At 43.4% G+C, this 127500-nt stretch overlaps 1 protein-coding gene and 1 non-coding gene across 2 annotated transcripts; both read left to right on the top strand.

Moving 5' to 3' along the window:
- Positions 1-3112: 3112 nt before the first annotated feature.
- On the top strand, positions 3113-12872 carry Igip (IgA inducing protein). Its single transcript, XM_008844279.3, has one exon. It carries the CDS (start codon positions 12544-12546, stop codon positions 12703-12705), a length of 162 nt encoding a protein of 53 aa, XP_008842501.1. The 5' UTR covers positions 3113-12543; the 3' UTR covers positions 12706-12872.
- A 59679-nt stretch (positions 12873-72551) lies between these two features.
- LOC103743074 lies at positions 72552-124271 on the top strand. The gene is made up of 4 exons (XR_001872711.2): positions 72552-72705; positions 90049-90125; positions 93886-94085; positions 124032-124271. It is a non-coding gene; the product is annotated as an uncharacterized LOC103743074 (transcript).
- The last annotated feature ends 3229 nt before the right edge of the window (positions 124272-127500 follow it).

The raw sequence follows: 127500 nt of genomic DNA, 5'->3' as shown, positions 1-127500 counted from the left end.
ATATGAGGGCTAGGCATGCTGTGTGTCTGAGCTTTTGTCTAAATGTTATGCAGAAGTTTGTAGAGTTAAAGGTACGTAGGTTTAATTCATGCAAGGTAAACAATAAGTGCTCTCTTTTATACAATATGCATTGCATCTGGACCTTAAACATATAAAAATGGTCAGTGAAACTTCTGTGAACATGAAGAAATTATTAAAAAAGGCATTTAAATGAAATTTGCTAAGTTGTGATTTTTATGGTTGGAACGCAAGTTATTCAAATAGTAAAAGGAAAAAGAAAGAAAAAGGAAATTTCCCATAATATTTTTCTGCATCTGTTTGCTTTGACTGAGTAGGCGTTTTGTTATTATTGTGTATATGAGATGTACTTGTATTGTTCATAATATATATTTTTTATTATGTGTAGAAATATTTTAAAAACTTAACTAACGTGCAGCAATTTCCAGTGAACCTGTACTTGGATATCAGGTAGTGAGTCTATTTGTGGTCACTAGCACTGTCTCCTAAACTTGTAAGAGGTCTAAAGCTATCCTTTGATTTTTGCCAGTGCTATTAACTTATGTAGACCTGTTAAAAAGCAGAGCAACACAATTATAGTTATCCTACTGAGCCATGGATTCTGAGTTTCATTTTAAAAGTGAAAGCCAAGTTGGTGTATGTAAAGGATTTCCATGTAGCTGTGGTGCTAGTTATTACTGGCTACATTATATGCTAAGTGTATTTGTGTTCCCCAAGTGTACAAGCCTTCTATCAAAAGTATCTTCTATTATAACTCATATTCAAAGTGTAGGGTATGAAAATGCAAGCTTAGGAGAGCACTTTACCAAGCTGGTGTCCTCCACTGAAATTGTTTGTAACGATAGTCTTTTACAGGTTTTCATTTAAAGATGTTTGTGTGCTTTTAATTGACAACTAACTTCTTGCTGCTGTATAGTAAAATATTAATATATTTTTATCATTAAACTGCTGCATGACTATCATCTTTGAGTGAAGAGAAAATGTTATAAAAAAAAAAGATGCCTTAAACAGTACATTTTGGTTTGGACTTCTGTAGAAAGTATTTTGGTAAAAAAAGAAAAAAAAAAAAAAGAGGATATCGGATCTTGTCTGACAGAGAGTTCTGGGTATGTAATTGTTTCTTGGCAAATCTGGCCATCTAGACCTAACTGCTGTATGTAGAAGAAAACCCTCTGTAGGAGTGGGATGGTATCAGTGCTTCTCACATTGTAAAGCATTGGCCTAGGAAGGCAAAACAATTGTCTTTTTGAAGGATTTCTTTTTTTTTTCTGCTGGTTCTTTGGATTTTTGATTTGGTATTTTTAAGCTGCCTGGTTGAGTATGTTGTCTTTGTTTTTGAGATCTACTGTATGTGTTGAATAACAAGATATTTTCATTGTACTGTGCGTTTTTCCATTGTTTGCTTTTAATATTCATACAATGTTAAATATGAGGTGACCGGACAATAGTTAGGAGTTTATTTACTTAAAAAAAAATCACTGGAAATTATTAAATTGCTTTCCCCCTTCCCCCAAGGTGCATTTTTATTATTTCCATATAGTGAAGTTGAGCTTTTACAGTGCATAATGTGACATTTGGAATGCTTATCAACTGCATGTAAACATTAATAACCTGCACTTTTTTGTCTTAAGGTTTGTTGAGCTGTTTTGTTCATTGTACTTTAAACTGTGATATGGAAAAGATTGCATTCTCTGTGCTGTTACTAATTAGGAAAGAGAATTGCTTTGATTTTGTCTCTTGTTTACTACTATAGCTTCTTAAAGTTAAACCTTGTACTACAGGTTGTTGGAGTACTCCTAGATCAGTGTTTCATAGTAGCCAGCAGTAAGTAGTGCAAGCCACAAAAACACAGCAAACTTAGGCAAAGTGTCCTTTCTTTGAGATGCCAGTTCTTTCATAAGGTTTTCTTTAGGCTCAGAGTTACCTAAAGTGAAGCCTTTCTTACTTACAGACTTCAGATTCTGCTTGGAATCCTACCGGATCAAGAAGCACATCATTGTGCAATTGTCTTTACACTATAACAGTTAAACACAATCTTACTAGGATTTTGAATCCATTGATTTATGGTCAGTGGGTTTAAAAAGAAATCCACATGCAGATCTTTTAAGACTTAAGAAATGATCATCAAAAACACTGAGTGACTGTAAAGATGCTCATTTTTTTTTTTTAAGCATCTCATTTTACCCTCCCCATTGACTCTCTTAGCCTTACCCTCCCCAGTCTCCTGTTTCACCTTTCCCCACCCAGGTGCTCGGTACTTTACCAAGGTTCTGTGTCTCAGTATATTATGTTAGAGTCTCTTGTTTTTATTTTACTAGTTGGTAGACCCTGTTTGTGCTGAAGGGGGGGGGGCTATATTTGACCATATGTGTTATTTTTAGAAAGACAGTATGATCAAATGTGCCAAAAAGAAGCAAACAAAACTTTAATTCATGACAAGTATGCCTTATTTTTTATGATCTGCTTTGTCTTACAATTAAGGTCCAAGAACTTGGTTAAACTATGTTATTTGCCTAAGTAAAAAAAGAAAACTTGAAATGCATTGAAATACTGACATTCTTTAAAATGAGAGACACTGTCAAGTAATTTAATCCAGAGATCAGCCACCAGATTTGAGATGGTGTGTGTGTGTGTGTGTGTGTGTGTGTGTGTGTGTGGTGTGGTGTGGTGGTGGTGGTGGTGGTGGTATTTGTGGCTTTGTTTTTCTTTTTAAATCACCAAATCTTTTTTCTTTTTTTAAAGCTACATTTTATTTGTGCCTCCTATTTATCATGCTGATGTTAGAAGCATCAGTCATCCAGCCACAGAGGGGAGCTAAAGTTAACTAACCAGAACTGTAGAAATCATACATGCCTTTGACAACAAAGGCAGTTCATAAGAAAGCCATGTTGGCTTTTCCTCTCAACAGATTGGAGGTAGATGAATATTTGCCAAATGAGGAAAAAAAAAAAAACAAAAAAAAAACAAGAAAAAAACAAGAATCCTAGTCAGGAAAGACAAACTTGTTTTCCAGCTTCTCAAAAGCCATGGAAAGTAGAAACCAAAACAAATGGGAAATTTTAAAAACCTTGAAAGTCTCACTTTCTATTCCCATGCAGGGGTTAAAATTTGACTTAAAATGGAAAGTATATTAACTTTTTTAGGCCTTTACATCTAGAGATAGATAACTATTCCAGTTTGATTTTTTTTTTTTCAGGTAATGGAGAAAGCTGCTAATTTTAACCCCTGCTGAAAGAAGACAGATAATTTCATTTGGAAGCAAATACTTATTGCCTTGAGAAACAGCACTGTAATAGTCTATGATAATTAGTTATAGAATAACCTTTATCCCTTTCAAACTATGCAAATTATTAAATAAGTGTAAATTAGTCAATTAAAGATAGTTGATTATATTGCAATCAGATGGCATTCACAAACTTAACTGGAACGTATACAAATAAAATGAGTTTAAGAGGATTTTTTTTTAATACTGACGTAAAAATATAATTTAGCTACCTGTTCTAAAAGTGGTGAATAATAATTGTATAATAGGCCTGGGAAGACTGCCTCCTTTTTTGAAGAGAGAGATTAAAGATTTTTATAATTGTTTTTCATCAAATTTTAATATTTTTGTCAACTTTTTAGGTATTTAATTTGTAAAACAGTTTGCTTTGTACTGGCATACAGATAATAGGGTATTGATCTTAACCTTTTGAAGCCAAGTGATCAAGAACATTTGTAATAAAAGTCAATGGATCGATATCAGTTGTACTCACTGTTTTCATTTCTTGTTCTTATCAATGTAGGAATGGTGTACTTTTTTTCTTCAGGAAAATGGGGCTAAATTTGGGTGGAAGGAAGGCGAAAAGATAAATTTGTTGATAAGAATCTGGGTGGTTATTGCAGCCCAAGCACTTTAGAACATCATTAAGTGGGTTACGATTTACTGTATTTAAAAAGATGTAGTGTCAGCTTTTTTCTTCTCAATTATTTTTGGTCACGTTATCTCATTTTGCTTCTGTGCTTTAATATCTTATGTTTTGGCAATATTGAAACTTTCAAACCAGTGTTTTTCTTTCATGACTTTTTGGGTTAATCTGCTAGCCATGGTGACCCTACAAGTGGGCATGATTTTATTTTTATCTTTTACTACATGGCTTACCTTCTCATATACAATATTTCCACTAGTTTATTTTTTCATATTATACACATGTATTTATTTCCAGATGATTCTAGAATGGGGCTTTCTGAAATTGTTCTGGTAGCTTTCATAGCACCACAATTTTTTTTGACATGAACATATTTTTAAGATTTCCCTATAAAAACTGAGATAGAAAAAAAAATTTTTTTTAATTTCCCCCTTTTCAGAGTCTCATGGCTATCAAAATGAGATTATTTTGTTTACTGCTTGAAAGAATGCTAAGACAAGAGCATCTTTAGCATCTTGGATTTGAGCAGTTGGTGATAACTCTGAGTATAACATTTATAGTTGTTATCCCTAAATTTGAATATCAGTAATTTTAGAGCCACATGTACATACATACCTATTTCTTCATGAGAATGCATGCTTAAGCAAATTTTCGAGTTATGCAAACTTGTCTTAAATTTTACCAGTTTTTAAATCATACATTATAATGTTTCTGTTTTCTCCATTAACCAGATTTAGGCCATTTATAGTGAAGTACACTATAAAACTAAAGTGATCACTACTATTAAAATTACTATTTTCACCCAACAGCATTAATTATCATAGTCTTTACAGTTTGCAATGTATTTTTAAGAGAAGCCAATTTTAGTATTTATGAAGCTATTTGATCCTCAAACCACACCTAAGTTTAAGGCCTAGGCCATTTGACCAGCTCTTTTTGAACAGAAATTTCATTATTATGGACTAAGTAAAGATAATCTAAAATAGCAGTAGCATAGTCAAATTAGCATTAGTAAAATTTCAAGATGCAAGAACAAACCAGTTGAAATACAGGAACTATGATTGGTTCTAAGCCAACAGTTCTCCATCTTCCATCTACCAAATTGACTACCAAATGTTGATATTAAATGATCTAGGCAGTTTATGTCTTCAGAAAAGTTGAATATGGAAAAAAGTTACTTGTAAGAATTTCATAGTTACTCATCCATTTTTGCCTCCATGTTATGTTTGCTATTTCCTGTCTTCCATTTTATTTGTTATTTCCCTTCTTCCCTCCCTCCTGTTGTCTCTTGATTTTTGTGGAAAATTGTTTTATTGGTAGGTAGAAACATGGTGGTGACCTGTGTAAAATAGTTGCTTTTTATGTACCAGATATCTTACTGTTCTTGGAATCATAGGTTTTTGGGTTACAATGAATACATATTTTTATTATTAATTTTCATATCAATTAAATTTTGTAACATTTCTTGATAAAAATTTAAGCTGATAAGTTTAATTTTCCTGATTTAGGATCCACTTTAATAATTCAGAAGGCCTATAAGTTTAAAGACCATGTTCTTGTATTTTGGAATTGTGAAAACAAAATATTCTTTCAGGTATATGTTTTGGTCTAAGATGTATTAATGCAGAAAGCTTCTGGGAGGATTTAAGATGTTCTTGTTAAAGGATAGGTGACACCTACTCACCTTGACTAGCTCAGACAATGCCAAAGACAAGGTGAAATGACAGCACTCATTGAAGTTGAGTCAAACTCCCATGTTGCTGGATTTGATTGACATTTTCCCCACACAGTTAGTTGGTACTCTTTACTGACCTCCTTACCTTGTGTATCTGACATATTGGCTTTCCTATTCCCCTTTTCTTTTGTTTCTCCTTTTCTTTATTGTTTACATAGGCCTGCTGGTGGCATTCAATTCAGATAGAAGTTAAGAAATTTCTGCCTCTTTCCTTAGAACATAGCTAACTGAAGATCCAGAAAGATTTCTGTATTTTGAGGTAATTTGGCAAGTTTTTTTTTTTTTTCTGTTTTCCCTGTAGTCTTAAATTGGCAATTCGAAGAGCATCTTAAATGAACGTTAGGAAATTTGTGAAATGATGAGTGTAAAAAGTATGTGTTTAAGTTACTGGGAACTGTGACTGACTGGTTTGGAAATTTAAGAGCAGGAAGGAGAAAGCTGTTTGTGAATGGGGTGTGAGAGGTACATGGGAGGGTGGTTGGAAGTAAAGTGGGAGGAATTTTTATTGGCAGTAGGAAAAAGTACTAAGATGAAGTCTGAATGAGAGTTGTTTCCTAAGAACAATGAGGTTGATCTTCATTGAGGAAGTTTCAATGCGTCCCTCTTTGGCTAAGAGAAAACTGTTGGTCTACAGCTACTTACAATGATGCTTTATACAAATCTGTTTTTATGTGTACAGTGGTTTGAAGATTTTGATAGGATGTTCACTTTGGGGGACAAATTTAAGTAGCACAATTGTGGAATGGTAGCTTTTCTGGTCAAGGCAAAATTATGTTAGGGACTTACTTTTTCAGAAAAAAAGATAACTGCTCAAGCTTTTTCAATTACCATTTTTAAACTATCAATGACATTTGTCATTACAGACTCTTTTCTTGGGTTCTTGTCCAAATGTAGTCTGTGTTTGCTTTTCAAAATGATTCTTGCAGTCCACAAAGATTCATACCCAAAGATCCTTCCTTTACAGAAACTTTACCCTTTGGTCCACATAAACATTTTAGAAGACAATAAACGAGGTAAAAATCACTGAATTCCTATTTAAGTATTGTTTTTATTTCTTCTTTTATTTGTAATCCTAGCAGCCATCTAATATTGTAGCCCTTAAGAGGCCCTCAGTAATACATTCCTGAAATTAAACAACATTATCCCCTAAACTTATATTTCTGTTTATTGTCCCACTTTCTTTAAAATTGTAGAATTTCCTAAAGTTAGTGTAGGCAGATGTCAATTATATAATTTAATATCTTCCAGGCCTCTTATGTTCTTTGTAAAGTAAGCTCACAGTGTTATCTGTTCCTATAATCCTAGAAGTGTTTTAAATTATTTAAGATAAATAATACTTGTTTTTAAAGTTACATAATTCAAATATATTAGTTCTGCTAGTAAATTTACTATGGATTTAGTCCCAGTAATTTTGACAAATTACCTTCAAATTTCATTTTAATCAGATATCTGTAAATCAGTGATAAAAATTTGTTTTCAGTAGCCAGAAGGACGTTCTGGTTCTGTACTTGGAAGGTAGTCTTTCTTTTTTCAAATGTTAAATTCATTAACAAATAATAGGTTTATTTTTACATATCTTATTTTGCAGAGTTGGCACTTGGTATAATTTCCACATTTTATTGTGTCAGATTTTTAAATTATAATATAGTTACATACTATAGTTTAAGTTTGTACAGAACCTTCTTAAATAGCCCCTCCCATAGGAATTGTGTTTTTTTTTTTAAAAAAAAAGTGAAGAACCAGTGATTTAAATGACTGTGAGACAAGTCTGAAAGGCTTCCTTGAATCTAGGCAGTGAAGATAAATTATAGCCCATTTCTATGCTGCATACAGTTGTTAAAGTTCAATATCAATATATAAAAGTGCAAAAGTAGAAAAGATTATGTAAAGTGGCCTATAATATTTCTAGTTTTCAGTATTGCACTACTTATCTTTGCACTTGATTCTTTGAAAATTAAGACTAGTCACTTTCACTTTTGTTTCTAGTCTTTTCTAATTTCTTGTAGAATTGTTTTCAAGATCCCACCCAAAGCAAAACTCATATGCAATTAAATATGCTTTATAAGGCCAAGAAAATATTTGTTAGTGTTAGCTATGTAATAGTAACATTTGTTTTGATAAAATTTTTAATATGGACCTTTATTTACCAGTAAAATTCTTTATAAATATAAACTTTATTAATACCGTCTAAATAAAGTAAAAGCTTAGGATAGAAAATATATCTATGTATATGAAATGATGTCTTTAAAATCCAACTTCCAGCCTAATGTGGTCTGGTTTTGGACCGTTGGTATGTTTTCACGTTGAGTCTTACTGGGTCCATGCTTAAAGAGTGGGAAGTAAAGTGAGTGGCAGGTAGCAGTTCCCTCTTTCATGTAGCTTTCCATAATTTTCATATAGTTTCTTCATGGTCTGTGTGACATTGCTGGTATTAAAGTAATTATATAAAATGACTATTCCTTTTTGGAATTCAAGATTGACTCACTTTTTGAGGGAGGGGGACAGCAAGGATTAATAGACTTTATTTTAACCAGAGGTAGTCTTATAACTTCCTTGATGTGATCTATAGAAAGAACAAAGTATACCCTATGAACATATTTTTTCTCTTAATGAGATTGTGCAATGCAGTATTCAGTTTTGCAAAGAAAAAAATCAAGTTTTTTTTTTCCAATAGAACAGAGATGTATTTTTGGCTAAAATTGTTTTACAAGTTGCTTAATGATTTCATTTTATATTTCTTTCCCCATAGCTTTTTACACACCTCATGCTTAAAACCAACAAGTAAGAGGCCTCTTTTCAGATGTTTATTTTTGAAATGTCTTGAGTGTGTTTCTGGATGGGGGTGTTAATTCTTGACATGCTCCTCTCAGCATGCTTTGCTAGTCATCGTGGATCTTATGTTTGCAAATTCTGTTAAAAATTCAGTGATGTATTTGAAATGAGAATGTCTTTTACAACATGCTGTGTTTGTGGCTAGATTCTGTTGAGCCTGTAGCTTTATTTTTAATTTAAGTAGAAACTTAACTTCCATTGTCCAGATTTTAGGTTTATCTAGTGGAATTGTGCCAGGTAGTTGTCTAAATATGGACCAATTTTGGAAATGTAAGTTACTGAGTATGGATTTGACTCTAGATAATCCTGTACTCAAAACCACAAATGAAAGGCTCACATCATTAGAGTTACCTACATTTTATGTTGTCAGATCTTTAAATGTGGATGATGTTCAACATTCTATGAATTTCCTTAGGAAAAGAGAAAAATTCAGTCTCTATACTGTTTCTTGGAGGCTAAATTTACCACATATGAAGTGAGAAAACTGTAGCAAGTAGCTTTATTTTTTTAGTGATGTTTAACCAGCTTACTTAATTCCTTTTCCTGATTTGAAGCACTTATTTCCCAAATATGAATAAAGGGAAAGATCAGCCCTTCTCCCCTCCCCCTCCCCTCGACACTTTGAGGTCATTTTTGTTATCTGCCTCCATTTCCCAATCCTGGTATAAAATGAATTACGGGTATCCCTCTTAAATCCCTGTAACCCTTTTTGGAGAGTCTAGAAACCTTTGATAATCAAAGTGATGAACCCTCTTCCCAGAAAAACAAATGCACATATACAGATAATTTTACATACAACCTCAGGGTCATCACTCATCTTTGAAACCCAAGTTAGGAGTTTTTGCCCTAAGTAAACTGTAGAGAACATTGTAATGCAAATAATCGATAAAATTAGGAGCTATTGGCTTGAACCATTTCAGATTGGAATTAATATCAAATGGTGGCCCCTACTAGGAAAATGTGACATTGCAACTAGCTTTGTTAGACATTATAACATCCAGTAGAAAGAAAAAAGAAGTAAAGTTTTGAGAGCTATTTACAAGGAGTCAGGTCATCTCCAGATATGGGAGCCATTCCTGGTTCAAGGTAGGGAGGGGTCAAGGTGCCTGACAGCTTTAGCAGGGTAGAGTTTGATAAACCACAATGCTCAGGATGCCAAGGGGTTAGCCATTATCTTAACCCCGTCCTTACCAAAAGATTTTAGTTTTGTCTATTGGGAAACAAAATGTCACTAGGGAAAAAAGTTGCCTTACAACTTTGCTGGAACACATCAGTTTGGTGATGTATGGGACACTAGTATTATTTTTGAGAAGGTGCATAAAACCAAAGTAAATTAATTATTCTCTATGTAGAACATTATTTACTAGTAACATTTGTTTGGGTATATTAGCTTTGACAATTTTTACCAGTAAATACCGATTTTATTTAAAACTGGGAGTCCAGTTTATATATAGGATACTTGATATATCCGTCTTTTCCCCATGTAAAGAATAGTTTAAAGATTTATGCATACTTTTTACTTTCCTCTCTTGATACCATGGGTTGGGGGTGGAGGGTAGGGTTCTTTGACTCAACAACTGACAAATGTCTTCAAATTTAAAAATCAAGAAGCAGCACTTTAAGTCTAACTCTACACCATTTTAATGCATGTATTAGTTTAATAATGATTTTTGGTGCATGCCTTTGGGCTTACTCAAAAGTGTACAATAGAAAAGTATATTTCCTTTCTTAGAAAGGAGATGTTTTTCTACTTTGCAACATGTGATTACAAAAATCTTCCTCTGTGGGAAGATTATCCATATATTGAACTACTGAAAAGTATATATTTTTAGATATACAGAAGGAATCTACATGGAGCAGCATTCAGACCTATATAGAAGTCATAGCATTCTGTATAGGACCAAAAAGGAAGTAACATTAAACACTTAAACAGACTTTGTTGGGTAGAAATACCTTTAGATCTTACATTGACTTCCAAAAAGAAAATGCCACAAAAGTTTGTTGAAACTTTTGTTTGAATTTTCTCTGTCAGTGTATTTAGCCCAAATGCAATAGCATTGGGTTAGCACATATGTAAGAATCAGAAACAAAACTAAATAGATCAGTCTGATTTGCCAATCCAGCTTGACTGAAATAAGTATACTAATCACTTGCAACGTGAAAAACTGTCCAACTCCTCTAAGGTTTTGACAAAATAACCTTGGCTGATGTGGGGACACTCCCACTTTGATTTCTGACCTGACAGTGAAGATTCATGCTTGACATGATTTTAAACCTGACAGTGTCTGTTTAAGGAGCCATGGTACAGTTTGCTAATTCAATCCCAGATACCTGTTGATTACCTGTAAGATCTAGAGTCCAAAGTAGCCAGCAGCCGTATCCCTGAGAGCTCTGTGCCCATCAGATATCATAAAGTAAGCAGAGTTGGGACAGGTCACAGCTCTGATGATTGACCTCAGTGGACAGCCCCAGATTCAAGAATTGTATCTGCTTTCTTGGGAATCATCACTGAATGAATGTCCCATACTGTGTTACTTACTGTAGATGCTCTCTAGGAGGAGGCCCAGAGCACACATCCTAATTGCTTGTGGTACTCAGAGAGGGGGTGCTAACTCTGATGCCCTGGTCAAATTCCAGTTTAGGGATGTGGGTCTTCTTATCAAATTGGAAATGTGCATTACTTCCCATTTTTCCTGTTGCTGTCAGTGCAAACTACACTAGTCTGTTCCTTTGCCCCAGTCCCAAGTCTCTTAAGATACTGGTGTCATATGGGCCAAGTTCATGCCTTATCCTAATACACAAGAGTCAAAGAATGAGTGAGCTTGGTTATCAGGATGCCCTGTACTTGGAGGGTGGACTCTTGTGATGCTTGGGGATGAAATCAGCCCTTGTTTAGCATAAGTTGGGGAATGTGCACTGGCTGGAAGCATCCAGCCATAAGATGTGAGCTGAAACCTATTTTCCCTCTTTTCTTATAAAATGAGAAAATCCGTTGGGTTTTCAGCTGTCAGGGAAAGCCGGAGTTCTGCAGTTTTAATCTGGGTAACTAAGCCTGGTTTAAGTAAGACTTTGGTAAATTAACTGGGTTCTCAGATGCCACAGACTCCGTGAGAAGTCACCATTATTTTCAATGGTTGTGATAGAATTTCCCCCTAGTAGCCATTATTTTAAGGTTATATTACAGAGTTGCTTTATTTTGAGCTTTTCATGTATACACAATCCCAAACTGGAAGAAATTTTAAAAAAGGAATCCTGCTGTGAAAGGTATATATTACTCTAGATTTTTCTTACTGTAAATATTGTAAGATTGTAATACTGTCGATATTTTATTAACCAACAAATGTTAATCTATGTGAATTCAGACTTATTTTAAATGTGCTTCTTATTTACTGTGTATGGTCCCTGTTGCTGACAGTATTAAGTTATATTCTGATGTAAGATTAACTTTATTAAAGAATGTAAACATTAATGTTTCCTTATGGGAAAACAAATAAAGTATAAAGAAGACAATTCTTTTCATTGAAATATACTGTGTATTTACACTTGCTAGACCCAGCACCACTTACAAATTTAGTACACTGTTCAGAATTTTAGTTAACACAGCTGATGTGGTTGTGCTCTCTGTGAAAGTCTAAGCATAGGTATTGTTGGAATGTGAACAGTTTGTATTTGTCTGCTGTGAATCATCTTGAAATTTCTAATCAAGTTTGTAAAAATTTTTATAGTAAAAATTTTAATGACAATTAAAAAAAATGATCTTCTCTAAAGAATGGTCAAAACAATGTCCTTTCACAAATAGAATTGTTCTTTAATATCTTTCCAAAATGACTTTGGTTAAATGGACCAGGTGTATATTAGTTAAAATTTAGGACTAAGTTGTTGTTATTCTTTGAGTTTACAAGTTAATCCTTATTGGAGATGTGCCAATATAAAGTGGAATATCATTAATTTGCACTGTTTGGGGACCCCATTTAAGAATGCTGAATTTTGCCAACTAAAAAATAAGCAAATGCAATTTTAAAAAATAAATTTGAACATTCTGTATTAAATATGTGCAGTTATTATCATATGAAGAAGCGCAGTGTGTTGGGCTGTAATATAACCATATTTGCTGTCATGTTCTCCCATCTCAGTGCTGGGAACTCACCACGTGGAAACCAAGCAAAAGTGTTGTGCATCAGCCGGCTTGAGTTTGTTCAATATCAAAGCTGAAACTAGCGAGGTCTGCTGTACTGCTTATTGAAGTATTGTGATTCTTTTAGGCATTGATTCTTAACAAAATATATACTGTAACAGTATACTTTGTACAGATTTAAATTTTATTTGAAAAATGAAATAAAGTAGGCAAAAAATAAAGATGTTTATTTTTCATGTGACTATATAAACAGATCAGTCTTTTGTTTCAATGCTTTTGTTGGGGAGGGGTCTGGGTGGTTCTTTGATTTGTTTTGGTTTTATTTTTCTTAAGTGGAAAAAAAATTTTAGGACCTAGCAGCAAGTATACCACTTGCCTATTTACTTATTATCATTAATTGGCTACAAATGTGCTCTCTAATATGGGAAAACCCTGTTTTCTATTTTATCTTAAGGCAGATGTGTTATTTATAAGATTTTTATGTGAATGGCTTTCCTGTCTGGCTCTTGGGTCAGTTTAAAAAAGAGTTAACTAATAATGTGACAGTTAACCCAGACTATAATGTTAACCAGGCTACCACATTGAGAAGGAGGAGCTCTTCCCATGGAGCATGCTCCTTTTCTGTGGAAGCTTGTTTCTGTCATCTTAAATTTGAAGATGGTCTGGGATTAGAAGTGGACAGGTTGCAGGAAAAGTCCATGGCACGAGATGAAGAGAATACTCTGGAGGAAATGGAAGTGGTACCTTGAAGTAAGAGCCTTCTCAAAATTGCTTTTCCAGTGAGTAGAATGGAGGAGGGAAAACTAATGGCACAGGAGTAATCCTTCAGGACACTTCGATTGGGGCATTCTAGAAGAGTAGATTAGCTAACCAAGGAGAACCACCTCAGTTTCGACCTCTGACTAAAAACCTCGGAGACCTCAGGTATATATTTCCTCAACTTTAGGAAGTAAAATTTGAAGTTTATTTGTGGCCTTTTCATCTTTTTGAAAAGTTTTTATTTTCACATACCTTCAAGCAAGATAGGAAGAGTTGGAATGCTTAGGTCTCCAAGTAGTTTCTGACAAAAGCTACATTGAGCAAAATCTATCAATGCTATTTAAGTATATATGACAGTAGTTATATATTTTTTTAAACTAATGCCTGGCCATAGAATACCTCAAGTTCGCAGTATTAAAGTTCCAGGCTTTTCTGGGTGAATCGGTCCCAAGAAAATTGACTGTTCTGTGGTTTTCTTGATAAAATGATCCTCCTTTTTAGAGAATAAGAGTTGGAGTTAGTTTACATGTGATAACCACAACTCTAATAAAAGTAATGAAGCTTCATCAAAACTTAGAGCTAAGGATGCCACTGTTTGGGAAAAGGGAGGAGTGCCTAAGAAACTAGTATGCTTGTGTATCTGTGCTACTAGGGATTGAACCTAGGACCTCACACATGCCAGGCAAGCATTCTACCACTGAGCTATATCTTCAACTCTCTTAAAAAACCTTTTGAGACAGGGTCTCACTAAATTTTCCAGGCTAGCCATGAACTTACTCTGTAGTCCAGACAGGCCTTGGACTTGTGATCCTTCTGCTTCCATTTTCTGAGTAGCTGGGATTTTAGGCCCATGTCAACAGGCCTGGCTAAGAAAATGGTTTTCTCTAGTTCTGCAGTGCCTCTGATTTTAGGGGGCATACATAAGACAGGTGGGTGCCCCCTGAATAATAGATTCTCCTCCTCAAGGTCAGGGAATCAGATAAAACTTATGGGTCCCTTTCTAAAAGGAAGGCTTTGAAGAACAGGAGCTTGTAGTGAAGAGTTCAATCAGGACTTGTTCCTAGTAAGTTTAAGGCAGTAAAAATCCAGGAGTCAGGCTCCTTTCTTACTGTCCTGTGGTCCTTTAAAGACTTTAACAGAACCATGATAAACATGCCAGGGGTGAGTTTAGAGAGTAAGAACCTAAGGTGAGGTCCTACTGTCCTGCAAGGCACATCTCCCAGACTTGGGATAGGTGTGAACTTCAAGGCAAAGCTTGGAGAGCTTAGGGACTTTCAAGAATGGAACCCAGTATAACATGTAATAAAACTGGCAATCTCTTTCCACCAGCTCCCTTCAGTGGCTGCTATTGGCTGTAAAATTTTATTCAGGATGTGAAATGTAACTTATTTTGGCTCATTTGCATACTTTTTTTTAGAAATTCTTATTCTTAGTTCCAGTAATCATTGCTTTCTAAGGAGATAGGACCCCCCCTCCTTTTGGGTACTGGGATTTGACAGGACTTTGATTTAGGGTACTAGGTTTTGGAGGAGTTTCTGCTCATCCAGGATCAAATGAATGTGATTGCTGTTTCGATGTCTGCTAGCTCTCCTTGGGGTCAGCATCTTTCCCCACATTTTGAAAACTTTAGAAAGAGCTGCATTTTTCCCTGAAAATGGGATTCTTCCTTAATATTGCAAATCTCCAGCATGTTCCCAATACTATCAATGCAGTTTTCCTACTAACATTGGTTTTCACTCACTTTGATTTGTTCACATAGTCATGTATGCTTAGATTGTCAGAATTGTCACCAAAGATACTGAATGTTCCGGTGTTCAAGAGTAGGATATCCCTATCTCACAGCCAGCAGGGCTGTCAGGTTAACCCTATCATCTTAGGCAGCCTGGCTCTTCCATCCTGTTCAACTCATACCTCAGAAATCTGCCAATCTCCACAGGAGTTTGGCAGCAACTCCAACCTAGTGAGCTCTTTTTTTTTGTCTCTGGCAGTAGCACTAAAGGTGGGTCTATGTTGGCACCATCCAAGCCCACCACCTTTTAAGTACTAAATGCTTAAAATTAGACACCAAACTGTTTTACATAGGTTATTTCACTTCATTCTTACTCTAACCTCTTTGAGGTATAGGCACTGTTATTATTTCCACTTTACAGATGAGAACATTCACTATGGCATCAAATGATTAACATGCTCAGGGTTTCACAGTCAGAATTCAGAATTCAGGTAGGTTGATGTCAAAGCACATCTGTGGTCTCAGTACTCTGCTACATGGATTTTCCTAGGAAGTTCTACTTCCACATCCCCCTAGTATGTAGATCTGACTTTGACATTGCCTCACCTTGCTGTGTAGTAGCTGGATGGCAAAGCCAATGTTCTCTGTACAAAAGAGGTTCCTCTGCATAGCTCAAAAGCCACACTTCCTGTTCTGGACTGAGCTTGATTCATGAATGAATCCACATTTTCACTTCTCCCTCCCCTTTCATGAGGGAACGTCTTAACTCAGAGCAGGTCTAAAGGAAGCTGGCAAATAGCCCTTCCAGGGCTCTCTCTACTGCTTTTGCTTAAAGCAAACACAACCCCAAGCTCTATTCTTACTTTTCCACTCAACCAAGGACTATGTGAATGAGGCTCTTGAATTATGTCTTGTTAAATTGTGTTTCCTTCACAGTTTCCCCAGATTCTACCTGCACCCTCCAGAAAATACCCTTTTTTTTTTCCCTTTAGTGCTCCTGAGTCCATGTGGCTTCAGATAATAAGCTCAACAACAGGATCAGCAAGTCTTCAGGAGAGGATCTGGGTCTACCCAGATTCCCAGATCCCAGATCACCAGTGGTTGACTCAGTTGGATCAGCCAAAGCTAACTTGTAGTCTCCAACTCAGAATTTTGCGTGGGCTTTAAGTTCTGAAGGCATTTTCCTGTGCCCTCTAGAATGCTATTTCCAAGTTGTTTCCTGACCTCCAAGGGTAGGTCCGGAGTCTCTTTCTTTCTCCAGGGGCTTCTTCCAAAAGTAAAATCTCAAATTCCTTGGGATTTAGGGGTGGTTTAGAGGGCTGTGGCATCTCTTAGAACTCTTTTTAAAAAGGAAGATGGTAATTTAAACTTAAGCCCCTTATGATTTTTGTTATCATTTAAATCAGTGGTTTTCAAATTGTGGGTCTGGATCAAGAGCATTATCACGCCCTTGGAGATTGTTGGCAGTACTAACTCTTGGGCCCTACTCCAGACCTACCAAAGGAGAACCTCTAATACGGGCCCAGTGCCCGCTGTTGTAACAAGCCCTCTGGGTGATACACACTAAAGTGTGAAAAGCATTGTTTGCAAAAGAAAAGGTTCTTGATTTCTTTTGAAGTCTCAGGTTTAATAATGTGATGAAAACTGGGGCTCTCTCAACTACTTCACAGAACCCCACCCCCCCACCAAGTTTCAAATTAAGAGTTTCTGCTCTAGACTTTAGAGCTGTTCATCCCTCTTCCACTGTTTGCTCTTTCATCCATCCTGTCAGATGTCATCCCTGTAGGGGACAGCACAGGAATAAGGGCTTGCTGATCCCTGTATATGCAGCATCTATAACCCATTGATGATGAACAAAAAACCAAAATTGCAACCAGGCATGGTGGTACTCGCTCTTAATCCCAGCACTAAGGGAGGCAGAGGCAGGTAGATTTCTGAGATGAAGGCCAACCTGCTCAACATAGCAAGTTCCAGGCCAGCTGGGGCTACAGGAAAACCCTGTCTCAAAATCAACAAAACAGAAAACAACCAAAAAAAAAACACCCAAAAATGCTAAACTGGTGTAGTGGAACATGCCTGTAATCCCAAACATTGGAGTCTGAGTGAGGCAGGATTCCTCACAACTTGGACCACAGTCCAGAAGTTGGGCCTTACAGAGACGTGACTGCTTCTGGAGCTGGGACCTGAGTATCAGCACAGAGTGCTAACCGCCTCTGCAGTAGGCCTGGCTGTAGCACTGTCATTGGTAAGTGTACGTCACCCAAGAGAGAAACTCCCAAGACAAGGTCCAGGCTTTCATTCCCTCACTAAAAACATCATTTAGAAACTGTTTTCACCTGAGTAGCCAGTGACTTGGATTGGGAGTCCTGCTCAGCACTTTTTTTAAAGAAGGTCTGCCTGTAGCCCCAGCTGGCCTCGATCTCACAGATCTCCTGCCTGTTGGGATCAAAGGTGTTGGCCACCACACCCAGCTGTGCTCAGCTTTTCAGGTCATTCTTGGGCCATGACTCCAGATTGTACTCAGCAGCCTCATTGGGGAAAGCCTTTTCTCTAAAACCGGGGCCTCCTAAGAAGGCTGACTAAAAAGAATGCCCAGAGCTGTGGAGGTTGGCCTACTCTGGGAATCTCCCCCAGTGGCTAGTAGAACCACTTCCTTATTCTGAGAGGTGGCCTAGAGGAAAAAAGGCCTGGATTGTGGTGGTTGGTGGTGTTTTTTTGTTTTATCTTTGTTTTTTCAGGCAGGGTCTTACTAGGTAGCCCTGGCTGGCCTGAAATTCTTGTGTAGGCTAGGCTGGCCTTGAACTCACAGATATCCACTTGGCTCCTGGATTAAAGGTATATGCTACCACACCCAGCTGGAAAAGCCTGTTTTTGAACTTGCTAACTTTATACATCTGAAGCAGATGTATAAACCCTCACAAACCCAGTAAAGAGCACTACCACAAACTGTTTAAACCAAGGGGCTGGAGAGATGGCTCAGTGGTTAAGAGCCCTTGCTTGCTGTTCTTGCAGTGGGCCCAGCACCCACATGGTGGCTTACAACCATCTGTAACTCCAGTTATGTGGTGCATACATGTATATGCACGTAAAATACATAAAGATCTTTTTTAAATTGCTTAAACCAAAACCAAAACTCCTGTTTACCTGCTTTGCTCAAAATATAAACTGATCTGACCAAATTTCCTCATGTACACCACTGTCTCTCCAGCCCAGTGATTCTCAAAATTTCCCAACCCCCTACACACACACACACACACACACACACACACGTGTTCTACTGGACCCATCCTGAGTTTCTGATCCAGCAGATCTGAGGTAGAGCCTGAGAATTTGCCTTTCTAACAAGTCCCAGGTGATGCTGATGCTGTTGATCCAGGAAAACCACCTGAGAAGCACTGTTCTCGAGTATCATAACCAGGATGGCTAACTGTATGTTCCATTTTGCCTTAAATGGCCCTAGTTATGCCTGTTGCCTCCACTATTAGTGCACTCCTGTTCATATGTAGTATTCCAGATTCCAGTTCGGATGACAAACTGGGTTCATCTTACCTAAAGCACCTTATTGGGTTCCCTACTGCCGTTCTTGCCTTCTGAAGTCATTCTCCACCCAACAAGCTGAAGTAAGCTTTTTAAAAATGTTAACTGGATGGTATGCTCTCAAACACACACACACACCCCAACCCCACTTCCATCCCTGTTTCCCATCCACTTAGGATAAAGTCTAACTCTGTACTACAGTTACATGGCCACTTCAATCTAGCTCTGCCTAACTCTCTGGCTTTCTTTCTTTCAACCCCTGTTAATTTCTCTTAAGCCATGCTGGCCCCTTTTCTGTTTCTTTAATTCATGGAGTCAGTCCACTGTCACCTAAGGGCCCTTGGCTTTGCTCTTCCTTCTTCCTGGAATGCACTTCTTCCACATCCTCCCTCATATGGCTGGCTCCTTTTCACAATGAGGCCTTAGCTCTTGTGTTCTCTCTTCAAAGAGGTTTCCCTTGACAACCCAAACTGAAGGGTTCCCTTCCAATCCCTCCCTGTAGGCTCTGTCCAGTGCTTACCACTGTCCAAAACTTCTTATTTATGTATTTTTATCTATTGGTGGCCTGATGCTGAAAGTACCATTCACCATGGCATCTCCAGTGCCCAGTCAAGTCTGGCACTTGTCTCCTGGCCCTTTCTCATGTGAAGTTGGATGCTCAGTTTCCCTGGGATGTATAAACTGAGCAAAGGGATGAAAGTAGCTAACTATTCAAGGAGAAATTTGTCCTATTTCCAAATGCTAGCTCCTTTTTCTCCTCAGATACTTAAAATGGGAATGATGACAACTAATCTGCCACTAACTAGGTAAAACATCTGATGACTAAATGACTGAACTCAAGTAAGTCTGGATGATAACTGTCTCTGGCACTAACTGCATCCTCACTTTTTTACGTTTTGGTTGTTAGCTTTAGTCTTTAGTGGCTGCGTGCTCTCTCCAGCCCTTCCTTGCTTTTTTTTTTTTTTTTAATCCAGTTTGTTTTGCTTTTAATGAAACAAAGTTGGAGTTTATTAAGAAAGTTTTAAGACAGGATGTTTCCTGGACTGGCCTCAACTTGCTGTATAGCTGAGGATGGCCTTGAACTGTTTCTGCTCTTCTCTACCTCCTGAGTGCTATGACTGTGAGTGCCATCATACTCTGTTTTATGCAGTGATAAGGATCCAGTCCAGGGCTTCTTCTATGCAAGCACTCTGCCAACTAAGCTGCATCCCCAGCCCAAGAAAAGGTTTTAATACAGATTTAAGCACATGCATTAAGAGAGGAAGAGCGACATAAGAATATATTCTAGTTGCTCTCAATTGCTGTTAGAAAAACACTGACCAAAACCAACTTGGGGAGGAAAGGGTTTATTTGACTTATAAGCACAGTCTATCATTAAGGAAAGCCAAAACAGGAACTCAGGGCAGGAACCTGGAACACAGACCATGGTGGCCAGCTGCTTACTGGCTTGCTCCCCCTGCCTGTGCTCTACCTGCTTTCTTATACACTACAGGACCACTTGCCCAGGGATGGCACCACTCACAGTGGTCTGGGCCCTTCCATATCAACAATCAAGAAAATGCCCCACAAACATGGCCACAGGCCAGTCCAATGGAGGCAGTTCCCCAATTGAGGCTTCCTTTACCCAGATATGTCAAGTTGACAACTAAAGCTATCCAGCACAATCAACTCCTTGTCAACTTGACACACGAACACTTTCCTATTAAACCACAACCTTTCCATTTTTTAACCCCAAGATCTCATGTTAATATTACAACATAAGACAGTACAACTTTAAAAGTCCCACAGTCTCTAAAATACTCAAACACTTTAAGTGTTCAAAGTCTTTCTTAAAAGTCTCTTTTAACAGTGGGTTCCTATAAAATCCAAAACAAGTACTGTCTTATTTCAAAAGGGAAGAATTGGACACACTTAAGCAAAACCAAGTCCAGCAATGTAGCTCAGGGCTGGACATCTGGGATTCACTCATGATCTTCTGGACTCCGAAAGGTTTCAGCAGCTCCATTTCTCTTGGCTCTGCCATCTACAGCACACACAGCTCATCTTGCAGGCCCAGGCCAGTCCCATTCCACATCTGCTGCTGTCCTTGATGGTTGTCCCATGGTCCATATATCTCCAGAAAGCTGGGGTCTCCACTGAAACTGAAGCTGTACCTTCACCAGTGGGCTCTTCTGGCCTCTCAGGGTGCAAAGCCTCAGATTCTCTCCATGACCCCTGCAATCCTGGGGTGTTTACTGCAACTGAGACTTCACTTTCACCAGTGGCTTTTCCTGGCCTCTCAGGGTGCCAAGCCTCAGCTGTTCTCTGTGAACACTTTCATGCTTTCAACACCAGAACCAGGAGACTCTTACATGTTACCAAGTCCTACGTCCAACTTGAGATGGACGCTCAGGCCCCACTGGACTACAACTTCTGTCTGCTGACCCCGAGGAAATACTTCCCAGAAGATTTTGCCTCGATCATGCTGGTCCCTTATCATAGCTGATTTTCAGCCCCAGCTATCCAGCATCAGTTGTCCCAGTAAAGTACAAAAGGTTCCACTTCCAAAAATTCTTAATTTGACACAAACAGCCCTGAAGAGTCCTTGCTTCCCTTAAAACTTCACAAGCCAGGCCTCCATCATCTACACCTCTTTCAGCATTATTTTCCAAGTTCCTACAGAACAGCTCACTAAGCTCTAAACACTCAAAGACCTTTCCTGTCCAAAGCTCCAAAACCTTCCACGATCCTCCAAAAAACAATTGGGTCAGGTCTGTTACAGTAATAGCCACTCTGGTATCAATTTCTGTATTAGTTACTTTTCTGTTGCTGTGATAATCCCAGCACTCAGGAGGCAGAGGCAGGTGGATCTCTGTGAGTTTGAGGCCAGCCTGGTCTACATAGTAAGTTCCAAGCCAGCTGGGGCTACAGGGAAACCTTGTCTCAAAAAGACCAAAAAATAATAAGAAGAGTTTGAGCTTATGGTTCCAGGGGAATTAGAGGCAGCATGGTGGCAGGAGACAGCCAAAGCAGCAGCAGCAGAAAGCAGAGGCTCACATCTTCAAGCAGGTTCATGAAGCAGAGAGCAGCTGGAGATCCAGCAAGGCTTAAGAACTCTCTAAGCCCACCCTCAGTGACATGCTTCCACCAGCATGGCCACACCTTCTAAGACCTCCCAAAACAGCACCACCAACTGGGGACAAAACGTACAAATACTTAGAGCCTATTGGGGGCACTCATTCAAACTACCACAGGATAGTACATGCCCTAGAGTGAGTGTGAGCTTCTGAAGATGGTATCCTCTTATCCACTTCCAGTTTGGGTTCTGTTCTATCTTATCTCTGGCCTCCAAGTAGCATAGAATATAGACACTGAATATGAGATGATTTTTCTCTGCCCATCTCTTTAACTTCCTGTGCCTCTTACTTCTGTGTAGACATCAGCATCTGCTCTATTTCACCTCCAGGTGAGACTCTGGGGCAAGAGCAAGCAAACCTTGGTCTTGGCAGATAACTTAGTGCCCAACCCAGCTCCCAGCTGCTCTCCAAAGCACCATTTGTTGCTCCTGTAGTCCCTCAGCATGAACTTGGGAGCTCCTTGTTCATCAGGCATAGGGTAAGCAGCACTCTCTTGGAAGGGTGCATGTTCACTTTCCCATGGGATCCATTAAATGAACAAAGGAAAAGACAACTATTTGAGGGGCATTTTACCATGTTTCTAAATGTTTCCTTCCTCTCCCTTGTCAAATATTTTAAATGGGAATGAGGGTAACCAACCAACTTGCCAACAACAACTTCACAGGGATGAAGTAAAAAAGAATCTTCTTTAAATTGGCTGTGGTGGCACATGCCTGTAATCCCAGCTCTTGGGAGGTGGAGGCAGGAAGATCAGAAGTTCAAGATCTTCAGCTACATAATGAGTTTGAGGCCAGCCTAGAATACATGAGACTGTGTCTCAAAAAAAAGGTAAGGGGGAGAGGACCTTCTTCCTGATTCTGAATCTGAGGTAAAATTAAGGCTGCTGGGCTCAGCTGAGTTTAAAATAAATTTAGGCTCCTTGATAAATTCAGGAGTATAGAGTATAGACTCAAAAATCAAAGTGAAGTTGGGTGTGGTAGGCCACACCTTTAGTCTCAGCATTCAGGAGGCAGAAGCAGGAGGATCTCTGTGAGATCAAGGCCAGCCTGGTCCACATAGTGACTTCCAGGTAGTCTGGGACTAGGGAGACCCAATCAAAACAACAACAACAAAAGCCCAAAATAAAAAACAAAAACAAAACTAGATTTGAGGTGCTGGAGAGATGGCTCAGCAGTTAAGAGCACTGGCTGCTCTTGCAGAGGACCTGGGTTCAGTTCCCAGCACCAACATGGCAGCTAACAACTGTCCTTAACTCTAGTTCCAGGGGATCCAATGCCCACTTCAGACCTCCAAGGGCATTGCACAATTGGTCTCAAAAAGATCAATAATAATAATAATAATAATTAATAAAATGTTTTTTGGATTTTTTTGAGACAGGGTCTCCCTGTAGTATACCAGCTGGCCTGGAACTCACTATGTAGACCAGGCTGGCCTTGAACTCACAGAGATACGCCTGCCTCTGCCTCCCTAATGCTGGGACTAAAGGTGTGTGCTACCACACCCAGCCAATAAAATATTTTTTTAAACTAGATTTGAAATCAGACCTAGGTGCCAAGCCAGGTTCCCCTTCATTAGCTCTGTGGCCTTAAGTACTGTTTAGTAGCTCCTGGTCTCAATTTCTTAATCTACAAATGGGATAACAAGGGTGCCTACCTCATTTGATTGTTGGAGAAATTAAGTGAAATAATTTAGCTAAGAACTTACAGAACAATACTTGGCACAGAGTGATGTTTAGTAAACATGCTATAATTATTGGCTTATTATATTTGTTATTATTCATTAAAGGGTAAGGGAACAAATGAAGTTGATAAGGTTGCAGCCTCCAGCAGCTGCTACATTCCAGACAGAGTGACAATGAAGAACAGTAAGTATGCCTCTTGAATAAACAGCTAGCTTTCATCTAGCTGGAGGGAGGGAGACCCATTCTGACTCTCCCATTGCAGCTTTGGGCCTGTTCTGCTTTTCTTCTGCCCACCCAAAGAGGAGCCTATCTGTGGCTGTCTCTTCACAGACAGGGCTGTATACTAGGTCAGTTTTATTTGGGGCTTGCTACTTTGTGCCTGTGTTCCAGGCCAGGGGTGTCTGAGGTTTCCTGGTGCGAGGAGAGAGAGGAAAAACAAAATGTGGACTTGGTCTAGGGGCTCTGCTTCCTACTGGATACAGGTCATAGCTCTACCATCTGTCAAGGGTGTGGGATGACTTAAAGTCAATGTTGAATATTAATTCACCTGTTGGACATCTAGGATAGCAGTTAATCAGCCCCAGAAACAGCTCTGCAATTGGGGAAGGGTGATTTGCCACTAGCAAGAACATTTTGGGCCCTGAAAAACTCTGGAAATTTTACAAGATAAAATCTGCATGCATAATGTACATTTTTCTGAGAAAGGAATTCAATTTTCATAAAAATTTTCAAGGGAAGTCACAGTCCAAATAAGTTCAGAATGTATGGTCACATTCTGACCAGAAGGTATCTAAATACTATAAGCTTCAGCTAGGCTGATGGTTAGGACTGTTGTTCAAAAGAACAAGGAAACATAGTTTCTTGGGCAGCAAGGGAAGACAGTTATTCTCCTCAGTGGACCTTTGTCGACTAGCTGGAGCCTCTCATATCTATATGGAAAATTGGGGGTTTTAAGCTCACAATTCTCTATTTTCCTCAACATTTTATTGAAATATTAGAAAACACTATTCTGCTATATTTTTGTAGAAGAGTGGCCTTCTCTGGTGTCATGTCAGGGGTAGGAGGTGGAGTTGGATGACTGCTATATAGATACATTGGCTGTAGTAATGGTGAGGGGTGTGGCAGTCTCTTCACGCAGCCCTCATTTGAATGCCTGGCACAGAGTTGGTACTCAGCCATTGTTTGTGCATTGATAGGAAGGAGTTGTTTCTCTTCAACTGGAGACAGTTCTTCAGTCCAATTTTAAATTTCCCAGGGGCAGTGGCTTCTCCTTACCTTACCTCTGGGCCAATCCTTTCATGGGGGGTCAAGTGCCTTAATCCTATCTCCAGCTGCATTTATTTACTCCTTATATTTCTCTCAAATTTTCTCTGAAAGCTTGGGCCCTATAGGATTGCCTCATGCTTCTTGGCATCTGTTTCCATCATGGATGCTTGTTGCAATTCTGACCAGTCCTGTACTGTCTCCTGCTCTTCTCAGTACACTTAATTCTTTGTTGCACCCTTGTTCATGTTGGAAAGTTGCATCTATTCCCTTGATGAGAACTTTTCCCTTCCTCTCAAACCCCAGGTACATGTGTTCAACAAAGTTTACACATTGGCCCTGAAATACCACAAGATGTCTTAAAGTTGAATGTGCCTGTTATCCTAGTTGAATCAGGCAAACACCTTAGAATCAACTCACAAGTGAGAAATGTGAGCTGAGAATAATTGAGCACAGTGGCTCCTGACTCCCAAGAGCAGAGCCTCATCCTCATAGGATGTGTTGACTGTTGGAGGCTCCATAGGGCAAACATTTCCCTTTGCTTTGAGGGCCTTGTCAAGAGTGTTTGCTAAACATGAAATCAAGAGAAATCTCTAAGACCTAGGCCTCTGACTTAGCTGTCAGACTGTGTAAAGTACCTAGATCAGCCAAGAATCCAGGAATATCCATGACCACTATTGCCGGGGATCTAGGCAGAGGTCATGATCCTAGAACTAAGCACAGCTGAGAGGGTCTCATGGAGTCAGAGCCCACACAAGATGACATTTGCTTTGTATGCTTTCCCAAAAGCCTCTCTCTACAAGGGAAATAAGGACTTGGGAGGTCCTGTCATGCCCCATCTACTCTGAAAGATGGGCCCAAGGATTAAAGCCTGTGATGCCTACAGAGGCAACTCTTCCTACAGCTTCCCATGTGAGGTCAGAAAACTTGCATCTGCTCCTCCCATCTTGATTTTCCTTCTCTTCTCTAGTATACTACTCCCCTTAGCCCATTTGTGTTGAATGGCTCTTGATTGGCTCTCAATGGCTCTAACTTGATTTAGCTCTTAACTGTAGGACACTAGGGATGACAGGCTGCTGCCTGGCAGAATGACCATTCCTCAGTCCTAGCCAGATAGTTGATTTGTTTTCAGTTTTGGTTTTGGTTTTTTAGTTCTGGGTGGGTTGTTTTTGTTTGTTTGGTTAGTTGGTTGATTGGTTTGGTTGGTTGGGGTTTTTTTGGTTCGGTTTGGTTTGGTTTGGTTTGGTTTCTTTGGGGGGACAGTGTTGAGACAGGGTCTCCCTGTAGCCCCAGATGGCCTGGAACTTACTATTTAGACCAGGCTAGCCTCAATCTCATAGAGATCCGCCTGCTTCTGCCTCCTACGTGCTAGAACTAGAGCCATGCACCCTGGGATTATAAGCATGCACAACTGTTCTAGTTTGTTTCTCCATTGCTGTGACAAAATACTCTGACCAATACCAACTTGGAGAGGAAAGGGTTTATTTTATCTTATATCTGCATCCATCTTCTTCAAGGAGCCCAAGGTAGGAACTCAGGGCAAGAAACTGGAGGGAGGAGCTGAACCACAGGCCGCAGAGGAATGCTGCTTACTGGCTTACTCCCCTGGCCCATACTCACCCTGCTTTCTTATACAATACAGCACAATCTGCCCAGTGGTGGCACTGCTCACAGTGGGCTGGGCCCTGCCACATCACTCAAAAATCAAGAAAATACCCCACAGACATGGCCACAGGCCAGTCCAATGGAGGCAGTTCCCCAATTGAGGGTCTCTCGCTCTCTTTCTCTCTCTCTCCCTCCCTCCCTCCCTCTCTTTCTCTCTTTCTCTTTCTCTTTTTCTTCAGTGTCTCACTGTGTAGCCCCAGTTGGTCTAGAACTTGCTATGTAGACTAGGCTGATCTCAAACTCACAGAGATCCACTTGCCTCTGCCTCAGGAGTGCTGGGATTAAAGATGTGTGCCACCATGCCCAACTTTATTTTGATATAATCAAATCAATCCTTTTCTGTATGGCTTTGTATTTTACGATTTTTAAAGGCTTCTCTGTCAACAAACAATAAACATATTCCTATATTGTGTTTCATTTAGAATTTCTAGGTTAGATCGTTAATTCATCTGGAATTTACTTTCATAAATGATGTGAGTCAGAGGCCTAACTCTTTCAGAGGGTTGCTTTCTGCCCAGCACTTTATTTATTCTCTGGTCCACCCTCTCCCAGAGTCTTGAAATACTCTTCTCATATTCAAAATGCAAGTAGCTAATTCTTGATTCTGTTAAACTTTTTAGGGGTGCTGGAGAGATGGTTCAACAGTTAAGAGTACTAGCTGTTCTTGCAAAGGAGCTGTGTTCAGTTCCCAGCACCCACACAGTAGCTGACAACCTTCTGTAACTCCAGTTCCAGGGGATCTGATACCCTCTTCGGACCTCCTTGGGCACTGCACGACACAGGTGCACTTACACACATGCAGGCAATACACACACACACACACACACACACTCAAAATAATAAAATAATTTTTTTAATGTATAATATAGCCGAGCGTGGTGGTGCACGCCTTTAATCCCAGCACTCAGGAGGCAGAGGCAGGTGGATCTCTGTGAGTTCAAGGCCAGCCTGGTCTACAAAGTGAGTTCCAGGCCAGCTGGGGCTATGGGGAGACCCTGTCTCAAAAAGACAAAAAAAAAACCCCACAACAAAAAAATGCATAATATTCCAGGGGGCTGGAGAAATGGCTCAGCAGTTAAGAGCACTGACTGCTCTTGAAGACGACCCAGGTTCGATTCCCAGCACCCACATTGCAGCTACAAACTGTCCTTAACTCCAGTTCCAGGGGAATCCGAAGCCCTCTTCTGACCTCCGAGGCATTGCACAACACAGGTACACTCACATACATGCAGGCAACACACTCATACACATAAAATAAAAATAATTAAAAAAATTTTTTGTCTTTTTGAGACAGGGTCTCTCTGTAGCCCCAGCTGCCCTGGAACTCACTATGTAGACCAGGCTGGCCTTGAACTCACAGAGATCCACCTGCCTCTGCCTCCCAAGTGCTGGGATTAAAGGCGTATTCCACCACGCCTGGCTATAAAATATTTTTTTAAATGTATAATATTCCTGGGCCAGTACCATGCCATTTTAATTATTGTAGCCTTTGGTTATGGCTCAGTATACTGTATTTCTCTGTTTTTTTCTCCCAGTATCACTTTGCTAATTTTCATTCCAGATGTACTTACTAATCAGCTTTATGTATGTATGTTTTTTTTTCATTCCAGACATAATTTCTTATTGTTTTGTTTGTTTTTCAGAAAACAAGTTTATTTGCTATACTGCATAACTAATAACATGAACATCAGTAACAGAGCACCTGCCTCCAGATGCATTTTCTACCTAGTTTATCTCATTTTATTGAGCAAATCCTATTGGTATTTTGGCTGGAATTTTATTGACTATATGGATTAGCTAGGGGGAGAGTTGATATATTTAATTTATTGTTATTTTTTAATTTTGTGTGTATGAGTGTTTTGCCTGCATGTTTATAAGTGCACCACATGCATACAATGCCCAAAGAGGACAGAAGAGGGTTTTGGATCCCTTTGAACTAGAGTTACAGACAGTTTTTAGCTACCATGTGGGTACTGAGAACTGAACCTAGGTCTTCTACAAGAGCAGCCAGTACTCTTAGTCACTGAGCCATCTCTCCAACCCCAAGAGTTGATACCTTTAAATACTGAGTTTTCTCCAGCCCCAAGAGTTGATACATTGAAATATTGAGTTTTCTCCAGCCCCAAGAGTTGATACATTGAAATATTGAGTTTTCTCATCAAGAAACAATGTCTCAGCCATGTTCTAAGAGGTCTCTAGGGGAGACCTTGTACCTGAGACCCTCACCTTCCCTGGACTGGTGCCCTGAGCCTTCAAGTGATTCATTCCCTTATTCTACCCAGAGGTGGATTAAATGGTTGAACATCTGCTTTTACTCAGAAATTCTGAGTTTTATCTTTCTAAATGCAGAGAGCTCCAGAGGGATTGGCCCTTGTTTTTTCTCTCCTGCTTTTTCATATCATTCTCAGCATCTCCCTTCTCATCTCCTTCTGGAAGTCCAGTGTTTCTAAGCTGGAATAGGTCAGCATAGTATCCCCTTTAGTCTAGGATTCCCTAAGAATCTAATTGACTTGAAACAGCTCTTCTGACCATCTCTCTCTTCACATTGTTCTGTGCAGTTTCTGAGCTTTGTCTGGATGAGATGATGGTATCTTGAAAGAAGAATGCACACAAAGTGTTTCAGGGGAATAAACATTGTTGGGGATTCTGTGTCAACTGCCTATCCTAAAGGCAGAAACTCATGACCCTAGATCTGCCAACAGGTACCAGCCTATAATTCATCACCAGCCTGAGATCCACAGAGTTTCTAGGAACTCCTAGTCAGCTTTGATCCGTAATTCCGTCATTCACACCAGCCTCTGCCACAAGCTGCTACATCTGACTGACTGCCAAAGGCAAGAGGGCCCTAGACCCTCTATTTAAATGCCTCTCTAGGACAGTAGGATACATTGTTTTATTGCCAAGGTGAATGCAAAAGAGGGTCAGAACTAAAGTTCCATGGGCTCTCATACCAGGTGTAGCCACCAAGTAGTAGAAAACAGGAGCCAGGTACACAGTCAAGATGCCTCCAAAAGAGCTTAATGGGCTTCACAACCAGGTACAATGGCAGTGCAAAGACACAGGCAGTTTGCCAAAGCCACAGAGTCCCAACACCCAGACACCCTTTGCCCAGTCACATTCTTCTCCTGTTTCTGCATCCTCTTTACTTTCCCTATACCAGCTCCTCCTGCTCCCAGGCTCCTCTGGGGCCAAGTCAACACAAGTTACCACTAACCTATCCCTCCTGGACTTGAGGCATCTTTACCTGCTGCTTATTCAGTGGGTACAATTTCAAAGTGAGCACCATGGAATTTATGACAATAATTGGAAAGTTGTCCTAGTTTGAGACTATCACAGAAATGATTTCTAGACAGTATAGTGTTTTCAGAGACAGAGGATGAGGCCAGGCACTGGTAATCACAGTACTTGGGAGGATGAGACAAGATTACAAGTTTAAGGCTAGTGCGGGCAACATAACAAGACCCTGTCCAAATCAATCAATCAATCAATAAATAAACATTTTAAAAGGCAGAATGAACCAATTTCAGAGATAAGAAATCTGCCACTGTGACTGAGAAGTTCTGGTAACAGAAACACAGAACTTCAGCATCTGTTTCCCCTTCCAAAGGCAACACACTGCAAAGATCTTTCACTGGCCAGTCTCCCCCACCGCCTACAATCCCCAAGTTGCTCAAGGCCCAGCCAGCCACACAGTTTTACATGTCAAAATCTGAAATCAAAGTCCCCGGCAGCAAAAGAGATTGTCACAAGTAATTGCAACATCCCACAAGAATTTGTTTGGAAGTCAAAGGGAGCCAAACTTGGGCTTTCTCCAAAGCTTGCAAGTCTGAACTTTTTGAGAATCACATTTGATCCTTACAATGTGTTGAATGTAAATGTTTGTCTTGTACCTGCTTGGCAGCTCTAAGGGACTCTGCAAGATTCCTACTGGCCCACCGTGGTGACAGGTGCATCTTTCCTTGGAATAAGAGTAAGGGAATTGCCTACCATGAACCACAGGCCTTCAGAGTTGGACTTTATCCTGAGCCATGTCTGAACACTATCTATGGGAGGAGGGATGGGGAAATCTGTGGGAGTCAGGTCCCAGGTGGTTGCAGGGAAAGACTTGGATGGGAAGAAAAAGGGCATGGCATTCCACCTCACCTTTACGTCCTTTCTCAGTAGCTCACACATTTACTCTACCCTTGCCCTAGCCCTGGGTGTGGTGACATACCTACATACCTACAACCCCAGCACTGGGTAGGCTGAGGCAGAAAAATTAAGAGTTTGAGGGCAGTATGGACTATATAATTACCTTCAGGCAAGCCTGGACTTCTATAGCTAAACCCTTCCCTTAAAAAAAACAGCAAAGCAAGGCTGGAGAAATGGCTCAGTGGTTACACATATGCTCTTCTAGAGGACCTAAATTTGATTCCTAGCACCCATGTCAGACAGCTCACAGCAGCTTGTAACTCCAGCATTACACCCATATTCACAACCTCTACACAAATATATCTTACACATAAAATTATAATAATAAAATATTTTTTAAAAACCAAGGTAGTATTATCTCAAAACACCCCCAGTGAGAATTATCTACAGATACAGTTGTTATGAAGCTTATACCATCCTCCTTTAGCATCAAATAGCAACCACTTACTGAGCCCTTTGTGCAAGGGCATGGACAACATTTTTTTTTTCAGTCTTTTTGAGACAGGGTCTCCCTGTAGCCCCAGCTGTCCTGGAACTCACTATGTAGACCAGGCTGGCCTTGAACTCACTGAGATCCACCTGTCTCTGCCTCCTGCTGGGATTAAAGGTGTGCACCACTACACCCGGCTCATTTATTCTTTATGAATCCTCTCAGCCCCCTTTTGAGGTCAGTATTTCTAGTCCCATCAAAAAGAAGAAACTAGGCCTGCTCCAGGTCTCTCATGTCATAGGGGAAGCCTGACTTAGAGAGGATCTGGGAGAACATCGCCATGACACATTTTTCTTGCATAAGGAGAAGAAAGGAAGCCCAGCCCAACAAGACACCTGCCAGCCTCTGCAGTCCAGAACTTCCAGGCATGGTTGGAAGAATGTTCACCTATGTATTTCCAGTGAGTCTCAAGTCTCCCCCAGGTAATCCAGAAACACTGGAGCATGATGCCTTGGAGAGATGGGGATGAAGAGGAGGGGAGAAGGCCAATAAGTTGTGTATTCTTGCTTAGGGAACCTTTAGGTTTGGTGTATTCTTGCTTAGAGAACCTTTGTCATGGATGTCTGGTACCTAAGAGACGTCTGAACCCTGGCTCCTCCTCCCAGTTCTTAAGGGCTTTTTGAGAGGTGGAAAAATTTCTCACTGACACCACTCTGGCCCTAGTTTCAAAGAAGTTGAAGAAGGCCAGAGCAGACAAAGATTTTCTGCTTGGAACCCAAGGGTCTAACTGACCCTCAGCCCAGTTTCTTTTCAGTACAACCTAATATGTCTTTGTCCTCTTTGCTGATTTACATAGGTTTGTTTATTTAATTACTCAGAGGTAAGTCAAAGTGCAGCCTGTCCTCAATATTTACAGAGCTACCACGCTGATGTGTGTATCAACATATGGAACAGACTTCAATCCCTTATGACTGGCTTGAGTGGGGAACCAGAGTCAGCCAAGGAATAGAGCTGAAGGGCCTCTTAACCACTGTGAGAAATGAATAAGGTCATGTACCTAACATCCCTGACTGTAGTGGTTATGCTAACCACATTGCCTGACACACAGTAGACTTAGAAATTGATGATCACATTTATAATTTTTTTAAGGAGTGGCAGAGGAAAGTGCCTGGAAGATCATGTCCCCCTCAGGGACCTATTTCTAGGGAAAAAGGTATAATAGCAGCAGAAGTTACAGGGGACAAAGCCCTTAGTTGCATTCACATAAGAATCATACTTCTCCCTATTTTTACCTGGCCCTTTCTAGAAGAAAGAGCAAGAGGGAGTGGCTGACCCTGGAGGAATTCGAGCAACAGTAGAGTAAATGGAGTCTCCCTTAGCTGTGGCTTTTTTGCAAAGGAAAGAAAGCCTGGCCTGGGTAAAGGAACATGGGACTGTGTGACCCCCTGCTAGGCCAGTGTTCTTCCCCTTCTCCTATTATGCTGTTCCTGTGCACACCAGAACCCCACCTCACTCTTAGCTGATGGCTTTTCACCTTTCCCAGATGGTGCTTCCTTAAGTCCCCAGCCAGAGTCGGCCCTCTCAGAGTGTCCTGACAAAACCATCACTATGACAAGATCTAGTGGCAATGCTTGTTCTCCACCTGCTGTGTCCTACAGGGCTGACAAATATCTCATCTGTCTTTAACTATTGGGTGGCACAAGAGTCCTACACCTAAAGCTGCCTTTGTGGTTGCTGGCTCTTGAAATGCTAGCCCTTGAGTGGCCTGGATCCTCCCTTCTTCTCATGGATGTGACAGGATAGCCAGATAGTGTCTGGGCTTTTCAGTTGGCCTGCCAGGTTTCAGGGGTTACTGTGAAGCAGCTCAGCCTCAGGAATGGACAGGTCTTTCTGGAAGCCAAGCTCAAGTAAGAAGACATTGGGGCTCGAGAGATGCCTCAGTGGTTAAGAGCACTGACTGCTCTTTCAGAGGACCCGGGTTCAATTCCCAGCACCCATATGGTGGCTGCGAACCGTCCTTAACTCCAGTTCCAGGGGAATCCGAAGCCCTCTTCTGACCTCCACGACACTGCATGACACAGGTGCACTCACATGCAGGCAATACACTTCATACACATGAAATAAAAATAATAAAATATTTTTTTTAAAAAAAGAAGACAGGTCACTGAAATAAGACTCAGCTACCAGAAAGGTGGCTCTTCTGAGACAGACTGGATCATACCAGCAGCATTTCATGGACAGGTTTGGACAGAGCACTGTAAAGTCTGCAGATGTCATTCCAGGTTTGTTGCATCTACAAAACCAGAGGCTGGGTGGGATGGGAACTGCCCAGTTACCCAAATCACTTTGGTAGGGAAACGGAATGGGTCATTCTGCAGAAACTGACATGGCCAGATTGTCAGCTATGACCTGCTGATGAGTCTGAGGTTGGGAGGCTTTTGCACCCCCTACTGGTGCCTCAGTCAGGCTCCTGCCTTTTGGCTTAAAGAGGCTTCCTAGCCCCTCTTTCCTGCTGCCCTGTCCAGGAATGCTAGAATGGCTGCTTCACTTTTTTTTTTCTTTCTTTTTAACTTCAAACCTAACCTGAACCTGTTCCCCTGCCTCCTTGCTTTGACCAGGGTTTCCTCCTTCCTGGCAAATACCTGTGAGTCTCACCAGTCTCTTAAGTCCGAGTGCCCTGCACAAGCTGCTCAGGATTCTTAAGTGGCAGAATTCTTGTCTGCCTTCCCAGTATACTGCCTCCCTCCTAGAGGGGCTTCCAAACGGTAGCTCTTCTTCCTCCCATCTCTTGTTGTCCAACCACACCTTTATAGTTCCTCTGGGCTTGGCCACACTCCTTTCCCAACCAGCCCTCCTCTCTACTACAGACCAGCCAGGAATATTCTCTTTCCACATTCTGTCCACTTAGCAATTCTGATAACTCCAGTGTTCACAGCCCATCTTGTTTCCACCACTCCTCCCCTGATGCCAGGCCACTTGCTGGGCCTATTGTCTCCAAAGTCCATTTGCCTTCTGACACTAGAAGCACCCAGAGGTCAAGAACTTTTACATCCCACAAGGCCTGGCCAATGCCTTTCTCCCCAGGGGCACTCAAGAAACTGTTCTGAATGTTGTTCCTGTCCTAAGAAATACTGGCACTGCCTCGGAACTCTCCTGGGTGTGGCAGGCCCAGGGTGAGGTGGTCAGGCCAAAGCTGCTATTGTCAGGTCACTTGCAGAAGGAGAGGCTTTGATTTCCCAGGAGCCTGGGTGAGGGGAGAGAGGACTACTAGAGAAATGACAGCCCTAGATGTCGAGCATCACACCCAGTGGAGAAGCCCACAGGGGATTTAGAGCACGTGGAGCCAAGAGAAACCCCAAGGCTCGCAATTGTTTTATCCCATCTGCCCCTATTTCTCCCCAGCGCCGCCTGCCTCCCTGGTTCCTAGCCCGCGCCAGATTCTTCCATGACCTCGGGCGGCGCCCAGTGCTGCTGTGGACAGCTCATTCCGCCGCGGCGCAGGCGGTGGCCGGCGTGTCCCGGCGCCGCCAGGGGGCGAATGCGGTGTCCGTCTGCTGCCCGGGTACGCCCGCGCTCCGCTCGGGAGAAGCCAGGCGAGGGAAGACGCTTCCTTCAAGCCACTGCCTGGGCCGCGACTTTCAGCCCCGCCCTCAGGCCGACTCGGTGCGCCCAGACCTGAGATGGGGATGCGTCACCGCGCCCGCACAGGTGGCGGGGCTCAGCGCCCACAGTGCTGCGGGGCGGGCTCTCTGCGCTGCCTTCCCGCCCCTCCAGCCCAGGGCCGCGGGCTCTGCTGGTGGCCGCCCAGATTTCCGAGCCGGCGGTTTGAGTAGGCCGCATTCCGGGCGCTGCGACAGAGGATGCTATGATTTCAGGAGGGGCGAAGGGAGATACGGCTCCACTCCCGCTTTCTCCTCTCGCTGCCCTCGGGGTCCGAGGATGACTGGGCGCAGGCGGCTGTGCGGCCCGGGCCCCGCGGCGCGCAGTCACTCTTCACCTGTTTGCGCAGACCGCCTGCAGCAATCTGAGCTCGGCCTCCCACCACACAGGCCAGCTGGGTGGCAGTCACCTCCAGACTGGGCCACATCAGTCTCTAGATCTGAGAGGAAAGCAAAACGGTGGGGTGGGGGTGGAATGAGCGCTTACGGTTGCATTAGGGCTCCTCCCTGGGTCAGTTCGCGATGAGGACCCTATTTAAGTGTCACCTTCACCCCAGCAGCTCAGAACAGAGATCCACTCCAGAGACCCACACTGCTGTGACCCATTAGATTTGGTAAGAGGTTGCTTCCATAGAGAAACGCCCTGTTCCTGGAATCCCAAATCAACCATTATGAAAACTGCCAGAATCCGGGGTGGGGAGAGCCCTCTGTCCAAACTAGCCTTGATTCTTTCTAGGTATTTCTGTCATTGAAGAAATACTTCCTCACCAAAAGGAAGTCAAGTTCATATTTCATTTTAAAGGGAGTCCTTGAAACAGTACCTCTCTGCTCATCTATTGATCAGTCACATTTTAGTGACAGGTTAGGTTTAGACTTCAGAGTTTTTGTGATTCCCCCAAGTTAAACATTAAATTAACACTCAACCACATAAAAACTTTGGTTTTAAATCCTAACATTTACAACAGGTTTTCACCCTGAGAATGCCAGGGCAGACCCGAGTTATCAGTCTTCTAATATTATAATGACTGATCAGATAGACACTCAAATTCTTGAGGAAGGGGGTCCTAAATGAGAGCACTCCACTGCACATCAGAATGTCCACAATATACTTTACCTCCTAGCCAGCTTTGAGACAATAATAAAGACAAGTAAAGCCCCTGACATCCTAAGAGCACACACAACCACCCTTACAGAACCTGTTCTGGTACGTATCTTCCTCCTAAAACAGACCCTGGAGAAAACTACTTCTTGTACCCTGTCCCTCACCTAGGAAATCTGCCAGCTCCTCCTCTACATGCCCCCCTCCTTTGCTGAGGATACAAGGAGGCTGCAGTTGCCTGGGTGGTCACAGAAATTTCCTGGCCAGCTGAGGGCTGGGGTTTGGGGCTTTGGGATAGTGATATCCTGTTCTGTGCTCCATCAAGAAGAGTTGGGGTTTAGGACATTTAATAAAAATACTCCTAAGACAGGAGCAATGGGTTTTAGTACATTGATATTTGTACACTGCCCTCCTCCCTCAGCTTCCGTCCCCTCATTCTTTGGCCTTCTCGTTTTCAAGGTCTGGCTAGGATGTGTCCCCAACCCCCATCCCTGAGAAGAGTGGCAGGGCCTGGGCAGCAGTGCTCCAGGCCTGGGACCCTTCCAACAACTCAGCCATTCCAGATGCCTGATTTTGCCTGGTCATGGCTTCTTGTCTACTGTCTAACTGAATCTGGGTGGCATGGGTTGCCCTGATTCCAGGTAAGGATAGCACTGTCCAGGGAGCTAGGAGGCTCCCCTGGGAAGCACTAATACTGAGATTCAAGAGGCAACCCCTCTGTGGCCCAGCCCTCCACAGACTGGCTCAGAGAAGTCTAAAGATCTCTCTTCTCCCCAGGTCAGGGGTGCAGGAATCCTCAGAAGGGTGAGGTCTTCACCATGGCGCATGCCAAAACCACCCATGGCCAGTGCCTGGGAAGGTGTTCTGTATAGTACTCAGAACTGGACCCAGACCTCAGCCTTAAGGAGCAAAGTTGTGTCCTGAATCATCAAGTACCCTAAGTCTTTGGGTATAGCCTCTTAGTCTCACTAGGAGACAACTCCAGAGTGGCCTGCCTGGCAATGTCAGTCTTTCAGCAGACATACACATAATTGTGCCAGTGCTGTTGCTTATGCAGCAGTAGCCTGAACTTGATAAGGTGCCCTTTAAACTCATTTTGCTTCCTTTTTTCTTTACAGCCCAGGCATCCCTCCCACCTCAATCCTCTGCTCCCCAGCACCTGGAGGTGGTATGCAGAAAGGGATGGCAGCTCCTGCCTTGGACCCCAAGAGCTACATTGCCACCTTCATTCAAGCACATTGAGCTCTATGTAAGGTATTACAGGTATTAAACAGATTCACGGTTAGGTTGGACAGCAATGAAGAGTCCTGGGTAGATGCTGGGAACACAGCAAGGAATGGAAAACAAGAGTCTACCATTGGTTGTTCGCCTAATATGTGTACTCTGAGCCCAATGCATGAATCTTATTTAATCCTTTAAAACTAGTTATTTAATCGTATTTATTTAACCCTTATAAGTCTCTTATGAGACACATTCTGCTGATACTCCCATTTCATAGCTTGAAAAAATGAGGCTCAAAAAAATGAAGTTACTTGCTGAAGATCATACAACTAATCTGCCTCCAAGGTTCATGCCTTCCATCCCTCCATCATCCTACTCCCACATGGGCATGGGAGGGGCATTGGAGAGAAAAAGTGAGTGCAATGCTGTCCTCTCCTCTCACCCAAATTCCTTTTACCTCCACACTGATTGATTCCCTGGTCTTGAAGATGGTGACTTGAAAGTGGGCAGTGGGGCCTCCAGGTGTTAGGTAGGGCAGTGGTGGTTCACCTGTGTAATAACAACCACATGATATAGAACCTGCCACAGAAACTACTCACTCACTAATCCCAGGAGCTTCCCTTACACACCACAGCCACACATTGCAGAGCACCCTTGGAGAGCACCCCATAGCATTTTAAAGAGGGAGGGAATGGGGGGGCAGAGTTCAGAATTGCTGCAAATGGAATACAAGGCCAGATCCCAGAGCTGGCCTCCAGAAATCACAGAAGGGCAGGTTCTGCCCTTATTCTGTATGAACATGGAAAGGGAAGGGACACCTGTGAGAATGACCAATTTGGGTCCTTATAGTCACACTACTATTGCTGTTTGTTTTGAAGAAAATGAAACTCGGGCCAAAGTCCTTTAGCTGGCAGTAGCCCCACACTGACTCCTCTCTTTATCTCTCCTCTGAGCCTTTATCTACTTGTGACTCCAGGCAGCTTGTTAAGAGGTGGGTAGGGATGAATGGAGGGAAAGGAGGTGCTGTATCCAGGGCTGAGAGAAGGGACAGACTCAGGTGTGGGGGAAGGATTCTCCCCTGAACCCTCCACCCCATATCCACAGCTCAACTGTGTTTTAAAAGTGCCAGGTGTGAGCAACACTCAGTGGATAGTTCCAGTTGGGCATCTACTGCCAGAAGGTCTTACATAACAGGACCAGAGTTGAGACCCTCCCCATCCCTAGCCAATAGCAATTGTGAGACCAACAGACACCCAGCAAGGCAACTGTGTCGACACCCAGGCATATGAAGTAAGGTAGATAGATACTTAGGTCGGATGGGGCAGCCAGGCTATCTGAAGTTCTGGATCAGCCGGGCTGCTCTGAAGGAGACCTAGGAAAGGAGTAATGAGCAAGATAAGAGAGACCATAGATGGTAGGTGGAGATTTCTGGCAGAGGATCCCTCTGCATGTGAGCTGCTAAGAGAGAGTGATGAGGTGGACAGAGGCAAGAAAAGGGTGTGTGGGATGTGCAGGCAAGAAATCAAGGCCCATGGGCAGCAAGGCCTGTGGGTTTCCAAGCCCGAGAGAGAAAGCCGAGACAGTCAGACCTTCCCGCGGTCTCCCCCACCTCGCTGCTAACCAGCCCGGGAACATTCCAGTCTAATCACAGCTCACATCGGCTGCTCCAGAGGCCGAGCTTAAGGACCTGCAAGCTCGCCGGCGGCCAGAGGAAGCCCAGCTGGCGGGAGTGAGAGCTTCAAGACCCTGCAAAAGTTGGAAGCCCAGGGGGTTTCCCCGCTCCAGGTTCGAGGAAAACTGGGTAATGGACGGGACGGTGGACGTAGAGAGGGAGGCCCACCTGGGAGCGGAACAAAAAGATACCCTCGGGTACCGGACTTCAGAGTGATCATTGCTCTGGGAGGCCTTGCTCAAGCCGCTATTTTTCGAGACGACTGAAAGGTGGGATCCCTTGGTCCAAGCCCGAGCTGCGTCCGGCTCCAGGCCCAGCCCTGTCGCTGTCCTCCAAAGAGGACGCCAGCCAGGAGAGGGCAACAGCCCCCGCCCCGGAAAGGCGGCCAGCTGGACAGAGATTTAAACCACATAGATGGCTTCTTTCCTCTTCGTAGGTGAGGGAACCTCCTCCATAGTCCTTGCCCCACCCCAGGGCCTTCTTTCCCCTTTTATGGACTCTGGCGCTGGCGGAGGAAAAAGTTAAGGGAAGAGCCATCTCAGGCTAACAGGTCCCCATGCCACTTCACAGACCAAGCAGGACACCTTGTTTTCTGGAGGGAAGCAGGGGACTCTGCATGAGTCTGGGAAAGTCACCCCACAAACCTCTAAGCTTTTTGTATGAAGCCTAAAGATTTGCTGTCAGCACCACAAGACTAGGTCAGGAGAACTTACACCCCTCCCACATCCACACACACCCTGCTCTGGGCCACTGTGTCAGCAGCAACTCCAGTGACAGTGTAAGGCATCATTTCCTGAATGTTTGCTGTGTTCCCACTTTGCTCTCCAATTTTTTATTCATTACCTGGAGGAAGGGGACAGGATAGGGGTTGAGACAGGGTCTCCCTGTAGCCCCAGCTAGCCTAGAATTTACTATTCACACCAGGCTGGCCCTTCAGATCTGCCTGCCTCTGCCTCCTGAGTACTAGAATTAAAGGTCTGGCCACCACACTTGGCCCTTCATTGCCTTTTTTAATCACACCAGGCTGGCCCTGATCTCATAGAGATCTGCCTGCCTCTGTCTCCTGAGTACTGAATTAAAGGCCTGGCCACCACACTTGGCCATTCATTGCCTTTTTAAAATCCCCCACAAACCTCATGAGAGTTTAGTACTGTTTTACAGATGAGGTAACTAAGGCTCAGGGAAGTGAAGTAACTTCCCAAGATCATCACCTTACAGGTGACAGAGGTAGCATTCAAACTTGATCTACCTGACTCCACAGCCTATAGAGAATGACAAAGTTTGCCCTCCCTATTCCCCCATGGCACTAACTCTCCCCCAAACCCCAGGTCTGCTCAGCAACATCCTAGCACTGTGCAGGGTACCTGTCCTGTTCCTTTAGCAGCCTAGGTCTGCCCAGCTTCCCTCAGGCTGCCATTCAGAGCTGGAGAAGGAACAAAGTAGATTCAGGAAGATTCTGTTCCCACATCTTCATCCCCTCCCCCCAGAACTGTTTAATTCTAGTGTCTCGAAATTGAGGGCCACTTAAGTTTTCATGGAGAGGGGACAGGCAACAAGCCAGTGTGTCCTGGCAAATGGGAAGGGACTGAGCTCAGCTCGGTACATTGACTGGTCACAGCCTGGCCAGCTTCACAAGACACGTGGGCATGTCAGAGTAGCCATAGTTGCTTTTGTCTGTTGGAATGACTGCATTTGGGAGTGGGGAGGAGGGCAGGAGGGGGGCCCCAGACCAAGGGAGCACTGCAAACTTCTAGAGGTGCAGTGTAGAGATTTGCAGCTCAGGCTGGTGCCCAGGCCTCTGCCATGGCCCCAGCACAGCTTGCAGCCACTGACCCCAGTGCTTTTCTTCCCATCCACACTGCTGCTGCTCTGGCCTCATCATTCCTGGAGTTCCTGGGCCGGGGCGGGGTGGGGGGGCTGCCTGATTCCTCTGCTTGAGAAAAAGAAAGGGTATGCCACCCTTACCCTAGAAAGATCTATACCCATCAGTGGCATCCACAAAAATACGTTTTAACAGGACTCGGCTTCTTTTCAGGCAGTCACTGATCTGGCCTCACCTCCCAGAAGGAGTCCAGGTTTTAGAGCCTAACATACTTGGGTTCAGATTCTAATGCCTCTGCTCTTTAGTTGTGGGACCCTAAACAGTTATTTAGCCTCTCTAGGTCTTAGGTTCCTAATCTCTGACCTAGCAGAAACTTGTGACAGAAGCACTTATAAAGCACTGGAAAGATAGTTCAGCAGTTAAGAGCACATACTTCTATTGTTGAGGACCCAGAATTCAGTTCCCAGCACCACGTTGGGTTTTTCCTCTTTAAGTTGTCCCCCTCCTGCAGGTACCTGCGCACATGCGTGCACACACACACACACACACACACACACAACTTAAGGAGGAAAAAAAGAAAGCACTAATGAAAGACTGTATAACACTGCTTATCAAGTACTCACTGTATGCCAGGATGTCTCATATATTATCTCACTAAATCTTCAAAGCCACTCTGTGGGGTAGGGAGATGGCTCAGTCACTTAAGGGCTTGCTGTGCAAGAATGAGGATCTGAATTCAGTGTCCAGCACACATGTAAAAAAGCCAGATGCAATGGCACATGCCTGTAATCTGAGTGCCCCGGAGGCAGAGATACGACAATCCTTGGGGCTTGCTGGCCAGCCAGAGCAGAATTGGTAAGCTCCAGGGTCAGTGAGAGATCCTTTTCCAAGAAACAATATGAATAGTGACTGAAGAAGACACCTAGCATCAATGTCTGGCCTCCATGCATACTCACATGTGCATGTGCATCTGCACACATGTGTGCACACAAAGACAGATTGGTGTTATTAACTGCCCATTCTATAAGCAAGGAAACTGAGGCTCAGGTTATGTTGCAAGCTGCAGATGCGGGATACTTTTCCTGCACTCTGACTCTATGGACCACTTTGTCGTCAGCTGTTCCCATGTGCTCCTGGCTGTTGTGGATGGATACCCACAACTGGGTGGCTCCACCTTGTAGTAACAACCATAAATGCGAAACTCAGCCCCCACCTCTGCCCTTTGAGCCTGTGGCAAGTTTTTCCTGGCCCCCTCCCTGAAAGTCCCTTACTCCTTCCCCAGGGCCAGCTGGGGCCTAACATCCTGTGGGCGTGTGCAGGAGACACAGCAGGGCAGCTGGTTCCTGGCAGCCTGTGTCCTCCAACGTGTTTGCTTTTGCCTCCTCCCATATGACAATTCACCAGGCCCAGGAAGAGCCAGGTTCCATTGAGTCATCATAGTATTCCCCAGTATTGCTGCTATAAGGAGGGCTTTTCTTGGATAGTTCCTCTTCCTTGTGGCAGCAGCTCCCAGCCCTTGGGTGACTTCCTTGGGGAGTATCCCAGAGCAGGCTCTGTCCCCGTAACACAGTCTAATACTTCTTTTTTAAAATTTTTATTTTATATGTATGAGTGTATTGCCCAAATGTGTGTAAGTGCACCCGTGTTGTGTAATGCCCTTGGAGGTCAGAAGGTATCAAATCCCCTGGAACTGGAGTTACAGATGGTTGTTAGCTGCCATGTGGGTGCTGGGAATCGAACCTGGGTCCTCTTAGGAGCAGTCAGTGCTCTTAACCTATGAATCATCTTTCCAGCCCCCAACTAATACTTCTTTTGTGACATTAACCATTACTTCCCCCAAGCTGTATGCTTCTTGTGAGCAGGTTCAAAATGGCCATGCTCACCATCATCCCTAAGACCTCGTACAACATAACACATGTCAGATGAGTGAAGAAACTGGCAAGGAAGATGTCCCAGAAGTGATTGCAGCAGAGACAGATCCAACCTCAAGCACAGGGTCCCCTTGCCACTGCCCCAGCTTCCTGGACCAGTTCACAGGAGAACTGTCCATCCAGCCTTGACCTTTCAGCCCACCTGCCCATTCGTTGAGCCCCGAGGCTACATCCTGGGTGCCAGTTTCTGCAGCAACAGCAGCAGCAGCAACAACAATAATGACAGTCATCAGTAATGCTCACGTCCCAAGCCCTGTGCTTTCAGCGCCCTCACAGTGGCCTTCGGCATTTTTATTTCTATTTTACAACTGAGGAGGCTGAAGCTCAGAAAGGTCTGAATCTGCTGTTGCCCAGCACCTACCCAATGGTTGGAGGCAAAACTTCGAATCCATGTGGTCAGGGCTCAGATGTCTTAATCACAAAATTTTGTGTCTCTGGGACATGCCCCTCTAAGTTGGTAAATGACTGCTAGACTAACTGTATTCACACAGGCTGAAGTCTCTGAAACCCAAAGGCCATTTTCACCCCCCTAGTCCCATAGGGCGTCATTCACTGATGATGTTGACAGATACTTACTGAGTAGCTACTAGATGCTAACCACTTGAGCAAAAAACAGATCCAGACTGTTCTCACAGAACTTATTCTCATAGGAAATGGGCAAATGTGTGTCCTATTACGAATTGTCATAGCATGAAGGAAAACTATAGTTGGCTCTGAGCGAGAACATAAGACAGAATTTAGACTGGGTTCACGGGGTGGCCAGAAATGACATTTATACACTCACGCAACCAGTCCATCAGCCGGTTGGTTAGTCTGGACCACAGAGGCGGTTAGGGCCGCCTGCTGAGGCTTGCGGAGCACTGGGACTGTCCCTTGGTTTCCTCTCCATCCGGGGAAAAATGCTGCAGTCCACGGCCATTTTGCAGTTTGTTGAGGTAAGAGCTCTTGAGACTCGAAATCCCTGTAACCTCGGAGTAAAGGGCAAAAAAAAAAGGCAAATGCAAATGCGATTTATTTATTTTGGTCGCTCTGGGATAAAACCGGAAGCGCAGGGTCCTCCACGCCCTGATCAGCTACAGATCAACTGGCCCCTGGCCGCCCTCTCGAGCTCAGAATGTGGTGCTCCGTCGCCATCTGGTGGTCAGAGTAGACATTGCAGGGGCGGCTCGGTCCCTTCTCCAGGGGTAGAATTCAGAAGGCCGCTTTCTTCATGGAGGCAGGAGGCTTGGGCGATTTCCCGGCCCGGGACAAGAGTGGGGAGAAGGAGCGGGAGTGGTGGGCGGGGAGCTGCTGCTTGAAAGTCAACTGACTGGAGACTGACAATGGCTTCCTTGTGTCCGGGGCCTTGACCTTGATTTCCTGCCACTCATCCCAGGAGTGTGGCATCACCCGGGCCTGATTGGCTAGGAGTCCTCTCGGCAGGCCGCCGGGTGGTACACCGGTCCTTGAGCTCCCCAAAGGCCGAGCCGCGGTGCTAGCCCAGGCCGCTAGAAAACCTACGGGGCGGAGCAGCAAGGAGCTGAGGCTTCTCAGGAGTCAGGTGGCGGCTCCTTACCAGCACCGTGGATCCAGAAAGATAGTAAAGCCCAAGACCTGGGGTCTGCAGTCTATGTGACCAGGCTCCAAATTAGTTCTGGGATCCTTGAACACGGGCTTTGGCACCGCCCCTCCCCCTTTTTTTATTGCACGCGTAAAATTACAGATTTCCATTGCAAAAGGTCTTACACAAATAAAAGCTTTAGCTCCCACCGTTAGCCAGAACTCTTCAGACAACTATTATTCCAATATGGTCACTTCCTGTCCCATTCAATGTATAGATACTCCAGTTTGTGCATATGAAAATGTATGGTGGGGCAGGGCCTGGTAGCACAAGCCTATAATCCGAAGCTACTCCGGAAGATACAGCAGGAGAAATTTAAAGCCAACCAAAGAACTTAACAAAACTCTGCCTCAAAGTTTTAAACAAGTAAAAGGAGGGCTGGGGGTAAAAGCTGAGTGATAGAGTGCTTGTCTAGCGTGTGGTGAGGCCCTTCGTTCAATCTCCAGCACCATTAAAAAATTAAAATAAAAAAAAAAGATTTTTGTGCACTTGCTCTTTTGTTTCCCAACTCCGAAGATGGAAATGAAAATATGAAATTACAGAGGTTACCTGGGATCATTTGTGTGGCGTACAGCACAGCATGTTGTCATTGTCACCTTTGTTGTCATTGTCTTGGACCCCATCTGCCCTTTCCTCCCTCCCCATGCAGCCTGCTCCTCCCTTCCCCCATCTCCCTCCTAATGAAACAGACTGTGATAAAAATCTGTTCCCGCGCCAGGTGTGGTGGCACAAGCCTTTAATTCCAGCACTCTGGAGGCAGAGGCAGGTGGATCTCTGTGAGTTCAAGGACAGCCTGGTCTGCATAGTGAGTTCCAGGACAGCTGGGGCTACAGGGAGACCCTGTCTCAAAAAAAGACCCCTCCCCCAAAATCTGTTCCCTAATGCCTGTGTTTTTTAAAGCTAGAAAGAGCATCTGGTGTTTTTAGTGTGTTCTTCCCTTCCCTCCCATATTTGACCTAGATGTGACCCCTCACCCACTGCAGGAAGAACACTCCTATTCTGCCAGAGGAAGAGATGTCCGGGGCCTGAATGATACCGTGGGTCTCACAGTGACCTTCCAAAAAGCTGTTCCGGAGGAAAGCTGAAGAGGAGGCAAAGGGCTCTGCAGAGCAGGAAGTGGGAGGTCTGCTGTCAGGGCTCCCTAGTGCAGCCAAAAACACATGGCTTCACCTCTGTGATACTTGGCTTCTTCACGTGTACAACAGGCTACTGAAAATAGTTACCACATTCAATGATATATGAGGATGGGGCTCAGCTGCACAGAACACTAGTTTTGATCTCTGGCACCACATAAATGGGTATAGTGACAAACACCTGTAATTCCAGCACTTTGGAGATTAAGGCAGCAAGATCAGAAGTTCAAGGTTGACCTTAGCTACATAGGGAATTTGAGACCAGATTGGGCTGCAAAAGACTCTGTCTCAAAAAGAAGGGAGGGGGGAGATATTGAGGATAACAGATAATAGCACCTGGAAAGGGACCTGGCACTGAGTAAGTACCTAATAAACAATGAGTGTTGTTGTGTTGTACAACAATGTGTTTATTTCACACTTCAAGTATCTAAAGAAAATTATGCAAGGAAAATTACTATCGTCTCTTTAAAATAAGCTATTTGTGGCTGGTGTCGTGGCACATGCCTGTAATCCAACACTGTGGAGGTTGAGGCAGGAGGATCAAGTGTTTGAGGCCAGCCTGGGCTACATAGCAAGACCATATACACAGACACAGACACACACACACACACACACACACACACACACACACACACACACCCCTCAAGCTAGTCTTTGTAGCATGCAGGAGAAAATTAAGCTTTGATTGCAAGTCTTGAAGGAAAACTCTACCTGGTGTCTCTGTTAAAACATCTAGTTGCCACCTGCTAAAGCTGTTGCTGGTCCCCTAAGGTAGATACAGAGACTATTAGGACTCAAAGAGCATGTTGTTCCAGAGGATGCATCAGGAAATATGTAAAAGGCCATGAACTGAGACACTTCCAAGCCACTGGTTCAGCAAGCACTTTCTGAACACTGCTGTGAACTAAGCCAGCTTCCATGGTGACTCACAACCAGAGGGTCCCTAAAACACTGCAATTTCATTTGGGAAAAATACTTGCTGTGAACACTGACTAATATTTATTCAGAATTTACTAGGTGCCAACTGTTTTATAAGACATCAAATAATATAGGTAAGATTCTTGCCTTAATGCAACTTGTCTTTCAATGATCTTTCGACACATGGTATAATTCTCTGCTTTTGGGGGAGGTGGTAAAATTTACTTTTATTTTTATTTTATATATATTTTTTGCCTGCATGTATGTAAGTGCACCTGTGTCCTGTAATGTCCATGGAGACCAGAAGAGGGAGTCAGAACCCCTGGAACTGAGCTATTATTAGCCACTACGTGGGTGCTGGGAACCAGAATGGGGTTCTCTGCAAGAGCAGCCAGTGCTCTTAACTGCTGAGCCATCTCTCTAGCCTATTTGTTATTGTTTTGAGATACAAGAAATCACTATGTAGACCAAGCTGGCTTTGAACTCTCAGAGATCTGCCTGCCTCTGCCTCCTGAGTGCTGGGATTGAAGGTGTGCCCTACCATGTCCAGCTAGTGTATAGTTGTTGGACCCCACCTTCTTTGACGTGCATAGTGCTTGGGGGATTCATCCTTGTTATTGTGCATATCAGTGGTTCATTTTTCTTTTAATCTTTTATTATGAACATTTTCAAATATATAATTAAGAAAACAATTTAATGAACCTATAAACTTATGACCTAATTCAATAATTGGTTGTATTTTGCCATATTTTTAAATGATGTGTCTGAATAGAGGTATATTTACTGAACCACTTGAAAGTAATTTGGAGGGGCTGGACAGATGGCTCAGAGGTTAAGAATGCTTGCTGCTCTTGCAGAAGACTGAGTTCGTTCTCAGCACCCACATCAGGCAGTTCACAACCACCTGTACTTCCAACTTCAAGAGATCTAACACTCTCTTCTGGCCTCTGTGGGCACTCACACATGGCACACACAGATTAAATTAATTAATTAATTAATTAATAATCTTAGAAAAGTAGAGCTGGGAGAGGTGGCATATGTCTTTAAGCCCAGCACTTGAGTGGCAGAAGCAGGTGGATCTCTGTGAGTTTAAGGCTAGCCTGGTGTGAATAACAAGTTCTAGACCAGCCAAGACTACATAGTGAGACCCTGACTCAAAAAACTAAAATAATAATAATATAATAATAATAATAAAAGAAACTTGGAACTTCACCTTTAAGACTTCAACCTACATCACCTAAGAATGAGGATATGGGCCCACCATGGTGGCTCACTATGTAATCCTGCACTCTGGAGTCTGAGTCAGGAAGATTACAATGAATACAATGAGACCCTGTCTCAGCCCCACCTCACCCCCAAAGTGTGTGTGTGGTAAGCATGTATGACCACACCCAAGAAAGTTGACAGTGATTTCTAAATGCCACCTAACACCCATCCATTTGCAAATTTCCCCAATGTTCAACAGCTTTCATAGAAGGTTGGATAGATGGCTCAGCCATGAAGAGTGTTTGCTGCTTTTGTGGAGGACCCAAGTTCAGTTTCCAGCACACTTTGGGCCGCTCAAAACCATCTATAACTCTAGTTCCAGGAGATCCAACACCCTCTTCTGGCCTCCTCAGGCACCTGTACACATGCACTATACACATAAATAAAAGTACAAAATAAATTTTGAAAAGAAAGTTTTATAGCTTTTTTAACCACCTGTTAGAGTTTCGTTACTAAACCTTTTAATTTTGAAATAATTATAGACTCTAGGAAGCTGCAAAAACAGTAGTCTCTTAAACCCTTTCCTCTGCTTCCCCCAACAATGCCATCTTTTATAGAGCTGTACAAGATCAAAACCAGGGAACTGACATTCGCACATTATTTCCTAGTTAAATTTGGGCCTAATTTAGCTCTCACCTGCATTCATACCTGCGTGTGTGTGTGTGTGTGTGTGTGTGTGTGTGTGTGTGTGTGTATGTGTGTGTACAGTTCTATGTACTTCTATCCCATGTACAGATTTGTTAACTTCCACTGCCTTGAGATAGACAGGTGTTCTATCACCATGAAAGAATTTCTCTTTGTCTTCATACCCACCCTACACTTCTCTGTCCTCTGGCAGCTAGTAAGCTAATCTCCATCTCATCTTATCATTTTTGAGGATGTTACACAGATGAAATCATATAGTAAGTAACCTCCAGGGGTTGGTCCCACTGGGCATAATGCCCTTAAGTTTGTTGTATGTGTTATCAAAGTTTATTCCTTTTTATTTTTGTTTTTTGAGGCAAGGTCTCATGTAGCCCAAGCTGACCTAAAGCTCTCTATGTGTCTGAGGATGACTTGAACTTCTGATCCTCCTGCCTTCATCTGGGATTAAAGTAGGCAGCACCAGCCCTGGTTTATGTGGTGCTAGGGACTGAATCCAGGACTTCATGCCTACTAGGCAACTGAGCTACTTCCCGAGTTCATTCTTTTTTATTTCATAGTAGTATTCCTACATACATGTATCACAGTTCAGGCATTTATAATTGTTGCAAGTTTTTGCTTGTTTTGCTTTGTTTAGATACAAGGTCCTGCTGTGTAGCCCAGACTGACCTAGACCTCATCATATAGCCCAAGTTACCTTCAGACTTGAGATTCTCCTTCCTTAGCCTACTGAATGCTGAGGTTACAGGCATTCACCACCATGCACTTGATAATGATCAAATATTGATCTTTTTCCTTTTTTTTCTTTCCATAAGACTAGGGCTTAACTTTCTACTGAGGCTCTCAGTACATAACATGGTACGTGGCCACACGTAGCATTAGTATTTGTGGAATGAATATGTCTAGGAAACTTTGTGACCCTCTTCCCATCCTTAGCTCTCTGTTTTTTTCAATTGTCACTGTGGTAACCAGCTTGCCTTGGCCTGGCTAGTTTTCTAACCTCTTACCTCCTTCCTCATGGTCAGAGCCCATGGCCAGGAGCTAGTGGAGACACTTCTTTCTCTGGCACTCAGTGGAGGCTTCAAGGTGCACTCTGCACTGCTCTGTGATGTGTCCTCACTGGATCAAGTCCCAGTTGTGATCATTTCACTCTCCGTGGCCCTTGTGAACCCATGTTGTGCAATGCCCATGGAGGACAGAAGAGGGCATTGGCTCCCCTGGAACTGGAGTAACAGATGGTTATTAGCCTCCATGTGGGTGCTGGGATTTGAACCCCAGTCTTCTTCTAGAACAGCCAGTGCTCTTACCTGCTGAGTCATCTTTCCAGCCCCTATTTATTTATTTTTATGTTATGTGTATGAGTGTTTTGCCTGCATGTAAGTGCACTGGTGCATGCAATGCCTGTGGAGGCCATCAGAGCCTCTGGAACTGGAGTTATGGATGGCTGTGAACCACCATGTGGGTACTGGGGTATATATGTATATGTATAGATGTGAAGAGTATGTGTACACATGTGTGCCTGCAAGTGCACATGTATCACAGAGGCCAAAGAACATCTTCCTCTAGCACTCTTTACCTTGTTCCTCTGAGGTAAGATCCCTTGCTCAACCTGGAGCTATGTTTTTTGGCTAGTTTGGCTGCCAGCAAGCCCCAGTCTCTGCACCCTGCAGTGCTAGGATTACAGGCAAGTATAGGACCACACCCTGCTTTTATGTAGGTGCTAAGACCCAAATTCAGTTCTCATACTTATGCAATAAATACTCTAAACTGCTGAGCCATCTCTCTAGCTATCTATATATAAAGATTTTTATCTAGAACATACTAAAAAAATCTTAAAATTCAGTAAAAAAAACAACCAAATTAAAATATAGATGAAAGAGTTTTAACAAGTACCTCAAGACTGTCTTCGAATATTGAATAAACACATGAAAAGTTTCTCAACATCACTGACTGTTACAGAAATGTACATCAAAACTCCAATGAGAGGGCTGGAAAGATGGCTCAGCAGTTAAGAGCACTGGCTGTTCTTACAGATGACCCGGGTTTGATTCCTAGCACCCACATGGTGGTTAACAACCATCTGAAATTCCAGTTCCAGGAGATCCAATGCCTTCTTCTGACCTCCGCGGGCACTGTACAACACGGGTGCACTTACGTACATGCAGGCAATACACTCATACACATAAAGTAAAAATAATAAAAGATTTTTTAAAGACTCCAATGAGATAATGAGATGATGTCATGCATCCATTAGACTGGCTAAGCTTTACAAGACTGGAAATAGCCAGGTGTGGTGATGCACATCGTTAATCCCAGCACTTGGGAGGCAGAGGCAGGCAGGTCTCTATGAGTCTAAGGACAGTCTTGTCTCCATAGTGAATTTCAGGCCAGCCAGAGGTGTTGTATAGAGAGACCCTGTCTCAAAAAAAAAAAAAAAAAGACTAGAAATAACATGTGTTGGTAAGATGTGGAACAACTAGAAATCCAGCATATTGCTGGTAACAGTGAAACCATCACTTTGGAAAAAAGGATTCCTTATAAAATTTAACATACACTTACCATATGCCCAGCAATCTCCATGCTAAATACTCACAGAGGAAAAGGAAGGGAGGGAAGAAAAGGAGGAAGGGAGGGAGGGAGGGAGGGAAGAAGGCTGGAAAGATGGCTTAGCTGTTAAGAACATAAGAACAGCAGCTGCTCTTCCAGAAGACCCAGGTTCAGATCCCAGCACTCACATGGTTACTAACAGCAGTCTATAACTCCACATCCAAGGGATCAATGCCCTCCTCTAACTTCCGTGGGCACTGCATGACATAGGTGCCCTTGCATGCAGGAAAAACATTTATACACATAAAATAAAAATAATACATTTAAAAGAAAGAAAGCATACATCCATAGAAAGATTTGTACAGGGATTGTCAGAGCAAGTTTGTTTATAACAGGCAAAAACTGGAAATGGCCCAGATGTGTTCATAAATAGGTGAAGAGATAAATTGGGGCTTATCATTCAGTAACAAAAAGGAACAAAAGTTTGACAAATACTACAACATGAGTGAGCCTCAAAAACATGCTGAAAGAAGCCAGACGGAAGAGTACACGGTATATGAGTTATCTTTCAATCAAAGTTCTAGAACAAGGGGCTGGACAGATGGCTCAGCGGTTAAGAGCACTGACTGCTCTTGCAGAAGACCCGGGTTTGATTCCCAGCACCCACATGGTGGCTACGAACCGTCCGTAACTCCAGTTCCAGGGGAATCCGAAGCCCTCTTCTGACCTCCACGACACTGCACGACATGGGTGCACTCGGTTACATGCAGGCAATACACTCATACACATAAAAATAAATAAATAAATAAATAAATAAAGTTCTAGAACAAGCAAAACTAACAATGGGAGACAGAAAACAGGTCTATGTAAGATCCTAATCTTCAAAGCAAAAGAAAAAGAAAGTGAATTAGCTGTATCTTGTGTTAAGTACTACAGGGGAGAAAATGTGGCGTGGTATTTTTGACTGGCTGGCCAGAGAAAGACTCTTGAAGGTGTATCATTTGAGTAGTGGCTGTCAAGAGGGAGCCAGCCATGCAAAGATGGAGTGGAGGGCATTCCAGGCAAAGGGCATAAAGGAAAAAAAGTGTGGGATCAGGAAGGATCTTAGTGAGCCTGGGCACAGTCTGAAGGCCATGGCAACTGGCCAAGTGGGTAGAGCTGACTGGGTGGAGAGGGAATGGGAGCCTGGTCTTGCAGGGACTTATCAGTCCTGATAACGATTTAGAATTTGAAAACGTAAATCCCTCACAGATTAGTGAGCAGGAATACATATACAAATAAAGGTAATTCAGAGTCATGGGTGATATACTGGGAAGGTATACAGAGATAGAGTAGTCAGTGCTACCGGGGACATCTCAGAAGCCTTCCCAGAGGAGGTGACATTTTACCTGAGACTGGGGGACTCCTAGAGGAGACAAGTCATTGCAGTGGAGAGTACTATGTCTAACAGCCTGGAGGCATGAAGCCACTGGAACATTTAGCGTCCCCCAGCCTGGGAAGGCAGACAGCAAGAACATAGTTGTATGAAGTAAAGGAGAAGGCTTGGACAGGGTCGGAAGCAGCCTGGGAGAAGAGCTAACTCTGTAAACAGTGATCAGTCCATCTAGATTGAGGAAAAGAGCTGCAGAGTCTGAGGCCTCAGAGGGCATCTGCTCAGAAGACCTTGTCACACCTCAAGGTCCATAGCCCTGGATTCTGAATTCAGAAGCTGTGGGGCTAGGATGGAACCCAGGAATCTGAATATATAAAAATACTACTCTGACAAGTAACACCATTCACCACTCATCAAAGAAGCTTCTTTTTGCAACAGATGGAGACTATTATAGAGTTCCACAACTGATCACACACATAGAATAAGTGTCTGAGAGATGCCTAGCTCTAAGTGACATGTCTACAATGGAACCACTACACCTAAGGCTCACAAAACATAGTGGAACAGTGGATAGAGAAAATAGTGGATAGAGAAAAACCACTACACCTAAGGCTCACAAAACATAGTGGAACAGTGGATAAAGATGAAATGCATCTCCATTCTCAAAAGCTTCCTATGCACACAGAAGGCCACACTGGTCAAAGTATAGAGAATAAGAGACTGCAGAGAGTGTGTCCCTAGATAGGACTCCTATTAAACTTCACCCATGGCTCAAGGAACCATTGTGAAAGAGGGGAGGGGAAAGGTTGTAAGAGCCAGGGTTGGTGCATGATCATAAGGAAACAAGAGTCTTCCAGGCCTCTGGGAATTTGCTCATACGATCTTACAGCAGTGATGTTAGCATGCACAAGACCCATGCAAACTCAGACAAAAACCCAGCATAGACCTGAGGAAATGGGCAGCAGGCCCCAACCGTATCTTAAGAAGTACTGATAGCTGGTTACTGCTGGGTGAGGGAGAACTCATCTTCTTTAAGGGAGAGACTCTAGATAGGCTGACTAGACTCCAGTGGATGAACTTGTACTGAGGGACATCTGGGTACACAAACTTGATTTGATAGGCCTTAACATATATGACAGAATGCATGAAATCTGGTAGGGGGACTACAGGAGGTATGGATGGGGGAAGGGGTATAAAGATGATTAATATGTTTTGTATGAAATGCACCAAAGTTCAATAAATACACAAAAAATGTGCAGGAAAAATTGACAGGTATGGAACTATTCTATATTTGAGTGGTTTGGTGGATACAGGGGATTGGTCAGAATTCATTTAAATGTACACCTTCAAGGGATGTAACTTATCCAAGTTCTACTTCAATAAGGCTGATTTTAAAGTGACTCAGCCAGGTGTAATGGCTCTTGCCCACTCTGATTCAGGTGGACCCCATACCTTGTGACTGCCAGTTCAGCCTCTTCAGGGCCTGGGCATATACTCTCATCTAAACTGAGGCTGAAATGGCCCAGAGAGCCGGGGAAAGAAGGCATCTCACATTAGGCTCACATTAGGGGACAAAGCTAGCAGCTTGTTATCTCTACCGCTGAAGCTGAAGAATTGCAATCGATTGGCCCTGGCCATCCAGTGTCACAATGGTTCCCGATCATCTTTCAGGGATCTGATCCCCAGCACACAAACTGGGCATGACGACACATTCCTGTAATTATAGCACACCCTAGGTGGAAGCAGGAGAATCAGAAGTTCAAGGTCGTCCTTGGCTACTATTTGAGAGATCAGCCTGCGGTATCTGAGATCCTGTTTCAAAACCAAGCCAAGAATGGGGTGGGCAGAGGGTTCGTGGGGGCAACAGTGAACAAATACTGTGTGAAGGGAGCTGCTTGAACCACACATGTGCCCTACTGAACCCCCACAGCAGCTCTTGATCCTACCATTTAACTCCCACCTAATAGATGAGGAAACTGAGGCTCAAAATGATTCAGTAAATAGTGCTGGGTCCCAGAGTGAGTATGTAGGAGACTACAGGCCAGTGGACACTCCTAGTCCTATATAGCACTGCCTGCCTCTCCCCAGAGTAAGAGAAGTCACAGCATAATGAATGATCTTCAAAGCAAGGGAAGGGTGGGTATAAGCTGAGTCCCAGCCTCCTGGAGGTATCTAAGTCATTATTGCATGTGGCTTCCTAAGGGAAGTTTCTCAGGACCTAGAGGAGCTGGGGTTTGGAAACTTGTGGCACAAACAGACTTACAGGGTCCCAGCCAGCAGCACTTGCCTGGATCTTCTAAGAATCTCACAGCAGTGCCACATGCTTGAGCTTTAGCCAAGCAACAGAAGGAGGTGGTGGAGGCAGCAGCAGCGGCAACAGCAAATCTGTCTCCCGTGCACTACAGTGCTGTTTTGCTCTGATGAAACACATGGCAGATGGCTGCAAAGTTACTATCTTGAGAGTTGATAAAAATGGGATTTTTCCTGTGCCAGATTTCATTTCCTTCTGAAACAATTCTTATAGTAAACAGAGGTTTTCTGATCTTGTTAAGATCCAAGGATGGGAATTCCTTTACACTTTTTAAGTATGAATATTGTCTTGCAGAGTTATAATCTGTTGATGGTGCAATTAAAAAAAAATTTTTTTTCCAAAACAGTTTCTCACTCTGAAGCCCAGGCTGGCCTTAAATGCTTGGCAGATAAGTTCTTCTACCTTGCCCTTTGCAGTGCTGGGGTTACAGGCATGGACCACCACACTTGGCTTGGTGCAAATGTTTTTGTTGTTTAGTGTCTGTGCGTGTGTGTGTGTGTGTGTGTGTGTGTGTGTGTGTGTGTGTGTGTGTGTGTGTGTATTGTTTTCTTGAGGCAGGGTCTCATGTAACCAGGGTCTCATGTAGCCAGAGCTGGCCTCAGACTTGCTATATAGCCAAGGCTGTCCTTGAACTCCTGATTCTCCTGCTTCAGCTTCCCACAATGCTGGGATTACAGACGTCCACCATCATGTCTGGCTGGTGCTAATCTACTAGTGATGATGGAAGCTATTTCATGCCCTCTCTTTTTCCATCCAAAGACCAAGACAGGAAAAGGAGCTGCCATCACCTGCAGACCAATCTCATTTGTTACAGACCACCCTGGTGATGAGCCCGCCGTATGTTGCTCTGTCACTGCCATCTCCTGGCAAATGGGCTGGTGAGAATGAAAAGCTTGCTGAGTGTGGGAGGCCCCAGGCAGAGGTGGCAAGAAGGACCAGGAAGTGGGGAGACTGTGACTTTCGGGAGGAGAATTATTTTGAACAAAATGTGTGCTGACAGCATAATGATTATTATTAGGGCCTCAGATATAACACGAAGCCCGCCCTGAAGTTAAATTTTCCCTTCCAGATAAGCGTGGCCTGTCAGCCCAGTGCAAGATGGTTCTATGCCAGCCTCCTCTACAGTGGGGAGTTGGAATACTCCAGCTACTCCCTCCCTGCTACCTTTCCTAAGGCCTTTGCTTCTTGGGTAAGTAGAGCCCTGTTTCCTTACCTTAGTCTTTTTAAAATGAGCCTAAGAAGCATTGTAACACCACAGGTCCCATTGCGGTTTTCTACTCACATTTAGTTTCAGGATTGCAGTCTGGGATGCCTCCCCAGGGACCTTCCCAGGCAGTGTGACAGAGGGGTAGATTTGTGGCCAGAATTATGTCCATATTTTGTTTGACTGCTACAGTATTTTGAAACTGTTTCTTTTTCCCATCAAAATCCTGTTTCCTGGTTTCTGTTGAAAAATAAAAAATTAAAGGCTTGTGAGATGGCTGAGTGGATAACGCTCTTGTTGCACAAGCATGAGGACATGCATTTGTATCTCCATGAAAAGAGGAGCAGAGTAGCACACATCTGTAATCCTAGAACTACTATAACAAGGTGGCAGACAGACACAGGAGAATTCCCACAGCTCACAGGCCAGCTAGCCTGGTGTGCACAGGGGTAAACATTAAGAGACTCTGTCTCAAGGTGGTGGCAGGTGATGACTGACACTGAAGGTTTCTCTCTGGCAGCCACATGAATGCATGGCAAGTGTACTCCTACACTCATATACATGAGACAGACATGCACATACATGCACGTACACACACACACACACACACACACACACACACACACAAAGAAAAATTAGAAAGCCTGAGCTAGGCATGACAGTGCTCAAAAGACAGAGACAGGAAGATCACCACAAATTTGAAGCTAGCCTGGTTTACAAACTGAGTCCTAGGCCAGCCAAGACTAAATATCAAGGCCCTGTCTTCAAGCCACAACAACAAATCAGAAAGCCTGAGCACACTGAGCCATGTTATCAATGGCTGTTACTTGATAACAGTTGCTTCCTTTGGTTCAACATAGGCCCTACCACTCCTAATCATCTTCCATACATAGGCTAAGGAGAAAGTAAAAGCTAAACGGAAGATACGGGTCTATGGGTTCCAGGCTCAGCCCTGTCATTTACTTCCCATGTCCCCCTGAACAGATAGATGTTTACTTTCTCTAAGGCCTATAGTGTATTTGTTTTCTTTTTAGACAGGGCCTAATATATACCAGGCTAACCTGAAACTGAATATGTAGCCAAGGATGACCTTACACTTCTGATCTGTCTCTGCTTCCTAAGTGCTGATATTACAGGTATGTGCCACCACATCCAGCTAAAATGTTTTCCTTGTTGCTACATCTCCAGAGCCTCATACATAATCTCTGGCACATGGTAGATACTCAGCAAATGTGTTTACTCTGTGAGGTTTTTTAAATTGTTTTTTTTTTTTTTAATTTTATGTGCGTGAGTGTGTTGCTTGCATGTACATAAGTGCACCCATGTCGTGCGATACCCGAGAAGGTCAGAAGAGGGAGTTGGATCCCCTGGAACTGGAGTTCCAGATGGTTGTTAGCCGTCATGTGGGTGCTGGGAAATCGAACCCGTGTCCTCTGCAAGAGCAGCCAGTGCTCTTAACTGCTGAACCATCTCTTCAACACCCTACTATGTGGGTTTAATGTTTTCCTGACTTCTTACTCTTCTTATATCATATACTAAATTCTTGGCCTATTTTGTAAATATAAATGCAAATGAATGTACAGGCTTATTTCCAAATTACACGTGCTGATTTTATTGTCTGATTCTTTAATTGTCTGATTCTTTTTTTTTTTTTTTTTTTTTTTTTTTTAACCAGGCTACTATGTAGGCCAGGCTGGACTTGAACTCACAAAGATCCACCTGCCTCTGCCTCCCAAGTGCTGGGATTAAAGGCGTGTGCCACCACACTTGGCATTTGTCTGATTCTTTAGAAGATTAAAAAGCAGCTGGGAGCCCAGCATGATGGCGCAGGCCTTTAGTCCCAGCACAGGGAGACAAAGGCAGGTGGATTTCTGTAAATTCAAGGCCAACCTGATCTACATAGTGAGTTCCAGGCCAGCTGGGGCTACAGGGAAACCCTGTCTCAAAAAGACCAGAAAAAAAAAAAAAAAAAAAAAAAAGGAGCTGGGGCTGGAGAGATGGCTCAGCAGTTGAGAGCACTGGCTGCTCTTGCAGAGGACCTGCATTTGAATTCCAGCACCCACATGGCGGCTATGAACCATCCTTAACTCCAGTTCCAGGGGAATCTGAAGCCCTTTTCTGACCTCCAAGGCATTGCACAACACCGGTGCACTCACATACATGCAGGCAATATATTCGTACACATAAGATAAAAATAATAAAATATCTTTTTTTGAAAAAAAGAACACTGGCTGTTCTTGCAGAAGACCTGGGTTTGAATCCCAGCACCACATGGCAGCTAACAACTGTCCATAACTAGTTCCAGGGGATCCAACAGCCTCTTCTGTCTTCTGCAGGCATGCAGGCATTGCATAACATGGATGCACTTACCTACATGCAGGCAATATATGCATACACATAAAATAAAAAAAAATAAATAAAATATTTTTTTTATTATTTAAAAAAAAAAAAAAGCAGGAAGATGCTTTGGAGTTATGGGACTTTGTCATAGTCAGCTGAGACACAGCCCAGGAGAAAAATGTGCTCTCCTCCAGGACTGGTTTTCTAAGATAACTATCAGAATGCTAAGCCAAGTCTGGAACCAGTGCTTCAAAAAGTCACAGTCAGAAACTCATGCATTTACGTGCTGCCCCTTCAGAGTCCCAGATGTTGTACACACCCATTTAGAGCACTAAGTGCTCCTTGAAGCGTCTTCCTCAGAAGTGATAGTGTCAGAGAAGAGTGCACTTACATAGAACCAAAGGCAGGTCCCATGCCATCGCTCTCTATGTGGCTCAACCTTTGAGTGCAGGATTTTCCTTCCCATAGGATGTATATTTCCTGAAATTCCAGAGGTGAGCAATTCAAGTGAATTCAAGCCAAAGGAATATTCTATGACATCAGTTCTGGAAGAACTTTCAATAGCCGTGTGCTTTTATTGTTGGTGGCTTGTAGGGGTCAGTTCGTACTTTTCGGTTGCTAAACTTCCATTTTCCTTAAGAAGCCACTGGTTCCTCCCATGGAATTTGAGGAGAATGAATTCATTTGCAGCTCTAGGGGAGAACACAGAGCCAGTCAAAGCTTCACATTGAGAAGAAAGCGAATTCCTCAAGCCATTCTAAACCCAAGATTCCAACCGGGAGCTTTCCTGAGTGCTATTAGAAAGAGAAAGACTTTCATCTTCCGAGACTCGAGAAAGTACTCACTCTGTGAAGCTACCCGAATGTGACTGAAATCATTTGGAAGAAAAACAGAGACAGTGACAGCAGATAGAACTAGAGAGGAGGTTCTTGTTTAACAGTGTTTCAGAACCTGGATCCAGACATACCTGGAGCTCAGATTAACTCTTGAATTTTTAGTTGCAGAAACTCACATACCCTCTCTTCCTCTTAACCAATTTGAACAGTGCTTAATCACAAGCAATGGAGACATTTATGACTAGCAAATGTGAATTTGGAAATGTACACTGGAAAAAGGCACAAAACTATGAGACCCAATGCTTAGGTGAAAACCATGAACCATGACCAGAAGCTAACTGGTGACTTTGCTTCTTTCTCCTTCACATGTACTTCAAGTTCCATTGGACTAGGAAACAGAAGTGAAATTTTGTTTTGCTGTGTTTTGTTTTGAGATAAGGTCATTGGCTATAGCCCAGGCTGGTCTCAAACTCACTATGTAGCGGAGGCTGACCTTGAACTTCCAGCACCTCTGAGTGCTGGATTTACAGGTGTGTGCCACCAGCCTAGAAGTGATTTTTTTTTTTTTTCATTTCAAGACCCTGGCCAGTCTTTCCTAGTTTTTGTGCATATCTGGCCACATTCATTGGCTTTCCTTTCACATCCATTCTTTTGTCTACCTTGGAGGTAGGAGAGGCATTGAAATAAGCTAGGTATTGTTGGATTTCTTCAGAACTTTAAACTCTCTCTGCTTGACTGAAGAGAATTTTCCTAGCATTTGCCATTGAGCCAGTAAATTCCCAAAAGATGTTCAATTTGTGCACCTAGAGACATTCACTTAATAGGATTATTGAGGAAGTTGTGTGCTCTATCTCCCACACAGGGACCAGCAAGTGTGTGTAGGGGTTTCTTTTTCAGGAGTGGTGGCTTCTAGCCCCCCACCCCCATGAACTTTTTGTCCTTTGGGGCTACACCTTTGCCATGGGCCTGCTGACAGTCTGCTCCCAAATGTTTCTTTACAAAACACTACATTTCATTTCCCAAGTCAAGGAACTTCAGTGGTTCCTTCTCATTTCTTTGAAAAAGAAAAAAAAAAATTTTTGGAAATAGAGTCTCCCAGTAGCCACAGCTGACCTGGAACTCACTATGTATGTAGACTAGGCTAGCCTTCATCTCAGAAATCCACCTGCCTCTCCCTCCTGAGTGCTGGAATTAAAGGCATGTGAAACCATATCCAGTTTTAATTTTTTAAACATATTTATTTTACAAGTATGAGTGTTTTGCCTGCATGTGTGTAAGCACATCACATTCCTGAAATGCCCATGGAGGCAAGAAGAGGGTGTAGCATTCCATGGGCCTAGAGTTACAGAGGGTTGTTAGCCTCCATGTGGGTGCTGGGAACCAAACCCGTGTCTTCTGCAAGAGCAGCCAGTGCTCTTGACCTCTGAGCCATCTCCCCAGCCCCTCCTCATGTCTCTATCCAATCTACCCTTTTCCTCTTAGCCTTTATTAAAACTAATACTGCTAAAAAAAATTAATATTTTGAAGTACTTACTATGGGCCAACCACCATGCTTAAATCTCATAGGTTCCTTAATCCTTAGTGACTCTGTAAAGCAGATATCAATCTTATCTCCATTTTTTTTCTAACTACTGCACAGCAATTGAGCAACTTGTTCTAGGGCCTATGGCCGGTAAGTCACAGAGCTTGAATATAGTCCTATCATCCCAGATCCAGACTCCATGTGCCTACCAGAAGAGTCAATTGTCTCAAAAGCTCCTCCACAATCTATACAACTTTCGAGTTTCCACAGTCCACTTAAGCTGGTCTTATGGCTGAGCTTACCATTCTCTAATTGTATTGTCTTTGCTTATTTATGCAATGATTCATCCATTCATTTGTTTATTCACTAAAACATCCATCAGGCTGATCTTACAGTATTGCTTGATAATTCATAGTTACCTCTGCTCATTCATTCATTCATTGAACTCCTGATGTAGATGCTCTTCATCTCTGTGACCCAGAATACTCTCTTCTATCAATTTCTGCCTATCTTTCTAGGCTTTGGTCTAGACCCTACCTTTCATGGATTACACCTTAGCCAGTGCAGCTGATATGGCCTTTCCATGAATGATGAGGGCACAGAAGGAGATGACATAGTTTACTATTGAATTTCATTGTGGCCTGGCAAGGCCCCATGCTGTCTGGTCAGGAGTCAGTTGCCTGGAAGGCCCTGCCAGGGTGCATGCTCCTTCCTTATCTATCAGTGATGAGTGCACACTAGGCAGCCAAGAAACATTCTGTGTGTTGTTCATTGAACCCCCGAACACCCAAGGCCTCAAGAAACTAACTTCCCCTGCCCCTTCCTTTAGAGACAAGGTATCCTGTATTCCAGGCTGGACTGGCACTTGCTTTGTGGCCTAGGACAACCTTGAATTTCTGATCTGCTTCCAACTCCCAAGTACTGCCATGACAGGTGTGCACCACCACTCCCAGTTATATGTGGTGCTGGGGATCAAACCTAGGGCTTGATGTATGCCAGGTAAGCACTCTACCAGCTGAGCCATACCCCCAGTCCAAGGAACAATCTTTAGTTTTTTTCAAAAAATTTTGACCTTGAACTCAAAATAGCCAAAGATGAATTTTATTATTATTATTTTTTTTAACAAATCCACTTTTCTTTATTTACCTTCCATTAGCTTAAATCCATGAGGAGTACAGCATCACATAGATTCTATGTCCAATGGCCTTTGCAGGAAGGTTGCTTTGGAATTTGGCATGAACCATGCCACTATTTCCATAGGTCCAGGTTACCTTTCCCCAAATTACTCTGGTTTTGTTTTCCACCAGGAGCCACTGTGTTGTGTTTTGCTTTATATACATAAGCACAACTCTTGCCTAAGTAGAATTCAGTTTCATCTCCCAAATAAATGCCTTCAATTTTAAGAATAGCCGTATACTTTCTTTGGTTCCGGAGACTTGCTTATAAAGCCAGCAAAAGTGGAAACAGCCTTCCAGAAGTCCTGTTCCCAGCAGGCCTCCACCAGTGCCAAGATGGCAGAAACTAGAAATGAACTTTGACTCTTCCTGCCACCACATCCTGAATGCTAGGATTACAGGCATGTAACACTATGCCTGGTTTATATGGCATTAGAGATCAAATACTGGGTATCTTGCATACTAGGCAAGTATTCTACCAACCAAACTATACCCTTAACCCCTAAAGTGGTTTTTCAATATCATGAAGGTGCTAGAAGTATAGCTCAGTGTTAGAGCACTTGCCTAGCTTGTTTGAAGATCCAAATTTGATTCTAAGTACTGCAAAAAATAACAAATAATTATCAATCTGGGTACTTTCTTTGCCCTGGATGCAAAAAGTTTATAATGTTTATAATAGTTTTGCGAGGTAGGTTGTATTATCACCATTTTACACATTTTAGACCATTTTAGATTTGTCGGTCCTCAAATGAATAAATCTCCAAGCATAGACTCTCACACACGGTGCCATGATGCCTCCATAACCCTTGGATCAGTCTCCTGAATGAACACATGTTGAAACTCATTATAACTTCTGTGGTTAATGTGCTTTCACAGAAAATCTGCTTAGTCACACATTTTCCTTTGTTTCCAGGAACAAAAACCCACTGCTGTTGTGAAGAAATCTGATGAAACTCTAGTAACTTCTACATCTGATGCTTAGTTCTAAGACTTGCAGTCAAATCCCAGAAGAAAGGCATGGGCTTGAAGGAGAGTACCCCTCAGACCCCCTCCCTATCCTCTGAGAAAAAGCTGCCCTCCACCTGACTCTGGAAATCCCCTCCATTGTTCAAACCCTTTCCTGGTACATCTGTTTATGGTTTCTATGGGAATGGCCTGGGGCAGAAGAGGAAGAATGTTCTGCCCCAGGTAAGCTAGCCAATGGCTGTATAGGTTAAAGCTCTGGAAATCAGCCCTAGGTTGTTCAAATCCTTTCCTGGTTATTCTGTGTATGGTTTCTACAGGAATCCCCTGCTTTGTGATTTTTGTGGTTTTAATGCTTAAAAGCACTGTGTTTATACTGCTCGGGGTTGCAGTACAGCTCCTGAGACTGTCTGTGTCCCCAGCCAGTTGGCCTCAATAAAGCGCTTCTTTTTACTGAGACTCAGTGTCCAAGTGGTCAATTCAGGGAATTTTTTGGACCCCAAACATTTTTGGGGGCTCGTCCGGGGTTCCCTGAAAACACTTGGTCTGTTTTCCTGTCTTTTTCTGTCCTCTGTCTGGTGCCTGGAGACTTCAGTTCTGATTCCTCCCATGGGGAGTCTGTTTTGGTTTCTGTTCTGACTTTCCAGACTTCTGAAGGCTCAAAGGAGAGAAACTGGATGCAGTATTGCTCTCCGAGCCGGAGGAGAGGGGACACCCCGACCCTCCATCTGATTGGTTGACTGTCTGTGGCCTTCAGGCATTTGTCATCGACTCTAGTCACTCCCACAGTGACCATCGAATGCGCAGCAATTCCCCAACAGGCAGCGCTTTCATTCTGTGCCGTCCTGGTTTCAAGTCTCTGTTTCCTGTTTGTTTGGTTCTCATTGGTCTCTGTTTTGGATTAATCCTCTTCTTTCCCATTATGGGTCATACTCCTTCATCTGAAGATACTCCCCTTGACCTAATTCTTTCTCATTTTAAAGATTTCCAGAAAGCAACTGCAATCTCTGGAGACACTATTTGGGGAAATTCCGGACCCTCTGTTCTCTTGAATGGCCGTCCTTTGATGTAGGGTGGCCCTCTACTGGATCCTTTGAGATTAACAAGCTTTCTTCTCTTCAGGCCATGATCTTTGGAAGCCCAGGACACCCTGATCACATTCCTTATGTCATGGCTTACTTTTACCTTTTGGACAAACCTCCCAAATGGTTGAGACCCTATTTATCTCCTTCTCCCTCAAAACCCTCCCTCTTGTCTCTGGGTCCTCAATGGGCTCTTCCCTGGTCTCACCCACCTCCTGTCCTTCCACCTTCAACTGAGGACTCTCTTGGATCCCCCTCCTTATTCACATTCCCCAACCACTCCTCCTCCTTCCCCAGCCTCTCTTCCTTCCCCAGCCTCTCCTCCTTCCCCATCTTCTCCTCCTTCTCCAGCCAGCCCTCCACTTCTCACCCCCCCCCACATGTTCAGGACAGCCCTACAGGCCTGAGGCGACTCCTGCCATCCTTCCCCTCCATGCTATGGTCCCACCAGATGCCTCTGGCCATAGTTTTCTTGTTTATATTCCCTTCTCAACTAGTGATCTTTGTAATTGGAAATTGCAAAACCCCCCTTTCTCTGAAAAATCACAAGCCTTGATTGTGTTGTTGGAGATGATTTTCCTTACCCACCAACCCTCACAGGACAATATCCAGCAACTTCTCCTCACTCTCTTTACCACTGAGGAACATACCCAGATCCTCTCAGAGGCCCAGAAACAGGTGCCGTCTGAGAACAACTGATTCGCTGAGGATCCAGCAGAGATTGAGGAGGCCTTTCCTCAACACTGCCCCAGGTGGGACCCCAACACCCCTGAAGGTAGGGAGGCACTCAAACTCTATTGCCAGATTCTTATGGGGGGGTCTCCAGGCTGCTGCCCAAAAGCCCACAGATTTGTCAAAAGTCAGTCAGGTTTTACAGGGACAGATGGACGCTCCAACACAGTTTCTGGAAAGGCTTATGGAAGCTTGTAGAGCCTACATTCCTACTGACCATAAGGCATCAGAGAACCAAGGAGCCATAAACATAGCTTTTGTGACTCAGTCAGCACCTGATGCCCACAAAAGTTACAGAAGCTGGATGGTTTTGAAGGTAAGAGTCTCTCTGAATTGCTTGAAATAGCCCAAAAGGTTTTTAATAACCATGAGACCCAGGAGGAACGTGAGGAACATCACAACCAAAAATTGGCTCGAGCTCTGGCACTAAGAGAAGGAGAACCCCCCATCCAGAAATATCCTCCAGGGAAACAGAACTGGAAGACTGGACCACCTCCCAAAAATGGCCCTCTCAAGAGAGACCAATGTGCCTACTGCAAGGAGATGGGCCACTGGATTCAGGATTGCCCTCAACATCATAAGGGAACTCATAAGGTACTTTTATTAAATAACTGAAGGGGTCAGGGCTCATCTCCCCCCCCCCCGAGCCCCAGCTAACCCTAAAAGTGGGAGGGAGGCCACTTTTAGTCAATACTGGCACCACCTTCTCGATTTTAAAGAAGCCCCTTGGTCCCCTGGCCTCACAGCAGCACACCTACATTCAAGGAGTTGCAGGTAGCCGCTCTTATCCTTGGATACAGGGCAGATTCAACATTCCTTCATGGTTATCCCTGACTCTCCCTACCCACTGCTGGGCCGAGACTTGTTAAGTAAACTTGGTGCCTCAATCCATTTTGACAAAGATAAGGTCAATGTAGAGACCACTGGATTTGTTCTCACCCTGCAAGCTGAGGATGAACACTGTCTTCATGAAGGGCCCCCTCTGGATCAATTGCTGTCCATAACTGCTAAATTGATACAGAAGAGCCCTCAGGTCTGGGCCAAGGGAAACCCCCCCAGGATTTTCAGTCCACCAACCACCCATGATGGTCTCCCTGGAAGCCACTGCTAGCCCAGTCCAGGTATGACAATACCCAAAATCCTTTGAAGCATGAGTCTCCATGAGGGTTCACTTTAAAAAAAACTGCAGGAATCTGGCATTTTAGTCCCCTGCCAATCCCCTTGGAACACTCCCCTACTCCCCATGAAGAAGCCAGGGACTAATGACTATAGACCCGTGCCAGATCTGAGAGAGGGAAATAAGAGAGTCATGGACATACACCCACTGTGCCTAATGCTTACACCCTCCTGAGCTCCCTGGCCCCTGACAGGATGATTTATACCATCCTGGATTTGAAAGATGGTTTTTTCAGTATCCCCTTGGATAAGGGGAGCCAACCCATCTTTGCCTTTGAATGGCAAGATCCTGAAGAAGGGTTCAGTGGCCAACTGACCTGGACCAGGCTTCCACAAAGGTTCAAAAACTCTCCCACCATCTTTGACAAGGCCTTGTATGAAGACCTCTGAGGGTTCTGAACTGCCTACCCCCAAATTTCTCTTCTACAATATGTAGATGATTTGCTCCTCACCGCCTCTGACCACCCCTCTTGCTTAGAGGCTACAAAAGACCTATTGAAGGAACTTCAATGCTTGGGGTACAAGGTGTCAGCTAAAAAGGCACAGATCTGCCAGGAGGAGGTACAGTATCTGGGGTTTCAATTGGAAAGGGGTATGTGCAGGCTCTCCTCTGCAAGGAAAAAGGCCGTCCTGGACATCCCCATTCCCCAAAGTCAAAGACAAGTCAGAGAATTCCTGGGGTCAGCTGGGTATTGTCGCCTATGGATACCTGGTTTTGCAGAGCTCACCAGGCCTCTATATGAGGTAACAAGGAGGGACCCTCAGCATTTTCCTGGGGAGAAGAACAACAGCAAGCCTTTGACAACTAAAACAGGCCCTCACTTCTGCACCAGCCCCAGCCATACCTGACATCTCGAGGCCCTTCTATATTTATGTAGATGAATGGTTTGGTGTAGCAAAGGGCGTACTTGCTCAAACTTTGGGCCCCTGGAAGAGACTGGTAGCCAGCGTACCTCTCAAAGAAATTAGACTCAGTAGCAGCTGGATGGCCAGCCTGTTTGAAGATCATAGCAGCCACTGCAGTCCTAGTTAAGGATGCTGATAAGCTCACCTTGGGACAACAACTGATTGTGACCACCTCCCACCCTATTGAAGGGGTGCTGAGGGCACCACCTGATCACTGGCTCACAAATGCAAGATTAACTCATTACCCATCTCTCCTGCTAGATGTGCCCCGCCTGACATATGTGGTGACCAGTGCCTTAAACCCAGCATCCTTGCTCCCTGAGACTGAGTCTGAGACAGCTGTGTACCACGATTGCTCTGAACTGCTGTAGCATGTCCAGGGAAGCTGACCTGATCTCACTGACATACCATGGAAGAACCCTGACTTGGTGATGTACACAGACAGGAGTAGTTACATCAGAGATGGAGTCAGGTATGCAGGGGAGGCAGCAGTCACCCAGGAGGACGTCCTATGGGCAGAAGCCCTGCCCAAAGGAACCTCTGCACAAAAGGCTGAAGTGATAGCCTTGATTCAAGCCCTAAGACTGGGAGAGGGTAAGACTGTCAACATTTACACAGACAGTAGATATGCTTTTGCCACTGTTCATGTACATGGAGCCATCTATCGAGAAAGAGGCCTCCTGACATCAGAAGGAAAGACTATCAAAAACAAACAAGAGATCATTGATTTGTTAAGAGTCATATGGATGCCAAAAAGGGTGGCAGTCATTCATTGCCCAGGACACCAAAAGAACAACACACCTGAGGCCCAAGGAAACCAAAAGGCAGATCAAGTTGCCAAGGAAATAGCAGAATCCCCGTCTGAACCTGCTCTCCTAGCCCTGCCAAATCCTACATTACCTGAAAAGCCTTCATATACAAAATAGGATGACAAATATTTCCAGACAATTCCAAATGGATATGTCTTATCAGGATGGAGACACACTGCAGATGGCAAGGTCATCCTTCCCCACTGCCTGGGGGAAATGCTAGTTCACCAACTCCATGAGATCAGGTTATTACTAACCAGATGCTTCCAGTTTCCTTCCTCAACAGCTACAATACAGGACATCGCCTCCAGATGTATGGCATGCAGATCACTAATGCCTACCCGAAAAATGATAAATCCTCAGGAAAATGTGAAAGAGGAACTGCTCCTGGAGTCCACTGGGAGGTAGACTTCACTGAGGTAAAGCCAGGATGTTTTGGATATAAATATTTACTGATTTTTGTAGATACCTTTTCAGGATGGGTAGAAGCCTTTCCTACCAAAAAGGAAATGGCAACCACAGTTGCCAAGAAGTTGCTAGATGAACGCATTCCCAGGTTTGATGTGCCCCTGGTGTTAGGATCTGACAATGGACCAGTGTTCATCTCTCAGGTAATTCAGGCCTTAACAAAGGCCCTGGGGACAGATTGGAAACTACATTGCGCATACCATCCCCAGAGTTCAGGGCAGGTAGAGAGGATGAATCGGACCCTTAAGGAGACCTTGACTAAATTAACCTTAGAATCTGGCACAGACTGGGTGACTCTCCTTCCTTTTGCCCTCCTCAGGGCTAGAAACTCCTCCTATATTCAGGGAATAACTCCTTTTGAGATTCTTTTCAGAAGATCCCCTCCCCTGGTCCCAAGATTAAAGTCAGAGCTGTTGGCTGAAATACCTAATTATGAAATCCTCCAATCTATTAGGGCATTACAGGCTGCACAGGAGCACCTCCACCCCCTGATCAGGCATGTGCACGAACTGCCTCCAGCTATTCCACATCCTTATCAACCTGGAGACATTGTCTGGATAAAACAACATCCCAGTTACTTCATGGGAAGACAAGAGTACATGTCATGCCCCAGGTATATTACTATGGGGGAGATGCAAGTAGACATCATATGTGCCTCTCCTGGCCCCACAGGGCAGCAACCGCTGCCGTTCTAGTCCCCCTCCTTGTGGGGACAGGGATAGCTGGGTCTGCCACCATCGGGACGGCAGTTTGGGTCACAAGCAACTGGAATTTAAAGATTTTGAGTGAACAAGTTGACAAAGATATCAGGAGATTGCATGCCACTGCATCCTATTTAGAGCAACAAGTAGACTCCTTAGCTGAAGTAGTCCTGCAAAATAGAAGGGGCCTAGTTTTCTTAAGGAGGGAAGACTACCATTCAGGTGTGATTAAGGACACCCTGGCTCAGGTAAAACACAGCCTCTTAGAACGAGAAGAGCTTAGAAAAGGATCCTCAAAACTGGTTTAAGTCCCTCTTCTCCTGGTCGCCTTGGCTTACCACCCTTATCACTGCTCTGGCCAGTCCCCTCTTAATCCTTATAGCACTGTTAACCTTTGGACCCTGTATCTTTAATGCTCTAGTCACATTTGTTAAACAAAGGTTTTCTGCTGTACAACTGATGGTTATGAGGGCCCATTACAATCCCCTAGGCAACACGTATGAGTCAATGAGGGCCCATTACAACCCCCTAGATGACACATATGAATCAATGGTTTGATTCAAGAAGATTTCCAAAAACAAAAGGGGGGTAATGAAGGAGAGTGCCCCTCAGACCCCCCCCCCATCCTCTGAGAAAAAGCTGCTCTCCACCTGACTCTGGAAATCCCCTCCATTGTTCGAATCATTTCCTGGTACATCTGTTTATGGTTTCTGTGGGAATGGTCTGGGGCAGAAGAGGAAGAACGTTTTGCCCTAGGCAAGAGGCTAGCCAATGGCTGTATAGGTTAAGGCTCTGGAAATCAGCCCTAGATTGTTCAAATCCTTTCTTGGTTATTCTGTGTATGGTTTCTACAGGAATCCCCTGCTTTGTGGTTTTTGTGGTTTTTATGCTTAAAAGCCCTGTGTTTTTACTGCTTGGGGTGGCAGTACAGCTCCGGAGACTGTGTCCTCAGCCAGTTTGCCTCAATAAAGCGCTTCTTTTTACTGAGACTCAGTGTCCAAGTGGTCAATTCAGGGAATTTTTCGTACCCTGAACAGGCTGTGCCCCCCACCACATCACTGGTTCTTGGTTTCTGTCAGCAGCATTCCAGAATTTTTACCCACATGATAGCATTTCTCTCAGGGGTAGAGGTGGGATAAGTCATGTTTGTTTTCATCTTTGACAGTGACACCCTCATCCTACCAACTCAGGAAAAGGGGGAGTAGCCAGGGACCTTATTGAAATGCACTTTAGCATCTTTTCTCCTGAAACATGACCCCCATATGTCCCAGCTGCCTTATGCTGCTGCCATGAGACTTCTCCCTCCTTTTCAAGGCAATTAGCCCTGCCTTTCACCCCATCTCCACCTTGCTCACCCAGATTAGAGGAAAGGAGGCATGTGGACAAGGGCCTGGAAACATCCCAGACAAAAAGCTCTTTTCTTTTTTCCTCTTTTTTGAGACAGAGTCTTGCTGTGTAGCTTTGACCTTGAGATTCACCCTCCTCCCCAGAGGGCTGTGATTACAAGCATGCACCACCATTCTAGATTTGCCTGTCTTGATTACTGTCAGAATGTAGTTATGGATGTTCCCGTTTCTGCTCTTCGCTTTGCAGTACGGTTCTGCAAAGGGTGCCTCATACCTTATGATGGTCCAGAGACAGTTTGGGGTTGCATCAGGGTTCCCCGCTTGTTTCTTCCTTCAATCCTCATGCATCCAACCTCTCCCTTACATTAATGCTCTTAGCACACCTTTGCACATTTCCTTTCAGCAACCCTTTCCAAACTACTGCCCACTTTTTCTTCTCTCTTCCTTCTTCTCTTCCCCTGGAGGATTCCTCAGACCTCTTTCTGGCCAAATGTGCTCCCCCAACCCCAGCTCTGACCTGTTTTTTGGTTGGAGTTCTTCTCAGCTCTGTCAAATATCTCAGATCTGCCTGCCTCTGTCCTTGCCTGCCATCTTTCTCTGCACTGTTCTCTGCTTCTTATTTAAAATTTTTTTACTTATTTTTAAAAAACATTTTATTTATTATATTTATTTATTTTTTGGCTTTTTTTTTTTTTTGAGATAGGGTCTCCCTGTAGCCCCAGCTGTCCTGGATTTGCTATGGAGACCAGGCTGGCCTTGAACTCACAGAGATCTGCCTGCCTCTGCCTCCCAAGTACTGGGATTAAAGGTGTGGGCCACCACGCACAGCTATTATTTTTATTTTTTATGTGTATCAGTGTATTGCATGTGTATGAGTGCACCCATGTCATGCAATGCGTCAGTCAGAAGAGGGCTTTGGATTCCCCTGGAACTGGAGTTAAGGATGATTTGTAGCTGCCATGTGGGTGCAGGGAATCGAACCCGGGTCCTCTGCAAGACCAGTCAGTGCTTTTAAGCGCTGAGCCATCTCTCCAGACCCATATTTATTTTTTATGAGTGTTATACCTGTAATAGTGGAAGTGCACCCACGTTGTGCAGTGCCCTCAGAAGACAGAAGAGGGCATCAGATTCCCTGGAACTGGAATTACTGATGGTTGTTAGCTGCCATGTAGGTGCTGGGATTCGAACCTGGGTCTTCTACAAGAACACCCAGTGCTCTTAACCACTGAATCATCTCTCCAGCCTCCCATTCTTTGCTTCCTAGGTCTAAAATTTTTTTTTTTTTTCTTTTTCAGACAGGGTCTCATTTTGCAGCCCAGGCTAACCTTGAACATGCTGTAATCCTCCTACCTCAGCCTCTCATATGCTGAGACTCATGTTTTTGGTCTTTGGCCTTTAGCTCTTTCTGACTAGAGCCATAATTCTCTACTTTTCACAACTATCTTCCATTATATGCTATTTCTTTTTAAAAAAATTAAATGTAGAAACTAGTATGCACTTAGTTGGTAGAATTCTTGCCTAGCAGGGGTTGATCCTCAATATCACATAAAACCAGACATAGTGGCACTCACACTGAAATTCTATCACTCAAGATGGAGGCGGGAGGATCAGAAGTTGAAGGTCATTTTCAGTTACTTAGGTTTAAAGTCAGCCTGGTATACATGAGATCCTGTTTCAAAATAAATGCATTAAAAAATAAATGTCTAGGCTGGGTGTGGTGGCGCATGCCTTTAATCCCAGCACTCAGGAGGCAGAGGCAGCCTGGTCTACATAGTGAGTTCCAGGATAGCTGGGGCTACAGGGAGACCCTGTCTCAAAAAGACCAAAAAAAAAAAAAAAAATGTCTAAAGTAAAAAATTCCACTACAATGAAACAAGTAAACAATAAACAGTATAGTAATAGACAGATATAAGTCACAACCCATACCACCCATGTATGTGTGTGTATTCCTTTCTTTAAAAGAATTTGCTATATAGCCCAGGCTGGCCTCAGACCTCAGATCCTCCTGGTTCAACCTGAATGCTGGCATTAACAGGTATGAGCCACAGACAGGCTACCTATATGGTCTTATTCTTCAAGGGCCCATGTTTCAATCAGCCTGGAATCAAAGAGTACTCACTAGAAGTTAGTTACAAATTAACTTCTTGGTTCAAGATCCCATTGTCTGGAAGGACATACAGAAAACCTTCACAGTGGTACAGGGAGATGGAGAGCAAAACTGGAAGTCAGCAAGAAGTGAAAGGCTGATATTAGCGGCCCTGAAATTGAGCCTGTGGAGTGTTTCATTTTAAATTCCATGTGTTTACATTCACAGTCTATTTGGGGAGTCTGGAGAGACACAGAGGTGTAAAGTGACCAGTACCGCGGTCAATAGGAGGAATTTGGACAGAAAAATAAAACATTTTCTTTCCTCTTTTCTTTACAGGTTTTGGAAAGGAACTGAGGCCTTACACTATAGGCACGCACTCCACGACTGAAATACACCCCGACCCAGAAAATCAGTCTCCAAAATGAAAAATAAATAAATCCTTGCAAGTACAACTTGGAAGCTTGTTCTAGACTTTTCCCCAGCCGCATCCCAGAGATTTCTCTTCCTGTGGGAACTGGGGACCCTTCAAGAGGGGAGGTGGCATGGACGCAGGCCCTACCCTTCCGCTTTTTACAGTTAAAAGTCCAAGTATTTTCTCAAGCACTGGTTGCACTATTGCTGCAAGGTTTGCGCAGGAAATTGCGAGCGCAATTTCGTTATCAGCCTCAGTCCCATGCCCGTCTGGTGCAAGAAAGGCCCCAAAGCCTAGCTGGGTGTGCCTGAGCCCAGAAGATGCACCAACCCTACATGCCAAGGACTGAGCTGGATCTCTGAGACACTGCCCTTTCTCTTGGGCGTCTGCAGTAGTCAGCTGGGGTTTCAGGAACTGGATTCAACCCGGGTCGGGTGGCCTGACGTGCCGGCTCGAGTCCCTCAAAGCCTAGACACTCAAGACCGCAGCCTCGCGCGCGCACGCGGAAGCCCAGACAGCGTTCCTGACCGCCAGCGGAGCCAGCGCCAGTGCTGTGACATCGCCCTTCACTTGGCTCCGCCCCTCGCGCGTTGCCAGGGAGATCAGGTGACTCCAGGCTTACAGCGAAGGAGGCGCGGGTGACGTCAAGGGCGCCGCCGCTCCTCCCTCGCTCAGGGCAGGTGCGGCGGTTATAGTGTAGTCTGGTCCAGGCTCTAGCCGCTCTGTACGCAGCCGCTTCGGGGAGAGGAGAGGTGAGGGGCGGTGGACCCCGACCCTGGCCCGGCTAACTGAGAGCAGCGAGGGGTGACGCGCGGCCAGGCTGGTCGGGGGCGGCGCGCCGACCGGAGCTTCCCCGGGGGCGCCGTGGGCTTGAGGCGAGGTCGGCGGACAGCGCCCCACGGCTGCCGTGGCCTCGCGCGCGCCCGAATTCGCGCGCGTGGACTGAGGGGTTCCGGACTTCTGCGGGTCTCGCTTGGCCCGGAGGCTGCGGGCTGGCTGGCTCCACCCTGTCTCGAGGGAGTCCGCGGGAGGCTGCTGGATTTCTTGGCCCTGGGCTGCGGTTTCTGAGGCTTTGCGAAGCGCGGTGCGGCCGAGCTGGCTGGGAGCGGGAGGCAGGCGAGTGCGCGGGGTGGAGTGAGCTGGACGCGGAGGAGGGCCGCGGGCCCGGCGTAGGCTCGGGGTCTGAGTGTAGACCTGTGGAGGAGTGAAATCCGAGCGGGGTCCTGACGGTAGAGGAGTCTGGAGAGGCCCAGGCCAGCGCTCCGGGGAAGGACATGGGAGCCCTGGATTGGAGGTGGAACGAATACCCCTGGGTCCTCGGACTGCGCGCTGGGGCTTTTGGCCAGGGGAAAAGTTTGGAACGTTATGTTGGGACCCGTTAGAAAAAAACGTGAGTGCCCAGCCCAGGCATTGGATGCTGGGAAGCCATTGAAGCGTCGACTGGCTTGGGTCTGTCTGATCGGGAGACATTGAGGTTGATGTGATATTCCGGAAAAGAAGTGACATCTCACTTATTACATTTTAGACCAGACCCGGTGGGGTTACAAGCAGCCAGATACCAGTAACACCTCAGCAGATTTTTAAGTTTTTCTTTTTATTCAGAAGGGACACACCCAACTGTGCCTTATTTTCTTGTATCTCATTTGACTGGATTAAATTACTGGATGAGAGCTATGCTTACTTCAATTTGCATGGGGACTGTGATGCCCACAGCACATTTCCCTTAAGAGGTTTCAGAGTGTCTTGCAAACATATCTCTTATCCCTAGGGTGAAATTCAAAGCCAAGTGACTAACTGGAGTTTTAATGTGGGTATCAACACCCCAAATAATGAATGTGGGCTGTTAAGATGTAATTGTAAAACAAAGATTTCTAATTCAAAGTTATTTTCTAACTTCTCTCGGCTTCTCGGTGTAAAGTGTGTGTGTGTGTGTGTGTGTGTGTGTGTGTGTGTGTGTGTGTGTTTGGTTGAGACAGGGTCTCATGTACCCCAGGCTGGCGGCAACTGCCAAGGCTAGCTTTAAACTCGGGATCCTCCTACCTCCACCTCCCAAGAGCTAAGTTTGCATGCAAGCGCCATAATGTCCAGCTTTGTACTCGGCTTTGTTTAAACGTTAACTGGCCATTTTATCTTAATTTACTGAGAAATATGATAGAAAAGGATATTATGGTATTATAAGGAGGAATGATTTGGTGATTTATATTTTCTTTCTAGCCCTGAAATATATTGATACATATTAAACATAAAATCTTTTGTTTTCTGGGAAGTGAAATGGCTGAACCTTCCCACCAATTTGTATTGTATTTGTTTGACTTCAAAAAAGAAAATTGGACCTCCAGGGATCTTGTACGGTAAAAAGCAGTTAAGGGAATTGCTAAGAACTTAGGAAGGTGGCTGCAGCTGGTTTATGTGTAGCTGTAGAAACCGGCAGCATTCAGAGCAAGTCCAGAGAGGTTGAGAGCAGAGAAAGGGAACTTCCAGTCAGCTCTGTGAATTCATTCTCTGTAAAAGAAGTCCTAAGACAGGCGATTTTAAGACAGTCCCAATAAAACTACATCTGTAAAGGCCACAGTAGTTCTTAACAGTTTTTGTGGGACCTTCTTAAGAATTTATGGAAATTAGATGTTTGGGGCACATCAAAATTATTTTTGTTAGCTGTTTTCCAAATCTCTGATCATATTTGAACTGGTGAACTAATTATGCCTCATTTGGAAAGAAGCAGGCCTTCCTTCCTCCCCCACTGTCAGGGCAGTTAACTAGGCTAAGAGTTTTTGGAAATTTTCCACTTCCCATCTACCCTTGCCAACCCCACAAGTTTTTTTTCATTGGTGGAGAATTTAAGAGTTCATTGTCAGGAAAAAAAAAATGTTACTGTGTTTCCGTAAACACAAGCTGTGATAAACACCAGGACTGGTCTTCCAACATTCAGGAGACATGGTTTCCCTTATTCGGAACTACACCAAGGGCTGGGGATATATAGCGCAGTGCTAGAGTGCTTGCCTAGTATACACATAACCCATGTGGGTTCAGTCCCAGCACCAAAGTGGGGAAGATTGCTTGGTGTGGTATGTAAATGTGTAATCCCAGCATTTGAGAACCAGAGACCAGGAGGATTGCTAGTTCTAGACCATCCTGGGTTACAAGGTGAGTTTGAGCACAGCCTGGGTCACGTAGTAAGACCCTGAATTCAAAAGAAAATAAAACAAGAGTTGGGCCAAGGTGAGAGGCATGGACTGGTACATTTTGAGCCCTTTACCTTTGTCACTTTGGGTACTCCTTTCTTGGCAAGGACATGTTTCTTAGCCTTGACCTGAATGATGATCAGTACCCCTCTTCGCAGAGGTTAAGGAGAATTAACCAGAAGTTATTTGAGATTTAAGCTACTCTAAAGCAGCATATTTTAATTCTTGGATGAGCAGTATATTTTGAGATGTAGAAATATATATATATATATATAATAGAAGATAAACTTTTAAGTCCCATTTATACTCTAAAGCCTTTTTTTCTTTCTGGAGTCTATGGACCTAGTTGCCGGTCAGCCTATAATCAAGATCTGGAGGCCTGAGGTTAAGTTCCTGTTTGTATTTTATGTGCAAATAAGCACATTGTTCATTATCTTACATTCTTTTTCCCTCTTACTCCATGTTCTTTTTAAGCACCTGCAGTAAACTAGTAACAACACAGGCTGTAGGGCTGGCAGCCTTCCACCCAAAATCCTTTTGACAGCAAGATTGGAAATTGTTTCAGCCCTAAAAGGAGTTAGTCTTTAAAGCTCATCAGAGGTAGAATCGATAACACTGTTCACTAAAGTGGATGGGGAGTGAAACAGGCATTTTTTAAAAGTTCCCTATCCTGTTCAGCCACAGGTCCTGCTCTCCATTCAGGTGCTTGCTGCTGTTCCTCTTGCTGCTATTCCTCCCGACTCTGTGGCGCTTTGACATCAGCTCTTAGGCTTCTGACATTTGTTGGTGGGGTAAATAAAGCTTTCTCATCTGAGGGAAATTTAGACTTCCTGTTTTCCTCAAGCTGAGTGGAGTGCTGTGTCCCAAGCCTCCAAAGCTCCCCACATTTGTCCAAGGCAACTAATTGGCTTGGCTATAAAATGGGAGTCAGCAATTAAAAGCAGCAGCATGAAAGCAAGGGAATTGGACTTGAGTTGACTCTCCAACCCCACAACCAAAAAGCCTCATGTCACTTTGAGAACGATATATAAACCCCTCTACAAAAGGGTGTAGATGGTCCATAATCTATCATGATTCAAGTTAAAATTTTTCTACTTTATAATAAGTCAAAATTTTACTCATACCATACAACTATTCCATTTTTTATTTTCAGTATATAAAGTACAAGAAATTTTTTAGCACTTTTCTTTTGGTTAGAGTCTCATGTAGCTCAGGCTGACCTATAAATTGCCACATAACTGAGGCTAGCCTTGACCATTTAATCCTCATGTCTCCACCTCCTAAGTGCTGGGTTTATAGACATGTGCCACAATATCTGGATTTCAACACATTTATTATTGTTATTATCATCATTATTGAGACAGTCTCATTAGGTAACACTAGCTGGCCTTGAACTCACAGAGATCAGCCTGTCTCTGCCTCCTGAGTGCTAGGCTTAAAGGTGTTCATCACCATACCTGGCTCAACACGTTATTGTAAAATGTGCTTTGTAGTTGATTTTGTACAACTGCAAGCTAATGTAAGTGTTCTAACCACATTTAAGGGCTGCTGGGCTAAACTATGGTGTTTGCTATATTAACTGCATTTTTTATTTATAATATTTTTAGCTTATGGTGGGTTTATCAGGATGTAACCCTTTCATAAATGGAGGTTCATTTGAACTGATTCTTAGGCCTCAAAATCAAATATGTGAATTTGGTTGAGTCCTCATATCTAAAGCAAGGGAGACAAATGTTTGAGTCCGACCTCTGTGGGCAGCAGATGGCAGGGGTGACTGATCTTTTCCTGAACTCTTAATTAGATGGTTTAAGGGAGTGTTGGTAGTTGTGGTGGGAAGGTTAGTTTTACCTGAATGCACTCATTAGGGAGTAAGTGCCTTATTCAAAGGTGCCAATCATTAGGGACTTGTGCTAAAGAACTGTTAGTTAATCCCAGGAGCATTGGCCAGAAATACATTACACTTGAAAACTATCTAGACATGCTCAGTGGTCAAAGAAAAGCAGAGATAAGAAAAGCAGGGATGATGAACAGTTGAACTGCAGCAATATTCCAGAGGAAGATCTGGGAACCTCCTAGACTGTCTGCCACATTAATTTCAGCATCAGGACTGTAGGCAGGATCAGTTAGGGAGATTATGTGTGAATAGGGGGAGATTTGTAGGAACGTACCTGTGTCTTGAGTTGTAATTAAGCCTAATACTTGCTGCTTTTGTGATGCCATCCCTTCTCCCCCCTCCTTCCTTCACCTCAGCCTTTCCAACACAGTCCACTGTAGAGCTAGTCTGATTGGTCCCAATTTGGGTAGCCTTCTGGCTGTGATTTGTGGTGATTTTTAATATCTGGGGGTGGCTATATAAAACTCAGAGAGAAAAGAATTTCAAGTGAGGATGTGAAAACCTGTGTTTCTCACACTTAATTTGTGTACCACCTGTTTGATTTTTGTCTTATCTCCATGCCGTCCTTCAGCTATTTAACACTTTTCTTTAAATTGACTCACTTTTGGGCTGGAGAGATGGCTCAGCAGTTAAGAACACTGGTTCTTGCAGAAGACCAGGGTTCAAATCTCAGCACCCACATGGCAGCTCACAACTGTCCATAACTCCAGTCCTAGGGGATCCAACAGCCTCTTTTGACCTCCTCGGGCATTGCATGACAATGGTGCACTTACCTACATGCAGGCAATACACGCATACACATATAATAAAAATAATTTTTTTTTAAAGTTAAAAAAAAAAAGTTTAAAGTGACTCACTTTTTAAAAACTTGAAAATTTGGGCCTGTGAGGTGGCTCAGCAAGTAAATGTGCTTCCCATCAGGACCCAAGTGGTAGAGGAAGAGAACCAACCTTTGCAAGTTGACCTCAGACATGTGCCATGTGGTATACACACAAAATAAATGTAATAAAAAATTTTAAACTTGAAAATTGATTTATAAGGAAACTATCATTGCCTTAAATTGCAAAGGACTTCATCAGTTGCTGCAAAGGTGAATATTAGAAGTTAAAATAAAGTTGTTTGTTCACATTCTCTATAAATCATGGTGTATACCCCACACATGGAAATATTAGGTGGGTGGTAGGGTTGGGTCAGATAAGCAGGCCTTCAGAGAGGCCCCAAAGAAGGCCATAGAATGAAGAATCTAGTTGCTAAAAATAAATAGCTAGGTGTGGTGACACACACCTACAACCTCATGACTCAGGAAGCTGAATTAAGAGGCTTGTAAGCGTAAGGCCAAACTGGACTGCATAGATAACAAGACCTTGTCTCAAAAACCACTGGTGTTTTGTTTGTTTGGGTGTTTTGTTTCTGTGTTTTTTACCACTGGTGGGTTTTTTTTTTGTTTTGTTTTGTTTTGTTTTGTTTTTTGTTTTTGTTTTGGGTTTTTTTTGGTTTGTTTTTTTTTTTGAGACAGGGTCTTCCTGTAGCCCCAGCTGGGCTGGAACTCACTATGTAGACCAGGCTGGCCTCGAACTCACGGAGATCCGCCTGCCTCTGCCTCCCAAGTGCTAGGACTACAGGGATATGTGCCACCAAGCCCAGCTAACCACTGGTGTTTTGAGTTTGCCAAAAAGAGACCTAAGAAGTGGTGAGGCTGTACATGGCTTTATTGATGCTATAGTATAATATTTTTTCTGTGCAAATGTATGCCTGGACTTAGGTTTCTCCTGGGGGCTAGAGCAGTGCTTTGTTTTTAAAATCACCAGTACTCCTAACTACTTTGAATCCTTTGTCTTTCACATATAGAGGGTTCTTGTGGATGTTATTAGTGACAGAAAGTACTATAGTCTAGCATGTGTTTTTTCTAGTCTTTGTTGTCCATAAAGCTTATGCCTTTAAAAATCTTAGGAGAGGGGCTCAGGGGTTAAGAGCACTGATTTCTCTTGCAGAAGACCTGGATTCAGTTTACAGCACCCACATGGCTGCTAATAGCAGTTCTGGGGAATTTGATGTCATTTTCTGTCCTCCACCGACACTGCACGACACTGGTGCACTTGCATACATGCACACAATACATGCATACACATAAAATAAAGATATAGCAAAAAAACTTTTTTTTTAGTCTTAGGAGAACTGAAGAAAGAGGGGAGGGGGAACTGCTGGGATCATCTGATCTCCAAGGGGGCCTCGCCTTAGTGGTACTGCAGGTGTTCCCTGAAAGTCACTGTTGTCCATTAAGAGCCACCTGCTGTGCTGATAAAGATGTGACTACCTCTGAGGGTCAGGAAAGCTGGCCTTTTGGGTGGGTATTCATCAGGAATCTGGAGTGCTTAAATTGCTCCACATTAAGCTGTAGGGGCCTTTTTTTTAAGCGGTCAAGATCTCAACTTCCCCACAAAGCCTAATCTAATGCTCTAGGAGGAGCCCCTGCCTTTCAGGGGCTGTGCTAGTGGGGGACCTGGCCTGGGAAATGGCCTTGTCTGCTTGTTGGGAGGGATGGCCCTGACCCTTTCTTTATAGCTGGTCCTCTCAACTTGGCAGGGAGCAGAGTTCTTCCCTTCTCTATGTTCTAACCTCTCCTTTCATTTCCCTAACTCACTTTCTGTGTTAACAGCTGTCTTCCCTTTTCCCTTCCCTCTGTTCTCTATTTCCCGCTCTTTTGATCCTTTCTCTTGATGGGCTTCATTTTCTCACTTTGAGGGCTAACTTGTTTGAAGTACCAGAGTTATAGTGCTGTCCTGTGACTAGATGTGATTCAGAGGCCCCAGTCTTTTTTTTTTTCCCCCTGAGGAGCAGCTATAGGCTTTCAGATGTTGGTAGTGGTTGGCTGCTGGCCTGAGTCTCAGAGCTGAGTGGGTAAGGCTAGATAGCCTGTGCGCTCCAGGTAGGGCCCAGCAGTGTGGGGAAGGGCTGTGGATTTGCCAGTAGCTCTTGTCAGACAAGGGCTGTGGAAGACTCCTTGCAGAAGCTGAAGGCAAAAGGGAGTCCAGCATTCAAGCAACCTGTGGTTTTTGCAGAGGCTATAACACAGTAAAGATTAGAGCAGGTCCTTGATGAGGTTGGCCTAGAACCACTAGAATGCTTGCAACTATGGATCTTGCCTTGGAGCCAGTTTTCCCAGGTGGTTACTGGAACAAATTCTCTTCTCTGTGTTGTTGGGAAACATCTAAAAGCATACTTTCCTTCTCAATAAATTAAGAAATGAATTTTTTTCCCTAAGTCATATGGCTTTTTTTGAGACAGGGTCTCCCTGTAGCCCCAGCTGAGAACTCATAAAGATCTGCCTGCCCCTGCCTCCCGAGTACTGGGATCAATAGCTTGTGCCACCATACCTGGTGACAAGCCATATAGGGCTTTTATCCAGGGATAATGAGCAGAGTTTTAACATTTGTTACATATGACACATATAGAAAATGTGTAACATAAATGTACAGTTTACTTAAATTATATTCATTAATATAGCCATTATTTGGGTCTAGAAATAGAACTTTAAAATGTTTTTTTTTTTTTTAATTTTTTGTCTTTTTGAAACAGGGTCTCCCTGCAGCCCCAGCTGTCCTGGAACTCACTATGTAGAACAGGCTGGCCTTGAACTCACAGAGATCCACCTGCCTCTGCCTCCAAAGTGCTGAGACTACAGGTGTGTACCACCACGCCTGGCTTAAAGTTTTTATTTTTAAAATATATTTTTATTGGGCCGGGCGTGGTGGTGCATGCCTTTAGTCCCAGCACTTGGGAGGCAGAGGCAGGCGGATCTTTTTGAGTTCAAGGCCAGCCTGGTCTACAAAGTGAGTTCAGGTCAGCTGGGACTACAGGGAGATCCTGTCTCAGACAAAAAAAAAAGTTTTTTTCTTTTATTGAATTTTTGTGTATTTCATACACAACATCTTAGTCTTCTTTATACCCCCTTTCCCACCCGCATTCTCCCATAACCTCCCTACCCCCACTGAGTTTCATGGATTCTGTCATTTATGTTAACACCTATCAAGTCAAGTTAGTGTCTCCTGATGTCCCTCAGTACAAGTTCATCCACTGGTCTAGTCAGCCTACCTAGAGTCACTCTCTTAAAGAAGATCAGTTCCTTGGGAGGAAGAGGCAGGTGGATCTCTGTGAGTTCAAGGCCAACCTGGTCTTCATAGCAAGTTCCAGGCTAGCTGGGGCTACAAAGAGACCCTGTCTGAAAAAGACTTTAAAGGAAAAAAAAAAAAAATCAGCTCTTCCTCACCCAGTAGTAATCAGCTTCCCAGTAGTTCTTTGGCTAAGACTGGGGTCTGCTGCCCATTTCCACAGTTCTATGCTAGGTTTTTATTTGCTTGAGTTTGCCTGGGTCTTATACATGCTGTCACCATTGCTGTAGGGTCATATGAGCGAAGTTCCAGGTGCCTGTGAGACTCTTTCCATAATGTCATGCACATCCTCCCCTAATTCTTAAAATCTTTCCACACCCTCTTCCGCAGTGGTCCTTGAGCTCTGGGTTCATTGCCCTCTGTTGCATAAAGGAGCTTAGTTGATAGGTGAGGAATTAATATTCTCTCTACCCCTTGTTCCACTGTGTTCCATAAGTCTTAGGTGTAGAGGTTCCATTGTAGATGTGTCACTTAGGGTTGGGCATTTCACAGACACTTAATCTCTACAAGTGACCAGTTGTGGAATTCTGTAATAGTCTCTATCTTTTGCAAAAGAAGCTTCTTTGATGAATGGTGACTGGCATACTTGTCTGTAAATATAAGCATCCAAGTTTAGCACATAGTAAGAAATTAACATTTGTTTAGGGATGTGACAGCCTTGAGGTTTTCTCTAAGATATATGACCTCTCCAGCCATGTGTCTTTGGCTGTGTTTACAGTACCACATATGAGTTCCCACTCATTGAGCAGGCTTTAGATCTAATTAGGTAGCTGTTGATTTACCCCCAAGATAAAAGTGCCACTACTGCCCTAATATAGTTTGCTGTTCCAGTCATTGTTGTGGTGATTAGGCCTTAAAGCTAGGGTTGGACCTTTGATTGATGTTCTCCCTTAGCAGCTTGCATAGTGTTCTCCAAAACTATGAGAGCTAGCCTTCAGGGAGGAGGCTTCCAGGTCAGTTCCAATGCTGTTGCTCCAGGTTCCTGCGTCTGAAGTATGTCTCATCTTCAGCAATAGGACCTTACCTTCAAGTTCTGGGAGGCTATCAAGGGCTGTGGTAATAGCCTGGGTAACTTGGGGAGTCTCTTAGACTACCCTGGCCAACAACTCAAAGGGAGGTTTCTCCTGTCTGACACTGTTTCTTGTTATGTAGTTTTCAGCTATATACATGGACTCATGTAGAGATATTGTATGTATAATTTTTGAGTAGATATTTGAACTAATACAAAATAGAAATTTTAAATTTTATTTTTGTTCTATGTTTTGAGACAAGATCTTGCCAAGTAGCCAGGTTGATTTGGGTTTCACTATGCAGCACAGACTGATCTTGAACTTGTGATCTTCCTGCCTAGACCACCCCAAGTGCTAGGATTACAGGCTGTTCCCACTAGAACTTTATTTTTAAATTGAAATGGGCTAAGTGAATACACTGTGCTGCAGATTGATATTTTTTTCTTTTTTTATATTTTATATATATAATTTTTATTTTATGTGTGTGAGTGTATTGCCTGCATGTATGTGAGTGCACCCATGTCGTGCAATGCCGTGGAGGTCAGAAGAGGCCATCGGATTCCTCTGGAAATGGAGTCAAGGATGGTTTGTAGCCGCCATGTGGGTGTTGGGAATTGAACCTGGATCTGGTACAAAACTGATCAGTGCTCTTAACTGCTGAGTCATCTCTCCAGCCCCTAATTTTTTTTTTTTTTTAAACCATATTGGCCTATGTAATTGTCTCATTCTTTTGAAGGGTCTCAGATAGCCATGTTAGTTCCCTGGTTTGGAAGTACCTAGGTTTATTTAGTCTTCATATGGTGATGGATTTTTAGGGTGTCGTATGTCCTTTGTGTATGTTGTATAACTATTATAAATACACTACAATATCCCATGTGTATAAAGTTTTGGACTTTTGGTGTTCAGGTGTACCTGTGTATCTGTAGGATGAACTCCTAAAGGTAGAGCTGCTAGTTCAAAGGATAAACTTCGTTTATTTGGGATAGAACTTGAAATGTAACCTGGGCATGGCAACAAACACTTGTAATCCTAGCACTTGGGAGGCTGAGGCAGGAGGATCTCAAGTTTGAGGCCAGTCTAAACTACATAGGGAGATGATGTCAAAAAGGAAGGAGGAGGGGACAAAGAATTCTTATTGAAGACTTTATAAGAAGAGAGGATGAACCCTTGTAAAAAGAAAGAATGTTTCCTCTAAACATTAGGGAAGTGAGTCACTACTGTCTGGGTGGCTAAGGGTAGGCCATTTTAGTCATTGATATTTTCAGATATTAATGATTTTTTTCCAAGGCTTTAAAAACAAGTAAATGTTATATCTTTCAGAGCAGCAACAGGCCCTGGACCAAGTCAGAGGTTCTTTGGTTTTTTGTTTTGTTGAGACAGGATCTCACTACGTATCCCTGGTTGGCCTAGAATTCATTATGTAGACCAGACGGGCTTCAGACTCACAGAGATTGGCCTGCCTGTGCCTCCCAAGTGCTGAGATCCAAGGTGTGTGTCACCATGCCTGATGAGCCAGAGGTTATTTTTAGAAGGCTTTATTTGAAAAGATTTTAGCGGGGCCAGCAAGATGGCTCAGCAGTTGAAGTGTGATGATCTGAGTTCAATCCGTGGAATCTGTGTAAAGGTGGAAAGAAAGAACTGTCTCCATGCATGACCTCCATATGTGTGCCACAGAAGCACATGCCCACCCAACCCACACCACATACACAATAATAATAAAATAAAACAAGAAACAGTCTTCCAGGCTTTGTAAAGGTCTTTATATGAACTCACAGCAGTGGTAATAGCTTGTACAAGAGCCCAGTAAACAATCAGACAAAAACCCAGCATAGAATTGGGGAAACAGCAGGAGGTCCCAACTTGCGTAGCTGAGGAACTATTGGGAGCTGATCACTGCTGGGTGATGGAAAGTTGATCTTTTTAAAAAAAAAAATATTTTATTTATTGTTTTTATTTTATGTGTATGAGTGTATTCCCTGCGTGTGTGTGAGTGCATGCATGTCATGCAGTGCCACAGAGGTTGGAAGAGGGCTTTGTATTCCCCTGGAACTGGAGTTAAGGATGGTTCGTAGCTGCCATGTGGGTGCTGGGAATCAAACCCAGTCCTCTGAAAGAGCAGTCAGTGCTCTTAACTGCTGAGCCATCTCTCCAGCCCCAAGAGAGCTGATCTTCTTTAAAAGAGTGACGCTAGATAGGCTGAACAGTCTTGAGTGGATGAACTGACTCACACTGAGGGATATCTGGACACAAACTTGGCTTGACAGGCCTTAACATATGTGATAAAAATCTAATGGGCAGGCTATGGAGTGCGGCAGATAGGGGAGAGGGTACAAATATGATTAAGATGTATTGTATGAAATGCACAAAAATTTATTAAAAGATATATAGAGAAAAAAGTTAAAATTTTGGTAGATAATGGGTTAGCTGTGGAAGAGAAATTTCTTTGAATTCCCTTAAAATATTTTCAAAATCTGAAAGAACACAAGTATACATAACAAATTTAATGTTGTAGGCAAGATTGATTTGCTACAGCCATATTTGCAAATAATTTTGAACTATAGTGGATAATTGATGTATATATGACTTTTCAGGTTTGCTATTCCTAATCTGATCTATCAGGGCAAGTTAATGCTTAATACATCATTGTGTTATCTTAATGTTCGGGTAGTGACTTCAAGCTGTTTCCTGAATAACGTTAGCATTAGTTACTAGTTATATTTTTAGTTTCGTGTACACTGTTATAAAAGCAATGCATATTTTGTTTGTTACTGTTTGAGACATGCTCTCCTTAGGTAGCCCAGGCTGGCCTTGAACTTTGGATCCTCCTATCTCAACCTCGTGAGTGTGTTTTGATTACAGGTCTGTGTTTTAAAGATTTATTTTTATTATTTATATATATTTATTTATTTATTTTGAGACAGGGTATTCCTTTAGCCCAAGCTGACCTGGAACTCAACTATGTACACCAATCTCTATTTCACAGAGATTCATCTTCCTCCACGTCCTGAGTGCTGGAATTAAAGGAGTGTTGCTACCACACCCAGCTTATTTTTTATTACTTTAAATTATATGTATGTGTTTATGTATAGATATGTGCATGTGTATGCAGTGCCCATGGAGGCCAGAAGAGGGTGTTGGATCCTCTGGAGCTAGAGTAATGGGCAGTCGTGCGCTGCCTTATATGGGTGCTGGGAACTGAACTTAAGTCCTCTGGAAAAGTAGTACACTCTCTTAACCACTAAGTCGTCTCTTCAGCCTCCAGGTCTGTACTTCAAAAGTGACAAAGCTTTTACATTAAATATTCTCTGTGAGAACTGAAAATAAGACTATTTCTGAGGTCTCCAGAGATAGACACTCACTATGTGTACTTTGATGATTTTGTTAAGTCCCCTATCTGAGCTGTGTGTTATGTGCACAGAGAGGGTATTCTAAAGCTACAAGCCAAGATGTCTATGGAAGACATACTCTACTATTTATTCATTCGTTGATTAGATGAGGTTAGCTCAGATACTGGTGAAACTCTGATAAGCATAAGATTATGCACAAGGTAGGGGATGGCTAGAAATATTTTGGGGGATTGATACCAGAATCAGGATTTGGACAAGTGAATACCAGTGCAGGTTGACATTTTCCAGTCTATCCCTAAAACAAAATTTAGGAAATGGCTGTATACAGCAAAATATGTTAGAAATGGTGAGCAAGTTATAAAATGAGAGGACTTACGCATGTTATGCTAAGGACCAGAGGACTATGGGTGTGCTGCTACTGGGAGCAGTACCACCATCTTTGTGAATCCCTGCTCTAGCTCCCTGTGTTCCATTCTCCATATCAGGAGTACTTCCAAGGTGAAGGCCTGCAGTTCTGAAATGCATGTGCTTGGGACTTTGGGCTTTGAATTTGAGACGGCTGTGTTTCCCTCTGCTCAGTGTACATTCACTTGTTTGGCATGTCTTTCCTGACTTGTTCTAGGGTACCCTAGTTTCAGTAACATTGTATAACTTTGTGGTGTCCTCTGGACTTCTTGAAGTGAGTTTTGTCCAGTTTTTGTATAGCCAAACTCTTCACATAGCTTTGAAATATGAAGAACTTCCAGATTTTCCATTTAATACAATAATAAACTAATGGAAAAGATCATTTTATTTTTATTTTCAATTTTCCCACAAAGCCTAAACTAATGTTAGTGTTCTTTTTCTTGATTGCTCAGCTCTGGGCCTGACATTTAGTAGGTGTTTCATAAATAGAATTAAGTAAATAATTACGTTGGCTGGTGATATCTGGCAGACAAATGTAAATAAAGTTACAAGATTTCTTTTAAAAACAGTAGAGAGGTAGGGCTTGGTATACACACCTGGTCTATATAGAAAGCTCCAAGCCAGCCAGGCTATATAGTGAGACACTGTCTTTGGGCCCAGTCCCATGCCTTTAGTCCCAGCACTTGAGAGGCTGAGGCAGAGGCAGGTGGATCTCTGTGAGTTCAAGGCTAGCCTGGTCTACAAAGCGAATTCCAGGCCAGCCAGGGCTGCAGGGAGACCCTGTCTCAAAAAGACCAAAAAAAAAAAAAAAACCCTAACTGAAGAAGGATCCAGAGAGTCTACTCTTAGCAAGGGTGTGCTGACTTTTAGCCTCATTTTATACAGCAGGCTTTGGCCACAGTGAACGTGTTCTATCTCTGAAACGTACTTTGTTCTTTCTCTGAGATTTCTTAGATTGTTGCCTGAGACTGAAGTGTGAAATTGGAGTAACTGAAATTTCTGTCTGTACTTGGCTCCTTATCCCAGTTTGATTTCTGTTGTTGTGATAAAAGACTCTGACCAGGGTTGGGGATTTAGCTCAGTGGTAGAGCGCTTGCCTAGCAAGCTCAAAGCCCTGGGTTCAGTCCTCAGCTCCAGGAAAAAAAAAAAAAAAGACTCTGACCAAAAACAACTTGAAGAGGAAAGGGTTTATAAAGGCTGACCTTTCCGGGTTACAGTCCAGCATTCAACATTGAGGAATGTCAGAGCAGGACAAGGGAGGAACCTGGAGGCAGGGCCTGAAGCAGAGACCACTGAGGAATTACTGTTTATTGGCTTGCTTTCCCCCCCCCGGTTTGTTCAGCTGCCTTTCTTATACAGCCCAGGCCCACCATGGTCTGGGCCCTCCTACATTAATTAGCAGTTAAGAAAATGCCTCACAGACATGGCCACAGGCCTGTCTTATGGAGTCAATTCCTCAGTCAGTTCCTCAGTTGAAGTTCCCTCTTCCTGGGTGACTAGTTTGTGTCAAGTTGGCAAAACTAACCGGCTCACTCTCAATATGATTATCACTTCTGCTCAGAAGTTTGAACTTCCTGTCTGCTCATCTGCTTTTGCCCTCACAATATTCTGCTTCCCATATCATAGGTTGGTTTCGTAATTGCTGTTACTGTCTGTCTGTCTCTGTAATCTGAAGAGGCACTGTCTCGGTAGTGCAGGAACCACTAATGCAGAGTTATAGTTGATGTTCCAGGCAGTTTTCATGGACTGAATAAATGACACAAGTGAATGGAATTAGGTAACATGACAATACTACTGTGCAATGAAAACTAAACCAGAGATAGATGATTGCATAAAACTGGTTATTCTAGAGTTATTAAGCCCAACAGTCTACACACAAAATTATGGGTAAGGATTCAAGAAAAACTGAGACCTAGAATATAAGATAATCTATTTACAAAAGTCCTGTTAAAAGGGCAGCTAAAAGAGTTGGAGATCTTTAGGTTCAGATCTGTTCTCATGTTTTTAAACTTTAAAGACGATTTTTTTTTTTTTTTTTTTTTTTTTTTTTTGAGACAGGGTCTCCCTGTAGTCCCAGCTGACCTGAACTCACTCTGTAGACCGGGCTGGCCTTGAACTCACAAGGATCCCTGCCTCTGCCTCCTGAGTGCTGGGATTAAAGGCATGCACCAACACACCCAGCTAAAGACGATTTTAAAAGTTGCCAAGAAAGATATTTAAGGATAGAAGTATCAGACTTCAGGCTTTAATAATAAGAATCAAAGGTGGGGAAATATCCATGTAACCACAAGAACTGTTTTTTTTTTACTCTGTGTCTTATTTCCAGCCAGATATCTTCTCAGTTCTGAGAAAAGAGTCACATCTACCAGAGTCACAGCAAAAGCAGTAAAGAACAGATGTGGAATAGATTGTTAGTAAGGGGAAGATTAGTAATAGGAAGGAAATCTGGTGTATCAAAAGTGGGTAAGGTATTAAGAGGTGAGGGAGCCATTAAAAAGGAGTGGGCAGCATAAACATTCAAAAAGCATTAGGGAAAAACTTTAAATTTTAGCAACAGACAAGTATAAATAATAAAAAACAAAATTGCCTATTGCCCATAATTTCAGCACCCTAGGCAAATCACGATTTTTTTTTTTTTTTTCCTGAGACAGGGTCTCCCTGTAGCCCCAGCTGACCTGGAACTCGCTATGTAGACTAGGCTGGCCTTGAACTCACAGAGATTCCCCTGCCTCTGCCTCTGCTGGGATTAAAGGCGTCCACCACCTCGCCTGGCCACTGTGGATTTTTTACGTGTAGCTAAATAGAATTTCCTTGCTTTACAACCTAGAATATGAAAACCTTAACTCTTCAACGCAGTAAATTCATACATTTTTATGTAAGCATGTCTCAGCTCAAGACATAGGCTTTTTCTGCCATGCCTGAAGGTTCCTTTCTGTGTCTCCCTAAGTGTCCCTAGATTGTCTTGACTGTTCTTGCACCACATATAAATGGAATTATAGAGTATCAATGAAGAAGGTTGAGTCTGACTACTTTTGTTCATCTGTCTCTGGGATTTACCCATGTTGGTATAGTAATAGTACTTTATTATTACTAGGCAGTCTCTTTTATTTCTGTATGAATATACCATTATTTAAAAAACTAATGGCTGAAGGTGTAGATCAGTATCAGAGCACGTGCCTAGCTTGTATGAGTCCTTGGGTTCAATCTTCAGCACCACACCTATACACATACACACAAAGAAAAATTAAAACAAAGCCTACCAATAGACAAACCCCACAACTAATATATAGATATCCCATAATTTAACTTCTTTTTTTTAGATATTTATGTTTTCTTTTTCCTACTTTATTTTTTTCTCTTTTTTTTTTCATTTACTTATTGTGTGTGTGTGTTTGTATGTGCACACATGCCACAATGTGTGTGTGTAGAAGTAAGAGGACAACTTGTGGGAGTTGGTTCTTTCCTTCTATCATGTGGGTTCTGAGGATAGAATTTGAGACATCAGATTTGAAGGAAGTTCCTTTACCCACTGAGCCATCTTGCCAGTGCCTATTTTGGGCTTAAAAAAATTTTTTTTTGGATTTATTTTTATGTGTATGAGTGTTTTTGCCTGTATGTGTGTAAGTGCATCCATGTCATGAAATGCCTGGTGAGGCCAGAAGAGGGCGTCATATCCCTGGAGCTGGAGTTATGGATGGTTGTTAGCTGTTATGTGGGTCCTGGGAACTGAACCCAGGTCCTTTGGAAGAGCAGCCAGTGCACTTAACCACTGAACCATCTCCCCAGCCCCTATTTTGGTCTTTTTTTTTTTTTTTTCCCAGCTGTCCTGGAACTCACTATGTAGACCAGGCTGGCCTTGAACTCAGAGAGATCTGCCTGCCTCTGCCTCCCAAGTGCTGGGATTAAAGGCCTGCGCCACCATGCCCAGCTATTTTGGTCTTTTAAGTTGAATGCTTTCCCTACAATGTCTGATAATTTTTGTCCATTCATTTACATATGAGGCAATAAAAAGCCAGAAGTTCATGTCGTTGATTGGATAAGCCATTTCCTTGTTTTCTCAAGTATCAGTATCTGATTTTATGTTTAAGATTGTTCCGTTTCCTGGAAACTTATCCATCATCCTGCCTGCAGAAGCAATGCCAGCAGCTGCCAGGTAGATTATAAGGTAATAATGTTCTTCAGGGTCATTTTTTTTTTTTATTTCTTAAATATCTATTTTGATGAGGTCTTCTAGTGTCTTATTTCCATGGACCACTTTTGCAAATAACTTCTGTCCTTCTCAGGGCTGTACCGGTGAAGGACTACTAATCCTGTGATTCTTGAGGGTATCTTGAATGAGATAGTTGGATAGCAGTGGACAGTATAGTCTATTAATGGATCCTGACTGCTGGACCCTTTCAGCTCTCCCTTTTGAAGCTCTCATTTGTCTTTAATGCTCCATTCTGTTTACACTTGATCTTTAATGCAACACTCCCTGTTAGTAAGGCTGTGTTTTACCTGACCAAATATAGTAGAGAAATTGGGTATGTTACAAAGTTCAGTATCACACCTTAAATTTAAAACTCATTTGTACTTTCATTATGCAGTGTGGTTTGTAACAGATGTGTCTGTGTTAGGTAATCTTTTTCACTTTTTGTTTTGTTTTGTTTTACTAGCTGTACTACAGTTGATTTGCACTGGGTGAAGTCCTGCTTTTCAAATTCCAGGTCCAGGATCTTGATTTAGTTCAGATTCTCTTTGTGTGGCTTTTACTGTTGTCTTACTGTGGTTCCCCCTTACCCCCACCCCATTTAGAAGAAACTGAAAATAGACCAAATGACTGTCTGGGGGATGCAGGAGTGTATGGGGGTGGTGAGCTATTCATGGTTGCAGGGCTTATGCTATTTGTAGGTAGGTGGCCTCTGTGAATAACAAATTGGACTTTTCCCCTTTAGACGTGTTATTCCTTGGACAATGGGAGAAAGGTACATACTTATAAAAGTATGAGGGTAAAACATGATTGAGGGGACAGAGGAAAGATGCATATACTTAGAAGAGTATTTTGAGGGCCCCAGGACTATAGAGGATGGTGAGGAACCAAAGCAAACAAATGGGTCAAGAAAAGCCATGGAATACAGAGGTGTGAGGTTGTAGTTCTGCATTCTTCATTCTTTTTTCCTCTTCACTGCTCACTGTTCTTAGAATAGTATCCAAAGAAAAATAGTCGAAGCTTTGCCTAGAATGAGAATGGTCATTACTACACAGGCTTGTTGGGCTGATCAAGTTAAACTAGTTTTAATGAAATTAGGTTACACACTGAATTTCAAGACAGAGTAGCTACGATGGCTGGCTGTGTTCTACTTGTGTGATTTAAAAATAAATATGGAGTGGCCATATAAGGGTTAATGAGACTGATCACTGAATTAACAAGGGTACACTAGTTTTTCCACAGCCTTCCAGGTAGGGGAGAAGAGACAAAATATACAAGTAACCAGCATTTACCTATGTCTATATTCAGATGATGCATGTAGTATTAGTCATGGTGGGAAAGGCTTCCTAGATTAGGATGTGATGCCCGTTGAACTATACCAGAGGCCAAAGAACAGGGGTTAAAGAATTTTTTTTGTTTGTGTGTATGTGTGTGAGTGTTTATATATGTGTACTTGCCATGATGTGTATATGGAGGGCAACCTTGGGTATTGGTCCTTACTTTTTACTTTGTTTGAAACAGGGTCTCTCTTTTATTTTTCAGTGCTGTTTATATGGGATTACAGACACACACATGTTCTGTAGAGCCTGGCTTTACATAGGTTCTGGGTATTCTAACTCAGGTCCCCACCCTGTGCAACAAGGACTTTACCCACCGAGCCAATCTCCCCAGCCCTTCTGTTTTTTTTGAGTCCCTGTTAGATCCCGGAAATATAACAGTCTTTAAAACAGGGGACCCAATGCAGATGTGGTAAAATAAAGACCCTTCTGATTCCATATTATAGTTTCAATTTATAATTTCCTCCTTTAAGGGACTTTCCCTCTACCCCCACATCTTCTGCTGAGTTTAAGCCATTACTTTAGCAGTCTTTTTGTTTGTCTTTTCTATCATTTGCCTAAGGGGAGAGCTTGAGCCACATTTGTACTTACTCCTAACTACTTAGCCCAGTGAGTTGGCCCTACCTAAATATATGTTTGGTGAAATCTCACTGCTTGTTAGCTTACCCTTTACTGTTGGTTCCCAGGACTAGAAACTGTAGAAGCAGTTGGGTTAGGCCAGGCTTAAGGCTTTGATTTATGGGCTGTTATAAAATAAGCTGGAATTCTACTTCTTTCTCTTTATGCTGCCTTTTTTGAAGTGTCCACTTCATCTTAGGGTTGACAGAGTTGCAGATTGTTTAGTAGCAATTTTTAGCACTCTTTCATAGACTTTGTGTGCTTATGTTAAGGAGAATGGGAGCTTAGGTAAGAGGAGAGCTTTTTACTAGTTGAACCATTTCAGAACCAGTCCTAGTGGCCAAGGGTGACATTTGTGATTGGCTCAGTACTGGATTCCTTGAATCAGTTGTGGTGAAAAGGAGAGATGCCAACCTTTACTGGTTTAGGCAGTTTGAGATGGGATGAGATGGGCTTTTCTTGGAGTGTATGAGCTACAGGAAGAGTGGATGATGCCTAACTGGGAATCTGACTACTATTAGGAAAGGAGAATAATGAAGTTATATGTGTAACCAGCAAAACTCATTATAGCTTTAATCCATAATCTGTAGGGGACCTTATGACCATTCTGGCTTTCATAAAATCACTTAGGAAATTATTGATTACATGATGTTCTAAAGAAGAATTAATAGGGAAATTACTAACTGGTAATTGTTAGACTCTTTCCTACTATTTAATTGAAGTTAGAAGATATTCAAATAGGTAAAAAGTGAAATATCAGTATAGGAGATAAGGGAACAAGAGTATAAGGTAGGACATTATGGCAGATGCCATGTTGTGTGACTCATGTACAGTGTAATTTGTTCACCAGTAATGATTTGTTTGCTTTTAATCTGGAAGTTGCTGTGCCAGGCACTGTAGAGATTACAGAGATGATGGAAGCAATATGTTGACCTCAAAGCCTCAAGTCCAGTTAAAAGAATATTTAATAGGCTTGGGTGATGGGAAGCAAACTCAAGTGAGGATTCCTGGTGGGTCCTCCAGAGTCTTGGGAGCCTAGAAGCATAGAGGAAATTTTTGCTCAGCATTCTCCATAGACAGTTCAACTGCTAAGGGCAGTGAGTCTGGAAAGAACAACCATATCTTAGTGCCCAAGGCAGAAACACTGTCTGGTCACTGCTAGCAGTGCTGCCTGTTAGACACCACTGTCCCCTAACTCTGTTTATTAGAAGGTTTTCTAGTAATGGGTCAGCTTCTAGTGATCTTTTTGATAGTTAATAGTATTAGATTTTCTGCTATCACAAGGCAGTCCAACCATACTTGTACATTTCAGTTAATTTAAAAACAAAATATTGCCGGGCATGGTGGCACACGCCTTTAATCCCAGCACTCGGGAGGCAGAGGCAGGAGGACAGCTTGGTCTACATAGTGAGTTCCAAGACAGCTGGGACTACAGGGAGACCCTGTCTCAAAAAGACAAAAAAAAAAAAAAAAATCTTGTAACTCATTTACTACCCTGTACAGGCACTAGGCAAGCCTCTAAGGACATGGTGGTGATCCAAAACTGACTTGATCCATTGTCACAGCCTACTATTTAGTAAGGGAGACAAAAGGAAAATAAGCAGATATGTAAGATAATGGTCAGTTGTGGTTATGATGAGAATAAATGAAGATGGACAAGGCTAGAGGTTTTCTAATCTTGAGGCACCTATATCATTTTGTAATGATCTCATTAGTTAGATTTTTTTTCCTGATGATTTCCATAAGTTTAAGCAATAATTTTCATTCTTTTTGTCTCTTAGGTGCCTTGCCAGGTTCCTCATGAATCCGGAGAACCCACCACCATATCCAGGCCCGGGCCCAACGGCCCCATACCCACCTTATCCACAACAACCAATGGGGCCAATGGGGGGACCCTACCCACCTCCTCAGGGGTACCCCTATCAAGGATACCCACAGTACGGCTGGCAGGGTGGACCTCAAGAGCCTCCTAAGACCACAGGTAAGTGTCTGTGAATATGTGTGCAGTCTCACACCACCAAAGAAAACATGCAGTGGAAACTGGCCTTTGTGATTGATTGTTTGGTGCTGATGGCTCAGAATGGCTTCACACTCAAGAGGCCTGAGTCAGTTCTGCTTTCTTTCTTCATGTCTCTTGTTTCCTCTAGAAGGGTGACTTCCTGGCCAACATGTTCTTTAGAGGCCATCTCTTAGCGTACTGATAGGGAAATCCTGTAGTAGCTAGTTTTGTTTTTCAGGTGCAGCTTGTTGGGGTTATTGTATTTTTCAGCTTGTTGACCCTGAAGTCATTCTCTTGCCTTTCCTTTGGGGTTGGTTTTCTTTACTCTTTCCTAATTCTGACTAACCTGCTGGTTGAGATTGCAGTTGTTTTCTGTCCTTCCTGTATGCTAGAACAGTGCTACTCAAAGAAAGTAGTTCATTCACAGACAGTGAACTCTTACTCTTAATGAGAACTGAACTCTTACTCTTAATGAGAACTGAAGAAAGTGAGAGTAAATGCTTACCTTGAAGAGCTATTTGACACTCCTATGACAGTTAAGCATGTAACTTTTACAGAAAGTATCAATCAGTGCAGAATTAAAAATAAAACATCTTGGGGCTGGAGAGATGACTCAGCAGTTAAGAGCAATGACTGTCCTTACAGAGGACCCGGGTTCAATTCCCAGCACCCACATGGCGCTAACAATTGTCTGTCCAGTTCCAGGGAATCCAACACTGCCTTCTGAACTCTGCAGGCATTGCAGGACATGGGCGCACCTATCTACATGCAGGCAATACACTCATACACATAAAATAAAAACAATAAGTAAAATATAAGAAAATAAATAAAATTTCTTGAGAAGCATTGTGCTACATACATGTCTTGTGACTTTTATAACCCTTTGGTTTATAGAATAGCTGCTCTCATAGCTGTTAGCTTTAAAATAGTGTGTTTATCCTATATTAAGTAGTTTCCTAAGAACTTTATGTACATTAACATTTAATCCTTGCAACAATCCTGTGAGTTTGTTCCCATTTTACTGTGAGATAATTGAGGGACAGAGTCACAATTTGTCCAAGGTCACTCAGCAAGAAGCAGCATGTCCCAGATAAGAATCCTGAGAGTTTAGCATAAAAACCTGAATCTGTAGCCGGGCATGGTAGTATATGCCTTTGATCTCAGCACTCTGAATGCAGAGCTAGGTGAATCTCTGTGAGTTCAAGACCAGCTTGATCTGCATAGTGAGTTCTAGGCCAGTTGGGGTTACTTGTCTCAAAAAAAAAAAAATCTGTACCTATAATTTATTGCTGCACTTTAGTCTCTCTTTTGGCTTTTCTATGGTAACTCACATCTGGATTTAGGGCCTTAGAGTTCTGAGAGATTTTCCTTGTTTAAATCCTATTAATCAAAAGTAGTGACAGAAGCAGGATGTGATGGTACATACCCTGAGTCCCAGTGCTCTGGAGGCAGAGGCAGGCAGATCTCTGTGAGATCAAGGTCAGCCTGGTCTACATAGTGAGTGCCAGGCAGTTGGGGCTACCGGGAGACCCTATCTCAAAAAGACCCCCCCCAAAAAAAAGTAGTAACAGAGTTGATGTTTTATTTTATTCTAGGATTTGAGGATTCTTTAGAATAGGTGGATTTCTATGGAATAAAAATATTGTTTAGTGGGGCTGGAGAGATAGCTCAGCAGTTAAGAGCACTGACTGTTCTTGCAGAGGACCCGGGTTCGGTTCTCAGCACCCACATAGTGGTTAACCATCCAAAACTCCAGTTCTAATGGATCCGACACCTTCTGACTTCCATGGGCATTTCATGGCATGGGTGCACTTACATACATGCAGGCATTACACTCATACACATAAATAAAAAAAATAAAATTTTAAAAAATATTGTTTAGTGAGAATTTTGCAGTTAATATGGGAGCTACACACCTTGAGGAAATTGAATAGAATCTTTGAATACCTTTAAATGACTTAGTTTATTTTAAAAGAAAACTTTCACAACCCAATATTTCTATTTTGTTGTGGAAGTTTTTGTAACTTGGGAGGAAGCAGAAGGTAACCAGTGGAACCAGAGTAGCTGGCATTTGTTAAGGTTCAGATAGCCCCACCCCCTTACCAACAGGGCCTCATGGACCTCACAAGCCCCTGAGAAAAGGGAACTGAGTTGATAAGCACCCTGGTCTTTGAAGTCAAGAGAAGCAGACTTTTCTCCACTGTTTGGCCAACACAGCAGGCTTCCCCTTTGATTTCTAAAGAGGGCAGGTTTTAACAGTTCCATCCCATGTCCCCGACCCCCCCCCAACTTTAAAAAAAAATAAATCTTCCTGCCTTCTGTGGGAAGCAGAAGCCTCCCCCTTTAAAAGACCCCAGCTCACAACCCAGGCAGATGTTTTCCCTGCCCAGAAGGGAATCTGTACCATGTGTTTCTTTGCTAATAAACTTTATTCTGATGGAGTTTTATCTGTGTCCTAGTGCTTTCTCCTGACCAACCCTATAGGTCATACAGGTACTTTTACCTATCAGCATTCAGGTTTGTGACCTCAAAGGGGAATTTCATAAAAATAAATCTCAGCTTCTGGATTCTCTGCTTCAAAGCAAAATAACCCTGTGATGAACGAAAGAAAGCAGGCAGACAAGACCACATGAATGTATTTGAAATTCATGAATAGGCGAAAAGAATGTATGTATGGTATGGTTGGGCATGGTGGCACAAGTCTTTAATCCCAAGACTCAGGAGACAGGGGCAGGCGGACCTCTCTAAGTTGGAGGCCAGCCTGGTCTACATAGTGAGGCTCTACATCTCCCAAAAAAGAATATGTGTAGTGATTCACAAATGGAGTTGAAGCTGTTTAAGATCAGAATATTGTTTACTTCCTGCTTGGGGTATGTGTGAATGAATAAAGTGAAGCTGTTTTTTAAAAAAAATTATATTTGGAGCTGGGTGTGGTAACGCATGCCTTTAGTCCCAGCACTCAGAGGCAGAGGCTGGTGGGCGGGTCTTTGTGAGATCAAGGCCAGGCTGGTCTACTTAGCAAGTTCCAAGCCAGCTGGGGCTATAGGGAGACCTTGTCTCAAAAAGACCCCCACCCCCCAAAAAATACATTTATGGGTGGGAGGTGAGTGCCACACAGCTGTGTTAATCAGAGGACCACTTGCAGGAGTCAGTTCTTTCCTTCACCGTGTGGGTAGCAAGTGCCTTTACCTGCTGAGCTGTTTTGCCAGCCTAGGACTAAGTTGTTTTGTTTTTTATTGGAATGAGTACAACTGAACTTTCAAGGATATTAGATTAGGAATATATTATATAGGTGCTAGGGATCAAAACTAGTTCCTTGTGCATGCTAGACAAGTGCTCTACTTCTGAGATACTCCCTCCTCCATCGTGATATTTTATAATTAAACACTTGGAATTTTACTGAGCTTCTCTAGAATAAGTGTGCCCAGGTTGGTGGACTGTGTGCAGAAAATGCAGATTTGATTCTTTCTTTGGTTTGAGTGTTGATGTCAGCCATTTTGAGAACAAAATTGGTTTCTTTATTCCTAAGATTAAAAGGTTATTTTAATTTAGTGTTACCAATCATAATTGAATTCACAAATGGAGTTGAAAGCTGTTTAAGATCCTTTCTTGCAGTTGTGAATTTTTGACTGCTTGGATTCATTGTGCACTCAAAGATAGGTAATGAATGCCAGATGGTCAAGTTCTTTTCTCACTTGGGGCCCAGGCTTTGTGAATGGAACTCTGAGGGTTAGGGTTAGGGTCATTAAGGAATGAACTTTTTGGGGAGCCATTTCAGTCCTTGCTCTTTGTATTGTTTCTAGGATCTCCAATCAGAATCATGTACTTGTAAGATAAAGTGGTAGTGAAGCATAAGCTGTCCCTCTGCAGACTCTGGGTCATACTTGGTATACTGGACCAGAGCATCAGTGAGTCTGTCCATAAACTGAGCTGGGGTTTCAGCAGAGCCCTGAGTAATCAATCTAAGCTTCTCAAAGTTAACTACCTTAGGGCGCGAAGCTCTCTGAAGACCTGTCAGGAGGCAAGTGATCATGTGGTCCCTGGCTGCTCTACCTGGGGAAGGGAGAAGCTGCTGCTGTTTGGAACCCTAATAGTGCTGTCCTGTTATATATCTGAGCCCTGCATGGAAGCTTAAACCTATTTTTATCTAGTTAGATTATTTTAGATTTGTCTACTACAGATTCTCTCTGTTGAGTTCTAATATAGTCCCTTCAGTTAGTAGCTGCACAGGTGGAAATTGTTCCTCCTTTAAAGGAAGGAGGCTAGCCTTCATCCATTCTTAATTGATGTTTGGTGATCATTAGGGCTTAATAAGGATGTGATGCATAGATAGGTAGGTGGGATAGATGGCCAATCTAAGTAGAACCTTTTACTCACGATGCACAGTTCATTTGTCAGACGTTGTAGTCAAGAGCCAGCAAGATGGCTCAGAAAGGTGGATAAAAGAGCTTGCTGCCAAGCCTGAAAACCTGAATTTGATTCCCAGAACTTGCAAGGTGGAAGGAGAGAACCAATTGCTGCAAGTTGTCTTCTGCCTGGGGACACATACACTCTAAAGAAATGTAAAAGAAGAGGTTGTAGCCAAAACAAAGCAAAAAACTCATTTGTCTCAGGAAACCAATCTTTCAAAAGGTGGTAATTGGCAGTAGCAAATGCCTATGGGAATAAGGCTTCCCAGAGGACACACCTGCAGGTAATGAAAGGATCCCCTGGATGGTTTTTTTTGTAACTGTAGTAAGTACTTCTTGTGTAAAGTGCTCAGGATTAGCCTCATATAATGCTAACAACCCTGAATCATTGTGTTTCAGCTATCTATTGTATAACAATATACCCAAAAATTCAATGACATAAAACAATAATGATTTTATTATTTCTCATGATTCAGAGTTAGGAGGGCGATTCTTTTGCTTCATGTGATCTCTCTTGGGATCACATGTGTGATTTAATTCAGCTGTCAGCCTGGCTGGGACTTGGGATGTCCACAATGGTCTCATTTCCCATGACTAGAGTATTGGTTTGCCTCCATGAACCTTTCTTTACGTGGTCTCTCTTTGGATAGACTAGCAGGTTGGTCTTGGAAGTGGGCATATTTTACAATTCATGTCTCTCCTACAGATAAAATATATCCACTTCCAAGACTACTAGGTATCTCCAACCAGTAACTACATTAGCTTAGACTGCATTGTAGACCGGGCCTGTTCTTAATCTCCCTCATGCTGCTCTTTCACACCTACCCCTCATTCCCACTCTGCCCCACCCTGCACTATACATCACTAGAGATCAAAATGAAATATCTTCATGAAACTTGTCATCACCTGGGCCACATCTCCAGTAAAATGTGCTCCTTGCATGTACTTCACCTGTATTCTAATGGACTTTTTTTTTTTTTCTTTTTGAGTTAGGGTCTCTCTGTAGCCCCAGTTGACCTGAAACTCACTACATAGACCAGGCTGGCCTTAAACTCACAGAGCTCCACCTGCCTCTGCCTCCTGAGTGCTGGGATTAAAGGGGTGTGCCACCATGCCTGGCTTGGACTTCTTTAGAGTACTTCTTCTCTCTAGATTCATTTAGTTTTCATTTTATGTCCAGTTTAGCTCTTTAATGTTCAAATTCTGGTAGCTTTGCTCTTGCTGTCATAGTTTAGACATTCACAATTTGTTTTAGTCAAGACTCAGTAAGGCTACAGGTGACAGGACCTCAGCCTTAAATATTACGCAGCAACAGAATAATGGAATACCCAACTAAAGAAAGCCTCCAAGATAAAAAGGTGGTTATAACATAAAGAAAAAAGGGATTCAAGAAGTAGATTCTGCAGGGAGCAGAAATATTCCCACTAGTGGGAAGGAAGCCCTATACTCTTCTAAGATACGTGGGATAAGAGCAGGAATGCAGAATAAAAGGAAACAGGAAACAAGCACTTAGCCCAGAAGAATGTAAAATGTACCTCATTCTAGCATTAAATCCGAGACAGATCTTGCCAAATCAGAATTTAAGGCTTTTTGCCACCAGTGGAAGTTTGATATATTTTGATCATCTATTGGTATGTCATAACCACCTAATCTGAGCAGTTAGAAAATAGATAGGACGTAGGGAAGGTTCATTTCTTCTCCACATGACCTCTACTAGGGCTGGAACACAGCTCATAATAACCAGTGTGTTTGCTTTCCCCTCTCCTTCTGTGTTGTTGAGACAGAGTATGACGTAGCTCAGCCTGGCCTCAAATTCATTATATAGCTAAAAATGACCTCCTGCCTCTACCTCCCAAGTGCTAGAATTACAGACCTGTGCCACCATGCCCTGCTCCATTGTGCCCTTTCTATCCTTCAGTAAAGTTCAGAAACTTTTCTGCTGGCTTTGAATCAAGTCCAAACAAGTGTTATTGAGTTACCCTGCAGTGCAGAGAAGAGGAGCCATTCGATTTGGCAGCTGCTTCAGAAGGGGCATGTGAGCAGACCAACTCCTAGGAGGGCCAACTTTGTCAGAAATCCGGACCAAAATGCTCTTACTCCTGTGTGTTTTCCTAACCTGCCTTGGGCTTCTCTACTCTTTGTTGCTGTTTTGAGGCAGGGTCTCCCTTAAGCCTGGAACTTGCTATGTACACCGGCTGGCCTGGATCTACAGAGACCTACCTACCTCTGCCTCCTGAGTGCTGGTGTTAAAGGCATGGGCCACCATGCCCAGTGGGCTTCTCCACTCTTAACTGGTTCTTCGAGTTTGCTTTTTGGTTGCTGTGATAAGCTACTAACCAAAAGCAACTTGGGGAGGAAAGGGTTTATTTCATTTTACACTTCTAGCCAACAACAAACAGTTCATCATAGAGGGAAGATCGGCAAGAAGTTGAGGCAGGAACTGATGCAGAGACTTTGGAGGAATCTTGCTTACTGGATTACTTCCAGGCTCACTTTCAGTTTTTGTTGTGAGACAGGGTCTCCCTGTAGCCCCAGCTTGCCTGGAACTCACTATGTAGACCAGGCTGGCCTTGAACTCACAGAGATCTGCCTGCTTCTGCCTCCTGAGTGCTGGGATCAAAGGCATGCACTACCATACCTGGCCTTGACCTTATTTTCTTTAAAGGTTTGATTCACTTCAACCATAGTCTGTCAAGCTTTTGAATTTTGATAGAAATTTGTACTTCTGGTTCATTTTAACAATAGCTCAAAAAAAAAAAAAAAAAACCACATCAAATATCTCAGTTGAGATGGTTGAAACATTTTGAGGTTGGGTGTCTCTCCATCTGCTTTTACCTTCCCTCCTTCCCTCCCTTCCTGCTCAGCTTCAGGGTATTTGGGTCCTTTCCATATTAGACTGTAAGAGTTGAAGTCAAACCTTCTTTTAAAAAAGAAACAAAGCCAGGCATAGTAGTGTATGCCTTTGATCCCAGCACTTGGGAGGCAGAGGCAGGCAGATCTCTGTGAGTTCAAGGCCAGCCTGGTCTACATAGTGAGTTCCAGGCCAGCTGGGGCTATAGGGAGACCATGTGTTTAAAAAAAAAAAAAAAAAAAAAAAAGAAACACTTATTTAACTTGATTCTGAAATAATTTTAGACTTATATAGACATTATAAAAATAGTATAAGTGATTTTGTATATCTTTCACTCAGATTTCTCCCAAACCTTGCATAATTACAGTACAATGCTCCGTCATACTTTTTTTTTTAACCCCTCAAAACTCCCAGAATGTTACTTATCTCTCTCTTCCACTCTTTGAGACAGGGTCTTGCTATGTATATATAGTCCAGGCTGGTCTTGAACCCATCATCTTCCTGCCTCAGCTTTTTGAGTGCTAGAATTGCAGGCATGTACCCCATTCCTGGCTTATCCCTCTCTTTTGGTCAAAGCAGTCACCACTCTAGCCTACATTCCAAGGGAGGATGAGTAGACTTCACTCCTTAATTGAGGCAAAGATGTAGAATCACTTTGTAAAAAGAGACCTTTGGAAACAAAAGTTCTAGTAGTGACAGGTAAGCTCCTCCTGTATAGTGAAATGTCCTCAACAACAGAGCTATTTCTTGATTCTTAAAGATGAAAAATTGAACAAAACACTGTCCCTAATCTTATACCAGAAAATGTGAGGCTGGAGAGATGGCTCGGTGGTTAAGAGTACTTGCTGCTTTTGCAGAGGACCTGGGTTTGGTTCCCAGCATGCACATGTCAGCTCACAACCATCTGTAGCTCCAGTTCTAGGGGATCCAGCACCTTCTTCTGGTCTCTGGGGGCACCAGGGATGTACATGTAGTACATGTACATGGCAGGCAAAACACTCATATACATAAAAACTAAAAATAACTTTTTTTTTTTTTCCGGTCTTTTTGAGACAGGGTCTCCCTGTAGCCCCAGCTGATGTGGAACTTGCTATGTAGACCAGGTCAGCTGACCTCGAACTCAAAGAGATCCACCTATCTCTGTTTCCTGAATGTTGGGACTAAAGGTGTGTGCCACACCCTGCCCTTTAAGTCTTTTTTTTTGGTCTTTTTGAGACAGGGTCTCCCTGTAGCCCCAGCTATCCTGGAACTCACTATGTAGACCAGGCTGGCCTTGAACTCACAGAGATCTGCCTGCCTCTGCCTCTGCCTCCTAAGTGCTAGGACTACAGGCGTGCACCACCACACCCGGCCTCCTTTAAGTCTTTTTAAAAAAGAAAGAAAGAAAAATAGGTTCCAGACCTGGTGGTAAAGGTCAATCATCCTAGCTATTTGGAAGACTGAGGCAGGAGAATTACAAATTCAAGGCCTGCCAGGGCTACAGTGAAAATAAGCAATCTGTCTTTAAGGAAAGTTCTATAAATTGTTAGATCATAAAAGAGGAGGATTTTAATTCTCTCATCAAATTAAAATGATTCCCATTCAGATACTTCCATCATCAGAAATGGAAGAATCATCAGATGACCTTCCATGTAATCATAGCAGGACCATTCAGGTTCTGAATCACTGCAGACATCACTGTAGCTCTTTCTGTTGTGTATGGATATGATTTCTATAGCCTTCTCACCCAAGTATGCTAGGCAGCCATTATTGAGTATGTCCTGCCTCTACTTGGACGTTTCATGAAGGCAGAATTTCATCTGTCTTTGTCTCTATTTCCATGGCTTCTAGAATAGGGCTGAGACCATGTAGTACATATATATGTATATGTATATATATGTAGAAGTAACAAACACATATACCTGTAAATATGTGTTAGATAAATGGAAATATTTCAAAGTGGTTGTAAATTCATGTTAGATGTCTGATTCTCTCCCCACTCTCCCTCTGAGAGCCTTACCTTGCTACTTAACCCAGAGACTTGGTTTTATACATATTCTTCTAGGTCAGAACTCTGATACCTGGCAACACACTAATTTAAAATAAATTCTACTTCAGCACTGTCCTTTGGGATGCCCATGTGGAGCTCCAAAGTCCAGTTGGCCCTGGAACCAGGTTTCTAAATTGGAAACTACCCAGTGATCCTGTTTCAGTAATTTGAGGGAAGGAAAGGGAATACATTTTCAGGGGGTCCTTTCCTTTGACCAGGGAGCAAGATGGCATTGCAAGAGGTCTCTTTTACCCCACAAGTCAGAGATTGTGAGAGGTGGTTGAGAAGCATGTTTCTATTTATCCACTCTGTTCTAGATATCTCACACTACTTTCAGCAGTTAGTGTGAGGATCGAAGGGAAGGACATTTCATGGTCTGGCATTTCTGGCTAATTGACCCAAGGTGTGAAATTACAGCCTGGCTCGTGGAGCCTTGTATGCTTTCTTTCATCAGAAACATCAGGCAGTTTCATTGCCTCGGGAAAGCCTCTCCAGCATGAACAAGTCCAGTGTTTCCTTTCCCAGGTGTCAGATGACAGAATGTCCCAGCAAGGATACTGCATAATGCCACCAAAAGCCACGTTGCCTTAGAAATCTAAGTAGACTTTATGTAGTTCTGTGGATGTCAACTTCCTATTTCTTCCTATTCTATAAAACTGGGATTACAGGACCATGGTAAAAATAAAGGAATAGAACTTATATAGTTTATGACACATCAATGTGAAATTTTCAGATTTTTTCTTATAAATGAACAGAACTCAGGAAGAGCAGGAAGCTCTCAAGTAAAGGAGAGGAAGCTGGTTGCTAGGGATCACTTCTGATCTAGCCTGAGGATCGCTCTGGCCCGAGGCAAAGGGACAGCTCCAAAGTCATCTCAGCCCTTTGCTTATACCCCTGCTATATATTTCCTACCCAGATGCCTAAGTAGGTACCCAGCCCAGCAAGGCCCTTTGTGAGCTGACAGCTACCACCTAAGTCCTGCCACTCAACCTGCTACTTGCTCTGCTGTACCTTCCAGGGCCATCCTGGGCACTCGGCATATGCTGTTATCATCTCTCATTCTTCTTATGGTGTATGGCCTTACCTTTGGTTCTCCTTACCTGTTACCTAGATAGAGAGGCCTTTCAACTGCTTCTTCCACCCTTGCTTCCTTTATGTAGGACCCAAATTGGCCCCCATTTTCTCCGTTTAACTACCTGATCCCTTGCCTAGCACACTGTTTACTGTTTGTCCCTTTCTCCCATGTAATATGGGCCCCTTGAAGGCAGGGTTTCTGTATGTTAGGGTCACCACTGAACTGAGCACTTGTGGAGTGGCCAAGCATCTCTTTTGCAGAAGTTCTCTCTCAGGCCTTTCCTCTCCTTCCTGTCTTACTTGGATAGAACCTGCTGAGTTACTGCCCTGTGTCACACCTGGTGCTAAGCACTGCATATCTTTGATCATTTAATTGATACGCAGTTGAACGTCAAGAAGTGGAGCCTTATGAGGAAGCTGATTTGCCTAAGATCAGAGATGGCAAGGGGAAGAACAGGCATCTGATAGGGTGTCTGGCTTAGAGCTTGCTCTCTACAGATGCTGGCTGCCTCAGATGCCCCTCACCTTCCAGGGTAAGTGGCTAGCTCCTTTGGGCTCTGCTCCCCCCATCGTTGCCTTCCCACTTCAGATCTGGCTGAGGGCTACATTCATGTACTTTGTGCCTTGGGTGCTTCTTCTTCCTTGGCCTCCTAGGCCCTTTCTAAATGGCAAGAGTTGGCTCCTGTGCAAAATACTCCTCTATAGCTGATCCTGAGTTTATCCTTGTTCAGCCTCCTTAAAATTCTTCCTCCCTTCCTTCCTTTCACATTTCTTCTACACTGGGTAGACATCTGGGAAGACTGGGAAGAGCCTTTCTATCTCTTAACTTATGTCGGGGACATTAATTTGAATCTTCTAATGCTCAAATGATACTTGAGTGGAGTCCTTGGAACAGGACCCTTAGGTCTCACATACACCCAGCCAGCATCTCTTAAGACCTTATTTAGACCTATCAAAGGTGTGAGAGCTGGTGGTTACTGACTCATCCAGTGGGTCTGGACACTTCTGCACTTTGCTAGGAGACACGGAGCTCTTAATGGCCATCAGGACCATCTTTTCTGACCCTTCAGCTGGAAGAAGACAGGCTTCTTATGGGTCCTCTCAGGGTTTGTGGCTCTTGAAAAGAGATCTGACAGTTCTTTCTCACTGTCATCTTAAAGCTGTCCCTCTCCCTAGCCCAGCAAGGGAATCGGCTGTGGAACTCTGGTCCTGAATTTGGAGGGAAGCCCTTCCTCCTTCCACCTTGCAGTGTTCTCTTGGCCAAAGTTGGAGGCATAACCCACAGGATAGGCTTCTGTGTGATAAGTCACAGGAGCTGAATGTGTAACTTAGGGTTTTACATAATCATCAGCATTCTAAAGGCCTGAGGCTCTTCCTGGTCTGGCCCTTCTTTGGTTTAGTTTTAGTTCCGTGGCTCCACCAAGCGCCTCTTCTTGCTTAGCTTTTACAAGTATCATTTCCTCCTTACAGCTTGAATTCACCCTTCTAGCTGGGTGTAGTAACCCTGTGCCTCCTTTACCTCTCACTTCATCTTCTCTACTTTGCAGTTGAGGACAGTTTTCTGTCCTTCACTGTGTGATCTTCATTCACATTTTTATAGCCTTGACTCTAGTTATAGAATTGTGTCCTCCTATTTGAAAGCACCATGATAGGAGACCTTGTCTAATTTGACTGCCCACTGGATTCTGCCAGGAACTATGAAAGTGATTAAAAGACAAGGAACAATTTAGAGATGTATAGGACAGCATGCAGTGAGACTGGAAAAGCTTTTTTGATTATTAGGGTTTTTTTTTTTGAGACAGAATCTTACTGTGTAGCCCTGGCTGGCCTCAAACTCACAGATATTCCCCTGCCTCTGTCTCCCAAATGCTGGGATTAAAGGCATGTACCACCACACCCTGCTGAAAACACTTTTTTATTTTATTTTATTAATTAATTAATTTATTTATTTATGTATTTATATTTATTTATTTTTGGTCTTTTTGAGACAGGGTCTCGCTGTAGCCCCAGCTGTCCTGGAACTCACTATGTAGACCAGGCTGGCCTTGAACTCACAGAGTGCCTCCCGAGTGCTAGGTTAAAGGCGTGCACCACCATACCTGGCGAAAACACTTTTTAAAATTGTTAAATTCGTGGCTTGATTTTTACAGAAAAGATTGTATGCTTTTCCCTCCCCTACCTTATTTATTCATGTTTTTGGTCTGAGACTGGAGCACAGTATTCATTGTGTAGCAGGGGCTGGTGTTAACAGTCACAGATGTATGAGTAATCAGAACTAAGAAGTGTAGTTGAGGGTATTCTTGCCTCTACTGAGTTCTGGCCCTTGCTCTTTTTCTGGCCCATAGTATACTAATAATAGTCATAGCACTTTAAAAATTCCACTCATAATCCAGATATCCATCATCTCCATTTTCATGTTATTTCCTGGGCAGTTTTTGCTAACATGCACATGTCCCTTTGTGCTATTATAGTGTGGATACCATTGTGCATTTGTTAATAGGCAAATTTCCTTATTGACCTCTCTACCAGAAATATTTGGTGGGAGTTTTCCTGTAACATTGTAGCATGTTTAGTAGTATTCCTGTGCTTTAGCTGCTAAATACCAGTAGTCCCTTAGTTGTGACAAACAAAATGTCTTCGGTCCTTAACAAATGTTTTCTAAGGGTTCACATCATCCTCTTTGAGAACCAGTGCCATAGAGTTTGAATCATTAAAAATTTAAGTGGATCATTGCTTTTGAGCTCAGTAAAGGAAAGACCTTAACTAATCAGCTCTATCAGCTCCTGAAAAATACATGACTTTGTGGTGGTCTGCCGAGGAAGGTGGTTTCGGGAATTTGGAACTGTATAGAATACCCTCTGGATGGGACATGCTTTAATTCTGAACCTCTATGCAGTCTGGGACTAGAGAGCTGGATAGTATCAATTCCTGTATTACAGCCATCAGAACAAAAAGTTTCAGGCCAATGGTTTAAGCCTTTTGGTATTAAATATTAAGAAGTTATTTTATTAAATAATAAATACTAGCTAAAATAAGCAAATATTTGCCTAGTAATTAATGTATGTTGGGCGCTTTTATATATTAACTCCTGAGAACAACCCTCTGAGGTAAAGTCTTCTTGTTATCACTGTCATATAGATAAACAGAAGCAGAGAAGGGCAGCATATTCATGGACAGCTAGGGAGTGATAGAGCTGAGATTCAGACCCAGCAGTCTGACTCTGGAGCCTGGGCTCCTTGGCAGTGGCCACTTACTGTTACCTGCTGCAGTCCTTGTTCTGGACTGAGAACTTTACAAGTAGTTTCTGATTTTCATAAAAGTCCTTCAGGGTAAGTGGCATTATCTCAGATTTTTACCAATGTGAGACCAGGAACTTACAGAAGCTGTAATGTCTTGCTGTGGTCCTTCAGGTCTCTGATCCAGAGCTTGATTTGCTTTCCAATATCATATGTACTCCCATACATGAGCTTAAAAAAAAAATATATCGGCCAGCAAGATGGCTCAGTGGGTAAATGCGCTTGCCACCAAGCCTGATGAACTGAGTTCGATCCCCAGTACCCACATGGTAAAAGAACCAGTTCCTTCAAGTTGTCCTCTGACCTACACACGTACACATTGTGGCACACACATGCCCACAGACACACAAATAAATAATTATAATTTTAAAATGTTTAAAAGTTTTTTTATAACCTTGGAGCCATCATTCTTTTAGCAAATGCTAGTTAAATGCCTTTTATTCAGTGCTAGTCACTAGGCAACTGTTACTATTTCTAATCAGATCTTATTCAGGTGCTTTGTGAATATTACTCAACCCATCAGCAGTCCTAATGGTGTCCCATATTAGAAATGAGGAGAGGTGCTAGAGAGATGGCTCAGCAGTTAAGAACACTGGCTTCTCTCACAGAAGACCCAGGTTCAGTTCCCAGGCCCAACATGGTGGCTAACAACCATCCTTAACTCCAGTTCCAGGGGATCCAGTGCCCTCTTCTAGGATAAGGCATACAATGGTGTATATTCGGACATTAAGACAAAATATTCATACACATAAAAATAAATAAACCTAAAATTAAAAAAAAAATTTTTAAAAAGAAATGAAAGATAAATAGACTTTCCTAAGGTCTATTGAAAGAGTAGCTAGCTGAGCCTGATCTGAACTGAGGGCTGTCTAGTTTCAAATTGTATTCCTAACTTTTAGACCCATTTAATAGTCTTTAAATACTTCAGTGTTAGCAGCAGCACACACTGTTTGTTAGTTGTAAAGGAAGTTGTTGATGAGTTCTTTCTGGTGGCACTCAGTTGGCAACTCTTCACAAAAGTAGATGAGAAAGGCCTTTAGTGAGTGTCCTAGAGACTTAGCACCAGCTTTCACTTTTATTCCACATACTTGCGACTCCATTTGACAGAGCTCAGCTAGGCCCAACACTTTGAGAATGGTCTCCCTGGTGACTGTACTGTCTCCTGGACCTGTGGGTTATGTGAAGGCAGTCTAGTCATGAGGACAACAGGGGACTACAGACTCCTAAAGATGACCTTTTTCTTTCCCTTTCTATGGGGGAATAGACAGTCTATTGATCCTATAGAAAACTCTCCATTTTGAAGGTCTTGGCTCACCCAGCACTCAGAGGAAATGGAGTATGAAGACACAACTGCTCTTTGCAGATCCCATTTCCTCAGCCAGTAGATGGAACCCAGTGCTGCTGGCTGAGAGCAGGCTGGATTGTCCATACTAGTTTGCTATTTGTTCTTCCTAACCCTCTTCAACCCAGGTGCAGTCTGAATTTTCTGTGCAGATATTGCTTTAGCTCACTTTGAAAACAAAGTATTCAGATGCCCTTTACTTTTTGCATGGCTTTCTTTAGTTAGGCCAGTGGAAACAATGAGGACACTGGTGTAGTGGGCAAGGAAAAGCAAAACAAAACACTGCTTGCGATAAGAGACAGCTAAGGAAGTTGTAAGCTGTGAGTGGGGTTGAGTAGGTGGCTCAGAAGACTGGAGCCAAGCACACACTTTTGGAATCTCCCTTTTCCAGCTACATTCTGCTGAGCAGGACCAATGCTAGTCTTAGTGCTAGGGACACAGGTGGCAGAAATATCCCTTAGATGGTACCTAATAAATAGTAATAAGGCATTAGCTGTGCTAGTAGGTCCCATGCTCCAGTGCTTGTCACACCAGCTGCCTGTGTGGCACAGTGCCTACAGGTACCTCATATTATCACCCCAGTTGTCATTGTGGTTAGCCATACAAGAAACCTGAGGAGGCACCTCTTCAAAACTGACAGCTCTTTGATTTGCTGAAGTCTCCCTTGAGTTTTCATAGAAGTCACTTTAAGGAGAACTGGCTACATTGATAGAAATTTATATCTTTTTTAAAAGTCTGCATTCCACTTATATTTGGGATCACAATTGTTTAGAGGCTTCAAAAAATGGGATATGACACAGGATGATTATAATTAGACTATTGACAATGAAGACAGCAAAGACCCGTGTTTGCACCACTGAGTGAAGACTCAGCCTGGCAACAGTGACACTGTGAGGGCCAAATCCAGAATCAACAGTGGCCAGAAGAGCTGGTTTCCTCCAAAGCCCAGTTTAGCTAACTTTGCTAACACCCAGAGCTTCTGCCTCTTGTTAGAGCCGGGTTCTTACACCAAGAAATCTGGCCACTTTAAGAACTTAACTTTGTAAGTTATGGACTTATACTTTCCAGGGTTGGGGAAGTGGTAGAGTCTGGGCTGGTTCAGTGGGAGAGCCCGTGATTCTGTGATTAGCATGCACAAAATCCAGGGTTTGATCTCTAGCACTTGGTACCAAATAGAAAAGAAAAAAATATTTTCCTTCCTTCCTTCCTTCCTTCCTTCCTTCCTTCCTTCCTTCCTTCCTTCCTTCCTTCCTTCCTTCCTCCCTCCCTCTCTCTCTCCCTCTCTCCTTTCTTTCTCCCCTCCCCTCCCCTCCCATCCCCTCCCCTCTGCTCCCTTCCCTCCCTTCCATTCCTTCCTTCTTTGCAGATAGGGTTCTCTCTGTAGCCCCAGTTGGTCTGGAACTCACTATGTAGACCAGGCTGGCTTTGATCTCAGAGAGATCCTCTTGCCTCTCTGTCTCCCAAGTGCTGGGATTAAAGGCATGTACCACCACACCCTGCAAGATTTTCTTTCTTTAAACAATTTTTTTCTTGGGCTGGAGAGATGGCTCAGCGGTTAAGAGGTTAAGAGCACTGACTGTTCTTGCAGAGGACCCGGGTTCAATTCCCAGCACCCACATGGCGGCTACAAACCGTCCTTAACTCCAGTTCCAGGGGAATCTGAAGCCCTCTTCTGACCTCCACAGCATTGCACGATATGGGTTCACTCACATGCAGGCAATACACTCATACACATAAAATAATAAATATTAAAAATTTTATTTTTCTTAAGCTGGGTGTGGTGGCACATGCCTTTCGTCCCAGCACTTGGGTGGCAGAGGCAGGTGGATCTCTGTGAGTTCAAGGCCAGCCTGGTATCCATAGCGAATCCAGGTCAGCTGTGGCTACATGGAGACCCTGTCTCAAAAGAGACAAAAAACAATTTTTTTTTCTTTACATTGATGTGTGTATGTGTATGTGTCTCTGTATCTGATGTCTGTGAGCTCACTCATGTGGAAGTCAGAGGCCAACTTGCCAGAGTCAGTTCTATCCTTCCACCCACCCATGTGAGTCCTGAAGATTGAACTCAGGTTATCAGACTTGTAGCACGTGCCTTAACCCACTGAGCATCTTGCTGGCCCATGATGTAGACTTTTTCAAAATTCATCCAGTGAATAGTCTTCTTCTAGGGGATACATTTGAAACTAATACTGTGCTACATAAAAGTATTGATGGGTGTTTGGGTGTTCTTGTTTCTGTTTCCATTTTAAATTCATTAAGGCTATCCTTGGCTGCATCTTGGCCCCTGAGAAGAGTCCCAGAAGTGCCTGTCAGTTTATAACTGAAGTCTCCATTTCAGATGGTAGTCTCATACTGCTGAATCCATGCTGTTTTTCCCCCAAGTCTAAATTATTCGTGTGTGTGTGTGTCTCTGTGTCTGTGTGTCTGTGTGTACATCTGTGTCTTTGTGTGCCTCTGTGTTATATATTCTCACCTGTGTGGATGCATATGGAGGCCAGAAGTTGATGTTGAAATCACTTCTCCACATTACTTTTTGAGATAGGGTCTCTCACTGAACCTGGAGCTCCCTGTTTCTGTTAGACTGGTTGGTCAGCAACCGCCCCCCCATCTAGGGTTACAGGCATGTACTACCATGACAAGCTGCAGGTGCTAGGGATCTCAATTCAAGTCCTCATGCATGCACAGCAAGCACTTTACCAACTGAGCTATCTTCCCAGATAATTATACTTGTTTTTTTTGTTTTGTTTTTTTCTTTTTTCTTTTCGGTCTTTTTGAGACAGGGTTTCCCTGTAGCCCCAGCTGTCCTGGAACTCACTATGTAGACCAGGCTGGCCTTGAGCTCACAGAGACCTGTCTGCCTCTGCCTCCCAAGTGCTGGGATTAAAGGTGTGTGCCACCACTCCCAGCTGTTTTTTTAAAAAAAAATCTTAAAATATAATCCCAGTACTCAAGAGGCATAGGCACATGGGTCTCTGTGAGTTCAAGGCCACATGGCAAGTTCCAGACCAGCCAGTCCTACATTGTGAGACCCTGTCACAAAAAAACCCTCAGGGGCTGGAGAGATGGCTTGGCAGTTAAGAACACTGGTTGTTCTTGTAGAAGACCCGGGTTTGAATCCCAGCACCCACATGGCAGCTAACAACTCCATGTCCCGGGGATCCAGCAGCTACTTCTGACCTCTGCAGTTATTGCTTAACACAGGTGCACTTACCTACATGCAGGCAATACATGAATACACATAAAATAAAAATAATAAAAATCTTTAAAAAAAAAAAACCCTCAAAACAGGAGCTGGAGAATGACTCCATGGTTAAGAGCATTTGCTGCTCTTCTAGAGGATCAGAGTTCAGATCTTAGCACTAATATTAGGTGGCTCACAACCACCTGTAACTCCAGCTCCAGGGAATCTAATGCCCTCTTCTGGTCTCCATGGATAACTGCACACACATGGCATACATACACACACATAAAGTAAAATCTTTAAAAAAAAAAAATCTTGAAACAGTATAAAGCTCTACAAAAAGATTGCTTTACTTTTTAGCCCTTTACTAATTTAGTTTATAGAATAATAACAATAATAGCCACAATTTCTCTGTATTTTGTGCCAGACACGATGTTAACTGCTTTTTGAGTACTATACCATATGATCTTCATAAAATCCTAAGAAGTTGGTGCTATAATTGTATCCATGTTTCAGGTGAGGAAACTGAGCCACAGTCACAGTTTTTTTTTTACTTAAGAGAAGCATTTTATTTAAAGGGACTATGCCAAATTTAAGCATAAACTGAATCTGGTGAACTTGTGTCTGTAAACGCTGGACCTAGGGGATACAGAGCTCAGGAAGTCTAGCTTCTGCCTGAGCTGAGCTGAGAGGCTGGTAGGGGCCCAGGGTTCTCAGAGACAGACCTAGTGAATGGACTCTGACCAGTATTTTAGCTCCTTTGTGGAAAGTTTAAGATATGCCTAGATCTTGTTTGAAGGGTTAGAATTGAGAAAAGTGAAACAAAGACAGCTGGATGTGGTGGCGCATGCCTGCAGTCCAGCATTCAGGAAGCTGAAGCAGGGGGATCGTGAGTTTGAGCATAGCCTGGACTATGTATATAATAAGATCCTATCTTCTCCTCCCCTAAAAGTGTTAAGATGGGCTCATTGGACTTGGTATTTTTCCTTAGTAATATTTTCAGTTCCGTCAGAGAGCAGCCAACTAAGTCTATACCTGCAGTTTGCTTCAGCATGAAGATTCCAGTAGCAGTATTGGGCACAAAGCAAACTTCTCATTCACTTATTCATTTTTGTGTCTTCTTTGTGCTAGGCCTACTAAGTGCCCTATGGCAAGCCATGGACAAAGAGTAGTAAGTGACTTTGACGCTCTGAGCGGGATTTATTCAGGTAGGAGCTGAGGATCACCAGGCTCCTCTTGAAGGTCAGAGGCATTCCTGAATAATAAGATCACTCCCCTCTTCAGTCTTGAGAGAACAGTGGGGGTGGGGTGGTGGTAGAAGGATTCTTGGTGCCTCCTGATACCATGAGCATAGGTAATAAGGATGACTGTGAAACTGGGAGGCAGCACTCCTGGCTTTCCTGGATTGTCCACCAGTGGCCTGGCATTGATACCTCTTTTACCCCATTTCCTTGTCTTTTGTATGTTCTTCAGAAATACTTTAGTTCATTTTGTAAAAGTATATATAGGTTCTACCAGCTTTATGTAATACACTTAGTGCTTCCAGATGTCTTAGCCACTGGGGGCCCTGTCTTCTGTCCTTGGTGGTTTGGGGATTAGTTATAGCAACTAAGATACACTGAATATTTGCTGTGTAGTAGACATCGGCCTGTGTGGACTAACACAGAAGAATACAGTGAGGTGAAGGAACTGGTATATTTTACAGGTGAGAAAACTAAAGCTGGGAGAGTGTCACATCCACAAAGTGGCTTTGATGCCCAACTCTAGTGCTCTCTCTCTTTCCCTCTGCACCATGCTCCTTGGCAGGTTGCCAGGTGAGATCCGGGCTGCTTGTGCTATGACATTGGCAGATAGTGGAGCATTCCAGACTATTCTAGAGTATATATGCCCTAGGGTGAGTGTGTGGGATGGTGGACTTCTGGAGTTGACTGAGCATGCTTCTGCTCTGTCTCCAGTTTCTCCAAACTAAACTGGTAGTGCTATAAATAAACCCACCACTGTGGGCAATTGAGCTCATCTCAGTGGTTGGGAAGAAATGAGATGTGTTCTGGGCTTCCTGGACTAGTAGAAGCTCCCTGCATACTGCTTCACTTTCAAGGTCAAACCGCTGCAGGGTTTTTATGACAAAGACTAGCAGCCCATTTTGGTGGAAATGTGATGGTGTTGTCTAGACTGCCTTCAGTGACAAGGTGGCCACATTGATAGCATTGATCATGAAAGGAAGGTGTTTCTCTAAACACCTGTCTCCCAGGCTAGCAGAATTTCAGTCATGCAAGCCCAGCACCCCATCTGTCTTCCTTTCTCCACTAGGAAGCCTCTGGCTTTCATTTGCCAGATACGTGTCTCTCAGTGAGGAAAGTGGTGATTTTCAGGACCCTTCAGCATTGATTTTCAGGTGGCTGAGTTGGTGTGTTGTAATGTACAAAAACAATAGCAATTCTGTGAATAAATCAGCAGAACAACCCCCAACAGTTCTTTCCAGATCTGCAACAATGCGTTTTCTTTCTCTGGGCAGTGTGCTCAGGACAGAGGGGAGGCATAGAGGCAGTTCTTACAGTGAGGTCTGCACCTTCTTAACCAGGTGCAGTGAGACTGTCATCCTGGCCCATCCCTGACCTCAGAACTCTGGGTTCAGGGCTTTAAACTGAGGTCATTCAGGAGAAATCACAACTATTTTTACTGTCATATAATTATGCCTGCAAGTCAAGGGAGAAAATAGCCTGAGGTGTTTTGCATAAATACGTCTCTGAGAGCTGTTAATCAGTAACATAGAAATCTGGTCCAGGTAGAAGCCAGTTGTGGCCTGTATACTTAAGATAAAACAGGCTTTGTGTTCTGTAAAAATGATATGGCACTGTTTGCTCTTTTGGAAAATGTGGCAGATCCTGTTTGAGTGCGACTCCTGGGGCCGGTACTCATATAAGTCAGGCTGACATTGCTGATAACACCTGTCGGGGCCCTTCTGTACCTGGACAACAACTGGAAATCTCTGCCTGTTTGGGAAAGTTCCAAAGTGTCAACTCCTCCCAAAGTAACCCCTCCATTTTCCCCCCTTTTCAGAAACCCAGTACCTAAAAACCAAGAATAAACTTTCCTGGATTTCTTATTTACCTCTCTAAATCATGGGAGTAGTTGTCAAATTCAGGGCCACTGACATTGGAGGCCAGGCAAACACTCTACTACTAAGCTACTTCCCAGCCCTTTAAAAATTTTTTAAAAAATATTTTATCATTTTTATTTTATGTGTAAGCATGTATTGCTTGCATATAGGTAAGTGCACCCGTGTCATGCAATGTCTGCGGAGGACAGAAGAGACTTTTGGATCCCCTGGAACTGGCATTACAGACAGTTGTTAGCTGCCATGTGGGTACTGGGATTCGAACCAGGGTCTTCTGCAAGAACAGTCAATATTTTTAACTGCTGAGCCATCTTTCCAGCCCTATGCCCTTTTTAAATTTTAAAATTTTTAGATAGGGTCTCACTAAGTTGCTCGGTCTAGCTTAGAACTTATTCTGTAGCCTAAGCTGGCCTGAAATTCACTCTGTAGCCCAAGCTAGGCTTGAACTTGGCAATCCTTCTACCTCAGCCTCCTGAGTAGCTGAGATTGTAGGTTCACATCAGGCCTGGCTTGCTGAGTCGCTTTTTGTTCTTGTTCCACTTTTTCCTTTGCTCTCCCCCCAATCCCTGCAATGGTTCTCTGGGTCTACCAAGCATCTTTGCTGCTCTAGAGAAGGTATAATAATGGCATGTGTTGACTACCCTCACCACCACCCAATCCTGGGAGCAAAGGACCCAGGCCATGAGGACAGTATTAGTCAGGAGAATCCAGGGCCAATCAAAAGTGATAAAAGATTGACATTCCTCCCACAGAGCTCACTGAAAGGACCCTTCCTGAGTCTAACTTCTAGTTGTGTTTAGTGTCGGTCCTGGCCCAGTGTAGCCTGTGACTGCATTTTCTCCTCATCTCTTCTTTCCAAGTGTTCTCTAAGTCAGACAATGTCTTTTCTTTCTGGACTGCCCTCCAGGGTTGGCTGTGTCAGGAAAAAGGAAGTGAGCATATGAAGTGAGAGGGAGACAAAGCCAACCATCAGTAACTGCAGCTGGTTTCTCAAGCACTTGATGTGAGAGATGGTTGGAGGAGTCTGGAAGAGTCTGCAGACCTGAGGGCAGGTCGGCACCCAGGCAGCTGGAGCTGACTGTAACTATAACTTGGCTCTAGCTGATTGGCCTTCAGGCTGGTCCTAGGGGACAGCAGGATTGATGCCAAACTGGAGTTGAAGCTGCTGCTGGACAGAATGTCCCCGAGACTTCTGCCTGCTGCAAGCTCAGCTCTGTCCTGACTCCCTGATACTGAAATGCCTTGGAAGCCACATGAATAAGTGGAAGACTAAAGCATACAAGTGTTGATGCCCATTCAAGATCCTTGAAAGTTTATGTCTAGTTAAATATTAAGAACATAAAATTGACCATTTGGACAATTTTTAAGGGTGTAGTTCTTTGATATTAACTATATTCATATCATATGCAGTTGTCGCCGAAACGTTTTCCCCCAAAATCCTCCCCAAAACCAAATAAATAAATATTCTATATTTAGTTTATCCATTCATTGGTGGATATTGGATTGCTTCTACCTTTTGTAAATAGTTTCAAATAGTGTAAATGATGATCATGGGAGTACAAATATTTATTCAGGTCCTGGGGTAAAGTGATTTTTTTTTTTTGGTCTTCTTGAGACAGTGTCTCCCTGTAGCCCCAGCTGGCCTAGAACTTACTATGTAGACCAGGCTGGCCTTGAACTCACAGAGATCTGCCTGCCTCTCTCATGCTGCTGGAATTTAAAGCATGTGCCACCACACCCAGCTCATGGGATAAGGATTTTAAAGCAAGATGTCTTTAAAGATTAGTTGCTCATGAATTTCTCCACTAAGGGATAGACTTTCAGACCAAAAGTCTCATCTTCTAAATTTAGACTCCAGCATGACCCCACTAGTCAGTCACCTGCATCACACTACAGTTTGATATTTGATAGGCTTTCATGACATGCTAGAGCTCCAGCTTTATATATCACCTTTCATTGACAGCATTTGAGTTGGCTATTTTCCTTATGATTATGGAGGCCTTGATATTCAGTAGTGGGCATTGGGCTAGAAAGAGCCCTGCTGGCCTTTTTTGACCCTTATCTTTTCTGACTGAACTAGGACTGGTCTTTGGGACTTGTCCCTAGGCCTACCTCCATCTTGAGATTTGAAGCCATGAGCTGCTAAACTGAAGCCCTTTGTCATCTTCTTATGGCAGCTTTGTGCAAGCATGTCAGTATCTCCTGTGTTTGGTGGCTCTGATAATCAGCTTTTTATCTGGTTCTTACACAACGTGGAGACTTATTGGAATTACATGTAACTTTCCCCTAGGAAAGTAAGGTACACTTATAAAGTTCCTAGGCATTTGGAATTGCTGCTGAACTGGTTGTACTAGCTAAGAGCACACCTGCAGGGGAGTGGGCTTTTGTTCGATACACAACAAAAAGGAATCTACCTATGTCTTGTCATAGATAAGGCTTCCTGGAGCCAGTGTCCCTCTGTATTTCCCAGGCAATACAGGAATGGAGTTGGCTGGTTGGGAATCTCTGGTCCTAGTGGGCATTTGGTGGCTTCTGTGTTAATTTACTAGAAATTCTCTAGACCCACAAATGAACCACTTCGATTTCTTCTGCATAGCCACAGACAGTAGGTGAGGACTTAGACTATAGACCATGCAGCCCATGTAAATGGTTCAGAGATCCTGCCACAGCCTGTCCCTGCTGCACATCCCTGGCTGCATGTGCAAACTGACATGTGTGAGCCTGGTTCCCATCCATCCCATGCTGTCCTCCCCTGGGTCTTAGGCCCTACGGGGGCAATATGTGGACAAAACCTGTACTCCACAATGGAGGAACTTAGAGTTCATTTAGGGCATATGAAAACATCTCAGGGGACAGTCCTGTGCTCGTATTGTATTCTGATAACAAAAATAAAAAGGAAAGCCTCATTGGCTATAGAGTGAGCCTATTCTTCCCCAGCTTTCTCTGTTCTTATAGACATATGCTGTACAGATTAGACTGACTCTGAGTTACCTTTCTTATCTGAATACTCACTTGTGCCCCTCTCTGTGTCAGTGTTTAGCTTTTATGGCTGTTTTTGAATGATTGCAATTGAGAGTGTGCCTTCAGCAATCTCTAGCCAAAAAGAGCCGTGATGGGCTGGGGAAGGTCAGGAAGGCCCCTCAGAGGAGCTGCCTAGAGCCCCAGGTGTTGCAAAGCAGAGGAGAAGGATCTCCCTGCAACTTCTCTAGTCTGCTTTTCCCAGGCGCCTTTTCCTACTGCTCTGGTACATGGCTGCTGGGGCGGAGGAAAAAGAATCAGGTGGTGTTTTGTTGACATTTTCATCTTTGGCCCTCACTACAAGCATCACTCTCAATTCTGGGAGGTGACAAGTACAAACCAAGTCAGGAGTAGAGCCAGACCAGAACTTGAATGAGGAAGGAAAGGGACATCAGGCAGGGCTGAGGTAAGGGACCAATCAGTACTGTGGCCCTGATTCTTACCTGTATTGTCCCAAGTTTACTCTGGATGCTGGGGGATGATGAAGAGAAGAGCCCACCAGAGTCAGATCATAGGCCTCTCGGGATCCAGTGAATGTATTGCCTGCATATATGTAATGCACCCATGTTGTGCAGTGCCTGTGGATGTCAGAAGAGGGTGTCGGATCCCCTGGAACTAGAGTTACAGATGGTTGTTAGCTGCCATGTGGGTGTTGGGAACCAAACCCTGTCCTCTGCAAGAGCTGCCAGAGCTCTTAACCACTGAGCCATCTCTCCAGCCCCAAGAGGAGATTTTCACAAGGTAACCCAACCTTGAATTGATTCTCTGGTAACAGCTTGGGAAGGGCTAGCTAATGAACTGGGTTGCTTTCTGCCCTAGGTCCTGCAAGCCCTTCCTTTGTCGGGGAAGGAAGAAAGGAGCTTGTTCAAAGGCTATGCAGCCAGACCAGTTCCTGGAGGTGGGATCGCATGTTTTCTCACAAGTGTTACTGCCCATTCAGGAGCTTTGGAAGACTGAGGCCTGGCAGGTGGTCTAGGCAGGTGCAGATGAAACCCGTGGAAGGGGTGAGGTTCCTATTGGGGTGCCTAGATTGTCCAGTCTTTCAGTGGGTGGGATGCAATATTATTAGGCATGGACCTGTTAGCCTGGCTTTAGCTGTGTCTGTGGCCCTGAACTACATCCCTTGTGTCTCCCGCCTATTGGTTCCTTTGTTTCAGGCTCAGTGCTCTGCCAGGGCCTTGCCTGTGTTTTTCAGAGTCATGTTTCCAAAAGTGTGACCTGGGTTCCAGTTGTGTCGAGGCCAAAGGGAAAATGACAGGGACTATATAGGTTTGTACGAATTGGGGTGAGGGAAGATAAATAAAGAAGGTCTTGATTTCAAGACTGTTCCTAGTCCAACCTTCTTGAATTCTCCTGTTGTGGATCTACTGGCTCTGGTCTTCTTTCCCTCTTCCTCATAGTGGTTTTGGACACATTCTTCCCTCGCAGTTGTCTTCCACTTAAAATGAGGGTCTAAATGATTTTGGAGGATCCTTGCTTCTAGAATAGCCTAGCCTATGGCTTTGTCTCCTGACCTCTTGTTTATTTCAGAAGCTTCTTCCAGAATCCAGGTGAGCCCCTCTTTCTTCTTACTTAGGTCTGCCTATAAGAGGCCTTCCCTTGCCAGGCATGGTGGCACATGCCTGTCACCCCAGTACTTGGGAGTTTGAGCCAGGAGGATTGGGAGTTCAAGACTAGCTGCATAGCAAGACTCTGACTCTTTAAAAAATAAATAAATAAAAATGAGACTGTTCACTCAGGAAAGGAGCCTGCTGAAAGCTCATAGTCATGTAAATAATAGTAATAACATTGGTAAATATTTATTGAATGCTTCACAATGTGCTCTAACAATGCATGGTCTCTTCCCCACAGCCCCCTTGGCTGCAGATTACCAATATTACCCCTCTTTTACAGCAGAGGAAACTGAGGCCAAGAGACGTTATCACCTGCCTGAGGTTACATCACTAAGTAGATGATTGTATATTTAAATTTGATAAGTCTGATTAAAATCTCTATTTTGAAATCCTGAATATGGAACCTCCCACAAAAATGGGACAAGATGTCTTGAGCCTTTTGACCTGGATTGAGGACATCCCTTCAGAATGTTCAGGAAAATCAAAGTGCCTTTTTCCCTCTGTTCCCTCATCACTCATTAATACAGAAGACTTCTGTGACCTAAAATAGTGTGGGGGTCTTTTCCCCACCAACAATCAAGCATTCAGTTCTGCAGTACCAAACAGCAGCTTGAGCATCCTCTAATCCATCTCTCAAGGTGTCTACCTGAAGTGGCATCAGATGATAGTTGGAGGGCTGTCTCTAGCACCCCTCCACTTCCATGCTAATCTCGACCTCCATTGCCTTACCTGTCCTTCTGATTAACCTTCTATTTTTTTTTCAACCTGCTATTAACTAGAGTTCCCACAACCCCTCCTCAAGTTCATTTGATTTGCTTGAGTGGCTCACAGACCCCAGAGAAACATGTTTTCTAGCTTATAAAGGACACTACAAAAGATAAAGATGAAGAGCTGTATAGCATCAAGTGTGTAGAAAAGAGCACAGAAAAGGGTGCTTCTGTGCCCTCTCCAGGTGCACCACCCTTCAGGAACTGCCACAGGTTCTGCTGTCCAGAAGCTCCATATTCTGCCCTTTGGGGTATTTTATTGAGTCGTTATTGCACAGACAGCCATGTAGAAACGTGATTGGGTCAAATATAACCCTAACAGAGTAGAGAAGCACAGAGAGGCCATGCTGCATAGCATTCCTTCCCTTCTGAGCATAGGGTAGGACCCTTTGGGAACGAGGAGGCTCTTATGACCTATTATTAGACAATGTAGGCCAGAAAGTTTCTTTATATTCAATTCCAAGACAGAAAGGCAGGGAAAAAGTGTTTCTTTGAACCTGTTTTAGAGAAGAGAAGTTCTAATTTCTGTGGCTTGCCTTGGGGAGGGAGTTAGAAGCCAGGAACTGTGGGATAAAAACTAAAATATATAATAGCACATCCTCCTACATAAAATGTCAGGCAAGAAGGGTTCCTTCTCTGTTTTCATCTGGATTTCCATCACTAGAGTCTTAGGAGAGCCTGCCATCTCTGCTACCCATACTGCACTCACTACTTCCTGTTGTACCTCAGGTTCCTAGAAAGAGTTCTCAGGCTTACCTGAGGTAAGGCAAAGTCTAGAGAGATTAGGACAGAAGCAGTCTGAGAACATAGCTAGGGATGACATTTTGCATATTGTGAAGTGGAGCAAAGGACAGACTGAGACACCTTGACATCCTATACATGCATAGAGCTGTTCTGGACCACTGGAGAGATATGCTTATGCACATCTTGCCCAGCATAGTTGTAATGTTAGGTGTTCGGGGCATCTCTCTCTCTCTCTCTCTCTCTTCCTCTCTCCCCTCCCCCCAGTGTTCGGGGGATCTCTCTCTCTCTCTCTCTCTCTCTCTCTCTCTCTCGCTCTCTCCCCTCCTGCTTCCCTCCCTTCCTCCCCCCCATCTCCCTCCCCTGTCTCCCTCTTCCGGTCTTCCTCTCTTCTCCCTCCTCCTCTCCCTCTCTCCCTCTCCAAATAACCTAGGTATTTTTGAGCAAATGAGCGACATGATGGGATATGTATGCAACAGTAGGATTATGTTAAGATGAGTCAGGAGACTGACATGGGAATGCTGACAGCTGACTTTGGACAAAACCATGTAACTGTCTCTGAAGCAATTTCTTTCTCCATGAAATGGTACCACAATGTGCTCCCCATCTGTCAGTATGTAGGACTCCACAGGCTTGGGCGATGAAGAAGAAGAAATGATTAAATCCAAGTCTGGAAGCAGCAGGCAGGTATGCTGGCTAGGAGGCTTCAGTCCCAAGCCAGTGTCCCAGGGTGGTGTTGGAGGGCCATCAAGGAATAGGCAGAGGAGGTATTTGCAAGGCAAAGGGAGGATGTCATGAGGGGTACTACTATTGTGGGGCCAGATGAGTAGGCACTGGAGTTCTTCTGACAGGGTGCCACTGGGGTACCAGGCTGGTAGCAGTGGAGAGAAGCAGTAACTAGAGTTGAGATAGCAGGATTCTGCTTAGGACAGGAGATGAGGAAGTAGAGCATTGGAACCACTATCACTGGGTGAGCAGAAAGCAGGGATCCAGGGACCTGGAGTCCTCCTAGGTGTCTGTGGCAGACACTGACCAGAACTGCTTCCTGTGCTCTCTTTCTCCATAACTTGACTTGGGTGAGCTTTCGGCTCCCTGGACAACCAACCAGACAATGGTATGAGGCTGGAGCTGATATGATAAATGCTGAGGTGCTTGCCAGCAGGTGTTGCTGTAGAGGGAGGAGGGTTCATTAGGAACACTGACAGTGACCTGTTTGGGACCTGGCATGTGGGGGAGGGGCTCACAGGGACCCATCCCTAGGAATGACACAAATGCAGGTGTACCTACCCTCAGGGCCTTGAGCCTCCTCACAGGGAGGAGCAGTGATTTGATAGTGCCCCTGTTGCCTCATTTGCCGGCTGGAGTCCTTGTCTTCACCCAGGGCCCACAAGCAAGTCTGAGGAGGTGCTGACCAGATTTGAGGGATATGGGATAGATGGGACAGGGAATCAGAGGGTGCGGAGTATGGCTGTGAGAGCATAAGTTGCGTGAAGTTAGTCTGAATGAGACTTCTAGGTAACTTTGGGAAGTACTAAAGGTCAGGGCCACCGAGCAAGCAGTTCAGGTCAGTCAGAACCAGCTGCCCTCACAAGCCCCAGAACTAGCACTTGAGAAAGGATAAGAGGGGTCCAAGGCAGCCAAAACCAGACAGGTACCATCCTGCCAGAAAACCAGGAGACTGGAACTACTTCTTCCCCTTCCTCTTTCCCTCTCTTCTTCCTTCTTTCTTCCCTCCCTCCCACCTTCCCTTCATATTTTAGCTAAAGTAGTACCTTTGAGTTTGACTTTAAAATCAAATAATCTAGATTTGAGAAAAGTGAAAAATGCAAAGTAAAAAATCCTCCATCTCTCCCCACACTCTGACATTTAAGCTTCTACCTTCTTTCAGCAAAGTAGATATCCTTTCTGTATAAATACTATTAAGTATTACTATATTCCTTCCTTGCTTGAGTTACTGGCCATGTGGAGGAACTACCTAACTCTCTATAACTCTACTATATGCTCTGCCTTGTTTTAGCTGATTGAACTCTAGGGTAAATTCTAGATACATATTTTTGAGCCAAAGTACTTGTGTCCCATCCCCACAAATTCCCCTTCAAAGAAATTCTCCTAGCTCATATTTAGGTTAAAGATGTATGGGAGCTCCACCAGGATGCTGTGAGGACTAAATGAGAGTGTATCAACTTCCTGTGCCTCCCACATTGGGCTTTGGGCAAGGGCTGTAAATTGGATCACAGCCTCAAATGAGATGCTGGATTGGGGTTTCATTGCCTATGGAAGGTGAGGTGGCAGGAAACTGGTCTGACAGCTTCTGAGTACCTGATGTGTGCCAGACACTGGAGTGGCCCTTGTCCTGCCCTGGTGGAGCTGACAGTCTGGTATGAATGAGTTCTTGCAATGTGGTAAGTGCTGCCAGACCACTGCTACTCCAAGTCCCTTCTTAATGGGTCTCTCTCTTCCCCTTCCCACCCCGACCTGCCCCCTTCCAGTGTACATTTTGGAACGGGAAAGGAAGACCAACACAGATGGCGGGTGTCAGGCAGTCCTGGCCGCATGCTGGGCCGCACTCTGCTGTTGCTGCCTCCTGGACAGCTTGGACTGAGCAGCCAAGATCCAAGTTCTCCCTGCAGCCTGCCGCCTCCTGTTACTAGAATAAACAACTAGTGCTGCACAAGTTCAATTTTTTTTCTTTCTTTGAAAAAATAAATCTAATCTGCAGACTTTAAAGATTTACCACTTATAAATAGGTGTGAAATAGTATCTCTTGCCTTCCCAGGTTATTGCTGACCTTGAACATAAAAATACAGATTTGAAGGAGCTAGTGGGTTTGGATGACTCAGAGTTTAAGAGCACTGGTTGCTCTTGCAGAGGACCTGGGTTTGGTTCCCAACACCCATATGGCATCTAATAACTGTCCATAACTTAAGTTCCAAGGGATCCAATGCCCTTTTCTGACCTCCGTGGGCATTGCACGACACGGATGCACTTACGTACATGCAGGCAATACACTCATACACATTTTTTTTAAGTACACATTTGAGACAATTTGTGTGTGTGTGTGTGTGTGTGTGTGTGTGTGTGTGTGTCTTGTGAATTATTTGTATATAGCCTTAGCCAGTTTTTTCCTCTGAGTTTGTCTTTTTCTACTGGTTTGTAGAGGGGGTCTTATTTGACACATTAATGCTTACCAGTTTAATAGGCAGACTTGCAAGTGTCTTCCATCAGGCTGTCTCTTCACCTTTTTAATAGTGTATGTTTAATTGTGGTTGCTTTTTTATCTACCTTTCTGTGTGTGTGCATGAGTAACTGAGTGTGGTGTATGCACATGTGTGGGTGCAGAGACCAAAGGAGAGCATTTTGTCTTCCTCTATCACTTTCTGCCTATTTCTTCGAGATGGCGTCTCTCCCTGAAGCTCAACTAGTGTTTTTTTTGGCTAGATTGGAAGTCAGTAGATTCCACAGTCCTCCTGTCTCCCTCGTTTCCCCATCAGTTTTGGGATTATAGGCATGCACAGGTTGCCCAGCTTGCTCATGGGTGCTGGGATCTGAGCTCTGGTCCTCACTCTTGGCACAGCAAACATTTGACCACTGAGCCATCTCTCTAGTCTTTTTTTTTTTTTTTTTCCTAATGCTGAGCATGGGCTCTGCCACTAAGCTGTAGCCCTTACTAGAAAAAAAAAATTAAAATACCACGTTTATCAGTCAAACACAAATCAAACACACACAACATGCTTTTGTTTTAGTCTTTGAAAAATCCTATATTTTCTTTCTTTACTTTTCCTTACTTCCTTTTTTTTTTTGAGATGGGGTCTTCCTGTAGTCCCAGATGGCCTGGAACTCACTATGTAGAGTAGGGGGTGTGTATCACACCTGGCCTATATTTTCTTTAAACTATTTTTTAGGACTAGAGAAATGGCTCAGCTGTTAAGAATACTTGCTATTCTTATAGAGGACCTGGGTTCAGTTCCTAGCACCTACATGGTAGCTAACAACCATCTGTAACTTCAGTTTCATGGGATCCAACACCCTCTTCTGGCCTCTGTGGGCATTGCATGCATGGGTGTACATGACCAGCAAAACACTCATACACATAAAAATAAAAATGGAATTTATAAAAAGATTTATTTTTATTTATGTGTATGTGCGTATTTGACGTGTGTGAGGGTGCCTGCAGGGGCCAGGATACTGGATTCCTTAGAGCTGGAGTTACAGCTATTGGAGTTACAGGCCATAGTGAGCCACCTGACATGAATGCTGAGAACCAACCCAGGCTCCTCTGCAAGAGCAGCAAGTGCTCTTAACGGCTGAGCCATTTCTTTAGTACCCTTAACATAAAGTCTTTAGTCCACCTGACTTTTTTTTTTTTTTCCAAAGTTTCTCACCGTTACCTAGGCTGGACTCAAACTTGGCATCTTCCTGTTTCAGCCTCTATGCTGTGATTACTAGTATGTGCTACTATCCCCAGCCTAAATCTATCTTTTGTCATGGTGGATAGTGTTCTCACTTTTCCTGTTTTGCTAGTTCTATCCCCAGTTATCGGTTAGGTTGTTGAGTAGAAAAAATAGACCCTAGCTCAGTTTCTTCTATATACAGTCACAACAGAGATCACTTTTGATGCCAGATGTGGGAAGTCCTCCAGACACCAAGCAAGCAGGCCATACAGCAGTGGCCACTGCCACCACCAGCCCAGTGTCCTCTAATTCAGCTCATTTCAGATGCTGCCTGCCTGGAGATGACATCAGACCCCTCAAGTGGGAGGACTGAGTTACTAGGGCTGGCCCTGCATTAAATGTCAGGCTCAAGACTTAGGTAGTTTTACTGGTCTTTCTGACTCACTGGCTATAAATCATTTCCCTATCCTGTCCCTGGGTTCCATTGATTTCCCTGAGTGGCTCACAAGGTTCAGGAAACATGTTTATTGGTTGAATATAAAAGGCATTATAATTTTAGGATACTGAAGAAGAGATGCAGAGGGCGAGGAATGAAGGCAGGGGTACTGAGCCTTGTGCCTTTTTCTGAATACACTACCCTCCAGAAACCTCTGCATGTTCAGCTTTCTGAACTCTGAAGTTTTGAGTTGTTATGGAGGCATCATTGCATAGGCAGGGCTGCAGCATGGGTAGCCATGCAGAACTGTGACTGGACTGAAGTTATGTTACCTAATGCTAAAGGACTGAGTGGAGAAACCCAGCAAGGCCTGTCTTCAGTTCATGCCCTCTCCATGTCACATTCCGTCCTCTCTAATGATCTACTTAGACAAGGCAAGTCATAGGATTTCTTCATGGCCAGCTGCAGACAGAAAAACAAGGAAAGATTAGTTTCCCAGACCTGCCTTGGAAAAGAGAAATTCCAGTTTCTGTGCTTCCTTGAAGAGGAAATTATAAGGTAGATATCATGGGCAAAAACATACATACATGCATATATAATATATATATATTTATATACACATACATACATATCTTACAGCCATCCTTTCCCCATTAATTCGAAATGAGATTTGTCATCTATCAAGTTCCCATATATAAATGATCTGGTAAGTGCCTGCCCTACCTCCAGCACACATATAAACACCCCTTTTCATAATTTTCTCCACTATTGTTGGCTGTTTTATTTTTTATTCTGGATTTGAGAATGTATGTTCCATTTCTTCAGAAAATCATATTTGGTTTGATTGGAATGGCATGTAATTTAAAGCCTGAAAGAATGCCTTTAATCCCAGGACTTGGCAGGAAGAGCCAGGCAGGTCTTTGTGAGTTCTGGTCTACATAGTAAGTTCAGGCCAGCTGGGGCTACAAAAAGACCAAAAAAAAAAAAAAAAAAGACTGGAAGAAGAGTTGACATGTTTACAATACTATGTTCTATCAAAAGCAAGCTCTCAGAGTTTGTTTTTATTTGTGTTTGTTTTGCAGTGCTGAGGCTCAACACTGAGCTGTTTCCAGCAAGGTTTACTTTAGTTTT

Source organism: Nannospalax galili, unplaced genomic scaffold, assembly GCF_000622305.1.
Source record: "Nannospalax galili isolate Female #2095 unplaced genomic scaffold, S.galili_v1.0 scaffold760, whole genome shotgun sequence".
Taxonomy (NCBI): Eukaryota; Metazoa; Chordata; class Mammalia; order Rodentia; family Spalacidae; genus Nannospalax; species Nannospalax galili.
This window is presented reverse-complemented; position numbering and strand designations above follow the sequence as displayed.

Excerpts from the sequence above, each read along its gene's own strand:
- Igip (XM_008844279.3), top strand. The coding sequence starts at position 12,544 with ATGTGCAGTTATTATCATATGAAGAAGCGCAGTGTGTTGGGCTGTAAT.